Below are 143,176 nucleotides of genomic sequence, written 5' to 3'. Positions count from 1 at the left end.
ATGAATAGATACACTTGTTTGTTTGCAGGTGCTGGATGCTGATAATGGGCGTCGATTAGAGAGTTCCACTGGTCGTTTAGCTACACGAGATATAGTACAATTTGTCTCTATGAGGGAAGTACAGAGTAAGTACCAGTTGCTTCTCAATTTGCCTTTTGAGAAGACAATAAACACAATATATCAAACAAAAAGTTTACTCCTACAACTTCTCTCGTTCTAGATCTGGTTTATTTTGACTCATTTCATTTAAATGAAGTCTCTTTCATGTGTATTTTAACAGGTGGACAAGTATCTGTTGTGCAAGCTCTTTTGGAAGAACTACCTGAACAATTTTTGTCTTTCATGCGAAGCAGAGACGTCAAGCCTCAGCCACGCGCTTCTAACTTCCCTCAAGCTTCCACATCCACTATGCAATAGATTTTACCATTGCAGACCACCCACAAGCAATTTGTTTTTATTTCCATGGTTGCTCACGAAACCGGTTTAATTTTAATGGCAATAATTCAAATAGGTAAATTAGTTTGAATTTTTTCAAATTTGATTTATTCGTTTTTGTTGAAATTTAATTGTAAATAGAAGCATGAAAAATCTCAGGTATGTCAGTGTAAAGTTTTTTGTTGTTGATGGGAATCGTTAATTCAAAGAAAATGTATCTTGGGTGATTTACTTGTTATTCTTCTTCTGTATTCATTCGACATTTCGTAGATTTTCCGTTGCTGATTAAATTGTCTATATCATACATTTGTATATATACTTACCACGTAACTTATCCTCAACTTATTTTTATCAAATAACTGTATTAGAATAATCATAAAGTTTCTTTTATACTCGCACAAAATCTAATATCGTTTTTGTACGGATATTATCTTCGAAAACTATAATATGAATTAAGCCGCTTTTAATTTGTGAGATTTGGATAAATTATTTCAATTTAGTTTTAGTGTGTGTTTACTTTAGTGGATGGGTTTGAAGAAGAGAGAAGTGTGTGTTGTCTTTTTAAAGGATTTAAAGTTGACAATAAGTGAATTTGAAAGTAAAATTTATGAGAATTTGTAAAAGATTTGATTGACGTGATAGATTAAAAAAATATTTTAATAGATAGATATATAATTAAAATTACTAAAATTTTCTTCATCAATGTCCAAAACCCGAATCCATAAAATAGGAGTGTATGGATCGGTTCTAGCATAAGTGTGATTATATCCATTATCAAAAGCTTAAATGGATCGGTTTTGTAGAAGTGGGAATTTGGTCTCTCTACTATACTCTGAGTGGATTGGTTTCAAGGTCATGGGATCAGATCCCTCTTCACTTGACTTTGTTGTGGATTGGTTCCACCTCATTGGAACCCTTTTCCATCAACCACAAGTTGCATGATTTAATTATTTTCTTCTCTGCATCTTCAAACTATCAACCACGTGCATGTATGTTAAGAAATTAGGCTTTATTTGAGAGTAAAATGATATTTACGTAACATATTACTTCAAATCAACTCCATGTACGTGGAATTGAAAATCAACCCCTCTTACATCACTTAAATTAACAGGCATCTCACCTCCTAATCCATCTTTGTCATTCCTCAGAAAGAAACATCCCTTCAAACAAACACAACATTAGTGTTAATGTGGATCAAAGTTTTTTCCGGTAAACCATAAATATATTCTAAATGATTTAAAACATGATTATTTTCTTTTTTTTTGTATATTTTGACATAATATATTTTTCAATAATATAGTTATAAACTTTGAATATTTATTAACATCATAATATATTTTTTCCTATTTTTCAAAAATTAAAACACAAAAAATGCGCATAATTTTTGTATATGACTACATATTATACGTGTTTTTTTAATTAGTGATTCTATCACTTGACTGGTACACGTAGCACTTCATTCCTTCAATTTTCTAATTTTGTAATTGAATATATTAGCTTTTTATTTTTTTTACACATTCTAAATTTATATATTGATTCTACTATTAAATAATAAGCTCACATTGATATAAAAAAATGTAGAATATTATATGATAACAATATACATTATTTTCTAAAGAAATTCTTCCATCCATAATAAACATATTATTTTTAAATAAATTGTTCCATCGCTATAGCTGTTGATTCCCACTATATATATATATATATATATATATATATATATATATTGAATTATTATGATGAACAAAGTCATGATTCAGACATGTATGCCCGTTTGAAGGGGTGTGTACAAAGCTTTCACTTCGATTTCGGGCACTATTTCTCAGGTGCAATTATTTTTCAGCAGTTACACGTCACACAAGAGAGTTCAAGACTTTCTAAAACAAGATATTTAAAAAGAAATATGTAAAATTAAAAGTGTAGTTCGTATTTTGTTAATTGAAAAACTTTTACAAGAACAATAAACAAAAAATTAAAATATTTTTACCTGACGAAAGCATATAAAAAAAAATACAAATATTCACTACATAAAATAAACAAGTGAAAATATTATTAAATATATATAGTAGATTTAAAATTAAACACTGGAGGAATCTATCCGAGTCTATGCTTATACATGGAAAACACACCAGAAATGAGTAAGAATGACTTTTCTTCTTTCATAGAAAAATAAATTAAATTAGGTTTTACATCAATGAATGACCCTTGCTTCTTCTGCAAGTTCTTTAAATGCTTGTTAACATAAAATATCAATTATCACTCTTATTACACGTTTTCTCTCTAACATGTCTCCCTTGAAGTGAAAGTTCACCGAAACGGATTAGAATACGAATGGAACGACGCGTTTCTGTCACAAGCTATAAAAGGTAACGAACGCGCTGCTCTCTCTGTGAAGCTCAAACGTAGCCATGTTTGGACAAAGCGTTATTATTATTATTTATTATTAACACGAATAAACAAATAAGCACTATAAAATCACAGAAACCCTAATCCATTCACTCACTGTTTCATTAGAGTATAAAAATTAGAAACCGTTTTGCAGAGAGAAAAGATGGGAGGGTGTTTTTCGGATATGAAAGGAGGGAAGCAAGCGGTGGGAGGGATACGTGAAGCAGCCACCGGCGTTGAACCGCAAAACGACGCCGTTGATTTCTTTTACAAGACTCAAGGCTTTCAGCAGTTGTTCACGCGAGTTGAGGTATTTCTTCTCAACTTCTTTTCTATCGTTCAATCTATTCACTCTCACTGCAATTTTTTTCTTCAGTTCTTTCGCATACTGTTATGATCTGTTCCTGTTCACGGTTCACCTTGTTTTCAGAAAAAAGAAATGTAGAGAAATTTCGGATAATTTTTTTTCTCTTAATTTGTGTTAATTATTAGTTATATTATACTTGTTGTATGCTTCACGCTTTTGCCTGCGAACAAGTTAGCTCCAGTTTTACTGTATATATATCATCCAGTCAAACCAAACGGATTGAACCGGAAAACAGCGACAAGATTCATAGTAAAACAAAGGGATAAAGGAGAGAAAATTTAAAAAAGAAAGATAATAAATAAATAAATACTATTTATTAAAATGGGAGAAAATAAATATATCGATCATCTTAAAATTTAACATAGCCAAGCATGAAAATAAAAATAAGTAAAAATATTATAAGTATAGTAAATTTATCTCATTTTTAATTATATATAAATTTAATTATAATTTTGGTCAATAAAAAAATATACATGCTAATAATATTTAGGAAAAAAAAAATAATATTATATATATATATATATATATATGAAAATATATCAAATTACAATAATATAACTTCTATTAAATGTTACAATGTAAAGTATGTATTTCAATATTTTTTTTCTTCAAAAACTAACCGTTAAATTCAAAATATTATATTAATATAAAATTATTTGGTATGTAGTATATAAATAAAAATCCACTAAATATATATATTATTACCATGTGAATTATTTAATCACGTAGGATATATATAATCATCGTATAAAATTATAATTGAATAATTTAAATGATAAAATTTACTATATATATATATATATATATATATATATATATTTCTCAATTTTATTTTTCATTTTAAACATAAGATTTTTAACTATGATGTTTTATATAAGCTATGTTAAACATCTTGCTTAACCTGTATATATCAACACCCTTAATAAGCAAAGAAGGTCTCTAGTTTACAGTTAATTAATGTTTCATGTTATAAAAATGTATACTGACTAATAAAAATATTAGACTATTTTTGTAAGTTAAATTAATATATGAATCAAAATGATTGAACAATTTTTTATCGATCATCAAGTGAAAATAATTTTTTCTTTACTCAAGCCAACAATATTATATCTGGAGTAATTGGATTCATTGACTTTTGGAAAAGTATTTTCTTTACTCAAGCCAACAATATCATATCTGGATTAATTGGATTTATTGACTCATGTAAAAGTAATCGTGCTTTCATTATTTTTAGACTTTTGAATTATTGCTACGGTCTATATTTTGGCACTTGTTTTACTATATTTAGTTCAAGTTTATATTTTGTCACTAATTATGATTACTTGATTTTTTTTTTTTTTTTAGATTTTGGTATCTACCATTAAGTTTATCATACTGATTTCATATCACTTTTCGTGTATATATATATATATATATATATATATATATATATATATATATATATATATATATATAAAAGTAATTATACATAAGATAAAAAGTATTATAAAATATTTTCAAATATTTATCAATAATATATTATGATATAAAAATTTATTTCATATAAGAGTTTTTACATCTTTAAAATATTATAACATAATATCTCATTATATAATAATTGATTGTAATATATAATAAAATTAATAATAAATTATTACATCATACGATATTATTTATAATTATCTGAAAGAAATTTTATAATATTATATTTATATAAAAAATTATATAACTATATAGATTAAAAGTAAAAATAACTTATTTTGATGGTAAAATGCAGAAAGTAACATTTAAAAACATTAAAACATGAGTAACAATTTTATGTGAGCCGATTCAAGAATGTTTTTAGGCGTGAAAAATCACGTGATTTTAGTTCATTTCTATGTTTTGAATTTTTTTCTTCAAAATGTCAATGAATCCGCATCAAATTTGACACGGTTGACATGTTTTTAAAGTTTGAATGATACTTTAAAATAACTTTGTATATATAATTTAATCTGTATAGCATATAAGTTTTTTAATGGTTGAAGTATACATAATTATATTAATAATTAAATCAAAAACATTTTTCAAAACAAATGACGAAATATGGACAACGAGATTAATGCAACGGTCTTAAACAAGAGAAAAAAAAAATTAGAGGAATGTATGTATATATGTGTGGATTTTAGGGTCTAGAGGGTGGGAGGAAAATGAAGGTTTTATTTAGTTGGAAGGAAATAAGACAGGGGAGAGTGGAAATATCAGTGATGGAAATAAAGAAACAATATGTTAAATGCTACCTGTATTTTTTACTTTATATTTTTTTTAGTTATCGTTTTTTTTTTCTTAAACAAAACTTTTAATTTTTACTTCATATTTTACATACTTTTATTTTTCATCATTTATTTTCATTCTACCTATGAATTCAAGAAACAATGATAAAAAATTTAATTTGGTTTTTTTATATCTTTCATGAACATCTTTAAACGAGATGAAGAGTGATTATGGCCCTTATAAGTTTGAAATTACATTGAAAAATATTCAAATCGAAGTAATTTGCTTAGATTATTATAATTTAGAATTCCAACTGAAATTCAAAAATAGGAGCAGTTATTGGATTTAAAATTTCAAATATCTCATCATTTGTCAAATATTTATTAAAAATTATTCAAATTTTATATATTTTAGTTTGTATCCAAAAAATTTATTGTCTCGAAATTGAGTTTAAGATGATATTATTCTCTGTTCATTATCACATTAGATGTGTCGGACATTATCAAAATTATGACATTTACTACCCTACATTGTTTACATCAGGTTGTAGTCATATGTTAGATTAGTGATGTAAATGCATTTACACTAGTGGGTTATATAAGTTCGCTCATGATTTTTTGGTACAAAATCTCTTCTCGAAACAACATAAAATGAATTAAAAGTCTTATAAAAATGAGAAAAAAAAATATATACAAGAAGAAAAGAATAACAAATATGGGTTTATTTATGACTCGACTTCCTTAGTACAAAATCTCATCTTGATATATATTCATGAAAAAGAAAAATCCTTGAGAAAGTGGACACCAATGTGAAAGTGGCTCAAATGTAGTCTCACGATGAATATAAAAAAAATAGAAGAAGAATATTTAAGAAGAAAGTTTCCTCAAATTCATTACCATTTTGAGTTCAAATTGATGTTATTCATTTGAAATTATTTATATTTCAGTAATGATGAATTTCCTCCAAAGAAACCAACACATTTCATGGGGTCAGAATTTAGTTTTCTTTAAGAGGTTGTTAAACATAAGCTCTAGACCAATTAACCACCTTGATACCTCTGACTAAACCCGTCCACCAAAATGAATAATGTTCTTTTATAATTTTTTTTCTTACATGATAAAGCATGTTTAATTATTTTACGATTGTTTGTTCTCTAATTTATTTGCAGTTCTTTTTCTTTTGGTTCTTTAAATATGCTGTTTGTTATTATTATTGGAACACTGGACAAATGTTTATAGTCTCACTGTAATATTAATTTTCTGCAGTTATCTCTTTCAGCTTCCAACTTACTTGATCGGGACATTACCTCAAAGGTATATTTTCTTTTAGATAACGGTGCAAAATGGACTATAAAATTTGTCAATGTTTCATGCTTATTTATGTGTGACTTGGTTTTCTTTTTCTTTGTGAAATACTTTTCCATTTGCCTTAATCTATATCATTGCAGCTTGTTATGATATGCAAATTGATAACAGTTCTGAACAATCAAATTACGCTAATCATGCCATGATTTGAAGTTATTTTGTTTACAAACTAGAATGTAAAATATTGTTCGTCGTGTCTTTGTTCCTCCTCAAATTCCTGTTATTGTCTTGATTAACGACTTTATATTTGTAAACTGAAAAATATTTGACGGTGGCAGCCTAGGTGCGAATACCAAGTAACTTGTACATTGTTCAAAATAGGCCTTTTTGAGTATAATTTAGAGCTTTGTTTTTTTTTTTTATTTCAGAGTGATCCCATGGTTGTGGTATTTGCAAAGAAAAGAGATGGTCAATTGGAAGAACTAGGTCGCACTGAAGTAATTATGAATTGTTTGAATCCAGAGTGGATAGAGAAAATCAGTGTTGCATTTCAATTCGAAATTGTGCAACCACTTGAGTAAGCTATTCTTCATATCTGTCTTTGCACCAACAATTAATGTATTGCAATGATGACTTATAATTCCCTTTCATTGTATTTTTCTTCCAGATTTCATATGTATGATATCGACACAAAATATCATGGCGTTCCTGCTAAGGTTTGTAAACATAATTACTCTGCCCTCTTAAATTAAACCCCTTTATAATTAGTTATGAATAGGCAAGTTAACGTATAATTGGCCACAGACAAGGACTAAGTTGAATATACAACTAAAAGCCTTCGAAGTTATTTTTTAAATTTTGTATGTTATAATTTGTAAATTGTAAATCTATCAATTACTATTCAGTGTTTTACAAAATGAAAATTTTAGAATGTAAATTGCAAAAAGCCAACTACTTTCAACACACCATTTTTCGTGACCAGGAATTTAAACATTTATAAGTGTTTTAGAGGATTTACAAAAATTATCTGTGATATGCCTGTAGGTTGTTTTTAATTTGTTTTATTAGGCTCTCTTTTAAAGAGGTCACTAAAACAGTTTAGTACCTTGTAAGAAAATAATTTTATCTTATTTATTTTCAATTATATAATAATTTAGACAAATACTTATATATGAATAAATATTAAATAAGTTATTTAGCTAAAAGGAGTACTAGCGTTGGTTAAATTTGAAGATTCGACCTGTTCATCTCCTTTCTACTTTATATAAAGTTTAAGTCATGGTAGAATCCTATATTAAAATGCATGAGAGGGGAAGGGGATGTCAACTTATTAATGTGGTGTGAAGTAAAATGAAGTTAGACATAGAATGTACAGATACAAGCTTTATGCATTCCAAATTTATGTTCTTACTTTCTCTAGCCTAACTAGTGAATTGTTATGACTTATGACTTATGAAGTTTATATGTGAAAACCAAGAGAAAGTTTCGTTTGTTGTTCTGTTGCAGACACTAAAATTGCGAGATCAAGAATTTCTTGGAATGGCCAATTGCACATTATCAGAGGTCAGCACCATTCTTTTCATTTCAAATCGTTAAGGACAAACATGCTTCTTTTGGCGGCATAATATATTATTAAATTCTCATTTTTTTGTAAACAAGTTCACGCTTTATACGGGGAGATTTTTATAAACTGTGAATTCTGATAAAATTATACATTTCATTTCATAGTGTATTTAGTTGGAAAAAAAAATAGAGATGTAAAGAAAATTTTAAAATAAGAGGCAAAACATAATATGTTTTTTTTATATTTTATTTAAGAAGTGTCAGTTTTGAATATAAATCCCGTCAGTTAAATTAACTAGTTATGTTTCCAAACAAAATTTAGTAGAGTTTTTTACTAAAAGGAAAAATGAAATAATTACATGCCACCCGTGTAAGCAACTTAACAGTTAATACTGTTGCATTGAGAAATGAGATTGTGTACACTGACGCTGGTGTAAACTGTGTTTGTGCGAGGCAGATTGTGACTAAACAAAGTAGGAGGTTAACATTAAGGCTCCAAAACAAAAGCGGGAATGGTGGTTTAAGAAACCTAGGAGCAATTACGGTTCATGCTGAGGAGACTGTTGCTTCGAGGAGTGTAGTTGAGATGGTCCTTCGTTGTTCTCGCTTGGACAACAAGGATGTTTTTTCCAAAAGTGTACTTATTCTACATCCCATCTACATTTTTATTATTCATGTTCTCTTATTTAATTGAGTGGATCTTTATTTGTTTTGTTTGTTTAGCACTTGATAATCTCTCATATATGTTTTTCTTGTAGGACCCTTTTCTAAGAATATCAAGAATGGTCGAGAGTGGTGGTTATATTCCTATCTGCAAGACTGAAGTTATCAACGACAATTTAAATCCAAAATGGAGACCAATTTGTCTTGGTGGTCACAAGTTTGGAAGTAAAGTAAGCCTACCATATTTGGGCTTAACATTTGATGTTACAAATCATTGATTTTGGGTATGGGATAAGTTTTCTTTAAATGTTGTATAAGGGGAGAAATATAGAGAAAAAAGAAAAAAAAATCGTTATTAATTAAATTACAGAAACAAATTTATAAACACTCTTTTATACTCTAAATATTATTTTTAACTTTCTTTCTCACGTTAAAATTACAGGATAATCCATTATTGATAGAGTGTTTCGATTTCAATAGCAGTGGCGATCATGTGCTTATTGGGTACTATTGTGTATATTATAGTACATTTTTTATATTTTTGTTGTGCCTATTTTTTTTTTTCTAGGGTCATGGATGCAAAATATATTGATATCAAAACTTAATGCAACCAGTAAAATGCAGAAGTCAGTAACAGAACTGGAAAAGTTATACAGGGAGAAAACAGGCGCAAATTTTGTCATTCCATCCACACGAGACAGGCAAGAGAAGGTGTTTACTGATCCATGCAATAAAATTATGTTTTTTTTTTCTCTACTCCTTTTGCTTAACTTCAATTTTTACAATTTGTTCAACATAGGTTCTAAAAGGTCAACTATTTGTGGATCAATATTGTGAAAAAGAACAGTTTAGTTTTATTGATTACGTATCTAATGGTTTTGAACTGAACTTCATGGTTGCTGTAGATTTCACTGGTAAGTAACAATTGTTCTTCTATTCTAGCAACGGGTGATTGTGAATTTCATAATTGTATTTTGCTGAGTCCCTCAAAATTTGTCCAGCTTCAAATGGAAATCCTCAACATTCGGATTCTTTGCATTACATTGATGCATATGGTCGGTTAAATCCATACCAAAAGGTAAGCTTGATCTCTTCTACTTTCCAATGAATGATTCTGAACTTTTCAATCATTTACTTGTGAAATCGATCACACTCAAGGTTCTACAGTTTGCGATAATATATTCTGAACAAAATCAAGACACTGTATGTTTTTACTTCCTTGTATATGGTATTGACGAACTTCAATAAAGGGGTAGCATTACCTGAATTATTGATTTGACTAATCGACATAGTATTTGTTTTTAGGCTATAATAGAGGTTGGAGAGGTCATTCAGGTTTATGATTCTGATAGGCGGTTTCCTGCTTGGGGCTTTGGAGGGAAGATGCCGGGTGGTACCGTATCCCATTGTTTTAATCTAAATGGCAACCCAGGTGGCTCGGAGGTCAGAAATTGTTTTTTATTATTTGCAGTATTTATTTTATCCCGACGATAGCAATTATCTAAATGGTGTTCAATCAATTTAACATATAAAAGTTAGTTTTCCTGTGAGTTTAGGTTGTAGGAGTCGAAGGCGTAATGGATGCTTATGCCAATGCTTTACGCAGTATCGCTCTTTCAGGACCCACTTTATTTGGCCCAGTTATCAACATGGCAGCTCAAATGGCTGCGCAGTCCCTTTCATCACAGTACAACACCAAGTATTACGTATTGCTTATTATAACAGTAAGATGATGATGATGAATTGATAACTATGTTTTGTTATGGTATGATTATGATATATGAATAACTAATTAAGTGTTGATCTTCTTGTAGGATGGAGTTGTTACGGATCTGCAAGAAACAACGAACGCTCTAGTTAAAGCATCTGACCTTCCCTTATCGGTTCTCATAGTTGGAGTTGGAAATGCTGATTTCGCAAGCATGGAGGTTCACTCTTCGCCCTTGGCCATTAAATATTTACTACAACAAAACAATGTTTTATTGTTAGATATAATATATTTAGTTGTTGGGTTTCAGGTACTGGATGCTGATAATGGACGTGGGTTAGTGAGTTCAACGGGTCGTGTAGCTACACGAGATATAGTGCAATTTGTCCCCATGAGAGAAGTTGAGAGTAAGTAGCAGTTGCTTCTGAACCTTTTTGGTTTCTCTTTTAAGTAATGATATGTAAAACTAAAAACTTATGAGCTTTTGGCAGGTGGGCAGATATCAGTGGTGCAAGCTCTTCTGGAAGAGCTACCTGATCAATTTTTGTCTTTTATGCAAAGCAGGGATATCAAGCCTCAGCCACAGGTATCGACTTCCGCCATGCTATAGAATTTTGAAGAAAATGGTATCTTAGTATCAATAATAAAATATATCCTCCAACCTTATGGCATCACTTTCATACTGTAATGAGAATCTCGGCCAGATTCCCTCTCTACCTTCTATTGCGGACGGTTCTGGTTTCAGAGGCTTACACCCATTTTTATTGATGCCTATGATAGTACAAAAATTAAAATTAGGATCTATTTTATTGTAAGACAATCATACTATAGCATATATTTTTTTACTCTCACAATTTACTTCACGATGACATTTGGTGAGTCATTGATTAATGTATCAGTATTTTTTTCTTAAATAAATGACTCATTTTACATGTCAGAAAGTAAAGAATAAGAATAAAAAAATGAGAGTCATAGATTAATTTTCCTGTATATGTTTTAAATCCACTAATATTAGAAATTGTTTATCATCACTGTAACTTCTTTAATGAGTTAAAACTAATAGGGATATGAAAGATAATAATATGTACAATAAATAATTACCAAGGAAGACGATCTGATAGCATAACTGGAACCTTTTCCATAGAAAAGAAAAAATGAAGCGGATCATAAACAGAATTGAACTGAAGAACAACACATTATGAGAATTTTGGACAGTAGACGAGAATAGAAATATCCTAAACTGAGAGATATTATTGTTGACATACTTCAAATGATTAAGATTATAGTAATTGGCCATCTTCAAAACAGCCTCAGAAAGGAGTGCTCATTTTTATATGGATCAACCATGGTTACAACATGGGCTTTTATAAGTTCACCCCTTAATATAAACATTATCTTCTAAATGACTTCACTTTTAGTACAAGATGTTTACTTCGTATCAACTATATCAAAAATATAAAACTTCATACTCTAACCGCAAAAGCAGACTTCATAGCCTAATTACAATAATCATTTAATATCTATTTTATATATAAACAACATTTAATGAATAATTAGTGTTCGCAAACGTTTTATTTAATACTCAATTTGAATGTTACCCAAATCATTTGATTCATTTATAAACACGAACCAATTTTGATGAACATATTTTTCTTTCATTTTTACCATGTCACTAACCGTTATTTTAAATTAAAATAATTTAATTTCTATTTTTACCCTTAAAATAACCATGATTCTAAATTTAATTATTTTATGAAAAAATAAAACTATTTTGCCATTATATCATTTATAATAACATTTTTTAATAATAAAAAGTTATCAAATTATTTATCGCTATAATTATTTTTAATAAAAAAATATTTTCTAATTAATGAATTTTTATTAGATTAAAAAGATATTTGACACTTATTCATACTGTAATGGGGAATCTCAGCCAGATTCCTTCTCTACTTTCTACTGCCGATGGTTCTGTTTTCAGGCTTACAGAACCCATTTTATTGATGCCTACAACTGATAGTAAAAGAATTGAAATTAGGATCTATTTTATTGTATGTTTTAAAACCGCTAATATTAGAAATTGTTTATGATCAAGTAAAGATCAAATACACTATAACTTTTTAAAAGCCAGTTATTGAATTTAAAACAGGTTTTCAACCGGTTCGCAGAAAAAAAAAAAGCTTTAGTTTGGATATCGTCCACTTTTGGCAGTAATATAGTGGCAGTAATATAGCCAAACTGTGCGCTACACAGTGCCATCGATGAGTTTTACAGGCAAAATAATTTAACAAAGAGCCGCTGGACAAAAAATTAAAAATAAGTGCAGTGATTACAGATATCTTTCTGCTTTTACTAGAAACAAATAGTACATCACAACCAAAAAAAGCAGACACGGAGGGTTATCAAGTACAACCAATCAATTCACTCTACACCTACTCTAGAACTCTAATACATAATATCATATTTCTGGTTTTCAAAATATTTATTGGGTAATCTAAATAAATGCATAGACATACTATCCACTCAATTTATGTGCAACTAGCCCACAAAGCTCTTGAAACGAAAACACGTTAGTTAGGATCATACTCATCTGGACTTCAATTTGTTTTGTGTAAAGGACCACCTTGCAGAGAAAGGGGAAATAACCTCCTGAATATTGTGGAAGAAACCTTTATCGTAAACATTATTCTTAACAACTACCACATCTTCTAGAGGTGATTTTCTAAAGAAGGCTCTCCATTTGCTAGATGAGGGCTGTTTTTCACTGCTAATTCCATCGATACTTTGCTTTAGGGCTTCTGCGCTCACCTTTGCTTCTCTTAGCTTCCTCTGCCACTCAATGTAGTCTTGCCACTTAAAAGTCTGTGATCCACATAGAAACCTTTAGTTTCATTGAGCATTAGGGGGCCATTAGCATCTCATAAACATGCAGTTTTCTGGCTAAAAATAGGACGCAAAAATTGAACAGTGATAAACAATATAGAGCAATTTTACTCGAACAATTCTGCATTCTCAAACCAGCAAGAACTCTAAGGTGAAATTCAACTATCCAGCGATCATGCAAACTTCAAATTAGGTAATATGTACCGCATTTTCTTCTAACTTAATGGGAACGGACACAAGAAATCCATACCATACTCTACATCTCTAATTCAACTATTTAAATGCATAGCATTCTGATCCATCCCTATAATTTTTATTATCAAATAAGAAAAAAAAAAGATAAGGAATTATTGACACGACCTGGCTCCTTATACTACATATTACTAAATACATTTGAAGGTTAGGTAGAAGGTACCTCATTAGTGGTAGTATTGGTAATGCAAAGCTTTGCATGGTAACCAAAGAAACCAGCTAACAGCATCCCAATGATTGCAAGGAACACCATAAGAAGTATCTGAGTGTTGTAAGAACCCAACAACCACTGTATGATAACAAAATATCACAAACCACTTTAATGGAAAACAGGGAATAAAAATAGAAAACATAATCAGCATGTACAGACAAAACAAATCCCTCACCTGCACAACATTAGGAGCTAAATCCAGAAAAGAATTTTCTATTCCATAATAAACTGCTTGGTTATGGCAAGGATAGAAAAGTATCAAAGTTAGTAAAAAGAAAAAACCTAATCCGAAGATGGATATTAGTTGAAAATATATATTACCAGTTAGAATATCAACAACTCTTAATTCCCTTAGTCTTCCAGCAAGAATCAAGCCAATGGCAACTGTTCCATACAAGCATATAAGGAAATGCCTACAAGATGTAAAAGAATCACAACTACAAATAGAAGCAGAGATGAAGAATGTATAACCTATTGCAAATACATGGTAAAGTTGAAATCAGTGACTAAAACTATTATTACTAAGATTTTCTAGTTATCTATACTACACATCTCATTGGAGGGAGGAAAAAGATTGAATAGCATTTAAAAGATTTCAAAATAGCACATTAAAAAACACATACTCACAATGTTTGTAAAGTTTAAGACTAAAGTGATAATAATGGAAGAGTGAATTGGTAAAGAAATAGTTAAGTACCATGTCGGAACTGAAGTTTTCTTTTCAGAATACATATAAAATTTATCAAACAGAAAATAGGTACACAACATAGTTATTAGAATTGTAAATTCACGATTAGAATCCTACAATGTGACACGATTTGGCTACCTGTGGTACAGATACAATAACGGTGAAGTTAAATTATCTTCTAAAATAAGAGAAAGAAAAGTGAGAGGGAAAAGATGAAAAAAGATATAAAAGAAACTGGAATGCAGTAGGGCCGCCCAATCACTCTGTACGCTAAGGAAATGGATAGAACTTGGTATTGGTGGTAGCCTTCTGCCCTATAGTACAACAGCAAGAAAAGCCAAGGGAAAATCCAAAAATAAAGGAATAGGAAGGATGTTTAAGCATGTACAAATTTATATCCAAAGTGCAAAAATATACTGGCAGTAGCTATTTTTTTTGGTTGGATCAAATATAATCAATTTCAGTCTTATTTGATATATATATCATCTACTTCAGTAATAGTATTTCACGTTTGTTTCTGGATCATAACTTGTCTTAGGATTGATTGGAAATTAATCTATTGATCTCGATTGAAAATACATCACTTAATGAATCGTGACTCTAGGAATAGGATTTAACTCGTTGATTGTTCTATATTGCAACGCAGGTTTATTCAGTTGATGGTTGAAGAATTGATGATTGATAAATAAACATAGGATCCAAATTTTAAGGGATTAATGATTGGTGATTTTTATCAATTATTACAACATTGGATAGTGAGAGAAAAAACTTATATGATCACGGTTGGTCATGAGAAGGAGATTAGTGAAGTTAGATCCCAACAATGCTGTGAATATTGTTAAACTTTCTTCGTTTGTAGTTAGTTCTTCAATCAATTGCTCTCTCTTATAGCAAGCTAACTAAAACTTGTGAGTTATGTTTTTATGCTTATAATTGGAGAAAATCATCAATTACTTGAACAGAAACAATAGAAGAATAATTATATCACACAAGTCCATGAGAAGCAACTATAACTTATCACTATCCACATTGCCAATTTTCCACACCAACCAAATGACAACAGGTACCACTTGGAATATTTTTTGTGAACCTCTAATTTTTATTTAAGGAGAGGAAACTTCAAAAAAAATTGCTTAGTCTCTCAATGCATTGTATATTCTTGGGTTCTTGCTAAGGGAGTTAGATTAGACTACACAAAAATGATACTTATGTAAGAATACATGGCGAACTCACCATAATAGAAATGCCATGAAATACCGTGTGTTTTTCTCCCCAATGCAATTGTTCTGCGAGTTAAACAACTTCAGTACATCTTCAAAAAAGCATATGATATATATTAAATGAGAACCACACGAGCAACCTTATCAAGAGGAGAGTTTCAAAGATTACTAACCATCCATCCACAGTGATGATCAAATCGAGCAACACACCGGTCACAAATGCTGCAGTGTTTAGACCTAGCAGGTCTGCAGAAAAAAATTAAGATAGTTTTATAGATGGACATAGCCAACATTTCAACAAAATTCAACAACACTATCAAACTCACTTTTGAATTTTGCAAGTGGAACATTCTTTCTCTGAGTATATAATATTATCATAGGGATAAGCAGAAATATAATGAGAAACATTCTCAGCGTTTACGGTCCCGGGATCAGAAAAGCTGGTCAAAAGAAAGAGCATAATTCCAACAGCAACTGCCAATAAGCTTGTGTACCTAAACAAAAATATAAGGTCTAACAAAATTCAGGATAGAATAATGCTGAAGAAACCATTAAGTAAAAAAAGAGTACAACATTGGCCCAGCACTACACTACCTGTGAATTCCACTTATATAGTATCCGGGGATATAGGCAAAGCAAGAGTTGGCAACGAAATAATAGGTAACACCTATTATCACAATGTATATGATCTGCACAAACAGAAGTTTAATATTCAAACCAATGGAGAACATAAAAAATGCAGTCGAGACTTTCTGAAAAGAAAAGAAAAACCACGGTGTCATCCCTAGGATAATATGCAAAGAGTTAAATTATTCTTTTATTTCCTATAATTGCCTCCATTTTATGTCTTAATTCCTATACGAGAAAATTAGACGTTCTGGTCCTCACAAATTCTGTAGCAGTTTATCCGTGCTAGAAAAGTTTTCAATGATGTTAAAATATGGTCCGAATATTATCTTGTATCCACATGAGAATCGGAACTTGCAGTTTTATCGTACAGGGACTAGAACTTTTAAATTGTCAACTATAAGGACATTCAAGACAGTGCAAGCTAAGGATATCGCCATGATCCTAAAAGGATACACGAACTGGAGGCATTTGCATCCCATTCTTAGTAAGTATTGCACATAAAAGACACAAATAAGAAGTATTCACACGTCAGAAGTGAGCAAATCGTAACCTAGATAATATATAAAAAAAAAAAAACGATTTCCGTAATGAATTAGGCGAAGTAATTTATTCAATGAAAAACTAGAGAAATTGCTTATGGATTCCACTGTCATGCTAGTTGTAGGTCACAATTCATAAAACGCAACGCAGAAGACTGATAAATTCATGCGTCGAAATAGGACGAAGAATTTCACTACGTCGCTAACAGAATCGAAGAAATGAATCGAAATAGAAAATAACAGCAGTACCTGTAGAAGAGGATTGGGACGATCGCAGCAGTAATATTCGACAGAAAGAACCGCGTCCATGCACTTATGGCCGAAAACTGCGCCAACGAAACGCCTGCAGAAGAGAGAGTGAGAGATGAAGCAATTGAAATTGAAGGAAGCGAAAAAGGAATTTGAGAGAGAGATAGTTACAGAAAGTAATCGTAAGCGCCGAAAGTGAGAAAATAGTGTATGCGTTGGATGAAAGTGCCTTCGAAGATTGGCCATCGACCGCAGAGGAAAGAAACAACGACCACCGCAGTGACCAAACCATGGCACACCAACAACCACTCTACGCCCATTACTCCTTTCTCTTGTGACCGTGCCCATTCCATCATTTTTACACCCCTTTCCAGATCCAACGGATGATTTTTTTTTGATAAATTATATAGTATAAAATATATTACAAATAATATTATGATTTAAATATGTCTTTACTTTTCTAAATTTGAGATAAATTTGTTTTATTCCATTTTTATCCTAAATCTAAGATTCATTTCTCCCCTATTTGTTTAATATGAGATAGAATGAATAATTAGTTTTCAAATTGATATTTTGATATTTATTGGTTATTTATTTTTTATATTGAATCATAGTATATTCTAATTGGTTAATTATCAATTATAGTAATTAGAAAATCTAGTGATTGAAATAAATCACAAAAATAATTTACTTTAAATACAATTAGAAAATCAAGATATTAAATGATTATTATAAATAATCAAGATATTCAACAACATCTATATTAAAGCTGGAATTATTATCTCATTATAGTAATTAAAAAATCTAGTGATCGCAATAAAACACAAAGAATTTACTTTAAATACAATTAGTGATCCCATAAATAAAAATAATAATAATAAAAATGTATTATTAAAATATTTTTAGTTGATATATAGATTTCAAATGTTGAAGCGAATTAGAAAATGACAACTAAAAGTGTTGACCGGGCAAGTATAATTGTCTGTTTAGCACAAGTTAACTGAAAGTTCAATCTGATAGCGTGACCAAACCCGTAATGGGTCCAATTATACCCGATCAGACCAGTCAATTCAAGAAGCTTCTTCGTCCATTTCCATAACTTCCATATAAAAAAAAATCATTTTTTATTTATTTTTATACAATCAAAAAATTAAAAATGATTTTTAAATTATGTAATTTAAAAATATTTTTTTCTTAAAAAGGCATTCAAATTATATAATTTAGAAGTTAAAGATAATTTTTGTATTGTATAATTTAAAAGTTGAATGTCTGTTGAATTGTGTATTCCAGAAGTTTTCTTCAACTTTTGGGAAAAATGTTACTTTTTACTTTCGTATTACACAGTAAAAAAAGAGTAAAACCAGAATTTCTTTTCTGAGTGCACTACATTAGTATAGTATGTTATGTTGTTTCTTTGTAGAGTTAATTTATTCATTTGTTTACTCCTAAATAGTGTGGTCCTCCATAACACCAAAAAAAAACTAGTGAATCAAATTGTACAATTCTCATCAACTATCAGTTAGGACACTGAGATCAAGTTGCAACTGAGCAGAGTGACATTTGAAACATTGTTGAGTTCAAATATCAATCAACATATAGAAGGGAATAATCAAAAGCTTCGATCAAAGATCTGAATCATCGATAGAACTCTCTATAATGTCAATGCAAGTTCCTACAGATTTTCCCATTGACAAGGCCTCAGCAACCTTAGCTCGAGCAGCTTCATGCCTCCTCAAGAGCAAGACCGTGTTTAGCAAAGACCATCTAACTTGAGAATCTGCTTTCTTCTGTGTGAAGCCTAGTCCCTTGAGCAGTAAATCCAACTATTTACATTCAACAAAATTACAATTAGTAATGGCAATGCTATGTGTAAGCTTTCTAGTTGTCATGACTAAGAAAGTAAGTAAAAAATTGCATAAACCTTTCTTATGTCATCGAGACCTCCTTCAGCAAATCCATATATAAGATACTCCGTAGACACCCCAGCCAATGCTATACATGAAAATCTGTTCAATGTCTAAACATAAAACCAAGGCTGTGTCACATTACTAAAATTTTGTAACGTGCAGAATATCTATTTAAGCAACCTTGTAAGCAGTGAAAATTAGGAGTCAGTGAGATAGCAACATACTGTAGCTGATACTTTTCCTGTATTAACCTGCGTGAAGTGAAAAGCTCCACCAATCAATAAATATAGTTGTCAACTAAATATAGATGTTATTTTCTGGATAATCAAGCAGTTTGATGAGTTGAAAAGGGTTGCGTTAAATATAAGGGGGAAAAAAAGTAGCCTACTTCTTCTTGAAACTCAAAATCCACAAAGGCTGTGCCTGCTTGAATATTCAGAGATCCCTCCTTCTGCAGAGCATCCAAACTAGAAATAGAATATCCCTTAGGAAGTATTCCAATCAGATAAGCAATTAAAAAGTGGCCAGCTTCATGCTGCACAATTAAATTTTGCCATGGTTACTTAATGGTCACTAAGATTATGCAAGTTAATTGAAATAAAGTTACTTGTAAGTGTGCGAAAATAGAATGGCATGAATCTGACTTGAATAACCCTATTGTGGTATTTCTGACTGAAAGTGTGACCAATTGTATCAACAACCAAGCCACCAATACCTCCACCAAAAGATACCTGCAGAAGCAATCAGTTGGATCAGCATTCGACGGAATTCAATTTGCAATCAACAAACAAATATAATGAAGATTGATAGACAAACTTGGTCCAGAATTCAACAATGCAATGAACCTTCAATCCTTGATAGTTACAGAAAATAGTAATAAAAGGTCTGTGATTGGCAATGTGACAAATTGAAACATGGATATAGCATATACCGCGTCTAGTGTCCATAGAAATAGCAACCCCAGTGATATATAGAAGATTTGTTGTGGGGAAATTCCAAAGGCATTCCATGCAGCACCACCTCCTAGAATAGCAGCAATCTGAAGATTTCTTTCTATTGAACCAAGAGTCGTGTCCACAGGCGACAGAAGAGACAAAGTTTCAATTCCATTTAGCTTTAATTCATCCAAGGTGTAAAGCCTTTGAGGCACCTGCAGAATAAGCACAGAGAAAGATTATCCAAAAAGCATAGAAAATTGAGAAGACGCAAGAGGACACAAGGCTAACCTGTCTGGCTGCACCGAAACATCGAAGCCCACCAGGCTTACCCTGCAAATCCTTCACAAGTGCCAGTGCTGCTCTGTCATCTCCCTTTGCTAGCTCCTCGTCCACTTTCTCCAGCACTTTCTTTCTAGACACATAAACGTTGGAGGAACATCGGATTCTTACCCTAAATTCACAAGTTCTAGGTTTGAGTTGTCCATGGCACGGTGTCAAGACCACACCCACACGCTGCATCAAACCAAAACCTACCATTTCATCGAAATTATTAGGATGGGTGAAATGAAATTACCTGTATCTGCGTGTTTGAATGTTTTCGACGGACTCAACTTTTGAGGGCCAGTGTTCCAATTTTTCATTGCATGCCCTCTTCACCACATAAATACAAGATAACCAATTTTAAAATCAAGAAACAATTTTCCATTAACCAAGGGTTACTGTTTATTATACAATTGGGATAAATTGCAAGATTTTCTTAAACATGAATGCAAACGAATAAACAAGATAGAACCAAATTTAATGGCTAAAATTTTCAAGGAAAAATGTCTTCTTTTCTAGAATTGACATATGACGACGCCGTTTCCAACATAATGACGTTGACGCCTTTTAACAAAAAAACAATTTAGACCCACTTGCCTTTTGGTTGCGAAATACACTTCAGAGTCCATTAATTTGATGCTATTGTCAATTTTATACTTCATTCACCCGTCTATTGAGTACAATTGAAAGACCTCCAAAATAATTTCTTCTAAAGGACTTCTAAAATCAAGCAAAAATCCTTTCACTGTCTAAAAAATGGAAATATGCTACGAAATTTCGCTTAGCACGTTCCCTACTAGTATTCATACATAACCTCCGTTGTTGGACCTATCAGATGAACCAGAAGAATCTAAAGTCTAGCTGAAACAGTCATGAGTGGTGCAACTCGCTGACACAAATACTCGTTAACATGATGAAATCATTAGTGACGTAAGCTTATTTTCAAAAGAAAACTATAAATGGTAAAAGTATTATTCCGTGACAATTAACAAGAGGACACTAGATCAAGAAAACCAGTGAGATCAAATTTCAGCCTACTACCCAATGCCGCAGATAAATACCACACGAGCACTAAGGACACAAATACTCTTTAACATGTTGAAATCATTGGGATTTGACTCAAGCTTATTTTCAAAAGACAACGATAAATGACGAGTAAATGATGACTGTATTACTCCGTGACAATTAACAAAAGGACAATAAAAAACATGAAAACCAGTAAAAACAAATGTCAGCCTTCGAATCGAATGACACCGATGAATACCGGCATAAACACTTTTCCCACAAAGACATAGGGCCAACTGTCCTCACAAAACAAATAAGGAAGGGAGGATCAATAAAAATAAGACCATATAAATCCTTACTGAACAGTCAACATGTTAAAGATCCATAATCGAAAAAGTTAAAAAGGTTCACTCTACTTAAGAATCAAAGCAACCCCGGTACTTGGCTAGACTCCCATAATCATCATTCCATATTCCCAAATTCAAAACCAATATGGGCAATCTATTGCATGACGCCATTACATTTCAAACAGATGGATCCACAATATAAATGTCAATAATAGCTCATTCGAAACGATCAAAAACACCAATTTTCATTTCTCATATAATCCAAAAGAACATACACCATTTAGCTCATCGGACTGAGAAACACTCAACCTCTCAGGGAAAATATATAGAGATAAACCAAACCAAGTATATTACAACCAGAATGAAATTAAAACTATTTTCTAAAAAGAGCCATCAAAATCCTAAAACTCTTGAGAAGCAGATCCAATTTCGCCCTTTCCCTTGCCAACCTTCTTGGGAAGAAGAGTTTGATGAATATTAGGCAAAACACCTCCATTGGCAATGGTGACAGACCCCAAAAGCTTACTCAGTTCCTCATCATTCCTCACAGCAAGTTGAATATGCCTAGGAACAATCCGATTCTTCTTGTTGTCCCTAGCAGCATTCCCAGCCAGTTCCAAAACCTAAGTAAATATACAAATAACTGATCGTCAACAAACAATATATAGAGAAATTCAAGATTTTAGGTAAATCAAAACCCTAACAAACTTAATCAATAAACAAACCCATCCAAGACAACAATTAAATCAATATCAAACAGATTATAAGAAAAACAAAAACTAATTGAAAACTAAACCTAATCAAGAAACGAAACTAACCTCGGCTGCGAGATACTCAAGCACTGCAGAGAGGTAGACTGGAGCGCCGGCACCAACACGCTCTGCGTATTTGCCAGCTTTGAGAAATCGAGCGATTCTTCCAACAGGGAATTGAAGGCCGGCTTTCTGTGATCGAGAAACAGATTTGGAAGCCTTGGGCTTGCCCCTCCCACCCTTGGTTGAACCACCGGTAGAACTCATTTTCTAATATGCTTAGAAATGAAAACCCTAACCCTAGAATTTGCAATTTGAAGTGTGCAAGAGAAGTGAGGCAGAAGGTGTAGATGGAAGAAGGTGTGAGTGGAATGATATTATATAGGGTCCGATAAACTACGCTGATTGGTTGAGAGAGTGAGACACGGATTGCCAACGTGTCATCCCCACTGAGATTCGCGGGAAACTGCTTTTTCCATTTCAAGCATTTTCTAAGATCCCGCGCCACCAAAAAATAAGTTCAGGTCTTTCTTGTTGCATATATTTAACACAGATAATTAATTAATATAAGTATATATATTATTATTCAAAGGAGTATTACTGTTTTTAATTTGGCTGAAAATGTTATAATAAAGTTTAATAAAAAAGAAATATCGAGAAGAATATAGATTATGCAATTAGTGTAAATTTTCACTTATATCTAATAGCAAGCAACCAAACAAAGTATATAATAAGTTAATTGCTTATTTTATTAATAATGTGTACAAATTTTTACAGCTTACAACATAAGATAGGTACTGTATAAAAGTGTAAAACCATAAATGAATTAATTATCAATGTTAAAAAAATGTATACAACAATTACTCTTAATTCTTTCTAAAGTTAGAAGAGTATGGTTAAAGATTTTTTTTTTTTAGGAGTAGTTGTATTTTCAAAAAGTTCACTAACTTAAAAAAATAAAAAATAAACATGATTTTCAATTGATATAAGGTTGTTACCAAAGATTTGCAAATTTAAAATCCATTAACATTATAATTAAAATAAATTGTAACATTATTTTAGCAAATAAATTTTAACTTAAATAAATGTCAAATAAGAAAATTTTTAAATTTGGATTTACAATATATATATATATATATATATATATATATATATATATATATATAAGGAACATTCTAATTGCTTAAAAAATAAATAAAATAATAGATTCTTAATCTGAACATTTTATTCAAAAACGTTAAAAATTTAAAATATTACAAATAAATAATATTATCATATATCACATTAATATTAACAAATAAATAAATATAAATTTATAACTCCTGTAATTTTATAACTGTCCAGTTTTAGTCTAAAATGAATTATACATTGATTAGTCATGTTAAAAATATAGTAACTTTAATTTATTATTAGTTTATTATAAATTTTGTTAATATGAATGTCTAATTTGACATTTTCCTGGTCAAATTATAACCACATATATACTAATGAAATTGTTAAACAATTATATTCATTTTTATTTTGATTTATTTTTATCATATTTAAATTTTTTATCTTTCACATTTAAGTTTTGTAATTATAAAAATCAGAATGAATGTTCATAAATAAAAAATCAAAATAAAAGAAGTTATAGTTGTCATTTTTTTGTTTTTATTGTTTCATCGTTAAAAATTATTATTTTTAAACAAATTTTAAAATCCAAAATAAAATTAAGAAAAGGAAGAAAGTTTGACATCTAAAATTTTATGGTTAAATACCTTTAATTTCTAAAGAATATTATAATTTGTGACATATTTTTAGTGTACAAGTCATAAAAAACATACTAACATGAGGGTCTTAAATTTAATACAGTAGATCATAAAAATAAAAAATAAATTTATATGCAACCAATTTGTTTTCAATGTCACTTAAATATTTTGTATTAAAATAATAACAGTAAAATGCTGTAAATCAAAATTATTAAATTTTAAAAATACGATAAATATAGACAACTTTCGCCGCGAATTAAAATATTTTATTTTCGTAATAATGTATCAAATTTTAAATTAAATGGTGAAAATTATTTATGTGTCATTTGTCTTTTGAAACATTTTATTTTAATTTTTTATTTAAATAATTGTGATTTTCTTAAATAAGATTAGGAAACTTTGACATATTTATTGACACAACAGAATATATTAATTATGTGTTATTATATATGAAAATTTATTAAATTTATTATTATTTTATACCATGAATTGATATAGGAAAAGGAAAATATTAAGCTATACTCCATTTTCAAATAAAAATAAAATAAATATGAATGAAAAATATAAAAAGACAACCATATGTTAATGGGAAAAATGACATTAATCTAAAGATATTAAAATAGGTCAACTAAAGATGAAAAGACCTATTTAGTTGATAATTTATATATTTAATCTAAAGATATTAAAATAGGTCAACTAAAAAATCTGTCTTATCAGCATTCGATGTGGAACAACCAACTCCAGTTTACCAATTTTGATAAAATTAAACCTCATCTGTTTACATTGATTTACCTAAAACAAGATAAATATATTAAATTTAATAAAGAACATGAATATTTATCTAAATAAAAAATACTATAAAAAAACAAGTACTTAAATAAAAAACAAAAAACTACACCAAAATTACAAAATATAATGTTTATACGTATTTAAACAAATGACGATTGAATATGAAATATGGATAAATTAAAATAATATATAAATAAGATTCTAACTATCGAGCATATTTAATTATTTGAATAATGATATTTTGATTATTATTTTTATTCATTTATAATATTTGAAAATAAATTATACTATACAAAATAAATTATTGAAAGATGGATAAAAGAAAATAATATATATTATTGATTAAAATAACAAATTATTGTCTTTTCTAAATAAATATTCAAATGATTAGTGGGAGTTATTTATTTTGATAAATTATATGCAAATTAAAAAGGATGCTATAAAAAAAACAAAAAGTAGTTTTGGGGGAAAACATGTAGATAGTCTATATAATATTAAATCTAAGTATAATTTAAAAAATATATATATTCATGACATTTAGAAATTACAAATTCATAGTTTACTAAAAAACTGAATGGATGTTATAATATGTTTTTTACATGAATTAAAATAATCATATTGAATTAAAGTATTTTAATTTTATCATTTTTTTCTTACCATTTTAGTTTCTTTAACCTCTTATGTCTTGTAGTCTAGTATTTTCATTTTTATTTCTGAGCTGATTTTGTTAAATAAACTATCAAAATAATAATAATGTCCTAAATTTTTCTTCACAGCTTTATTACATTGATAAAATCTTAAAATAGGATGTAGTTACAAAGAGAAAATTGAATTACTGATAGAACAAATTTGTTTATAACTACAAAATTTGTTCATAAGTTAACATTATTAACGATTTTTTTCAATAAATTTTGTTATGGGATAGAAAAAAGTTGTTAACAATTATTAATGGTTAAAAATTCGTCAGTAATTATTTGTCAATAATTACTAACGGACAAAAACTATTGGTAATTATCCATCAATAAATATTTATCGATAATTACTTATGAATTTTGGTCATTGATAGAGTTCGTAAATATCAAGATTTAGTTTTATTCTTCGTCATCTTCCTCTATCGTCTTTATCGTTGTCCACCACTGTCTCCATGATGGTCGTCGTTGTGACATTTGTTTGAAGTCGTCAATTAAATTGACATTAATATTATTGAAAGTATTTGTCAATAATTACTTACGAATTAATAATTAAAAATATGTTAGTAATTAGTTGTCAATAATTACTAACGAACAAAAACTATCGGTAATTATCCATCAATAAATATTTATCGATAATTACTTACGAATTTTGGTCGTTGATAAAGTTCATCAGTAAAAATCAAAATTTAGTCTTATTCTTCCTTATCCTCCTATGTCGTCCATGTCGTTGTCAAACATCGCCTCCATGATTGTCGTCGTCGTTGTGATATTTGTTTGAAGTAGTCTTAATAAATTGACATTAACATTGTTTGAAAGTATTATGTATGGAAATCTTAGTCTATCATGTGTCAAAATCTAAGTCATATTCTATTTATAAGTGTCACATGTCAAAATTAAAGGTAGAATATGAATTATATTTTAATAAATGACAAATATAGATTTTGACATACAACACTTTTAAACAACCATGTTAACCTCAATTCAATAAAAAAATGCCACATGAATATTTTTACAAAAATATAGACTCAATTTAGTCAAAATACAAATATAAGAACAAAAAAAAATAAAAATTTAAATATAAAGACTAAATTATCAATTAAACTAAAAATATATATCACTCATACATTAAAGAAATAAAATTTCAGTGAAGTAATATATAATACAAACTCTCTTTACATATTGATAGTTACTTATAATAATCTTCACCTATCCTTAGTTATGTTTTTATTATTTTTAAGAGAGGACATTTTCACATAGAACTTACTTCATGAATTGTGCTGTTTTTATATACATTGTTTATTGACAATTGACAATTGACAATGTCAAACAATTACAACTCAATTCTCACAGGATAACACTTCCAAATGATTTTAATAATGTTGATCATATATATACTGTAAGAAAGAATTTCATTAGTTCATATTCACTCTACCATTTTTCCTTGCTAACATATGAATATTTGTATCAATTATATTAACCTTTATTAATAAATTGCACTAGTTTGAAGATTTAGATGACTAATTCAAATATAGACATTTTGAATTAATGGAAGAGGGGAGGAATAATCTGTTTGTTTCTGGTTATGGTGTAAATTAAGAACTCACACTTCAAATATACTGGGCATGAATGGTAACTAAGTGTAAAAGGATTCAATCCATTTCAATTCTTATTAGAGCTAAACTTGTCGTTAATTAACTAAAATTTAGATATGCATTTTGTTAAAGTGTTGTGTTATTTTTACTTAAAGTAAATTTCATACAATTTTTTGATGTCCACAAAGAGTGAGTTAAACAATGCAACATGAAACATACTTGGTGTCATTTTCTTACTTTGCAGACAAATAAAAAAAAATTACAACAGAATGTTGATGAAAAATATTACTTATATGGTTATTGCAAATTGAATGGAACTTCACTATCCCTTGTCAATCACCACCTATTAACCAAGCCTCCTGCAGGCAAAAACCTGTTGCTCCATCTACAATTACATAAGTAGAAATATAAAAACTTTAGTTTTTATTTTTATTTTATCAACAAATGAATATATTTATATATAACATAACATTAGGGATGCTCTAATCTTTATACAGAAAAATTACATAATTAAACAGTATTACAAAATACTCTAAATATGTTTTGCATTACAATTTTAATAAAAACTCTCTTATTTATAACAATATATAAAGATGATTTTCTCTTTTGTGTCCACATTTCAAAATACCAATTTTACCATTTTAAATATAATTATTTATAAAAAAATTTTAAAATTGACCGTTAATTTTACAAACTATTTTATAAAATCGTTTATCTTTCTGCTCTTCTCTTTTTCTCTAATTATCAACCGTTTTTTTCTCATCTTTTCTGATATATTTTACTTTATTTTTGATAAATATAATTTTATTTTATATATTATAACTTAATAACATTACATTATCATCACTTAATAATATGATATCATGTATATTTAAAGAATACTTACACACAAATACGACAATGTCTGTATTTACACTGGTACCTACTTAAAACAATATTATATAGTAGTAAAACTTAAAAATTACACCTATGTATAAAAGCAGTCATATATTACAATTAAAATATAACAATCAGATTTATTACATCCAAATCGAAATGTTTCACCTTTGAGTTTGATGTATGATATAAATGCATAATTTTTTTTTTCTTTACATGTTTTATTAAGGTTTGATCGTTATATTAAGTTGGTGAAAAAAGCACTTGTATAAATATGCCATAATGTAAAAGTACTATATGCTCCATTCCCTTACCTTAAAGAGAGTTTCAAACTTGCTTTTCATCAAGGAACACTCCTGTTTTATTTCTTGTAAGGTTTTCAGACACCTGAAAACCAAAATGTATTTTTCTATTTAGCATGACCAAAGTTTAGTATATAAATTTACAATGATATTTCTAGAGATCTGGTAAGATATATAAAACTCTTTTATTTCAAAAAAGATTACTCTAAATATTAAAACTGAGAAAGAAAAGAAAAAAAAAAAAAAACTCTGCACCATCTGCTGAACTTCAAGATGTGTCAGTTAATATATACACAGTATATAGAAACACTTTGATGGTTAATTATTCAGAGCTTACCCTTCAACATTTTGTTCTTCACAGTAGTTTCTGAAGGCAATGCACACTTTCTGAACTCTCTGTGCACCAATGCTGCGTTTCCCAACAATCCAATAACCTTATCAAAACACTTTTTTTTTTTTTGTGTCGAATCCTCAGGAGAGTATATTTTATTATAACACAAAGATGAAAAGTAAGCAAAATTTTGCTATATATGTACTATGTATCAAACACTTGATACTCATGATCAGTATCATATATGATTCAATCATTTGACATTCAAAATCATTGAAGCTGTAGAAGGAAGGATGACGAAACTGTCTTTTTTTAAAGAATTTATTGTGTAATTCAGAACTATCTGATAGCAGAACCTACTTAATAATTTGTTTGTGTTTCTAAGTACAAAAGGTAGTTCAGTCATTGATTTTATGTACTTCTCTCTAAGTGGGGTAAAAAAAATTATATAAGTCCTTAGTTATGTGAGTATGATACTCTTTTTTTTTTATAAAGTTCGACAAAATTTACTTTTTAACATATATCAAACCTTTTTTTTAAATTAAATTAAATTTTTCTTTTATTTATTAAGGTGTTATTACATGTGTATTATCAAAAGTTTGTCATATTAAAAAATAATTTTCCTTAGTTATGTGGGGCTTGTGTTTTTGCAATGGAACTAAAATAATCCTTGCAACTGTTACAAAATAGTGTGATGAAACAAGGACATCACTTACTAAAAAGGTGCAGCAGATTGACCCTTCTTCCACCAACTTATGGAAAAATAAAAATAAACCCTCCAAATTTTACACTATTTAAAAGTTCTAGCAAGCTGAAATGAGTATATTTTGTGAGATTTACGTTCACTTAAACATGGTAAATTCATTATATTTCTATTTGATATGAAATCTAAAATACGTTATGTTGAGACATATGCATATCAATTGTGAGACAAAACATATGGTATATATATGAATACATGTTAAGTGAGAGTAGATATTAATGGATAGTTCAGTAACGGTACTACAGTGAATGATACAAGAAATCTAACAAATAACAAATTTCACTAGAATATGTTTCAGATGATTCTAAAACCATCTTAAAAAATAACTTTAAACTTAACTCAACCTTACAGATCTCGTACTATTACCTGGAGCTGCTACCTTTCAATTGATGAACATGAGCATCCATCCTTTTGAAATCAATGTTATCCAGTGCTCTGTTTGGGGAAGGAATGAGCATTCATTGAGAAAGAGATTGGTGTGAATAAGAAGAACAAATTGGTGTGTCCTTACAGTGTGTTTGCGAGTTCATTGAGAAGCCTCTCTGCATCCTCAAAGAAAAGAGTGACCACTTCAACCACAAACTCTGGGTTGCTTTCATCTTGAAGTTGCTGAAGCTCGTTAAATTGATCATCCAAAAAACCCTTCTCAAAGAAACAAATCCTCTTGAAAAAAAAATAGAGAGATGCAGTAACAGAAAATAGTAATAAGAACATAGCTTATGAGATGTGAAACTTTATTTTCTGCTTACCTCATCAAACAGGGAAGAAGTGAATTCAGCCAATTGTCTCTGAAGCTGAGACAAACCATACATTGTTGTTCTTTTCAAACTTAAACTTACAAGATCTTAAGCAATTATGTTGTCTTCCTTCTACTTCCTACTTTATATAATTTAATAATCTCTGTTTTTTTTCCCATAAACATAAACATGTGTGTGTGTCTGTACAAGGTGTTGAATATTCCATTATCATGGTAATTAATATTAGTTTTATAATAGAATATTTTTCTCTTTATCATATATTTATGTTGTTTAACATAGAATGTTTTGATAAGATTGCTGATTATAATTAAAGGTTTATTATTATTGTAGCAGAAACTTGAAATGTGAATAGAAACTTATTAAAAGAAAGAAATATTTTCTTTGAGCTAAAATGATTATGCTAATTAACACATTATTTATTATATATTTTAATTTTGGTAAAATGGATATATTAATTAATAACTTTTTTATTGTGTGTTTTAATTTTTAAATGAATAAACAACTTGTTTTTGAAATAGTTCATAATAAGTTAATTGTCAAAAATTTATTTTAAATTTATTAATTTGCTTAATGCATTATTTGCTGAATCTACCATCGAGTATTCTAATCTTCATTAATACAAGTTAATTTTAATATTTCAATTTTAAATTCAAGAATTTAACATGATCAAATAATTAATTAATTTGAAGTTAAATGTTATTGTATTATTTTTTATAATCCAAAATATAAATAACACAGAGGTAAAATCTAGAAAATATTTTTCTTAAAATATCTATTCCAATTTTATTTCAGTTTTGAAATTGTTAAATAGTATAAAAATAAACAAAATAACAATCACATTATACACGACGAAAAAGATTAAATAGTTAAAATTTAATTAAAAAGTATACATTTTTTTGAACACCTAGATAAAAATAATAATAAAAAAGAATTAAAAAGATTCAAATTTTCTAAGTAGTTTCAAACTAGATTAAGTTTAATTTAAGATAATGAAATAAGAATTTAATTTAAGTATTTCTTACTTGTTTATGTGAGGTGTCCAACATTAAACAATAATGTTTAGATTATAATAAACTAAACTTTCTCTATTTTCTTCATAGTATATTCTACTATAACTTAGGATGGCTTAAGGTCTGACAGATTATATCAATTTTTTATTTAACACGGTCTAAAAAACTGATTTGTTAATACTAACTAATTTTTAATTGATAGTTTATTGTTAGTGTATATACGCCAAATATTATGGAATATTTTAAAGATATTTATAATTAATATTTTATGGTATAATAATATGTTGTTAGAGATTCTATTCCTAAACAAAATTAGTTTAGTATTATAAATATATAATTTATTATTATATTTTGCTACATATTTAAAATATTATAATAATAATAATTTATTATGTAATATTTTTAAGATATTATGATATATTAATCGATTATTTGTTATTTTTAAGATACAATATTTTATTATCTAAGACGATAATCAAAATCCGATTTTTTCTACAAATGTAATACAGGGTCAATCTTAACATGACGCAAGAAATTGGGTATGCAAATTTTTAGATATAAACTATGTTAGGGAAACATTTAACTACCAAATTAATCTAATCTAAATGCTAACCACTACTATAGTTTTAGGAGGAATTGAACTCGTGGTCTTGATTTTGATACCAATTGTTATGATTGCTCACTACTAGACAACAACTATAATTATTATTCAATTATGATCCAATCCATTTGGTCTCTGTCACGGGAGACCTGTCTTGACTCTGATACCAATTGTTAGGATTAAGCGTTTATTACTAGACAAAAAACTATAGCTATTAATCAGGGTGCAACTCCTTCTACTTAAAAGTGTAACAAGCCAAGCGCCACGATTCAATTGTGACCCGATCCACACTTGAACTCTGCCATAAGACAATTGATATCACATGCAATCATCTTCTCCTTAGTAATTGTCCTACTAAAAATCCCACTTAATAAACTAAGTGATTAGCAACTTCTAATGCATGTCTATATAACTATAAATACTCTACTCCTTAGCTAGAAATACTGCTATGAAAGGAAGTAAATTAGGAAGTAACGATGTAAAACACTTTAGTTCGACTCTAATTGAATTTATAGAAACAGGAATGAATTAAATTGATGTTCTTACATACATAGATTACAAAATTAGAACCCTATGCTTCAAAATAAATTGAGGAGTGATTAGAAAACTAAAACGAACACAATTTAAGCCTTAGAATGCGAAATCGAAAATAAATAATTTTTTTTATATTTTATCAAATTTAGTAAATCAGTCCATTCAATTTATGAAATTATCATAAAGCGAATTGAGTTGAATTAGTAAAATTCTTACCAATCTAATTAATTACTTATGATGATGAGATTAATTTAATTAATAGTTTTTGCAGTTGGAAAATTGTCATTCCAAATGATTTTATCCATTCTAGGAAACCAGTCATCTCAAAAAAGAGTTTTGTGGCTAAAATTTTCTAATAAATTTTAGTTAATAAATATTTTATGAAATTGACATGAAGTGAGAGAGTAAACAATAATAGATAATGTTGCCATGTTGAGGCGTGCCTTAATAAGCACGAGCTGTCTGTTAGAGCCCCATCACTCACTCATATTCACATATTATACTATTTTATTTATTTATATGACTTGTTTTTAAAAAGTTACAATCAATTACGAAAGCATTATCTTTTATGATTTTTAATATAAGAAACTATTAACATAATTCCATAAACTACTAAAAATAATTAATTTTCTTTCTAAATAGGGTTATCATTATATTAAATTTACCTGTATTATTAAGGACTTTTAAACTTTTCTTATAATACAATGATAATATTTAATAGAACAAACAGCAAAAAAACGTAATATTTTATAGAAAATACAAAAATGTAATATTGAATTGATAGGAATTCACAATATATAAATATAAATATAAATATATATACATATACATAGAATAGAAATGAAAGGAGTGTGTTGATAATAACAAGGTAACAACAAAGATCTGTACGCTGACTACTAAACAGGAGCAGCAGATCATGCGAACAAAATTCTACTCTCTCCATTTTTTTATAGAATAAAAATAATGACTTTTACTTTTTTTATTTTTCTTTTTTATTTTTTGATTGATATGATTTAGCATGGATAATTAATTAATGTATTATTATATTTTTTTTTTACAAGAATTAATGATCTATATTAGATCACGTTAGAAAATAAAAAATAGTCTAAGAATTATGAATCATATAATTTTCTTTCTCATATTATATATTACATGCTATATTACTCTCTTTTTTTTTGTGATACAATTGAAAACAAATGGGTAAAACCAGTATATTCAGTTAACTAAAACTGCATCAAACAAGGTTAACAGACTAAATATATATATATATATATATATATATATCATGAGAGAGAATTATTAACTAAAGTAAAGTGATACTAAAAAAATTTCAAAAAGTGTCATATGGAAAACATTGAAAATAGGTATAAAATTTTCATTGCTTATATGTTAGATGAGGATTAGTACCATTATAGGTTGGATTTGGATGTACAAAAGTGGAATGAATGGTGTATAACATGTAAATAATAATTGAAGATTTTGAACACTGACCACTCTTTGTCTTGAACTTCAAATCAATCTCGTGTTCTTCATGCCAATCCATCACAGTGGAGACAACCACAACTGTGGCACCATTATTTGACACATTTCCACCTATTACTACTGCTGCACATTGCCACGGGAACACCCCAACAAAACAACAAACATATGTATCTCAATCAATATCTAAATCCATGCCTATCGTGATGGATTATTTTCGTGATGGATTATTTTCGATTCACTCGTTATTATTAGAGAAATTCTTTTCAGTTTCTTTTCTTCCATTTATTCATATTTTTAGATTCACATTTGAATTTTGATTAGAACATTGAAATTTTTTATATATATTTTTCATGCTAAAATATATACATCTCAAACACAATAAATCTCATTTGAATAAATTTTTAAGTGATTTTTATATCATTTTAAAAATTAAATTTAAGTTTAATTCAATCTTACATATAAAATTTATATAATGAAATTTTATATCCATATATTATAAACTCTGAAACTTGAACATAAATTCATTAAATAGCAAAAATATGGTAATCACAAATTTGAATTCACGTTACATTGGCTCCATAATAAGTCACTTCACATGGCGAAAAGTAAAGCGATAAAGAAAAAGAGATCCTTCTGTGCCATTGGTCATTTTTTTTCTTTAAGATTAAGGTTTTCTATTATTGAAATTGACTAGAACTACAAAGTGCAAACAGAGCAATAGTTTGCCACAAATTCAAATTTCAGACATCAAATCGGTCACATGTTTTTGCTTTATTAGAAAACTTTCAAACATGGGCCAAAGAAGAAATGTCAATTTGCCAATGGCTTCTTTCTAGGAATGGAACATTTCAGTGACATGTAAAGTTTCTAAAACAATTATGTTTTCCACATCTTCAGAATAAATTTAATTAATTAAGATCATAATTTTTATACGATTTCCAATTATTAGAATGGAAAATTTTACTTTAAGCAATTCTTTTTTTGGAGAGAAAGACGATGATTGCTTGAATGAGGTCAATTGAGAAAAGTATTTCTCTCAACTTATTTTTATTTATACTTGAAAACTTTTATGTACAGATACTTTGTTTCAGATTCCTAAGTTTTGAGAAACTTACTACTTGGACTTGAAAAGTTTGTTTTGAAGATATGCATCGTAAGTAAGGAAAGCTATTTACGTTTTTTCTAAAGAACTTTAGGATAGATGATTTGAATGTGAAGGTAACATGATCACAATATTTTGAGTTTTATGTTTGTGATTGTTTGAGTGTTTTGATAAATGATTGTTTAAAATGTTTGAATTGAATACTCTTATTAATATGTTGAGCTAGTAACTATATTACACATGTTAAGTATAAAGTTTTCCTAAATTGAGTTTTGAGGACATGATTAAGATAGGTATAGTAAATTTCTACTTGATGGTCTAACATGTAGTGAGAAGTTGATGGAGGAGTTCTTACACATCATGATATAAGTTGATGTGTAGATACTTAAGTTATGTTGAAGTGTATTTTGGAATAGTTACATGTTGTAGAGGTCTTTTTTGTGGTTTATAAGGTAAAATTGCATCCACTTATATATTGTAAATTGACTTTATATGTAGTCGATGTGGAACTTTTAATAAGATTTTAGTTTTGTTAAAAAATTGATTCGACCCACCTAAAACTTGACTTATTAAGCTACACTCATGACTAATCAAGGTAGTCTCACTAGATAAAATAACTCAGTATAATACTAATTTTTAGCCTTGTGAGCTCATAACCCATTGCAAAAATAACTAAGAAATTAAAGAAAAGCTTAATGTGTAATGTTTCTTGTCGTAGACATTTCTTCACCACTTCTTTTACTCTCTCTTAGTTCGAATTGTTCGTAGAGAAATATCCAAACCTTGTTTTCTGTGACTTGTTTCGTGTTTTGATGTATTTTATATTTTCTAAATGAGGAGATTTTGATCATTATGTTAGTTATGGTGATAAGGAAAAGGCTGTATGGGAGATCTTATTTGATTTGAAGGAAAATACATATTTTTTGGGCTAAAAAAGGGCTAAAACTTCTTGCACCCCTTCAAATTTCACCACCCACCCCATCTAACACTTCTCCGAAAATGTTTCCCATAAGAGGGGAAGCGGTTGATTTCCGGAATGGTTTATTATGTTCCGGAAAATGAAGTCCTAAAGTGATAAAATAAGTGATGGGTATAGCAAGGAAATGATAGGGAGCATGAAAAAGCTGATGCTTATAGTTTATTACTTTTTTCTATGCGAAGGACGATCACTTTACATTTTATTCTAACTTCCTTGATTGATTGGTCATGCACTTAGCTCACCAATATGTTTCTTTGTGCAGTACATGTGTTTGATAAAATGTGAAAACATCTTATCTTATCTATTTTCTAGACTGATAAGAGGTTGTTTGTTATACTGTTGAATCTCTTGCACTGAACATTGGTGGCTTTTGTAGCACCTAACATCGGATGCGAATGATATTTATTGTTCACATCGAGTTTTATTTTATTTTTAATGATAAGCATAATTTTTGAATGTGCGAAATAATTGAAAATGTTATTTGAAATGCTTTCAAGTGAAAAAAGTTGGGGAGTTAGAACAAGATCATTTGAGCTAAGAATGTTGTATTCTGGAATTAATATGTTCTAACATTATAGTTACAAGAAATGACTCGAATAATGTGTATACTTTTTTAAAAGAAGATAAGAAAGGATTATAATGCTTTACAAAGATAGTATGAAAAAACTTGAGTGTGATGTTTGAAGTTTGAAAAATTATTGTACGAGATATGAGATACTTTTGTTCATAAATTTGAACAATAGCTAATCATTTTATATTTATGAGTACGGTTAATGAGACCAAAACATATCACATGACTTTGATGTCGAATATAATAATGACTTAGTGGTAAAATTAGAAGGAAAGGTGAGAAAGGTTGTGGGTTGAACTCTCTTCACAAACAAATACTAATAAAAAAAAGGTAAAACTCCGAGTGGACTTTTTGTGGTCGTATGAAACTCATTCAACAAAATAGGAATCCACATTAATTTTTTCAGATAATACTAGTCTATTTTTATAGTAAAGCACACCATTTTTATAGCTGAAAGTGAGAAACAATAAGGAATTTTCAGAGACCTTGGATGATCTTGACTAGCCTCGGGTACAAAGAGAATGGACAAAAACAAAATCTAGATTTAAGGATGATTTCTCCTAGTTTGGTAGATAGTCAATTTTCATAATAATAACAAAGAACTAAGTGTAAGTTTTTATATCCCTCGTTTCCTCCTTTAAGTAAAAAGGTCCAATAGTGTATCTATATTGAGTTTTCAATGCTATATAAGATGTATGCTTTTTTAGGCTCTTTGATTGTTAAGAAGAAAGACGGGAAGTAGAACAACAATATATGTAAAGGGAGGGAACTTTAACCGTTGTTATCCAAAATACTTTAACAGATTTTAGGATTATTCATTTGCTGAGCTTTCAAAATACACTGATGTTATATATTAAAAAAGTTTTTAATATATTTTAAAATATCAAAATCAATACATCAGTGTAAGTGTATTTTGAAGGCTCAGCAGAAAATCCAAATTTGATACAATAACACAATAAAGTTTTTAATATGATGTTCTTAGTTCTCAAGAATCCAAGGCAACCTGATTAAGCCAATTGAGAACACTTAGATAGCTCCTTGAGTTGTATTCTTGTGCATCTTGTTACTCCTCTCAGTATGTTCCATGACATAGTCATCACCTCTTAGCAGTATTGCAATCTGCACCCAACAGAGAAAATGTCATCAATCTTTTCTTAAAACAAAGTTAATTAATATATAGTTATAATTACAGGAACAAACAATATCTTAGTTCATCATCATTAAGGTTACAGTATTGCAACGTTCTAGGTTGCATACTTACCTGACTCATGCTGGGGCGTAAGATAGGAAATTGCTCAACACACAGAGATGCAGTCAAAACTACACGTTCCATTTGTTCCCAGTCATAATCATCACCCAGAGAAGGATCAACAAGGTCCTTAATATTGTTAGCTACCAATAAAGGCTTTGCCTATAACACAAGAAATCACAATGTGATGAGTCCCCTAAGCTAGTAAACTTAGAGGTTCTTTTACATATATGAGTCAATTTTGTCTAGATATTACGAAAATGGGAAAATCAAAAAAATATTACTGATCATGAGTTAAGTCGTGTGGACTAACGACGACTTCAAAAGCAAAGTCGTAAGGACTCTACACGACTCCTTCTGAAAAAGTGAAGTAATAACAAAATATTGTCCACATATATAAACAAATTTGTCCAAATGTTACAAAAATGGGCAAGTAAAAAAATATTACTAGTCATAGATTAAGTAAGTGGAAAGTTATGAAGACGCTATAAGACTTCTTCTAAAAAAGTAAAATCATCGTGTTAATAATAACTTTTGAAAAAGTGAAGTAGTCTAATAACTTTCGTTTTAGAAGTCGTCATGTATTCATACAACTTAGCTCATGACCAATAATATTTTACTAACGTGTCCATTTTAGTAATATCCGGGCAAATTTGCCCTACATATGTAAAAAAAAAAAAAAACTTAGTTGATATATGACGTAGCCACGACTTGGGAGAATGACTTACCCATAACACAATACTGTCGTTTAAATGATCCAAAGCATGACGCCCAGTTATAATCTCCAGAAGTAAGACTCCAAAGGAATAAATATCAGTTTTTTCGTTTACTATGCCATGCATCACATACTCAGGAGCAAAATACCTGTCAATTAAATGATGAGGGGGAAGTGTTAAGTCATGAGAATGATAATTAATTCTCAAAATATAGGTTTAGAAGTTTAATGTATGTATGTATGTATTTGCTTACCCCACTGTGCCTTCAAATTTTGGTACAATATGATGAGTACATGGTTCTGGTAGCCATTTTGAGAGCCCAAAATCACAAATCTGGAGAAATTTCAACTGGTCAGAGTGCAAAGTTTCACCACCAGCCAAGGTTAACAATGCCTTATTTTATTAACTCTATATTCACTAATAAATACCTGTGGCTCAAAATTCTCCGTGAGCAAAATATTTTCTGATTTAAGATCTCTATGAATGATTCGCCTTTGACAAATCTCATGAAGATAGAGAAGGCCATCTGCTATCCCCAAAATAATTTTATACCTTTTGCCCCAATCTAAGGTATTTTTATTAGGACCTAAGTATTTCATAAAAAGTAAAAGGTAATCAGTAAGTACATTCAAACAAAAAAATTTTGAAGCAAGATCTTGAATTTGACTTTTTTGAATGAAATATAGCTCTTGTACAGAGAGATTTCACCATTCTCCAACAAATATAGGTCATTGACAAATACTTTACACTTGTACTATGGTAAAAAAAGAAGAAAGCTTTCACATAGGAAAATAGTACAATTATTAGAATCAAGTACACACCATGAAGAAGAGATCCTAAATTTCCCAAAGGAGATAATTGGAACACAAGGTACATTCCCCCTTCTACTCCAAATCCAATAAGCATTGCATTATTGGGGTGGTCAACATGAGCAAGAATTCCTAACTCAGATAGAAGAACTGATATTCTGTCTTCAGCAGTCCCTCTTCTCAGTTGCTTAACTGCTATTAGTTGCCCATCTTGCAGGCTACCCTTATAAACATAAGCATAACCACCTCTTCCAATTATATTCTCTACAAGTAAAAGGAAGAACAAATTCTACATGGTCAAATTGATGCATTTTTTATCAAGCAATAACATACTCCCTAATAGCAACTACACAACAAATACTTATCAAACTAACGTTACAGTAAACTCATTTTTTCTCTAGTGCATTCATTGTTTTCTAATCTTATCTTGTCTAGTGTATCCATTCAGGCAACATATAATAGACTCATGTCAATTTGGGAGCATATAATACTTGTTTCTACATTATAGTCATAATTTTGACATTAGTTTACTGTATATATATGAGACATTAAACCAAACACAAGCTGTAATTTTCTAAATTTATTTCTATCTAGTTTGGTATGTCTTGTTACCTGGTCCTAATGTAACTACATTATTGCTAGCTAGCTAAACTACAAGAAAAACAACTGGTTTGAGAATAAGGTTAAACTACAAACCATTGCTAAAATTGTTGGTTGCATGTCTCAGATCAGAAAGACTGAAATTCACCAAAGTTCTAGAACTGTGTGGATTGCATTGAATAATGTTTTTGCCAATGCTTTTGCTTTTAGGCTTTGTTCTTTTTGACAAACAACTTGGAGAAAAAGATGGTAGGTGCTCAATTGATCTTATTTTGCACGGTTTAAGTAACTTCTTCCTCCTCCGATGAAACTCAGTCGTTGGACTTGGATTACCACCAGCCAATTCAGGTGGTTGATGAGATTTGTCAGTGTCACTAATGCATTCTTCAAAGAGCTCTCTTAGAGTTACCACACTTTTCTCTTCCTCCGAAAGAATTTCTCCAGAGTCTGGAAGAGAAAAACAAAAATGAACATTTTTAGCACAGGAAAGGCTGGTGGAGAAGAAACTAAACAATGTGAAAAGGAAACACAATATATTAAAATCACAATAATGAAGGAGATTGGGGAGAAGCAGAGATAGAAAACACAATGCCTCGTTTTTTTTGCTTGTCATCAGAAGCATGACCAATTGGTACCATCTTTAATCTATTCGCACAATTTTTTCTTTACTATTCCTGCACGTAATCACAAACATTAGCAAAACCATTGTTCCCTCTTAGTGTGGTATGATTCTTGTGTCTATGAATCAAAGAAGCAGATTAGGAAAGAAACAAGAGTCACAAACAACAAAAGTTAATACAATAATAATACTTAACACCAATAATAATAATCATAAGTGTCTGTGTTTGACTGAATTCCTGAACATGTACCGAACATAAATTCAGTCATTGTTAAATTATTTGACAAGCAACCATTAAAATATCATGCACTGGTTTTAATAATTAATAAATAATAGTAAAAATAATCAAAACAAAGCAATGAAAGATGAATTACCCAAGAACATTTATGGCAAATATCCGGGCCAATATATTTGGGTATTTCGTATATTATATTTTGAGTCATTCCCATGACATCGGGATATTTGTTGAGTTTACAAAATACACTAGTCAACCCAGGATAAGACGGCAAACCAAGATGTCAATCACATCAACTTCTATGTTAGTACCATTCGCTTGGACATTCTCTTTCAGAACATCTCCCATGCTGACCAATTGCGATATGAATTTTTAGTATATTCATCTCTTAAGTTTACACAAAATGTGTTCATTTCCTTCTTCGGTGAATCCTACTTGTTGATCCATATAAACATTTCTTTTAAATCCCCATTCAGAAAAACAGTTTAAACATTCATTTGATGCAACTCAAGATCATAATAAACTACTAATGTCATGATAATTCTAAAAGAATTTTTCTTAAAAACTGGCAAAAATGTTTTCTTATCGACAATACCATCTTTCTAAATAAAATCTTTGGCAACAAGTCGGGCTTTATAATGTTCGATATTGCTTTGAGAGTCACGCTTATTCTTAAAGAACCATTTACATCTAACTCTCTTGCACCCTTTTGACAATTCCACAAGATTCCATACGTCTTATTGTGTTATTCATTTAAGTTCATCTTTCATGGCATCTAACCACTTATCATCACCATTAATGACTTTTGAAAGTGAAATTGGATCATTATCAATATGTCGCAACCTAAAAATCGCCAACAGGACGATGACCAAATAATCATTTTAATAAATAAATATTTTAGAACAGGAGTTGTCACCATAATTTATCATGAAAAACCTAAAACAAGAATGGTATGCGAAACCATTTTGAGTTCAGGAGTGGGTGGGTTACATATGGAGATAGAGGAGGTATTAGCATCCCATCCGTCCGTTCTAAGGGGATCCCTTTAATTAAATGTGCAAAACTAATGAGATTTTCAAATATTTGTTTTTTCCCCAAAAATCAAATAAAACAAACAAAAATATGAATAAAGAAAACATTTTTAACATTTTTTAATTATTTAGAAAACCTTAATTTGATTATTTATTTTAAATTTTTTAATATATTTTTTAGTTATCAAGTGAATCTGAACATGATAAAAAAAATTTATCATAAAGGAGGTTCGTGACTAGACATGATGATTATATTTTTTAATTATATAAAAAGTTCAACTATCAAGTAAATTCGAGACTTAACATAATAATCAAATTTTATTTAATAATCAAATATTTAATTATCAAGTAAATCCGAAACTTAATATGATAATCATATTTTATTAAGAGTGAAGATTTAATTATTAAGTAAGTCTGAACTTTAACATGATAATCAAATTTTATTTAAAAGTGAAATATTTAAATATCAAATAAGTCCAAGACTTAACATTAAAATTAAATTTAGCTAATAGTTTATATTTAATTATCGAATAAATACGAGACTTAACATGATAATCAAATTTTATTTAAGAATTTAGATTTAATTATTAAGTAAGTATGAAACTTACATTGATAATCAAATTTTATTTAAAGATTTATATTTAATTATTAAATAAGTTCGAGATTTAACATGATAATCAAATTTTAGTTAATATTAAATGAAAATTATAATTAATAAGTAAATTCAAGACTTGATAATTAATAATTTTCAATAATATAAAAAAACGTAATTTTGATTTAAAGAGACAAATGGATTTATAGGTGAAAACATAAAACCTAGATAAAAACATGAAGCAGGGGTCATGAATAGCAAAACAACTGCAAATAGTATGAGCATGTGTAAGCTTTGAGACGAGGGATGCAGGTATTAAAATACAGGGTGCGCAAAGTAACATGAGTGTAGTCCAATTATTAACACATGAGTGTGTGAAGTTTAAAATGGGGGTACATAAAGCAAATTAGCTTTTATCCAATTCTTTTTCTGCCAGGGGTTTGTTCATCATTTTATTCTTCTTTTTTATTTTTATTTTTTCACTTATTCATCATTTATTTTATTTTTTTATTCTGAAAACATAAAAAACCTAAAACTAATACATAGTCCCTAAAACTAAAGCAAACACTCAGCCCCTCCTTTCACCAACTCACAACATCATCTTCTCCATCCAACCCTAACCTCTCTTAGGACACTTCCATGGCCACCAATAACAACTCCGGCCACCATCAATCACCAATCACCGGCAACCACTCCGACGTCATCCACATTCCGAGCTTCTTGTCCATTCCGATTCGAGGTTCAATTTGCGTCTTTATCTTCGACGCACCTCTGTTGTCCCTGCACGCCTTTTCTCGCCACCGACTATGAATCCGGCCACCGTCGAGGAACTTCACCAGCAACCATGGTCTCCAAGCCGTCATTCAGGCCAAGGCTACCACAGCATCCGGCGATGTTGCCGGAAATGGTCTTCTTCCTCACGAGACTCACCTTCTTCATCATTAATCCTGGCCTTAATGTCATCGCTGACCAGTGCTGACCAGTGCCACTTCGAGATTCATCGAGATTCTCCGGCAACGCCTCCATTGCTAGAGACAACCTCCGAAACCGCCGGTGTCCGCACAATCAAAATCCTTTCAATAAAATTCGTGGCGATACCACTCGTGATCGAAATCAAGCCACCACAACGTTTCTCATCTTAAAAAAAAAATCATCTAGTTCTCTGTTCTCCTTTTTTTGTTTTTGTTTTTCATTCTAATGAGGGTTTTTCTAGATTTGAGTTGTGTATATAATTTTTAGTAGTGTTTGTGGATTGATTATAGGAGAATGTGAATTGGCATTCAAAGCACTCATAACAATCAAACATCAAAAGCCAAATTCGAAAGAAAATAATCAATTATGCACAGGATATTGATGAATAGCAAGAAATTAGAACATGTACCGTGATTATTCTTCCTCTGTTTCCAAAATTTCAATGCTCTTTTCTCTTCAACCTTGTTTCTACTATTCTTAGAACTCTTTCTCCTCGACGTGCGGTTGACAATTACAGAGCAAGCACCGCTAAGATGACTTAAATGGATATGGTGACGAATAAGAACGGTGGTGGAGAGGTTCCCACGGTGGTCATGAACTGGAAACAATGGCGATGGCTCAGGAGAAGAATGAAGATGCGACCAGAAGATGAACTCCTCCAAATCCTGCCATGAGTGCTGCTAGGGTTCACTCCCTCCAATTCCTAAAATCCTTCGCCTCCTTTCCTTTTCCCCCTCATTTGTCTGTTTCTTCGAATTTTCCCCCACAAAACTCCAGAAAAAAACCTCTCTCTCTTTCTTCTCCTCTCTTTTATAATGTCCCAGGCAAACGTGTTGGTTTAGATGCTAGTTACATGAGGGTTCTTAATGATAAATGAAGCGTCACTGTATGATTATTGAAGCATGCGAGTTAGTTTGATAAGTGCAAAGTGCAGTGTGTGAGTGAACATCAGTAGTGAGTTACGTGTGTGAGTTAATTTAATAAGTGTGCATGAGTGTGCGGCACAGTGTGTGCGATTAAAATGAGGGTTCTAAGTGCTTGAGATAAAATATAATCAAGCACTGATCTTAATATTTGATGGTCTTGTATCACTTAAAAATTTAATTTAAAATTAATAGATAATTTAAATACACCTAAAATATTAATAGCTCAAATATTTAATAATAAGCAAAACTTTTAAATAAATATTAACATTAGATGCATTTTAAATAAAGTGAATTATTAATATGAAAATTTTATCTATTTTTTTATAATTAATTTTTAATTTTAAAGAAAAATAATATATATATATATATATATATATATAATATAAATAAATAAAGATGATTTTTTATTTACATATTTCATAAATTTAATTTTATCTTTATTGTTAACCGACTTTTTAATAATAACTATTATATTAAATTTAAAAGAAAAAACTGTCTTGAGTTTGATTTCTTTTATTAATTTATAATTTTTACATTAATACTCATATACCTTTTATTATTACTTTCAGTATATTTTTTTAACTCAAAAAATACAAAAACGTGTTTCTGAAGAAATATATAAAACTTTTTATTATCACATTCTTTGCCAACAACCTCGAAGAGCGGGGATACAAAGTTTATAGTGTATTGTTCTCTTGTCGTGGTTACCACTAAAAACAAAACAAAAAAAAGTGAAAAATTAATATAAAATAAGTATATTAATTTACATGTTCCAGGTTTCTTAGTTTTCTATCTGTTTTAATTAATTTTCTATCTGTTTGTATGTTCTAGCTTAATTATCTATTTAAATATTAATTTTTAATTTTTATTTACCTTAAACGAGTTTTTCCATTACACATTGCTTAAAAGTTTTTTCATTCCTTAATTTTCAAATTCGTATGGTATGACGTTTCTCATAAAAGTTATGTTCTAATGATAAACTTAAATTACAAACACTTAATTTTGTTTATGTTTATATTTTATTTATTGTTATTTTTTTTATTTTTAAATTATTAAACGAGTTTTTTACTAAATTAGTCTATTATTTTCATATTTATCAAAATGAACAGATATTTTAAAAAAGTTGTCAAGTAAATTGTTTTTAACATAATTTTATTGTGAATGAGCTGTGATAGAGTAATACGATTTTATTTTAAAATATTTTTAAGTTAAAGTTATGTTAAAATGACAATTTTAAATCGATAGACTTTAAACTCAAATTATACTAAAGCGATACAATTTTAGTTGATTTCAACTTAAAATATTTTAAATTAAAGTTGTGTGAATTAAACATATTTTAAACTAAGCATCTTTACAATAAAATTATATTACTTTGACACAACTTATTTATATACGTAATATTTTTAAGTTACATATTTTAATATATTTTAAAAAATGCCAAATTAAGCATGTGACAGTATAACATTTTATTTTTTAATTTAAAATTGAAGCTGCAAGAACCTCGTGCACACATAAAAACGAAAAAGAACAGAAAAGATCTAACTATGTGTTTGTTTTGCCAACGAAGACTGCGAAGTGCGCGACGCTGTCCAACAAAGGCTGTTCATTCATATCCAAACTCGACTTCGTTCTCATCATCATGTCGTTTTGGTCAACGCCATTCATCACCAACCTCTTTCTTTTTCTTTCTTTCTCTCTCTGAAGTAACCCTTTTAAACCCTCTGAATGAACCTATCTCATATTTCCTCTGCTTCTCATAGAACGCAAAATATGGAAAACAAAACCACTGAACCAAACGATTTTACAAGCCCTCTTCTCCCTACAAGTTATGGTGCCCATGATGTTGGCGTTGACTTTCTGGAAAAGAGGCACAACGAAGCTTCTTCCGTTCCAACTACTCTTATACTCACCACCCTCGTTGCTGTTTTTGGTTCATATGTGTTTGGCTCTGCTGTGAGTTACTGTTTTGTAGTTATCTTTTCAATTAAAAAAATTGTCTTTCTTAAGATGGTTGAATTTATGATGGCTATCTTAAAGTTGTGGTATGAAGGATGATTTTTTAGTGCTTGATAAGGTAAGAACGGTTCGTTTAATTGAGTAATGAATGGCTTAAGTTGTGGTGTGAATGGTGATATTTTATTGCTTGATAATGTAAACATGGTTGGCTGAATTTTATAATGGCTATCTTAATTTGTGGTATGAATGGTGGTTTTTTATTGTTTGATAATGTTAAAATGGATGGTTGGATTTTTGCATCGACTATTGTGGTATGAATAATGATTTTTCATTGGTTGATAATTTTAAAATTGGGTGGGAATCAAACTCTAACTCAAAGTTACTACAGTCAGATGAATACCTTGTTAATTTTGCAGATTGGGTACTCATCACCTACTCAATCTGGAATCATGCGTGATCTCAATCTCGGAGTGGCCCAGGTTTGAATTGAACCTTTGTTTTTATAACATTTGTTGCACATTGTTGTTCCTGGCTATCATTTGATTGATTGCTTCTATTGATGGCCAAACCTATGCAGTACTCAATTTTTGGTTCTATATTGACTATTGGAGCTATGATTGGTGCTGTTGTTAGTGGTAGAATAGCAGATTATGCAGGTCGTCGAGTTGTAAGTCAAAGCATTGCTGCTTAATTCTGGTTTCAGTGTTGTTGTTGTTGTTATTCACCTGAGATTACCCTGTGTTTTACTGAGCAGGCCATGGGGTTCTCCCAGATTTTCTGCATCTTGGGATGGTTTGCCATAACATTCTCAAAGGTTTCTCATTAATTTCTTCCTCTTTATTTTCAATTTATCAAGTTGCACTGTCAGTGATAGTTGAATATGTCTGAAAACTACAATTCTGTGTTGATGGTAACCTTTCCTGAAAGAAAAAATAGGTAGCTACATTTTAAGTTAGGGGAAAAAGACATTCATGGAAAGAATTTATTGTAATTATTGGAAGTTCCACATCAACTAGAGATAATATTAACTACAGTATATAAATGATTGCAAACTTCACCTTACAAGCTAGTTTTATAATGTTGAGTTAAGATTAAAATTCACTTTTTAACAAATTTAGGTATATAAATGGGTGTGAACCTCGCGTTACAAGACAGTTTTGTAGATTGAATTAAATTTAAAGTTCACTTCTTAACATGGTATGTGTTAGAGTTTATCCTGTTGAAATTTGTTGTTTGTTAAGTCTATTATTCCACCTGTTATTAGACCGCTATTGGATCACATGTTAATGTCTAGTCCCAGACTCAAGATGTATATGTCTTGGCGTGAGGGGTGCATGTTGAAAGTTTGGAAGTTCCATGTTAACTAGGGATAAGACCAATTACAGTATATAAGTGGTTGCAAACCTCACCTTACAATCCAGTTTTGCAAAATTGAATTACGCTTAAAGTCCACTTCTTAACCTTAACTATTGAGTACTTGAAATACATGACCTGGTAGGCTTAAATACCATTTGATATGAAGAAACACAGATTTAGCGACTAAAAGCAAAAATGTTAGTATATTTATGGCCATAAAAGTTTATTTAAACCTGCTTTGGCATTAACATTGAGACTTATTTGAAACTTAAATTGCTGCTTTTATGAACTCAATGAATTAGATAGATAGAGTAAGGACTACATACTCAGATAGATTGAACCACTATGATTCTATTACCTGAATTTAATCATCCCATGGGTTTGCCACAAGTTCAGTTGTTGATATCTAACATTTGGTGCATGTTTGAAGATTGCTTGGTGGCTTTACGTTGGAAGACTGTTGATAGGATGTGGGATTGGCCTTCTATCTTATGTGGTAACTGCTGTCACTGTATAAGATGTTATGATCACTGTTCAATTGATATTCAACAACTCGAATAAATATATAGTTTAATTTTGTATATTAGGTACCTGTTTATGTAGCAGAAATAACACCCAAGAATCTTCGAGGAGCATTCACTGCAGTTCATCAGGTAAAACAACTCTGTAATGATTCAATCTTTTGACATCATTTTACTCTTACTGCATGTCCCATTCAACAAATTATTTTATACTCCTATTTGGTCTTATTTTGGCAGTTAATGATTTGTTGTGGGATGTCATTAACTTATCTTATTGGAGCATATGCCAATTGGAGAATCTTGGCTCTAATAGGTAATATTTTTCTTTCTGGTGTTCTTTTCACAAACCAAACAAAAGGGGCTCCATGTAACTCATGTTTATTTATCTGTCTCAGGAATTATTCCGTGCCTTTTGCAGCTTCTCTGTCTTCCCTTCATTCCTGATTCTCCCAGGTGGCTGGTGAGTTTTCACAGCTTCTGTAATTTTTGTTTGGATTGGAGTCAATACATTTTCATTGCACACAAACATATCACAACTAATACTTGCAATCTTTTGCAGGCCAAGGTGGGTCGGTTGAAAGAGAGTGATTCTGCTTTACAGCATCTCAGGGGTAAGAACGCTGATGTTTATCAAGAGGCCACTGAAATTAGAGTATGTAACTAGTTTTTTGTTCTTACAGTGTTACACAATTGTTACTACTATCTTACTTTAATCCATCATTTTTTGCATTGTACCTTTATCTGTAGGATTATACCGAAGCCTTTCAGAAGCAAACAGAAGCTAGCATCATTGGCCTATTCCGAATGCAGTATTTGAAGTCACTTATTGTGAGCATTCTAAATTATCCCTATTCATATGATATGGCCAATATTAGCCTTATGTGGGGCTCTTATGTTACATAGTTACTTTGTTAGGTCGGAGTTGGCTTGATGATACTACAACAATTTGGAGGGATTAATGGCATTGTTTTCTATGCAAACTCTATATTTATATCTTCTGGTATGTGCAGCTCTTTTTCTATGCTCCATCATATGGCAAGTAAGAGAATATGAATGAGAAATATTACACTTATGAAATGATTCACACAAAAGCAAAATCTCTTATCCATGACAGGGTTCTCAGAAAGTTTTGGAACAGTAGCAATCGTCGCTGTTAAGGTTCTTAATTCTCTTCTTGTGATTGCATAATTTCTCTGTGCTTTATATTGCACAATAATAAGATGCATGCTTTGACTAACGCACCCTTCATTCTTCGTTTTTATGTTTGTAGATTCCAATGACAAGTTTAGGAGTACTTCTAATGGATAAATCTGGAAGAAGACCTCTTCTGCTGGTAAAAAAGTTTGAACTATTATTCCTACTTTTTTGCTCTGTGCTTTAAATTATGAATCTGAAACTTTGATTCTCACACAGGTGTCTGCAGTGGGAACATGCTTAGGATGCTTCCTGGCAGCCTTGTCATTCTTCTTGCAGGTTCTTTTAACTACACAATCTGATCGAGTAAGTTGGTTTTCTCAAAGAATTTCTAAGAATAATTAGGATTTTCTGATGCAGGACTTGCATAAATGGAAGCAAGTTAGCCCCATTATGGCCCTAGTGGGTGTTCTGGTAATGTTCTTCCCCTTATATAGGGATGTTCAACTATATTATACGACCCTGTTGGAAATCCTACAATCGACTAAAGATAAAACAAAATTTACACTATATCAGTGAGGGTAAACCTCATAAGTTGGTTTTGTATGATGGAGTTAATCTTAAAATAATATTAGAGTTTGTATATAAACGTGTGTAAATCTCATCTTACAAGCGTAATAATTATTCTTAATGGCCAGGTATATGTTGGATTTTACTCTATAGGCATGGGAGCAATTCCGTGGGTTATAATGTCTGAGGTAGCTACTGTTACTATACCTGAACTTGGGAAGTAAAAAATGAAACATAAAAAAACATCAGCATGATGAATGGTATATTTGATTTTGCAGATATTTCCCATCAACGTGAAGGGCTCTGCTGGAAGCCTTGTGACTTTGGTTAGCTGGTTGTGTTCTTGGATTATATCATATGCTTTTAACTTCCTCATGAATTGGAGTTCAGCAGGTGGGTTAAAATTCAATCTTGTTCTGAAGGGTAAAAACAAAAAGCTTATAGAAAATTGGGAAGAAAAATGCAAGAGTTATGTAGTAATATTCATTTTTTGATGTTATGTTTGGCCAGGAACTTTCTTCATGTTCTCTGCCATATGTGGCTTCACTGTGTTATTCGTAGCAAAACTCGTACCAGAGACCAAGGGACGAACATTAGAAGAAATTCAAGCTTGTATGAGTTCATATTCTTCTGCAAAGAAATGAACTCCATGCATCATAAACCAGTAGAATTTTCCGAATGCAAACTTGTTTACTGAAAAAAGAAAGAGAAAACGCTATGCACACGCTAGTATGAATGAAGAAAACTGCATTCATGAAGCATCACTGTAACTTTAGTGATGTATTGTGATGTACACATGTCCTTATAATTATTTGTTTATACTATACGTATACTTCAATATTTTTTATTTGATTTTTTTTTGAGACTGTCATATGTAGAGTTCAATATTTGATTTTAATATAAGGTGTAGTAGCCATTTGACATGTTTCACTCAGTCAATGAAATTGCAGAAATCTCTTCATTTTTCCATGTCCTAATTTTTTACACATTACATTATTTTCAATCTTTCTTTTGATCACATTATCTACACCACATATTACTGTCATTTATTCTATTTTAAAGAAAAAAATCTATGTAAAGTGTATATTATATACTAAAAAAATGTGGAAATCCTTGACTGGATATTATGTTGTGATCATTCATTGTACCACTATACTAGTATTTAAGATAACATAATTATTTATTATCATTATAACATATATATATATATATATATATATATATATATATATATATATATATATTAACTGTAGTGACTTTAAAATTGTGATGGTATAATAAATAAAACAATTACCGTAGTTATTTATAATTATAAAAATATTAAATATTCTTCGAATTTATTGTAATATATAAATTAAATCAACATGTGTATTTATTGCTTAATTGATTATCGTGATAAATAAAAAATAAATGACATATTAATTAATTGCCTTAATTAATATGCTTACCTCTATGTGATTTTTTTTTTTTTAAAGTAACATTGTTACTCGACGACGCCATAAAAAAAGTAACCCATGGAAGGATTGTACAATAAATGTCCTAAAATATGAGAAACGTAAACGAATGGAGAACGAAAATAAAAATGTGAGATCAGTTCTTTATTCCTCATTGGTAACATTGCATGCGTGAAGCAAACATAATACATACATATATGTAAAGAATTTATCTATTATTTAACTATTCCATCTTTCTCTTTTTTTCCTTCTAAAGTAATGTCTTCACCCAATATAATATAGTTCAATAAAAGTGTATTATTTATTATTTCTGTGTATCCAATGGGTTTATATTTTTTTAGAAATTGATATATATATATATATATATATATATATATATATATATATAATCTCTATTAATTCTTTAAAATTCTTTTCAAAAGTAAATTGTGACATAAAATTCTAAAACAATAAACAGATACAATGATTCATAAATTTTACTATGCGTCAAATATTTATATATAGAGAAACCAACTTAATTTATGAGACTTGTTGAGCTTAAGAATTCTGTTTTGTATATAATTTTTTTAGGTTAAATATATTTTTAGTTTATGAACTTTAAAGTGAAATTGAAATTTGTTTTTATTTAAAAATTTTGGTATAATTTTGAATTTTAAACTTAAAAAAAATCAATGTAGTTATTTTAATTCAATTTTATTTAAAACAATTTGTCTATCAAACTAATTTTATGTTAACACTTGAGTTGTTTATACTGTTTGTAAGTTTTTCCTTCAATGTTAGTCTAAAAGCGTGTTTAACACATAAAAGAAATTAACATAATTAAGTTAAAAGATTATATCATCGATTCAGTTTTAAAGTTTAGAGATCAAAATATATCAAATTTTGAACAAGATGAATTCTAATTTCATGTCAAAATTAAAAGACAAAAAATATATTTACCTCTTTCTCTTTAAGATCAAGTTATACATTACCGAAATAAAATTTTGAAATAAATTAATTTTTGAGCGTAGCTTCTTAGGAATTAATTAATTCCAAAATACGGTACAAGAAAATGACTTGGGCTGGATAGAAGTTGTGGACAAGTTCATCTATGCATATATGGTAGGATTCGTATTCTAATCACCAATGGAACTCTTGTTCAATCCAAGACTCATTCCGTAAAAGAGATTCATCATCAAAGTTTTCAGATGTAACCAATTAATACCTTTTTTTCTTTTTTCTTCACGATTAATTAACACGTATTTTGGGTATTAGAAGTTAATTATTAGAAGTTTGATGAGGTCGATGATCAATATAAATTATTAAATTTAATATTAATTCATTACAAATAAACTTATATAAGAAATTATCACGTTATTTCTTACAGAAAAAAAATTTAAGACAAGGTTTGTAACCGTATAATGCAGTGAAGGGTTTTGGGATTGATTTTTTATGACATTATACTTTAGTTTCGAACCGAAACATATCAAGGTTATAAGTAAAAAACGATTTTTTGACGTCAGTTCTAAATAACATAAATTTCAACATTAAACTTTAATTATTTATAAAACCAAAATCCCAAAAAATCAAAATTTATAAAAATAAAATAAAAGAATATGTCTTTATTATAAAAAATAATCGAAGCCTATTCGGTTATATACTATTTTTTAAAATAATTGAAGCTAATGTGATATTTAAAAAAAAATACCATTCAGTGACTCCTTCACTATATTAAACTAAAATAAAAAATTTCAAACGATTCTCATATTTTAATGATACATATACAACTGATGAACAAAGTGATAATAAGTTGTATTAAAACTGAAACGGATCAAAGAAAAAAAATTGAATTATTTCAAAGAAAAACATCAAAACGAGAATTATTTATGAACTGATTTTGTTCTAATAAATCAAATAATTTTATATTATTTCAAAGTTCCAACTACCTCTTTCTATTTTTGAAGTAACTTGTAAAAATGGAATCATAATCAAACTTTAGATAAAACACTATTTATAATTTTTTTTACGAATCAATCTCTAGCCACTCATAGTTATTACGCATCACCATCCCTACTCTTAGTAGTAAGAATAACATTTTAAAAATGTCAAATTAGGAAAAACTTTCAGAATAAAAAACTTAAACAAGGAAACAATTAAACCTAGCAAAAAAGAAAACCAAATAAAAAAGGAAAAACATAACCAATGAGTAAACAACAAAACCATTCCCCATAATAAATGTCTCGCCACGCGTCATTCTCAAAACAGAACCTGTGTATATATATATCATCTTCTTCACACGACACCTAGACAACCTTAACACTTTCTTTCTTCACCACGTCCTTATAAATTACTTAGCATCTCCAAAGCCACGTCTACTCCAAACGCACTTCCCAAAAGCCCGTTTTAGAGAATGGCTTCCGGCGAATACAGATTTCCCCCTCAGAAGCAATACACACAACCTGGCAAAGAGTATCTGATGAATCCACCACCGCAATATAGCAGTCCAGATTACAAACCATCGAATAAACTTCAAGTATATATGCAGTGATTTATCTGAAAGCACTTTTTTGTATGTGCTTGTGCTGAATCGGTTATGTATATTTTCAGGGGAAGGTGGCTGTAGTAACAGGAGGTGACTCTGGGATTGGAAGAGCGGTGTGTAACCTGTTTTCGTTGGAGGGTGCTACTGTTATCTTCACCTACGTGAAGGGACAGGAAGACATAGATGCGAGAGACACACTTGAAATTATCAGAAAGGGTAAGAGTGGTGATGCGAAAGAACCAATGGCTATAGCAGTTGATTTGGGTTATGAAGAGAATTGCAAGAGAGTGGTTGATGAAGTCATTAATGCTTATGGCTGCATTGATGTTTTGGTGAACAACGCAGCGGTGCAGTTCCAGAGTGATTCCTTGGAAGAGATTGATGATAAAAGATTGGACAAAGTCTTCCGAACTAATATCTTTTCCTACTTCTTCATGACTAAGTAAGAGTACATAATCTAAAAGTTATGTTTTTCATATTCTGCAAATCTAACATTCCGACACAGATATGCTGTGAGGCACATGAAAGAAGGAAGTAGCATTATCAACACGACATCGGTGGTTGCATATCAAGGGTTCGCAACACTGGTGGACTATGCATCGACGAAGGGTGCGATTGTAGGGTTCACGAGAGCCCTTGCGCTTCAGCTTGTGAGCAAGGGAATTCGTGTGAATGGTGTTGCTCCTGGACCTATTTGGACTCCGTTACAGGTAGCAAGTTTTACGGTGGAACAAATCGTGGTGTTCGGTTCTGATGTCACACCGATGAAAAGAGCTGGACAACCTATTGAGGTTGCTCCTTCTTATGTCTTTCTTGCCAGCAACCAGTGTTCCTCTTACATAACAGGCCAAGTCCTCCACCCAAATGGTCATTAAAACTCTCTATGCTCGTACTTACTTACACAAAGCTTTTCATTTTATGTATGTTTTCCTTAACTTTTTTCATTTTCATGTTTTCAGGTGGAACCATTGTGAATACCTGATTGTTGGATTGAAGGATAAAGATACTTGCTAGTCAGTTTATACTGGTTTATGTGATGTGTGTATCTGTGGTTTGTTTGTTTTTTTTTTTTTTCTATTCATAAATTATGTTACGAATATGTAATGTAACATTGTATTAATGTGTATGAATAAATATTTATTGAGGAAAATTCTGGTTGAAAAGCAAACCGGTATTTGTATTGCCAATGTAATAAAAATACTAAAGTTAATATATACATATATATTATGTTTACTTTTCTTAAGCAAGTTTCTAAATCAATCATGTATATTTAGTATTTGTTAGATTCCTCAAATACACATTCTGAATGGCCTATTTCATATTAATCGAGCAGATCGATCGTTAGGTCGACCACCACAAAAAGTAATAGATTATTTACAAGATAAACATAAAAAAAAAATCTTTGAAACCAACTTCTCTCAAACATAATTATTTGAATTACTAAAATATTTCCATTAATAATTTGGATAATATATATAATTCAAACAATTTAAACCTCAACGATTAATTAGTTCATTTTACATAACCCTACCTCAACGGCCAAATAAAATAAATACAACATTAGTGTAACATTAATGTAAAACGCAAATTAGCTATTATAATCATTGCATGTAACTTGTGGTTAATAACCTAATTTTGAGTTGTCTTACCACTTGTGGTGCCTTTATTTACACTTGTATTATTTGTACCATGATCAGTAGTAATTTTTTTACGACTTCCCTTTACACTAACTTTTTCTTTCTTTTTCTTTCGTGTTCAAATTCTTTATTGAGTTTTTGGTGTTGCCATATCATAAACATTGAAAAAACATTATATTGCTATTTTACAACTTTTTTTAATATATTTTAGATTTTAAAAATCAATGATTATTGATTTATTTTAAAGACACAATATAGTAGAGGAATAATACAAAAAAAATTCAACATAAAATTTGATGACAATTACCCAACAAGTACATTGGTGCGCAATAATATCAAGTTTCGTATTCACAGGAATTTAGCAAGTATATCAGTAGTTTTCTTTTTTGGTTTTTCTAGTTTGTGATAAAGAGTACATGTAAAAATAGATTGTAGTAATTAAATGGAGTGGAGTAGGAGCTATGAATTGATTTCATCTCATCTTCTACTCACTACAAGAAAATGTCTTATTAGTAACCAATTTTAGTGACTAAAAGTTCTTAGTCACTATAGTGACCAATTTAGATACCAATTTACAAAATTAAAATTTATTGGTTACTAAAATAGTCACTAATATAAACAAAAAAATTATAATTGGTCACTAAATTTGTCACTAATTAATTAGAGAGCAATTTAGTAACTAAGTTATTTTGGTAGCCAAAACTTAGGTAGCTAATTTTTAGTGACCAATTTTTTTTGGTAGCCAAAACTATGGTAGCTAATTTTAAAAACCAATTTAGTTACCAATTATAATTTTTTATTCACAATAGTAACTATTTTAGTAACCAATAATTTTTTTACTTTGTAAACATGTATCTAAATTAGTAATTATAGTAACTAACAACTTTTGGTCACTAAAATTGGTTACTAATGAAACATTTTCTTGTAGTGGCTATACCATTACCATCTTGTTAACTTATTATGCAACTCATTCAATATCCTGAGAGTACTTTTTCTATGTAGATCTAGGTTCATCCATGAATCATTAGAATCTAAGGACTTCAAATCCGTTGTGATTCCTTAACTCCTGGTAGAATGAATAATTGCCTTCATGTGCAAGACTCTCTCTTCCAGCATCCCTTCTGGCTACTGAATAAGCACTAATACAGGTATGATGATTGATCGGACCTTAGTTTGAGATCAGTCTTTCAAATCCATCCAAACCAGTGAAATAAGATGAGTCGTCAATTCATCCACACAACTTGAAACTTCCAACTCAAATCAAACCCGTGAAATAAGATGAGTGATCAAGTCATCATTAAGCATAGATCAAACCACAAAAACAATTGAATGAAAGAAAAGATAAATACCCAAGAAGTAAAAGTATATAGAATCACAATTGATTACATCAAGCCTAGACACGAGGGAGTTCAACTACTCATAAAATATTATAATGCAATTCAAATAGTATCTACACATAAGATTTACATGAAGAGCATCTCCTTCGTACCTCACATACCTATTCTATCATACTACTAAATGCCAAAGTCTTTATTTATAGGAGATTTTGAGCGGTGCTCAGCCCAACTTTTAGTGCTCAGCCACAAAGTTTCTTCAAAAGTGAGTTTTTTCTCAACTCAGCCCTTGTCTTGGTGCTTAGTACATGACCTTTCTCTCTTGGAAGAGTTTTCTTGGCTTCTCAGTTTTGTGCTCCAGATTTTTTTTTCAAAGAAAGTTTTCTCATGAGGCTCAACTCCATTTGTTGTGCTTGACCATAAAGTCGAAATATGTTGTCTTGTCTTTTTCTACTTTCATAGTTAAGCTCCAATAGTGTGGTTTAGTTGCATACTTAATATGTTCTTTTATATTCACTGCAAAACAATAAAATATCATTATAATTCATAAAACTTTAATTCTCAGTACCTCATTTTGTATCTTAAACTAAATAGGTGTGTTTTATGCAAAAATAAATAATAGTGTTAATTTTAAATAAAATATTCTTATTTTTTACACTTATCAAAATCCAAAATCTTTTTTCATGAGAAGTCGGTATGGCATAGGTGGAATCATTATGAAATATAATACTCAATAAATGCGATTATAGTTTATTGGATATATGCTTTATTGGCTCTTATCCATGTTAATTATGTTTTGAAGAAAAAGTAACATAGTAACAACCGATTATGGATGAATACTCGTCTAAAATAAGATTATAATTATGAAAGGAAGTAATAGTATTTCTTTCGAATGATGAGAAACTAAATAAACTACTTTTTAAATGTTACTTAATTTTATAGAAATGAATTTCATTTAAATTCAGACTTACTTTCTGATTACGGATATTCAATAAATATTTTAAGATGTTAAAATTTTATTTATGAAAATATATAAATTTGAGGGAATTAAATATAATAAATTAAAAATAATATTTTTAATTATATACAAATTTTTATATATTATAAGTAACAATTAAGACTGGTCACCACTAATATTTTATATATAAAATAAACATGCATATGGATTTCAGAATATGGTAATCTAATTTTTTCTATTTCACTATAAAAAATGATATTTTTAGAATTATCTTTTTTTATAAACTCAAAATACTTTGATTTTAGTATATTAAATATTTTTTAATATATTATAACACATCAAAATCAATGTATTTCAATATATATTTTGAAGAGAAAAGAGAGAGAGTAAACAAAACTCATCTAATTAATCATCCAAATTCGAACACATGGTTTTAAGTTTGTGTGTTGGCATGGTAAAGATCATGTCAAATCTTTTATCAATTAAACCACGCTCAATTCCAAGAAGATATTGAAGACAGGTTTTGTTGTTTTCGTGTATGAAACCATGTTCTTTTTATTCTTAATTTTTGGTTTATGCTTTGAATTTTCCATTGGCTCCATCTCATGATCCCGTGAATCATGAACTCAAGAGCTGAAATTTGTGTTAAACTGTGACTTTGGTGACAAGGTATTAACTTGAGTTATTAAGATACTTAACTTAGACAATGATATATAGATTGTGTTTAGGTTTATGCTTCTAATGTTGGATTTGTATAATTGACTTTGAAATTAGTGATCCTAACCCTTGGATGGTTACGTCTAAATATTTAAAACAATATCCTTAATTAGTTTCCTTAATTAGTTTAATTCTTTTAAGTATATATCTTAAAGTATAATGTTTATAATAATATAAAAGGTTTTATGACGAAATAAACTGTTCAAGAGTAACAGAGAAAAAGTGATAAGAAACTTGTAGCTACCTACGTTAGATAAAAAAAAAAAAAAAAAAAAAGAGAGAGAATAAGAAATTTTAATGAATATTTTAAGAATAAAACATAATATAAAAAGCTGAAAATTAGAAAGTACCATCATAATAAACAAGCTAGTTAAAATTAAGATTATGAATGAGATTATGATAGGATTTATATAATCTTAAATCGTGAGATCGTAACACGGATCACAGATCTCACTCTTTATAATTGGTTAAATATGTTTTTAGTTCTTGAACTTTTTCGAAATTGAAATGTTTTTTTGTCTGAAACTTGTATACATACGTCTTAGTCCCCAAACTTTAGAAATGATTTGATATAGTGATTTTAGTCCAATTTTATTATATTTTATATCCATTCATTTTTTTTAAGTTTAGGGACCAACATGTATCAAAGTTTCGGACATGGACGAATTTCAATTTCACATCTAAGTTCAGAACTAAAATATATTTAACCATTTTATAATATATATATATATATATATATATTTTAACTTTATAAGGAATATAAATTAATCCAATTTTATCTTTTTAAATTTTAAATAACATGTATAAAAATAATTAATATAATAAGATATGAAAATACAGAAAGAATTATAATAAAATAATAGAGAGAAAATAAAACAAAAAATAATAATTTGTTATCAATCTTCATAAATAGCATTAATATAAAATAATAAACAGTAACATTATAATTAATAAATACGATAAGTATTGAAGTAATAAATACTAATGTTATAATTAATAAATAGTAAATGTTATTATGTTTTGAGTCTATGCAAGATTGTGGATGCAAAATTGAAAAATTACAACTTTATTAAATTTTAATTGAAAAGTGTTGTGGTGTGTTACAGTTGCAAAATTAGAAGATTATAATTGTATTAAATTTTAATTTAAAAGTTTTGTATTGTGTTACAGCTGGATTTCTATTGTATTAATTTTTTAGTGAAAAATAACTTTTATTTGTATTAATATTTAATTTAATTAGGTGAAATGTGATTGTTAGATTGAAAACATATATAATAGTGTAAAATAATAGGTAGTGAAACAAACAATTTGAACAAAAAAATGACAATTTACACGATTTTATGATTTTGTTTGATGTTCCTACCGATCCTATTATATGATGATTATTATATGTGGGATCTAACCCATAAATAATATATAAATAGTAGGATCTTAGAATTTTATAATTTAAATCTCGATTTTGACTATTTCACCAAATACTATTTAATCCAACATAAAAAAAATATTTACAAAATATTGTTAAAACCATCTCTCGTACAAAATGGTTAATATATATCCATTGTTTAACAAAAGAAAAAAAAAGTGTATTTATAAAAAAAATTACAGTAAACATAACTTGCTTACAAACAAGAATTTAATTTTATAGAAGCTACTTATTAAAGTAAAACTTATAAAAATATAGTATAAATTGTTTAAAAATAATGTGATATAATGAGTCATTCAAAAAACTCTCAATGTAGTTACAAAAGCTAAATGGAAGTACTTGCAAAAACATACTAAATTTATAATTTTTATCAACCTAAACTGTTATTTTAAAATATAAGAATATATGCTGATAATGGGTATAAGTATTAACTATTATAGATTATATTTCTTTGTTTAGAAATATGAAATTGAAATTTTTTTTTTTTTTTAAGATTACGTTCCTAAAATTTAAGTTATTTATTTAAATTTAATGTTTAAAAAGATCAAATTAATCTAGACTAATATTTTTGTGTCCGTAATTTTATTTAATTTATATTTAAAATTAATTTTTTACCTGAATATGTATATATATTTTAAAGAAATACCTTTCTCAAAATATTTAAAGTTCCAAAAAAAAAATTCTAATGTAAAAATAAATATATTAGTGACGAATTGTTTAGATAATAAAATAAAATGGATAACAGATAGTTATTACGTATTACCTTCCCTACTAGAAGTAAGAATAACATTTTAAAAATGTCAAATTAGGAAAAACTTTCAGAATAGAAAACCCAAACAAGGAAACAATAGAAAACCTAAAGAAGGAAACAATTAACCCAAGTAAAAAGGAAAACCAAACAAAAAAGAAAAGCATAACCAATGAGTAAGTAACAAAACCATTTCCCACAACAAATGCCTTGCCACGTGTCAGACTCAAAACAAAACATGTGTATATCATCTTCATCACACGTAACCTACACATACACATGCTACACAACCTTAACACTTTCTTTCTTCACCACGTCCTTATAAATTAATTAGCATCTCCAAATCCGCGTCTACTCAAAACGCACTTCCCAAAAGCCCGTTTTAGAGAATGGCTTCCGGTGAATACAGATTTCCCCCTCAGAAGCAATACACACAACCTGGCAAAGAGTATCTGATGAATCCACCACCGCAATATAGCAGTCCAGATTACAAACCATCGAATAAACTTCAAGTATATATGCAGTGATTTATCTGAAAGCACTTTTTTGTATCTGCTTCTGCGTAATCGGTTATGTATATTTTCAGGGGAAGGTGGCTGTAGTAACAGGAGGTGACTCTGGGATTGGAAGAGCGGTGTGTAACCTGTTTTCGTTGGAGGGTGCTACTGTTATCTTCACCTACGTGAAGGGACAGGAAGACATAGATGCGAGAGACACACTTGAAATTATCAGAAAGGGTAAGAGTGGTGATGCCAAAGAACCAATGGCTATAGCAGTTGATTTGGGTTATGAAGAGAATTGCAAGAGAGTGGTTGATGAAGTCATTAATGCTTATGGCTGCATTGATGTTTTGGTGAACAACGTAGCGGTGCAGTTCCAGAGTGATTCCTTGGAAGAGATTGATGATAAAAGATTGGACAAAGTTTTCCGAACTAATATCTTTTCCTACTTCTTCATGACTAAGTAAGAGTACATATATAATCTAAAAGTTATGTTTTTCATATTCTTCAAATCTAACATTCCGACACAGATATGCTGTGAGGCACATGAAAGAAGGAAGTAGCATTATCAACACGACATCGGTGGTTGCATATCAAGGATTCGCAACACTGGTGGACTATGCATCGACGAAGGGTGCGATTGTAGGGTTCACGAGAGCCCTTGCGCTTCAGCTTGTGAGCAAGGGAATTCGTGTGAATGGTGTTGCTCCTGGACCTATATGGACTCCGTTACAGGTAGCAAGTTTGACAGTGGAACAAATTGTGGTGTTGGGTTCTGATTCTACACCGATGAAAAGAGCTGGACAACCTATTGAGGTTGCTCCTTCTTATGTTTTTCTTGCTAGCAACCAGTGTTCCTCTTACATTACAGGCCAAGTTCTCCACCCAAATGGTCATGCATCTCACACCAAAATCATGAACAGCTCTTCATTTTTTGTGTTTTCTAACTCTTTTCGTTTTCACGTTTTCAGGTGGAATCATTGTGAATGCATAATTGTTGGATTGAAGGATAAAGATATACTCGACAGTTTATATACTGGTTTATGTGATGTATGTCTTTGTGGTTTGTTTTTTTTTTTTTTTGTACTCATAATAAATTATGTTATGAATATGTAATGTGATATTGTATCAATGTGTATGAATAAATATTTATGGAGATAAGATTCTGGTTGAAAAGCGAACAACTATTTTATTGCCAATGTAGTAAAAGTACTAAGTTAATATGTATAATCAAGTATATTGAATAAGTCTTAGATTCTTCAAATAAATATTCTGAATAGAATATGCCTTATATATGAGATATTTGATATTTAATTAATATGTGATTCTCCGCTTCACACTTGCATTTTTTCCAATATATGTAATGATGAAATTCATTACAAATCTTTTGTTGGGGCTCAATAAGTCAATTAATAATATTATTACATATAAATCTTACCTTAATGAGTTGGAGTTGGTTTTGTAAAGTGAGTGAAATTTAAAATATCTAGATTAGATTAATATATGATATCAGAGCTAGTTAAAATTTATTTTAGTTAACCTTTAAACTTATGGTATTAGTTTTTTTTTTAATTCAATCTCAATGAGAGTGTGTTAGACATCTTTTGTCTATTAAATATTATACTGAGTAATCGACAATTAGTTTTTTACAAATCTAGTGCAATTCACTCTTGGAATTCTAAAAGTGGTGTAGAGTTTTAAAAAAATTTCACGAAGGGAAAGTTATGACAAAATGGGACGACTTCGATATGAAGAAGTCGTGCCAAAATGAGAAGACTTCTATTAAAATGAGTTGAAGTCATGTCAACATGGCAAGACTTTACTATAAAAAATGAAGTCTTTACATATTGATACGACTTCAATTATTAATACCTGCTTAAATAAGATCATACCAACATGGCACGATTTCAGTTTTAAAATTTTGTGAAGAAGTCGTCTGAATATGGTGCGACTTTAGTGTTAAGAAATTAGAAAATTCTAAAAATGAAATATTTTTTATTTAGTGAAAATTAATACCTACTGCTAATAAAATAATAAATCATATTCACCAAATCTAAAATATAATTAGTGAAATTTTTTTATTAAGATTTGTTGATTACAAAAGGGCATAAAATCTATGTATGGGACCTCGTGCCACAAGGAGGTCTTCTTCTTTATAGTCTAGGTCTAATATGAGGGGACTGAGGTGGATCGCCATCATCATTATCTTTATATTGTTGCGTTTGCTTGACATCTTCTAGTATTTGTGACAGCATTATAGGCCGATAAAATTTACATTTTTCCTTCATCTATATACTTACTTTATTCTCCAATTAATTACTCAACTAAAATTCTTAATTGTAACAATTCGGAATGTGAAAAAAAAATTTAAGTTTAATTGAAAACGAAAAAAAAAAAATTGAGTGAAGTTGAAGTCATGCCATCTTCAGACAACTTCTTCATAAAATTTTAAACTGAAGTTGTGTCATGTTGGCACGACTTTATTACTTAAGCAGGTATTAATTTAATTGAAGTCGCATCTATATGGAGAGACTTCATTTTTCATAGTAAAGTCTTGTCATGTTGGCATCACTTCAGTTCATTTCAATAAAAGTATTCTCATTTTGGCATGACTTTTCATAGTGAAGTCGTTCCATTTTGCCACGACTTTCCCTCTATGAGAATTTTTTAAAAATATGCACCATTTTTGGAATTCCAAGAGTGAATTGCACCAAATTTGTAAGAAACTCAATCGTTAATAGTATAAAATGTTCATATAATCTATGTTGAGGTACTTAGTGATCAAACAATCATGTATAATGGTTTGAAAGGAGCAGTAATGGAGTTAGAAAGATGGAATAATCAGGACTGAGAATGGAAAATGAAGTAGAGAAGAGAATGGTTTGAATAGAAAAAAGTTTTATTAGGTAGGTTCATAGAAGAACTTACACGTACATCACTATTTAAGGTTAGGGAAGACACATTGGTATGGAAATATGAAGAAAGGGACAAACTACACTATCAAAACCTATAATAAGTTGCTTGGTATAATTTATGGAGAATACAAGGAAGTTTTCAACAATTTATGGAAGATCAAAGCTCAACCCAACACTTTGCATTGAAAGTTTTTCTCAATAGAGTGACAACTAAGGATAACTTAACTAGAAGAGGTATTTTGAGAAGGTTTTGCTTATGTGTAGCAACGATGAGGAAAGTGGCCCAATTTGTTATTTACATGAAATGTAGCTAAGAGTCTATGTACTCAATGCTTTAAATGGGTCAGAATTACCGTGTTAATCATAGTGTCAGTTTAATCTCATGGAATTGAATAGTAAACATAACAATATTTTGAGTTGTATGTGGATAGCAATTTTGTGGGATTTACAAGGCCATAGGAACAAAGTTATTTTAGGAGTGAAATGGTAGATGACTCAGAGATTTTTACTCTAGCACAACTTAAACATTGGGGGTGGATTACTAGTAAATACTTAAAGTCAACTATACATATTTTGACTAGTTTGTTGATCCTATAACTTCTAAAAATCTTTGAAATGATGCATTAATGGTTCATTCAATTGGTTGTGCTTGGAAACACATATGACCAATGAAATCCATTAAGATAGAATGAAGATAAAGACAATTTGTCTCTATTTTATGCATATATATATATATATATATATATATATATATATATATATATATATATATATATATATATATATTATTCTATAGATGACTCACTTAGCTAGCTATGATGAAGGCTAGTAATAAACTCATAACAATCATAGCAATAATAAAGTTGTAGAAAAGATAATGGCGTTTTAAAATAAGATACAACATGCAAGGAAGGAAACTAATTTTGTAATATGTTTGGAGATGGTTTGAAGGCATAGTCAAACATATACTCGGGTGGGAAGCATGGAAACATATTAATAAAAAAGAAATATCACTTATTACAACCTTTGAAATAAAAAATTTGTTGTTTCTAATCAAAATGTTTTGTAAACCCAAGAATGATTTGAAAAGATTTTGATTATTGTGATATAAAACACTTTGAGATATCAAAAGAATATTATATATAAAAGAATTATGTAAATTTTTATATATGAGTCGGGACACTCCAAAGTTTCATACTACTTATATATTTTTTTTCTAATAAAAAGAATCATGTATAATGTTTTCATCAGCTTTGAGACGCTAAAGGGTCACTATGGAACGTGTGGAATCAATATTTAAATATCAATACTTATTATTAATTTGGTTTAGGTATTAAATAAACATCACTAATTAATGCAATTAAAGAAAATACAACAAATTGGTCAAAATTATTTTTGTAACGTTCATAAATTTGTTTGATTGCTGTATAAATTACTTTAACCAATATAAAAAAGAAAAGTGTTTCTTAAAGTATATAAAAGATATTTTATTTTAGAGGTTTCTACTTTAAAAGTTATAATTTTTTTTCAGCTTTTAAATTATATATTTTTTTATATTTTAATGCATATTTTTATCTTTTAGTTATTATTACTACATATTTTAAATTTTACATAGACAGTTTCTTATTTTATAATCATTAGATTATTTTTAAAATTTTTATATAATTTAAATTAAAAAAATAACATTATAAATTAAAATAATTTGTCCACCTCAAAATTATCCACAATAAAAATTACAAAAACATGCAATATAATAATAGTTAAATTGATAAGTAAATAAATTTAAAAAAAGAAATTAATGTCCTTTATAAATAACTCATAAATAAATTACCTGTACAAATATATATATATATATATATATATATATATATATATATATATATATATAAAATTTTTAATTATTTAAAAACCATACAATTATAACTGTATAATAATATATATGGTTTCTGTCAATACGATTTTATGTTACAGAGTTTAATTATATAACAGTTAGCTCCTAAGTTAATTTATCAACTACTTGTTAGTTTGTAAGCTAGATTTGTGATTTAGTCAAAACCAGTACATTGAATTAATAATTTTGAAAATAAGTTGTTTTTTAGACGTTTTCAAATTAAATTTAAAAATTTAAAATATATATATATATATATATATATATATATATATATATATGTATGTATATGCAAATTTATATAAATTCTTTTTTTATACCTAACATGTAAAATTCTAACAAATGATATTTTAGAAATTATAGTTAATATAGCGACAATTATTTTGATAAGAACAGATTTTAACATAAATAATTTTGTTTTTATTTACACTTTTGAATTAATTTTTTATTTTATATATAAAGAATTAAATACCATTTGAATTTAATTTTTTATTTTAACATAAATAGTTTTTTCTTCAATATGTTACTAAACTAACTTAAACCTCCGAGTACTTTCATCCTATCTTAAAAAATAAGAGAAAATATAAATTAAGATGGTGAAAATTACAGGTTATAATTCACAATCTATTCACCTTGTTAAAGATCAAGCATTAGTCTATGAGAATTTTCATTCTAGCAATTACATGGTTAAAAGAGTGGATAGAAAACAAGCAAAAGTTTAAAATCGAGTTACTATTGATAATGTACCTAATTTTTTTAATTACCATGCATAAGGGGCAAACCGATACATGAAACAAGTTGGCAATTGAAAAGAGAAAACAATAATATATCGATCCAACGATAGATTATTTGGAAGGTAAACATGGAACAAAATAACATAATCCATTTACCAAAATCATTTAATTTTTAATTATTTCTTCTATCAGTTGTGGAAATAAAGTAATATTTATTTTTCAGTTATTAAAAGAGAATTTTAATATTTTGTTTCCAGTAATGCCGTGGCCTTTTAATTTGGTACAATATTCTTTATTTTGATTATTATTTACTTCCAGTTTTATTGCATTTTTCTCCTCTATGTATTAAGAGCCTAGAACTTATGAAATCTGGAAGAATTTTAGTGCATTTTGGGGTTTCTCTTTCTACTGGTTACTTACTTAAAATATCAGAGGCCACTTATTCAAATTTTGTGCATTTTGTCACTACTCTGTTTAATGTTTACTAAAAACTATTAGACCATGTTTCTGTTCTTACTATAAAAAAAAATATCTTAAGCAATTGTTAAATCCAGAACTCAATAAAACCCGGCTGCTGATACAAATACACAAAAGATAGGATTTGAGGTAAGAAAATTCAAAGACTTGGAAAACCAAAATATTATCTTTTTCATCCTATTCAATGGTCCAATCTTGGAGAGTATTGCAAATATAGTCAGAAGAACATTTAAAATTGGAAAGAAAATGGCAGATCATTGATAGTGTGAAATGAAATGTGTACAGCTTCAAATATTGAGGAAAGATTTCGAAGTTTTCCGAAAGATGTATATGGAGATTGTTAACAAAATTTGATGTCACAGAAAAAAAAATGAATAATTAAGTGTAGTAAAAAAATTCTACATCCGCATTTGGATCATGTTTAAATTTAAATTATTAAAACTAAACTCTGATAAAAGTCCTGAGGGATAACTATCTAAAAAAAACAAGAAACAAAAAAACATATCCAGTAAATAATTAGCAGCTTTCTAATACACGAAGCAAAATTCAGAACTTTCAAAAGCCTTTAACAATAGTGTCTGCATGTAATCCTCAACTATGTTCGAGAAACCATAACAAATAAAATAAAAGTTTGATATGAAACTAAGCAAAAATTTCGAAATGGCACAATTCTACTCGACATGGAAATAAAAACATAAACACTCCAGTAATATAGTAGAAGCTTAAAGCCTTCTACCCCTCCTTCCACTCTTTCTACGGGTGCTGTCGGAAGGAATGGGAGTCACATCCTCTGCAGAAAAAAAAATAATAATAATTAACATCTAGCATGTAGCATACAATACAAATACAAATAACATACAGATGAAATCAACCAGAAAAGAAAACAGGAAAATAAAATGAATTCAACTAAACTAATTTAAAAAACCAGTTAGCTAGATACTATTTGACTTGAACAACAAATGAAAAAGGACAACTAGACATTTGAGTACGAGGCAATCAAATTGAACTTGAGGTTTTATCTTAAAAAGGCAAATACCTATGCGACCAATTTTCATTCCTGAACGAGCAAGGGCTCTGAGAGCTGATTGAGCGCCAGGACCAGGTGTCTTTGTCTTGTTTCCACCAGTGGCGCGGAGCCTGATATGAAGAGCAGTTATGCCCAGTTCCTGATCAAAAATAATTTGAAACAATACATTAAGTTAGGCAGCTTCAAAGAAACAAAAAATGGAATCCTAATAACAATAGATTCAAAGAGCATGAACAGCAAAAAATCAGTGAAAGAACAAAAAGCTAGCGAGAACAATGGACCAGTGATATTGGCTTAGCAAACAGGGTGATAAAATAGTAATTCTATAAATTTATAAGAGCTGCATGATAATCACAAAAAGTGAACATGGTCAGAAGAGAAAAAATGACTGTACTAATGAATCCCACCGACCTTGCATCTGGCAGCAACATCCTGTGCTGCAAGCATAGCAGCATAGGGAGATGATTCATCTCTATCAGCTTTAACCTTCATCCCACCTGAAATTAAAAAGCAATGACATACAAGTAAAGCACATGAGAAGGCAAAGTCATAAAATGCGTAAAGAACAGTTGTTTTCCTATATCTGCTAAAAAAGAAAACACTCAACCAAAATTTTTCTAATGGCAAAGAATTATAGCTTGGTCGTATAGAAATAAATTTCAGCAGTACTGTCAATACAAAAACTCGATAGTAAGACATGGAAATACTAGTGTCATAAATCATTAACACTCTAACAAGGCACATATATCAACACTCTAACCTAATAAAATCCGCTGAATTTGGATATGGGTAATTTCATTATCAATATTATAACATCGCAAAAAAAAAATGATAAATAAAAACGGGAAAAATAGTATCAGCAACATAATAGCCAACAAAATTGGGTATGGAACAATTGCATAATTCCTATAGTGAGAATAAAAGCAATCATACCAGTGATGCGGACAAGTGTTTCCCTCCCGGACAAATCAGTAACGTGCTGTAACCATAAAAATCATAAATCATAGATCAAACTTAAGCAATTGAAAATTGAAACAACACACTATATAGAAACGCAAATACTTACAATGAAGGTGTCGTTGAAGGAAGCAAAGATGCGAGCGACACCAAAGACATGTTCACCGTCTCTAACGGCTGGACCCAGAGTCACATTTTCTTCTTTTGGCTCTCTAACCTTTCTCCTCGACTGCACAATAACAACAAGACAAACCCTATAAGAATAAGAATAGCTATCATAACATTCTTTAATACACCACTGAATAAGAAAACCTAGGGTTCATGACATTGATTAAACGATGTACGAACCATGTTTGTTGCAACGCAGTGTAGAGATTGAGAGATCAGATGAACCTGCCGTTTGAATTTGTTGTTGCTGCTGCTGCAAAGTAAACGAAAGAGGCACTCTTTGTTTCGATTTTATATATGAGAAAACTAGGGTTTTGCAGGGTGAGAGTAATTCAATTTACAATCTTACCCCTGGTCTTTTTTTTGGACACGGTTCTGTCATTTTAATTTGTTGATTATTATAATTATAATAAATACAAGTAATTGCATTTTATTATGTACGGAATTTTAAAAATTATATTATACTTATTATATTAATTTAAATTTATAAAAATATAATTATAATTTAATATAAATATTTTATGCTGTAAAATTAAATAATAATGTTGTAATTATTTGTATGATGAAAATATATTGAAGTTATTTACATATAATTTAAAAAAATATATTGTATATAATTACTAAGAATTTAACTTTAATTTTAAATAGAATATTGTTTAGATAATAAAAAAAAAAAACATAAATGGTACATATCGAATAATAAAATGATTAATAATACAAAAATTATCCATAAGACAATGTAAAAGTATAAAAATTAGATAATACAAAAATAAATACGAAGAATAGATCATATAATACTATAGATAAGAGATTATATAGAAAAATATAAAAAATAAACTTTATAAAAATATAAATGTTAGATAATATAAAAAATATATAAATAATAAATCATTTAATACTTTAAAGAATAAATCATGCTAACATATATAAAAAAAAAACTATAAAAATATAAATATTAAACATATGGTGGACTCGATTAACTAATCTAACGGCGTCATGTGTTATAATATATTATTATATGATTAAAAATCATAAAATATTTTGAGCTCTTAATCATATAAATTTTGTTTTCATTTAAATGTGTTGAATGCATCAAAAAATCCAATAGTTTATTTTTTATTTACGACATTTTTATTTTAAATTTTAAATTTAAATTTGTTAATAAATTTTACCATTTTTGTGATTTTGAATTTTAAATTTAATGACATAAAATTTAGTTTTAGAAAAAATTAAAATTAAAATGGTAAGTTTCTTGTAAATTTAAATAATTTATAATTTATATCTTTTAATAATCTACTTATATTTAAGTTATTGAAATATTTTTTAAAATTTGACTTGTAATTTTGAGTAAAGTATTATTTTTCATATTTTGTTATTTAGTTTATTAATGATGTCATTTTCATTATTTATTTATTGTTTTATATTATATTTTATATTTAAATTTATATTAGTATTATTATTTTATTTATTATTATATCCCTAAATATTATTGTGAATTATACTAAGCGGCTAAGAATTACTGTAATTTTTATAACTCTTTATCTTTTCATTATTCAAAATTTTCATATTACATAAAATTTTTCTTTAAAAAAAAATCTTTTTTCTGCTATTTTTTTTTTAATCTTAATTAGCAAGTAATTCCTTCGTGAATAATTATTTTCTACAAAATTATAAAATTTGCAAGTATTTCTTACAAAATTTATTGTGAAAAGTGTTTTATACAAAATATTTTGCAGAAATATTGATAGCAAATTTCTGTAATTTTATTTTAAAACAAAATTTATAAATATTTTTATGAAAAAAAAAAATCAAAACAAAATTGACAAGAAATGTAAGTTTTGTTAGTAATTTACATTATGTTATTGTGCTCACTTGAAAATATTTATTGTTTAGAGGAAATAAAGAGATATTATTTGAGAGTAAAAAATTGTGTTCATTTGTTGGTATTTGAGAACAAGAAAAATAGAATGAAACATAGGCTGATTTAAGAGTGGTTAAAGGTAAAATACCATTATACCTTTAATTCATTTGTAGTTTTTATTTGCTTTGTGTACACTTATGACAATAATTAATATCCAAATTTCTAAATTGTTTACTAGAAAAAACAATATGTAAATATATTGTATTTTTATTTTTTTTCCAACTTACATTTAAATATTTTTTATAAAATAAATCTAACTCATTTAAATATAATCTTATATTACTTTCAATATTGAAAACAAATTGATAATTTTATTTATTTTTTAATTAAAATTAATTTTTAATCTATTACATCAATTAAATCACTCATAAATCTTAAAAAAAATTATATCAACTTTAACTATAAATTCACTATTTTTCACTACTAAATAAATTTCTTAAAAATAATACATTTTAATTCATTTAAATTCATCATCTCAGACTTAATTCTCAAATGTGAATATTGAGTTCTTCTTAAAGTTTAACAATTTCAAATTATTGGTATTGTATTATTGATAATATGAATCTTAATTAAAAAAAAAAGAATTTGAAGTCTTACTTATGTCCATTTTTTAACTTTTCTTTTATAATTGAAAGAAAAGTTCAAAGAATTTATAATTATATTTTTTTATAATACACATTTACAATAGACTTATGTTAATGTTATTAACTAAATTTAACCTAATTGTATTATAATTTTAATTGGAGCACTATTTTCATTTATTTTTCAACTTTTCTTTTATTTAGTTTGTTTTTTTTTTATTATGAATGAAATTATTATTGGATTATTTATTTACTTTTTAATATCATTTTTTAATTTTTATATTACTAGTAATATTATGTCATTATATTATATATTATAACAGTATATAATAATATACTATTGTATAATTAAAAAGGGTAAAATCTTTTTAACTCTTTATTGTTAGAATCGTTCTTATCTTACTTGTTAACCCTTAAGAAGGATTGAAAAATTCTCAAAATTGTTGAAGTCACTAAAGGTGAATTAAAAATACTTCATCTGATAGTTTTTATATTTTGAATTTAAAATACTTCATTTGATAGTTTTTATATTTTGAATTTAAAATATTTCATTTGATCGTTTTTATATTTTGAATTTAAAATATAGCTTTGTTAAAAGTGATACAATTTTTTTATTATATTGTTAAAAGTTATAAAAAAGTCTATTATATTGTTAAAAGTGATAAAAAATTTTGAACTTTTTGCACAGATTTGTTTATATCTTAAATTGTATAGATTAGAAATATATGAAAGTTAACTATTAGAATTTGTGTTAAGTATTTCAAATTCTTAAACCGTCCTGCTAATGTCAAGTTTATTCCTTGACAACTAAAATCAAGATTGGATTATTTTAACTCATTTTATATATATTTTTTAATATTATTTTATATATTATAATTTATTATTTCATATAAAAATATATAAACATCACAATAAATTTTTTTTAATCAAACTATTAAAAAAATTTATTAAAAATTTAATTACATCATAAAAAATAAGTTATAAATAAATTTATAAAAATAAATAACAAAAATACATATCAATAATTTTGTAAGAAAAATTAAATAAATTACTTTGATATAAAAAAATATTAAATAAAATTAATTATCATACTTCTATATAAAAAATAAATTTTAAATAAAATGTATGATTTTGTAAATTTGTTACATGTCTCTCGAACCTTTTGTCGTCATCTTCAGGCTCGGTGTTGTTGCTGGGGTGAGATTTTATATGAGAGGATCATAGTGAATTGTCGTTATCTTCAACTCCATCTTGATGCTGCTGGTGTGGGATTTTATATATGAGAGGATCATAATTTTGAATAGTAAATCTACTTAATTTACTATTACTCAGTCAATTTTTTTTTTTTCAGTTTTACAAATTTAAATATATGATTTAGTGAATATAGTAGTATAGCTTTTATAATACCTTTTATATTTTCTCTTTATAAAAAAAACTATTTGGTTGAGTATGAAAAAATGGTAAATTATTTAAAGTTATTTATTTATAATTTATTTAAAATATATTTTTAATCAAAAAGGTTAAAATATGTCATAAATATATACCATAATTAATATATATATATATATATATATATATATATTATTTATTTTGACAATAATTCTATGAAAGTATTTTTTACTTCGAAAAAAGATAAAATATTTGATATATTCTCCCATAATATTTTTTTTAATAATTAATGTATTTGGAATTAAAATTGTCTTTGATATGAAATATCGATCAAGTTCAAAGTTTCATATCGAATAGAAAAATAAAATTTGAGCTGAATGACATATTAAAAAGAAAAATTAGAAAAGTTTTGAGTTTTAAAACTTTGGATTGGACGTAATTTCTCTTTTATATGATTTACTCATGAGTTGAATGTGATGTCTCTTCTGTATGATTTTCTCATGTCTCAAGTGTATTTTTTATGAAAAGATCTCAACGAGTGCAATGAAGGTACAGCATAATTTATATGAATTATTTATTGTATTTACAAAATTTCATGGAAAAAAAATATAAAAATATAGTCAAATAACTATTTGTATGTTTAGGTGTTTTATTCTGTATATTCATTTGCTTGTGCAACTTCAGTCTTTTATACTACCTTTGATATAACAAATAAGCATGTTTAAATATTTAGTAAGATGATTTTTAATTAAGTGGGATAGCAATATATGCAACACATAAATAAACAATGTTTGTTAATGAAATGTTAAAATTTATTTGAAAACAACATTTTTTTTTTTTGTAAAATTGTTGTCTTTTTCTTCACGTTAATAAGAATTTTTGTATAAATTTGAGATAATACCTTTTAACAAAGTAACATATAATGACAATCACTAAACATGTGTCATGGAAGTTAGATTTCTATGTTGGTGTGTAGTTTGTCCACGTGGTTCTTTTATCATAGTTGTCAAACTTAATTTCACAAAATATTGTTTTCCAGAAAAATAAAAATGAAAAGTCCTATACATTTTGTTGTCCCATGCTTAATTTTATGTATCAAAGATTTTCTTTTTTAGCGACCTATCAAGATTTCCACTTACAACGTATAGCGTATATCGTATTCATACAGAATCACAAAATAGTGATGTGTCCTTCACCACAAAACTAATTTAGTTGTACAATATATTAGTGTGTAGGGCACAATATATTAGTGTGTAGGGCACGGATTAAGAAAAGTCAAACTTTACATTACACTTATTAATCAATTCAAATGTTTTAGTACAAGAGAAAATCATTTATAAGGTTGAGAAACAAGAGAGGAAAAAAAGGCTAACGATAATAACAGGAAAAAAAAAAAGCTAACTGACTGAACAAAATTGTGTATTTCTAACTGTAATACAATATGAAGTTGTGGCTAAAATAATTTTACACTTACTTCTTAAATGTGCGATTAATGTATGATAAAAGAAATCATGGCCCATCCATAAAAGAAAACTAACAACAACCTTAACCTTGTCATGTTGAATTTCTTTAGGTCATGTTTATTGACACTAAAGTTATCAAAAATAATTCAGTTTGGTCTAGTCCGATCTACCACAAGTTGGTCTTTTAATGAGTCAATCCAATCTGACTCACTTATTAGTAAGTCAAAAGATTTTGAATAGGTATTGGGCCACCATGGGTTGGTGGATTAAAGAGGTTGATTCACTAACTTACTTCATTAAAAAAATATGTTTTTCTTTGGACTAAAAAAATAAATTATAACTATCATTAAAATATAAATGAATTCAATAAAATCCAAATTAAATCCAAAAGGATGTTAAACTCCAAATACAAACCAAAATTATAAAAAATACAAATTACTATTGTGTTGACCGAAAGAAACAACATAATCTGACCCAAATGCAAAGTTCAATATAATAAAAAGCACTTGTGTGCACCTTTATTTGTGGGTTGGTGAATCAACCTCGCTCATCACGGGTCTAGTCCAGGTTAGTCGGGTTCTAAGTGAGCCGGATAAAAAATTAACCCATACTAAAATTTGTAAAGAAAATTTAACCCAATCCGACCCAAACTCGTGGTGGACCGAGTTAGTTCACGGGTTCTAACCCATTTTGATACCTCTAATTAACGCATTGGATATATGCATTATGAGTTTTTTGTTTTATATTTAAATTTCATTTGTTGAAATTTATTTTGCCATCATCATTTTATATTTCCTTCGAATACAATCATTGAAACTAAATTTTATTCACAAAATTTTAGTAGCATAAGGATTATATTTGTAATCTCTTCAAACTTTTAAAATGATCAAAATTACTAGTCAAAAAACATAGTTTATACGCTTATAATGTCAATCCTCAATTTTATTTGGGTAAATAAATTTATTTCTAAAAAGTTCAAAAATAGGTGGTAGATAATAAAGGGGTGAAATAAAAATGTTATTCAAAAAAAATATTAATTAAAGGTTTTCAGATTAAAAATTAATCAAAAAATACTAAAAAATATAAACTAGAAAATTCTTTTTAAAAATTGGTGAAGAAGAAATAAAACACACAAAAAAAGAAAGAATTAAATAGAGAACCCAATCTATATTTTTCATCCAAATCACTCAATTTCCCTTTTCTTCACACCTTGTTTTTGTTTATATATGGCCCAATTACGTTTTTTAACAACCCAATTTAAAATTTTAATATTCACACTCTCCTATTCTTCTTTTTGGAGCACTTTTTACGGGGATAGCAGCCCAATCTTCTTAACACTGTCACCCGCATATATTTCTTTACATACCTTTTTTCTGTTGGGCTTAGCATGGGTCCATTTTTAACACTCACACTCCCATTCTTTTTTTTCTTGCACACTCCAGTTTCACTTTCATCCAGGAAGTGACACGTGTTACACTTACTCCACTCAAAATCCTGTCTACTCACAATGTGTCATGAGTCACTCAATTATTTCAAAAATATTTTCTGGAACAGTGCAACCGTTTTGGCAGAGGAACTATATCTTAAACTTATAATCCACTCGAAATCTACTAATTAAAAACACTATATATACGCATGTAGACCACTTGAAATTAAAAAAATATAAAAAGTATATACTCTTAATTTTTGAAAAATTAAGCGCGACAAATTGAATAAATTTTATCAATTAAAGCTTACATCGCCCAGGTTCAATCACAGTAGTTCAAATCCTAACTAGAAATATTAAATAATGAAAGAAAAGTCCACCAATTTAATGTTTGATGGAGATACTCTTGAGTAATAAAAAATTATAAAATAGTCTCAATGTTATCTATAATGTATATATATTTTGATCGACCAATCTTGATAGACAAATAAATCACGATCGACTGTTATGGTTGATCATCTTTGGACCGTTATGGTTGATTACCTTTGGATTGATAGTCGATCACTTTGTTCTATCATTATGATTGATTATCTTGGTCAATTATTGTGATTGACCGGTTGCAAAATAAAGATCAAATTAACCACGAATCAACCAATTGATTAAGGTATACTAAGTGTTGATTAAGCCAACAACAAGGTAAGAGTCCACAACACCAACTATAAATAAAGGTCTAATGTATGGTTATATACACAGATGCATTACAACACTTAATATTGTTTCGATCAGTCATCTATTGACTTTAACAACAAAGTACCTTCTGCATGTATGATCCAAGTGATCTTGGACAAAAGAAAGATCTTAAAGATTAAACGAAGAAGAAAAATAAACGTTACGTAACAATTTATTTTGGAATTGTGGACGTTTGACCCCATACCAAAACACTATCAATTTTAAATTATTATAGATATTAAAATTTTAATTATTTGAATTAATAAATTATTCTAGGTTTCACATAAAGAAATTAATCATAATAAAAACTCACGAAAACGAAATTTGATCCGGGTTTAAATTATAAATTAATCATCCATAGTTGGAAAATTTAATTAAATAGAATAATTATGAAAGAAAAGCCGATCCATTCAACCTTGATGTCTATGAGTATGGTACTTAAATAACCTATTCATGTCAAAGAAATACACGTTAAGAGGATCATCGATAGCAAATAGTTCATCTTTATCCACGAATATGTTGACTTATTTTACTCTCTTTGATTAATTCAAAAGAAATAATATTTAATGAAATGAACTAATTATTATATTTTAATTAGTACAAATAAAATATTAACCTACCATAACTAAAATAAGTGGCATGGTAATTAAATTTAAATTAAATGATAAAAAAGGAAGAACATAATATTGTTTTTTTCTTTTTCATTGAGAAGAATAAAACTATGTTTGTTCGTAATAGAATAAAAAGGTTAGAATTTGAACCTTTATTATAATTTGATCATTATAATTTAATGATGGTATATTATTTAGGAGTGTTAAAATGAGTTTAAATTTATAATTCAAGATAGTGTTTTAATATGAGGAATTGTTTCCTGCATTTTTCTTTTTGCACTTACATATATTCATAGACCACATTTATCTTTATTAAAAAATTTAATAAATATAAATACCTTTCTTACTTTACCTTCTTTCTCGTCGTTGAATCGCGACTTATCACTAATTTCACCTTCAACTATAATGTCTTACTCTAATTTTATTAATATACATGCTGATTTACATTGTGTTGTCTAATCTACCAAATAAACTGTCATCACTAGTTTAGAAATTCATTTTTACCTCGCCTTATATGTCTCAGTTGTCCAATAACCGAAGCATATAATGGCGCGGTGATATTTTTGCAATTTTAGATAACTTTTATGCCTCGGTTCAGCTTAACCCGAAGCAAAAGAGGCTCATATGCTTCGGTTCGCCAAAAATCGGTGCCAAAGGAGGCTCATATGCTTCGGTTACATAGACCCGAAGCCAAAAACCCACTAGTCGTTACCTCTTTGGCCTCGGGTGGGTTTGAACCGATGCCAAATAGGGCTATATGCCTCGGTTCAATTAATAACCGAGGCCATATGGTTTAATTAGGGCACCAAATTCGCGAGCCCCCTTTCTCTTTTTCTTCCTCGTGCCCCTCTCTGCAACAATACTCTTTCTCTTCTCCCTCCGGCATGGTTGTTCTATGCGCAGTGGTGATGTCATCGACGTTCCAGATGCAACAATGGTGGCTCTGGTGGCACGGATTCGCTGTTGCTCCGATCTGTTCGAAGGTGGTGGTGGCGTTGCGTTGTTGCAGTGGTGGTGATTCTGCAACAATGGTGGTTCGCTGCCTTCGTTCGCGGTGGCGATGCTCTCTGCATCTGGTGCGTCGTTCATGGTGGCGTGACGATGGTGGTTCGCATCTGGATGTGTGTTCGCGTTTCGCGCAGGTTGTGGATCTGTGTTTCTGTTGGCTGCAGGTTTTGTGTTGGCTGCAGGTGGTGGCTCACGGTGCTTCTGCTGTAGAAGTTGTTGTAGTGCAGTGGTGCGTTGCGGAGAAGAAGACGAAACTGTGGTGGCCATAAAGTTTGCTTCAGACAAGGGTGGCGACTGTCATGGTGATGGAAAGAGATGATGAAAATTAGGGTTGCTCGAGCATGGTGCAGATGCATGGAAGAAGATGGTGGTGGCTGCTGCGTTTCGCTGGCGAGGATGATTGGCTTCGGTTCTATTTTGACCTGAGGCAGGAATGAAACTCTATGGCTTCGGGTAACAACCGAGACCAAAAGGGGTGCCTTTTGGTCTCACCCCAATGTGCCTCGGTTCCAGACCCAAGGCAAAATAAGGAAAATAACCAGGGTAAAAAGCCTTTACTGCAGTAGTGCACGAATAAAAGATATTAACATTAACTTTTAAATTAAGATAACAAAGAGTTTAATTTTTTTATTTTATTTGAAGAATGTAATTATATAATAATAACTTAAATCATCATCGTAGTTAAGAAATTAAGATTCATGTTGAAGGTGTAACCACTAAATATTTGTATCTTGTAATTTTGTAATTATTCTCTACCACTATGCATTCATACGTAAAATTGTTATGATGTTCAAAATATTTCAATTTTAATGTTAATTTTATTTTAACAGTTTTTTTTAAATTATTTCTTCACTTAACACTTGTGAAGTGTTGTTGGATAAGATATTGGTTTTGTTTTATTATTTTGGTCAAATAATAAAGTAAAAAATAATTTGTGCAGATGAATATTCAAGATTTTGGTAGTGAGATATTATATATGGTTATAGAAGGTTGGAATTTTTCCTTATAATAAAAAGAAAGTAACTATATTTACTATTTTCCTAGGTATAATTTGTTTATACACTACAATGACTTATTTTAGTTACTAAAAATATATTTAGAGATTAATTTTTAAAACTAAATTTTTAATTAGAGATTAATTTTAAAACTAATTTAATAAGCTAAAATATTGATAGTTAATATATGTAACTAATTTATTTAGAGACTAATTTATATAAATTATAATGCATTTTTTATTATTAAAATTAATCATTATTTTTTTTAATGATATAAGAGATCCAACATCGTACCATTAAAACCTTAACACTCTATATTTATAAATATATATTTTTCCTTATATCTCATTCTACCTTTCATTTATGGTTAATAAAAAACTTTTTAATTAATACTTAAATTTGTAACATTAAGCAATAAATATTTTACATGAATCATTTAAACATTATTTACTTCAATTAAAATAATTTTGTTTTTTTTTTTTTCAGATTTGATCATCCAAGTCTATCCGACAATATCATTAAAAATAATCATCACATAAAAGAATAAATAATATTTAAATTGTGTTTGACTTCAATTCCTAAACGATGTAAGATTTATTAGATATACCTAAACATTTTTATTACTAAGAGATTATTAACGTGTGCATGTGATTCTTTTATACGAGTAAGTAAATCTGTATTATGTACAAAGTATTAATAAAACTGAATAAAAAATGAGAGAATTATGATATTAAGGGAAACATTTCACGATATAAATATTAATATTTCATGCGAGTGATTATCAACCTAATACTCATTAATCTGAACTGTTAATAAATAAATAAATAAAAAGTCGAGATCAAGAATTATTAATTCATTACTCTTGTAATAAATATATCTTCATTTTCATTATTGTTTTTATTCTTATCAAATTATTACATTTTTTTCATAATATTTTAGTGACCAGATTAAATATAAATTTATAAACTAAAAATAATTAATAATTAAAAAAATTTATATTATGAATTGATATTTATAATATTCACTAATATCAATTATTAAAGATTTAACTACTAAAAAAGATTTGTCTCTAGACATATTTTCAGTTATTAAAATTAGTCATTATTTATAAATTTTCTTGTAATATATATATATATATATATATATATATATATATATATATATATATATATCAAATTCAATTAATTTAATTTATAGTAGTTAAAATGAAACGTTGAAATGTTTGAAAATAATGAATAATTAATAAAATTATTAAGAAAAAATCTAAATTTTTTGAGTTACAAAATTACAAGCACATAAAATAGAGAATCTAACTTAAAAGTTTTAAATCATTAAAAATAACTCAACTAAACATATTTAATGTGAATAAGAAGCAAGTGTTTAATATAATTAAATATTCGAAATTCAAGCTAAACATCATTAATTTTAATTTGAATGTTAAAATACAAAAAAACTGCAATTTTTCTCATTATTTCAGTTTTTTTTTTTCATAATTGTCTTCTACCTCTGCAATGCACCTTATGCTAGTTTCTTTTTTTCATTTAACTTTAACCATCTTGTTGTCCTTTCTACATGTTCAATGTCCTTCATCTCTTTTAATGCATTGAATTGTTTAATAAATATATTGTTTTATATAATTACCTTTGACAATTAATAATTATATTATTACAGATGACATAAATAAAGTAAATGTGTATATTAAATATGTGTATCTCCTTATATATAGTTATATATAGGTAAAGATGAGTAATAATAACTTTTTGAAACCATCCACACATATTTGATAATTAATTTTTGATATATTTTCGGATTTGCAAATTGACACATAAACTAATTACAATAACAACTATTACATGTTTTTTGTTTTATCTTTAGATTAGATCTTGATTCTAAAGTAAGATTAGATCCTAATTCTAGAGTGAGTACACTATTATTTAATTTTTAGAGTCATTATGCATTTGTTGTAATCACAAACGGAATAAAAAAGTTTATAAGATGTGAAAAGAGTGTCTGTTATTTAGAAGATTAAATCATTGATATTATTATATACGTTACTAATTTTACAAATTTAGATTGACAACTATATAAAAAAAAATCACGTGCAAAGTTTTTAATGTATTATTGTACCATCGTATTAATAAATTAATTAGTACTAATTTCTTTATTTAATTATGACGCGAGAAAACATTGAATCAGGTGTAAAAGATTATAGTAAATATTTTTTAAATATACAATAATTATGTTTTTAATTATAATAGAGTATAATTTAAAATTTAAACAGATAAAGATTTAAGTGTATGTAAATATATAATAAGTGTATTAATAAAATGATGATAGTAAAAAATAATTGGCTTTTATTTTTATCATCACTTAAATTTATCAAACTATTGTCCTTGACAAAGTAATCGGCTTTATCCTTGATAAAATGACATTACATTCCATAAACAAATTATCTTATTTTAAATGTAAGAGTTTGTTCATTATTTTTGTGATTTTATTCAACATTAAGTTAATACCTAGAGTTTTTATTATATTAATTCTCTTATAACATCTTTAACATCATTAAATTTTACACCGACTTCAACAAATTCATATGATAGTTTATACCACTAATAATGTTGTAAAATAGGATAATAGTTATCCAACCTTAATAATGCAAAATATATAATTTTTTATCTATAAAACATCAATGATTGAATCGACAATAATAAAAATTATATAATTTTTTATGTATAAAACATCAATGATTGTATGAAATTATTAAAGGCAACGTTGTTATTCGCTGTCACTATCAAGTGCTGCAGTGAGATCGTATACAATGAGATCGTATACAATTTGAAAAATGCGATTTAAATATTTATATACATTGATATTAAAGATTTTTGTAAATTTAAATAGGTTCAAACTTTAACTTGAATTTTTTCGATCATGACGTAATACTGAAATAAAAAATAGTAATTAAAAATAATTGTATAAAACATTTAATACTATTTTATACTTTTTTTTTAAACAACCAGTACAAATGGTTCGTAACAAATATAACCAAATGTTAAAAATAACTTTAAAGAAACCATTTTAAATAAATATTAATATTTTTAATTAGTTCTGTCATCTTAATTAGTTATCACAATTTAGAAAATAAAAAAAGGTGTGAAAAGTGTAAATCGTTTTTCTTTAAATAATTTAAATTATTATGATAAAAAATTAATATTTTAAAATTATTAATCATTCAACATAATAACAAATATTAAATAACTTGTAAATTTGTTATCTGATATTTTTCTAATTTAGGGCTTAATTTACTTGAAGTTTTTAATATTGATTATTTAAAATTTTATATTTTTAATTGAGATTTTATTATTTAATAGTGAAAAGAAGGTGATAAACGTGGTGGATGACAGTTGCACAAAGTCAGTGCTTTTAGGTTATAAGGTTGATTCCGTAATTTTATAATGAATTTAGAGGTTAAAATTAAATTATTTTATTGTTTTTTTGTTGTAGTTTCGATTGTTATTTATTTATTTGTGTCTCTTGTATCCTGATAAAATAAAGAATAATGACTTTTAAATCATAATGCAGATTAATTATATGAGCATAATGGTTTTTAATTTTAATTAATAATATATTTTATTGAAGTTATAAGTTTTTATGTAATTGAATGAGTTTTTACATATAATTGAAGATGTACTTTAACTAAAGGTAAAATTTTTAAAAATAGTTAATGAATAATGTATTTTGGTTAATTAATTTTTTATTTGATGAGAAAGGAAAAACATAAATATGACTAGAGAACTTCATCAACTTAATTCAGAATTTACTTTATTTGAAATAAAAAACAATAATATGTAGCCATGAATTTATTTTGGATCGAAAAACCACTGAAAACGGTATGTTTTATTGTAATTATTTTAAAGTCTTTTATCTTTTTTGTTACTTCCTTTATTGTCATGAAATTCATATATTTGCATATAATTCTTATTTATTAGTTCCATTAGGCTAGATCATTACTTCTATCTTTAATTATTTGTATTATTTTCTATTAACCTTTTTTCTAAAATTTTATAAGAATTAAATTGTTGAAGATCTATTTGTTGATACAACTCATGATTAACTCGTTCCTATCTAATTTGTTAACTAGTAACTTTGATAATCCTAAAATTATTTTAACAAAATAGTTTTAATTTGATAGACAAATGATAAAATATCAAGTTTATAAATAATCAATAAATAAAATAAAATTTAATCCAATCATAATTTATCAACTAACTATTTGTTATTTAAGTAATAGATTTTAACTTCTTTTAAAATAATTTTTTCTAGTCTTTTGCCTCCTTCTTCATCCATTATTTGTAGTATTTAATTCTTTTTATCTTATTCTGGTTCAGTATTATATTTCATTATATATATATATATATATATATATATATATATATATATATATATATATATATATATATATATATACGTTTTTCATTTTATTATATTATCTACTAGAGAGGAAGTAGATAAGTATCATAGCAAAGTTCCTATACGAGGATTTTAAAACAAATAATACACTGTTTATAAAGTGCTAGAAAAATGATTTTTTTTTATGCAAGATGTGACACTGAACAAATATGGATTGAGTAAAAGAAATGATGAGAAGGCACCATTTTTTCCCTTTCACTTTCTTCAATGTCTCATCTTTTCTTCTCTCATACGCAAATCTATCCTTTCATTTGCTCATTGCTTCCTCATGCTGTTCTTTCATGTTGCCACAAAAGCACAATTAAATATTAGTAAAATTCGTATTGGTGTCAACGTATATATAAAAATGGTAATCATTAATGAGATATTCTGCGATCACTTTTCAATTCACCACTGTGTTAAATAATAAATTTTGATTTGTGATTGGTGACTCTGCACACAAATTTACGTCACCCATGTCAAATCGAAATGTTATCCACATTTGAATTGGGTTAGGGTTAGGGTTATGCGCAAATGATAATGAAATTAATTAAGGGCTGGCCTGTCACTTTACGAATTTGTTGAAACTTAAGAGATAAAGTTGGTGCATTTAATTCGTAAGTTTGATCTCATCCTTGACAGTTAATACGTTAAGAATGACATATTAGATATGGGATGACTCGTTTTCTAAAATAAAAATATAATAAAAAGTAATTTTAAAAAATTAATAATATTATAATTTAAATAATTAATATTTAAAATTAAATTCTAACCATTATATATATATATATATATATATATATATATATAATAATGTTTTAATTTGTTCATTAAAATATTAATTAGTTAATTCAAAATTTTAAAATATTTATGTGATTATATATATATATATATATATATATATATATATATGTAATGGATTTAAAAATATAAAATGGAAATAATCGACAATTTAAGAAAGTCAACGAATTAGTTTGTCGATCCATACTGTTAAGATAAAATCAAAATTTTCAATTTACTTTATTATAATAGTTCAATTTCGCTAACTTTACTTTTAACGGGCCAATGATCAAATTGACCTATTTTATTATTATTAAACAAAATTATTTTATTGAGAAATTATTGAAAATATAGACCTTCAAAATAAAATTAATAATTTTTTATTTTAGAATTATAGATAATCACTGTAAATTTTTAGAATAATTGAGATTTTATAGCATAATTATTTATATAAGGATTAAATATGTTTTTGTTTTTCAGTGAATTTTGGAATTAGTTCATTTCGAAACTTTAAACTAATTTAGTTTTTCATCTTTCGAAATGTCTTGAATTTAGTCATTTTTATCAAATTTTGTTAAATTTATTTGACATTTCAAACGCGTTTCATAATAGTATTTAACTTAACATTAAAACAAATGTGTCAAACAGTATAAACAACTTAAAAACAATTTTGAAATATGTACGAAACATCAAATAAACCTACCAAAATTTAATTAAAATGACTAAATCCACATATTTATATAATTATAAATTTAGACAAATAAGGAAATACAAAAGATATTTTACTTCATAAACTTTTACTTTTTTAATTTAGTACGGATGGTTTAAAATATATATATATTTTTTAATTTAGATACAATATTAGGTTACATGTTATGAATGCATAAGTAATGAAACTATTTTTTTATTCTAAAATTATTCGACAAATTAGAGATCTATTTTGTTTAGAAGCGGTAGTCATCAATTTAATTATCATTTATATTATAGTATAAGGATTTTTTTTACCCATTTTTTTACCGGTTTTTAATTTATTGTTCTAATCATTAGATCATCATATTATATTATTAAAAAGAATTTAAAATAAATAATTGAAAAGGGTTTTAATTTATCGTCCTAATTATTTTTAGATCAATCATATTGTATTATTAAAAAAAAAAACTTAAAATAAATAATTGAAAAGTAACTAAAATAATAAATTAAAAGTAGATAAAAAAAATTTAAATATCATTATCATATATTATAATATTGATACACATGTAATATATGTTATTATAATAATGTTGGTCAACTTTATTAACTCTTTTTATTAAGTATGTTGTTTATAGTTTATATGTCTTTCTCCTCTTGCAATTCTTTAGGTTTTTAAATGTTTAAAAGAGTGAAGAATTGACTTAAAAGTAATATGTGGTTTTTAAATCATCTTACCAAATATAGAATTTCATCAGTCTCCCTCAAATATTCTCTCATTTATTCACAATTCTTTTGAAAGGAATTGAAGCATATTATCTCCACTTACTTTCAAACAAATAGTAAATAATCTTAAAGTAACGATACCTTAATCATATTTTTGGTTAAAAATAGTGTTATGTTATTTTATATGCATAATACATTGCTCATTAATGGTTAAAATTCATATTTATCTCATTATACCAACCTTTTTGTCTCTCACTATCTAAATGATAAACTAATAAGGACTAGTTAAACATAAAATATATTATTTCATACTTAAATAATATTTTTAAATACATAAAATAAAATAATATTATATGAAATGAAATAATATTAGATGAAATTATGCTTACAGTCCTCTATGTTTTAATGTATTTTTTAATAAAAATAATTTTCTTACCCGTTAACATTATTGAAACTCATGATGGAACGTAGTATGTTTTTTTCCTAATTTGATTGATTCGCATGTGTTTATTTGAGTTTTGAAGGTAATTTTTTTTCTTATTCTTTTTGTTGATGTATAATATTTTTTTACAGTAAACAATTTATATTTTTATAGTTATTTACTAAATATAGTTAATATAAATTTTGAGATTATTAGTGTACATTTATAAAATTCATAAGTTATAAGATTAATACTCGGCATTTTATATTAAATTCGCAATTTATCAAATTAGTTTAATCTCAAAACTTAATAAAATTTAATGCTTATAAAATTATTTTGGTTCTACGCTTGTAAATTCAAAATTACATTTCTATAAATTTAAAATAAATATTTTCAATTTCCTCAGAAATGATTCTAAATTTTAAAGATTAAAAACACAGTAATTAAAATAACACATGTAATACGTAATTCGCACTTGTTAATAATATAAATCCAGACATTACCGAATTGATATGACACCTAACTAAAACTTCTTTCAATAATTGCACGTGATTTAATTTGATCAATTATGATATAAGTCACCATAACATTATTAAATTTCATCCGTCTTCGTAAAATCCATTTGATTTTGTTGAAATTAGCATATGATCATGTGATACGCACTAGAACAAAAAATAATTTAAAGTATTTAAAGTAAAGAAGATACTTGTATTGTATGCATAATATTCTAAAAATCTCATAAAACATAAAGTAAAAAACCACGTGAAATGAATGTTGTTTTTTAAATAAACATATTGACAACGGGTTCCGACGTGCTCTTCACCACACCCAATACAAACCCATTCCGCGATTTTACGAAATTATGTTATTAAAAATTTAAAACATTATATTGTACGAATTTATAAATGAAAATCTTGTAAAGATATTCACGCAATCAATTTTTCAACTATTTTTCGACTTTTTTCAAAGAAGTAGTTGAAAGGTTTACAAAATTTAAGTCTCTCATAAAAGAAGTGAATTAACATATGTCATATCTAAAAAAAGAATTATTCAAATTATCCAAAAATATCTCAATAAAATACTAATTTAAATAAAATATGAAAAGCGTTTAATAAAAAGTCGTAGATTTTTGTTGTAGATAACGTGGAAGAAGAAGAGTCGTAGAATAATGAAATGGCTGAAAATACACATCGAAAAATATTTTTTTCAACTACTTTTTCTCCCAACAACTGGCTGACAGTTATTTTAATAATAAAATATTAAATATGCCATTTTGTTCTTGTGCTATGAATCGGATACAGAACCACATGTTTATCTGCTAAGCTTTCTTGTTCAGTTCAAAACAACTTGTGTGGAGTGTTTGGTCGTGTGGTGGAAACTTTGCAGTGAAGGAATCATCACTCATGGGTGTCAAAGGCAGTGAAGCAAGCGAGTCTTCAGCTCCTCTGCTATCCACGAACAAAGATGGAGTTGATTTCCATGAAATTGAGCAAAGTGAAGATTCTCAGATGACATTTATGCTTGTTTTCACCGCCGTTTCTGCTACAATTGGTTCTTACGTGTTTGGGTATGCTGTAAGTGATCGATCACACATTTTGGTTCATCACAGTTCAGAATCACCACTTATGTTCTTGCTGTCACATCACACACCTCTTTTTGCAGCTCGGATATTCCTCCCCTGCTCAGTATGGAATCGTGCACGACCTGCATCTCTCTGTCGCCGAGGTTACCACCTAACATCCTTTGTTTTTGTTTTTTGTAATCTTTCTTAAAATGTGTCGCCGTGGTAAGAACAGTTGACTTTATTGGAAATTGAATGTTCCTTGTAAAACTCGGATGTTGTAAGTTGAGTATGTTTTTTATGGTATTCTCTAATTTTACTTGAGGACACCTCGATTGTTTGTGTAATAGATGTTTGATTAAAGGTCGTACATAGATTCTTAAGATGAAACTAACAATACCTAAGAGTTTTCTTCTAAATTCACTCCTTATAGTTTATTGGTTCTTGTTTATTTGACCGTTTATGCCTTAAGTTAAACTCTATGCACTTTTGCAGTACTCAACTTTTGGTTCAATATTGACGATTGGAGCGATCGTTGGTGCCACTTTAAGTGGTAGAATAGCAGATTATGTGGGTCGTCGATTGGTAAGTCTGAGACAGATTACTCTTAGTTTTAGTTTCAATGGGTACTGTTGTTTACTCTTGGTTATTTTGCATTTTCCATGAAGGCCATGGGTTTCTCGGAGGTTTTCTGCATCGTGGGATCAGTTATCATAGCATTCTCAAAGGTTTGCCTATAATTTCTTTTCTTCCCAGATTTCTCAAATTGAAGTGTACTCATACTTTACTCCCAGAGGCACAGGGTTAATTTCCTTAAATTCAGTCTAAGATGTTGAACATTCCGTGTTTGAAGGTTTCTTGGTGGCTTTATATTGGAAGAATGTTGATAGGATGTGGGGTTGGCATCATATCTTATGTGGTAATTACTTTAACGTTTGATATGTCATGACTGCAATTCAAACTAATTTTATTCAGTCAATCAAGAAATACATATAACACAGCTCCCTCTGCAAATTAGGTTCCAGTCTATATAGCAGAAATAACACCCAAGAATCTCAGAGGAGCATTTACCGAAGGTCATCTGGTAAAGGAATACTATAAATGATATCACCTAAATCATTCTACTCTTATTTTGTGTATCATGTCTCCCTCAAAGGCTTACTTTAAATTTCTTTTTGGTATTGTTGTGACAGTTAATGACTTGTTGTGGGTTGTCATTAACTTATCTTATTGGCGCATTTTTGAATTGGCGGATTTTGGCAGTGATTGGTAAATATACTTGTACTATTCCTTACGTTGCTCTATTTCACAAAACCAAATAAAAAAGGGTTCCAAGTAACTCATAATTTTTTGTCTTTATCTCAGGAACTGTTCCTTCTATTGTGCACCTTCTGACTCTTCCCTTCATTCCTGATTCTCCCAGGTGGCTGGTGAGTTGTTCTTAGCTTCTGGAATTTTGCTCTTTGATCAGTGCATGTTGGACACATATCACACGAGCAACTAAGTTTTTTCTTCTGTTTGTTAAATGATTAGATTCAACACATGTCATCTTCTGCAGGCTAAGGTTGGTCGGTGGAAAGAGAGTGAGTCTGCTTTACAGCGCCTAAGGGGAAAGCATGCTGATGTTTATCAAGAGGCCACTGAAATCAGAGTATACAACAAGTTCTTGTTTGCGTTATGATCTACCAGGACACAGAGTTTAATATATAACATTTTTTGCACTGTACCTTCATTTGTAGGAATACACAGAAGCCCTTCAGCAACACACAGAAAAGGGCAATTTTATCGTCTTATTTAAGTTGCAGTACTTAAGGACACTTACTGTGAGCATTCTAAATTCATTCCATTCTTGCAGGCTATCTTAATGTTTTACAGGCTCTCACGGTATTTAGTTACTTGTTTAGGTAGGTGTAGGCTTGATGATGCTGCAACAGTTTGGAGGGATTAGTGGCATTCTTTTCTATACAAATTCCATATTTATCTCTGCTGGTAGGTGCAGGTCCTTCTAACATATGCCAAATAAGAAAAAACAAATCAGAGCATACCAGATTTGTGCATGATTCATTAAGCAAAAATTCTTCTCTTTCGCAGGGTTTTCAGACACTATTGGAACAATAGCAGTGGGTGTTTTCAAGGTTTTTATTTCTGTTTACACAATTTCATTACTTCTGTGTGCTCAATTCCATACAAGATGAAATCAGTGCCATTTCGGATTCAAGGGTCTTCTCTTCACATAGTCTTATTATTTGTGTTTATAGGTCTCATTTTCATCTTTAGGAGTACTTTTGATGGATAAATGTGGAAGACGACCGCTTTTACTGGTAAAATGGTCAAACTGTTTTTTTTCCTTTTCTAATTTTTAATTTTATTTGTTTCCATGTTCTGTTAATTCTGATCCAAAATTTTGACTCTTACACAGGCTTCTTCCGCAGGAGCATGCGTAGGAAGCTTCCTGACAGCCCTATCATTCTTCTTGAAGGTTCTTTTCTTTTGATAGAAGATCTTTGCTTTAATCATTTGTTTTTTGAACATTTCTAAGAACAATTTGGCTTGCTTGATACAGGATTTACAGGAATGGAAGTCAATAAGTCCTTTTATAGCGCTTGTTGGTGTACTGGTAATGCTTCTCTAACTATACCAACAACACATGCATCTTCTACATATCCTTGTCTTCTCATTTTTTTCACTGGCCTTGTATTTGTCTTAGTAAGATCGAATTGAATTCAGGACTTTAATGTTGTCTCAGTTTAATTCTCCGACAAAATTTCAATTCATGTTCCATATTCAGACTGGTTTATTCATGGATTGAATGACTGATTGATAAAGGCAATTCTGGTTTTACTTTTCCTAATGAGCAGTTATACATGGGATTGTTCTCGCTAGGCATGTCTGGAATTCCGTCTGTTATAATGTCCGAGGTAGCTTTGTTCAACTATGCTTCGACTCATCAAATTAAGATTGAAATATAATAAATCCTCAGCACATGAATGTTGTTCATATATACATTTTTTTTTTCAGATATTTCCCATTAATGTGAAGGGCACTGCTGGAAGCTTAGTAATCTTGGTTAACTGGACATGTTCATTGATTGTTGCGTATACTTTCAACTTTCTCATGAGTTGGAGTTCATCAGGTAAGTTTCAATTTACTCTTATTTCCTCTTTTCCACTCTAACAGATACATTAATTTCCTCAAGAGACAAGGCACAAAAATCAGTAAAACATCCTAATTTAAAGAAGTATTTTAAGAAAAACAGGGAACTTCCTTATTCTTATATATATCTGTAAAATTTATGTTTTGGTTGTGTTGGATCAGGAACTTTCTTCTTGTTCTCTGGCATATGTGCCATCACTGTTCTTTTCGTAGCAAAACTAGTACCAGAGACCAAGGGGCGTACACTAGAGGAAATTCAAGCTTCTTTGAATAGCTTATGAGATATGAATTTGGTATTTCTCTGCAACAGAATTTCTACAAGTTGCACACTGATGGGGTTTCGTGTAAAAAGTTTATTCAAAAGTTACATAAGTTTGAATCATGGAGATAACAATCACCAAGTCACAATAATTTTTTGTGATTATATTATTTGTCCAATATCCGATTTAATCAGTGCAATGTACGGTAACATATCAAAATTGTCAGTATTAGCAAAAACATGGACTCTGTGTATGTCTATGTAAATTTTATTTGCTGTCTTAGAATTTATATATATAAAAATGTATAATATATATAATTTATTTTACTTATAATATGAAAACAAGAAATTAATGCGCACACTTACTTTTACAATCCAGGCTAGTCACTTTCCAATATCTCATTATTTCTTTTTCTTTTTAATTTGTGACTTAAAAATATTATTATGTGTAAAATATGAAAACAAATTAGGGTAAATTCCTCTTGTATATTATTATAAATATAACAAAATCCAAATAAAGTTGATTATGTAAAGATATAACTTAATTCTTTTTATTTACCAAATTTTGTTTTAAGTATCTAATATATATATATATATATATATATATATATATTTCAAATTGGATACTTAAAGTTTATACTTTTGTCTAAATATTTTATATTGTATGTTATACAATTCACACAACAATATAAGTGGTTAAAGATTAATATAATGTAAATAAAGTTACTTAAGTTGATTACATGGTTGTCGGCAAAAATGAATACGTTTTTTTTTTCAGGAACTTAAATTTGAGTTGTAATTAAAAAAAATGCTTTTCCATTAAGTCAAAGTAACATTTTAATCTTGTATTAAAAAATTAATAATGTTGGGTTGAAAATAAAATATAAATAGCTTCACACAAAAAATATCTAAGATTTACTGCTTCATCGCTCATCACCACTTTGGATTGTGTATTGAATCTTTAATTTTATTTTTTGTTTTGTGTTTTTAAAAATATATTGAAGGATACTAATTTTACTAATTTAAAGTATATTATAAATTTTTTAATATATCAATATCATACTTTAAAGACTCAGGGACGACACAAAAGAATCTTCAGGACTTAGTCATCACATGCAAGAAAAGGTGACATTTTCAGAATGCCACAGCTTGGAGCTCTTGGCATTTTGTGCAAGCTTATGATGACACATCCTAAAAAAAATCTATGCCTATCAATTCAGATTCCACATGCCCAGTCTCAAAAAACATGTCACAGTCCCTCCAATGAAGTTGAGTTCAAAACAACAAACGCGAGTCAACAATACACAAACACTTATCTCCAACACTGTCGTCCTCACTTGTCATTTTTGGACCTCACAAAGCACTGTTCTTCATAGATTCATTTACTGTCACGAGCAACCTTAAAATTCTCAGTGGCTCCTAAATCTGTTTCTTGGGAACCATGGACGGTGCTAATAGTGCTGAACCAAGAGAATTTTCAAGTCCTTTGCTTTCCCCAGAAACATTGCAAGCTTATCATGGTAACGATGGAGTTGAGTGTGAGGAAAAGAGGCAGAAAGAAACTTGGTCGGTACCAGCTATTCTTATACTTACCACCCTTGTTGCTGTCTCTGGTTCTTACGTTTTTGGGTCTGCTGTAAGTTCACATTCACACGTTTTTGCTTTTGGCAATTTTATGAGAATTTGGAAGTACCATTGTCGGTGTGTGAATTTTGCAGATTGGATATTCGTCTCCTGCTCAAAATGGAATCATGGATGATCTCAATCTCGGCGTGGCTGAGGTTTGAACTTTGAATCACGACCTTTGTTTTAGTTTGTCATGTATTCAACATTGAACATTTAATGCCTTTTTTATTGGCCTCGTTTTGTGCAGTATTCGATTTTTGGATCAATACTGACGATTGGAGCAATGATTGGGGCTATCATAAGTGGTAGAATAGCAGATTACGCAGGTCGAAGAGCTGTAAGTTTATTCAATTTGTGTTTTGAAATGAAAGTTTCATGTCGTTAGGTATTTCAAAGGGAGAAAACAAGAGATTTGACACAAGTAAATTGTGAAGAAGCTTATGTAAGAATTCAAGACATAAGTTTTAGCTGAAAACTTTAAGATAATAGGTTTTTGAGTCTATCTATTTATATGGGTCATCTTACTCATTTCACCAAATGTAAGACTTAGAAGTCTCATTCTCTTCCTTAAGTGTGAGTCTCCGATACCATTAATTCTGATACACCGAACTATTTGAAGAAGAGAGAAAGATTTGGTATTAAAGAGTTCTGAAAGTTTATATAAGAAATTAGGACATCGTTTTTAACCAAAAACTTTAATTTAATAAGTTTGTAGATCATTCTACTTATATATTGGTCATCTTAAATTTCTAACAATTTCCCCCACCTTGAATTCCTAACGCATGTCTTACTTCAAAAACAGGCTATGGGTTTCTCCGAAGTATTCTGCATCTTGGGATGGCTTGCCATAGCATTCTCAAAGGTTTACCATCCTTACACGCCACTTTCATATAAGCCTATACAAGCAAAATATCGTTTCGATGAGCAATTAACTTGATGATAAAGTAAACCTTGAGATTTGCACACAAGTTAAGTCGTTGTTATTTGACACTTGGTGCTTGTTTGAAGGTTGGTTGGTGGCTTTACATTGGAAGATTTTTGGTAGGATGTGGAATGGGCCTTCTATCTTATGTGGTAATTGTTGTGACTCTTAGTTTTTCACAAATGCAGTTCGAGAGGAATTCAGTCACTCAAAACAAAAACAAGTGGGTTTGTTTCTTCTGTTTCCATAATAGGTTCCAGTTTATGTAGCTGAAATAACACCCAAGAATCTCCGAGGGGGATTCACCACAGTTCATCAGGTAAAAAAGTTATGATTCTTTTCTGAGTATCACTTTACTCCCATTGCAAGTAATAGGCTTATTTTAAATCCCTATCTGGAGTTTCTTTTGACAGTTAATGATTTGTTGTGGGGTATCATTAACTTATCTTATTGGAGCGTTCTTAAATTGGAGGATTTTGGCTCTAATAGGTAATGCTCATATGCATGGTTTTCATCTATCAAAGTGAAATTAACAAAGGTTGCAATGTAAGTGGCATTTTCTTTCTTTATCTCAGGAACTATTCCCTGTCTCGTACAACTTTTGGGTCTATTCTTCATTCCCGAATCTCCTAGATGGCTGGTGAGTTGTTTGAGATATTTTTGTTGATATGCTGTGGAACATGACATGATTCACACAAGCAACTGAGATTTTCACTCACTAGTGTCAAATAAATGGAATCACTACATGTTAGACAAACACATTGCAAGTTTGTGATAGTTAGAAATCTTCTGCAGGCAAAATTTGGTCACTGGGAAAGGAGTGAATCTGTTCTACAGAGTCTTAGAGGAAAGAATGCTGATGTTTCTGAAGAGGCCACTGAAATTAGAGTACATATAGTGTTTGTTTATTAGAGCGTTGGGGTGGTAGAACAAGCCTAAGAGTGTAACACATTATTTTGTGTTGTATTTGTTGTAGGATTTTACCGAAGCCCTTCAGAGCGAAACAGAAGCTACCATTTTTGGCTTATTTCAGTTGCAGTATTTGAAGTCACTTACTGTGAGCTAAGCTTTCTAAGATATATATCCTCCTTCTTGCAGACATTCTTGTCCTTTTTGCAGATTCTTATGGTATTTTTTATTTACTTTGTTAGGTAGGAGTTGGTCTTATGATACTGCAACAGTTTGGAGGGGTTAACGGCATTGCTTTTTATGCAAGTTCTATATTCATCTCTGCTGGTACATGCATGTTTTTTTTAATGCTTCCAACATATGACTGATAAGGAAGATGGCCATGAGAATATTAAACTTACAACACAATTGTCAGGATTTTCGGGAAGTATTGGAATGATAGCAATGGTTGCAGTTCAGGTTCTTCATTCTCTTCATACAGTTCATTCGCATGCCTTCTTAATGTTGTATAGAATGAGATAATATGCCACTGTCTTGGTGAGGCTTCTTTTCACTTGTATCTTCATAGATCCCAATGACAGCTTTGGGAGTGCTTTTGATGGATAAATCTGGGAGACGACCACTTCTGCTGGTAGAAAAAGATGATGTTTTGTTTCTTCTGTTTTGTGCTGATATGTAAGATCTGAATCCAAAATGTTTAGCTTTATGCAGGTCTCTGCTTCAGGAACATGCTTAGGATGCTTCCTTGCAGCCCTATCATTCTTCTTGCAGGTTCTTTGAATAACAAAACAAAACCTGCTCTACCATGTTTTTTTTTTTTTTCTTTTTTCACTTTAGTTATTTCAAAATGATCAATTAATTGAGCTTGCCTCATGCAGGACCTACATAAATGGAAGGAAGCCAGTCCCATTCTGGCACTTGTCGGTGTACTGGTGATGATTTTTCAATAACAATGTTTAAGCAATAATGCACCATTATTTGAATCTTTGACCACATTATGCAATCTTATGCATTTAATTGGATAATAATAACAATAACAAAACACAAATTCAAATTCATTACTTTGTTTTATGATATTGAGATGACATGACAGAATGTTACCTGTGTTGAAATAAATCCACATATCTGATATCACTGTCTGGTTTGAGAAACAGTTATTTTTTGAAATGATCAGGTATATACAGGATCATTCTCTCTTGGCATGGGGGGAATCCCCTGGGTTATAATGTCTGAGGTAGTTTCTGAACACATATATGAAACAAAAAATGGAGATCATGAGAAGTTAATGAGTGTAGTGAATTACCTTTTTTTATGATCCCCAGATATTTCCCATTAATGTGAAAGGCTCTGCAGGAAGTCTTGTGACTTTGGTTAGCTGGTTGTGTTCTTGGATTGTGTCATATGCTTTTAACTTTCTCATGAGTTGGAGTTCCGCAGGTAGGTTCATTCATGCTCACTCTTAATTCCTTGTGAGAATACTTACTCCACCCATAAAAGAGAAAACCAAAATGGACCACAAAAAGAAACAATACCAAGAAAGCAAAAACTCACATTATGTTTGTTCAGGAACTTTCTTCATCTTCTCTGCCATATGTGGCTTCACGGTTCTGTTCGTGACAAGACTGGTGCCAGAGACCAAGGGGCGTACACTAGAAGAAATTCAAGCATCCCTCAAGAGATGAATTTGTCACATTTATAAAGAACACAAAAGGGGCACACTTGTATTTCTGAACAACTCTACAACTTTGATCCGAAAAGTACTTTTTCAAATAAGAACGGATGTAGAAATGATTTGAATAACCAGCAATTTAATTTTCGGACCCACGTCATGTTTCTGGTAGGATCAAATAATACAACTTTGTTTTTCGAGAACATATGAATGATCATTGCCTGGGTCTTGGAGCAGGAACAACCTGCGCAAACTCCAAGGGTGAATGTCTGTGCCTTGCAAACGCGCTTATTCAAATTCAAAGACCTGGGAATTGCAGTTTGTTAATTTTGTTAGGGTGGTCAAACGGTGACAAGAGAATATCCAAAATAAAAATTGTTTTCTAATTTTTGACAGCAATTGAATCCTTGACTAAAACGTGTATGACCATAAAAATAGTAGAAAATAAATGAAAAAAATTTAACCCACAGAAAAAAGAAAGAGTCCAACGTGGGACCCGGCACCGTTTGCTCCATGAGGGATTCCAGCTCATACTCTGAAACAAACACGCCCTTCCTTTTCTTGCGTTTTGTTTGGTTGGCACTCTCACTCTGCCACCCCATGCCCATGCTATGCTTTCTTTCTCATTTTTATTAATACCTTCTTTCTCTTCTTCTCTTTCAAAAATCCCTTCTCACCAATTCTTACAACTGCTTCTGCGTTTTGATTACGATTATGATTATTGTTACTATGCGATGACAACCTCAATCGGTATCTCCCTCTATCCTCCTTTTCTTTTCTCCATCGTCTTCCCTGCCATGATCAAATTGTTCAAGAGAAACACCTCCACTGACACGTGTCACCATCATCACCACTATCACCACCACCCACTTTTGGGCCTGGAGCTCGCCACCACAGACATCCACAGGCCTCCCAACGTTCTGGAGTCCGCCATGTTAAGGCCCAACAGCAACCCGCCTCAGCCCAAGAAGACACAGATTGGATTCCTCGATGACGATGTGGTTTGCACCGTAAGCGGTGGCTTGGCCTCCTGCACCGAGAATCTAGGTTTTGAAAGCTCCGATCAAATCAACAGTAATTGCATGGACGAGGATGTGATCGATGATGAGGAGGACGAGGAGGTTTTCCGGAGGAGGAAGACGGTGAGGGCCGAGGGGAGAGGGAAGGTGAGGACATTTCCACCGCCGCTGTCGTCGCTGAACCGGAACGGTAAACCGAGTTTTTATCTCCGGCCGGTGAGGAAAGATGGGAGGTTGGAGTTGACGGAAGTGAGAATAGAGCGGGCGGAGATTCTGCATGCGTGGCGAGAGAACGGGCGGTTGACATTGCGTCTGGTGTCAGATCTTGAAGAGGAAGAGATGATGGAAGAAGAAGAAGATGAAGAAGAAGAGAAAAGGATAGAGGAAGAGAATGTGGGAGAGTGGAGGCTACGTGGTGTGGGAGGGAGTAGCGAAGGGTTAAGGAGGTGTCACGAAATGGTGAACCATCATCACCATCACCATGTTCATGGCAGCATGCGCATGTGTGGAATCAGCATTGTGTGAGGGTTGGAGGACACGTGGCATGGGAGTTTGAAAGGGAAGATAGAATGTAGATGCAGTGAATGAATGATTTGAACGTTGGAATTTGCACTGCGAAAATTGGCAGAAGAAAGGTGTTGGATGTGTATAGAGAGAAAACATGCATGCATGCGGTGGTGTTTGGTTGCGGGAAAACGACACTGTTCAGAGGTCCACACACACTGTAATTACTTTAACTGCGTTTTGTATTCTTAGGCAGAGAGAGAAAAAGAGAGAGAGAGGATGTTCCACACGGAGAGCGATTGCACTGTATTTACCAAATTTTGAAGATTTATGTTAGATGCTCAAAAACAATTCTTGAACATGTTTTCTTCAGTTTTTAAGGTTGTTCAAACCAGTTAAAGTTCTCGAAAAAATTGGCCATTTAATTAACCCAGTGGCTTCTAATTTGAACTCTCAGTAATTTCATCTCTCACTCTCTTCAATTTTAATTGGATTGTTCTATACAAGTTAGTTCATGGTGTGTGTTGGGTTGATTTATGTTCTGTCAATCTGAAGAAAAAATGTTCTGGAAATTGAAGAAAGATGGGTTCTGTTAATTTGAAGAAAGTGGGACTCAGATAGTGGGTAAGTGGTTCGAAAACTAGTTCCAGTAGTTTATTTATTTATTTATTTCTTAATGAGATTTAATATAATTATTGTTATATTCAAATAAACAATTTAGTTATATAATTATATTCATGTAATTATATATAGTTTATAGAGATGATATTTAAATAAAAAACATGTGTACAATTCAGAAATGATTAGTAGAATAGGCCAATATACATAGTGAAAAATTAATTAACTTAAAAATTAATCTAACCTGAAAATTCAGAAAATTAAGAGTATAGATTTTAACTTTATATCTTTCAAATACGAACAAATGTGTACAATTTTCCAGTACAGTTTTTCCAGTTTTATGCTCCATTAATATAATAATACTAATAGATGATGTTAGTATACTAATTAAACTACAATCTAATCCATGAATATTATGTAATGCTACAAATGTGAACTTTAAGACGGTGATTGTAATAAAAACTTATGATTTTTTCAATTGCACTTCATTATTCTATATATTGAATTATTGTAGTTTAAAAATGTAGTTATATATATATAATACAACATCATTACATAAAGTTTTTTACATCATCCTCATTGCCCAAAGGTAGTGATGAAATGTTACTGTTTTAGTGCACATTCTTTCCATTTTTAACAGGAGATGAAAGTAGAGATAAGTCTTTATTTAGATAAAAAAAAACCAAAGCAAAAGGGTGAGCAGATATAGCTTCAACTTGTTATCCATTTATAGGTATACTACCAACATGACTGATATTGTTAGTTGTGAACTGCTGAAAGATCTGAATTTGGTGTTAAGGACACACATAAACAAAATAAACTTAAGAATAAAAAAAAAAAACAGCAGCTTAAAGTGAATAAGCTGACAAATATTAATGAATTACTACTTAAAGTGAATATGTTACATAAATATCATGAATATTAAGGAACTATAAATTAAGAATCTATCACCGTAAAAAAAAAATTAAATAAATATTTGGTCGTTAGTTTCTTTGTGTTTATTCAATTTAGTTTTATTTTTATTTTGCGTTCAATCAGATTTTTATTTTTGTCAAAATTTGGTCAATTTGATCATTTTTATTAATGGTATTTACATTTTCAATTCAATATTTATATTTGTTATTTTTTTCATTTTAGTATCAATTTTGATTAAAATGAATAATTTTGTCTCTTTCGAATTGACATCAAATTGAATATCTTTTATAAATATTATACTACTATTTTTTCTAAATTTGACATTTTTATTAATTATTTTTTAAATTCAATTATAAATTATTAATTTAATTATAAATTGAATATAATTCTTAATTTAATTGTTAAATAGAATAAAATTATTCAAAATATTATTAAAATATAATAATAAAATGTTTTATTCTAATATTTAAATTCTAAAATACTAAATCTTTTAAAATTGGTATTTAAAAATATTACAAATATTAGAAATATTTTAGAAAAGTATACTAATATTTATAAAAATAACATTTAAATACAAAACATTTTAGATTTTAAAACATTCAATAGTTATATTTTAATAATATTTTAAATAATTATATTCTATTTAACAATTGAACCTAAGAATTATATTCGATCTATAATTAAATATAATAATTTATAATTTAATTTTAAAAATAATTAATAATAATGTCAATTTTAAAAATAAATATATAATATTTATAAAAAAAATTGGTTTCAATTTGAAATGGACAAAATTGTTCTATTTTAACAAAATTTGTGACTAAATTGAATAAAAATAACGAATATAGGAACTGAATTAAAAAATAACGAATATATAAACTAAATTGAACAAAAATAATAATAATAAAATTACAAACTGACACGTGACATTGACATTGACATGTGACACAATTGTGAGTTGATATGTGAATAATTTGTTTAAAATTAAAAAAATTTAAAAATTTAAAAACAAAAAGAGTTGACACGTGACATGTATTGTTAGAAAATATTAAATATTTTAACACCGTTAGTAAAAAGGACCAAATTGATCAAAAGTTGACAAAAATGAGAATCTAATTGAATGTAAAACGAAAATAAAAAACAAATTGAACAAACACAATAAAAATAACAACCAAATGTTTATTTTAAAACTTGCAAATATATTTCAGATATAGCTCTGTCAAAGAATAAGGAATGAATTAATTCATTTTGGACACTTGTCTTATTTATGCCACATCGTTTCATTTTTAAATTAGAAAACAACCTAAAATGGAATGGAAGTGCAAATGTAAAACAAGACTAATAAAGACTATTCATGCTATATTTGAAATATAATGTTTGAAGTAGTTTTTGTAAAATTAGAAAAATTACTAGAATTTTTCATATTACAATTAGATTCTTTTTGGAAATTTGTTAAAATTTTTAATTGATAGGTAATTTTTTCGTAGATAATTATTTCTTACAAAATTATAAAATTCGCAAATATTTCCTATATTTTTTTTTTCGAAAAATATTTTATACAAAATATTTTGTAAAAGAATTAGTAATAATTTATTACCTTTTTTTCCGCAATAAAATTTGTAAGTATTTTTTATAAAAAAAATTTAAAATAAAATTAGCAAAAAATATAAACTTTTTTAATAGTGAAAATCTTCTGACCATGATCAATTTTATACAATATAACATAAACATAATCAAAAGTCAAAACTAATGCTCAATATCCTATCTTACCATGTCACCAATAAAATTGTAATATAATGAAATTGTTAAGTTTTTTCATTAAATTTTAATAACACAACCTCTCAATGACCAACAGACCCACAATGAACACTTGCAATTGTCAAATTAACCTGCAAAATGCAAGTTAGACTGCAAAACCAAATTCCAGTGTCGAAATGTGATTCGTCATAACATTTCTTAAAAACCCAATATCTCTCTAAAGTCGTCTTCATGATACAGAGAATGGTTTATATGACTCAAATTACCTCCTTTTGAAGTCCAAGATATTGTCTAGTTTTCTCTACAAGTTGAGTCCTCATGTTCATGTTCCTATCTATGACCTAAAATTCAATCAACAATCAATATAATAATCTATCTTAAATAACTTCATAAAAATCTTAACAAAGTAGAAAAAAGAAAAACCATGCAAAAAGTCTCTTAAAAAACAACATATTAAACCATAAATAAGTCAACTATAAGAAATGAAAAATCTAAAACTTTTGGGAACGGGAAGAAGCGGGAAAATGCTCCTTATAAATTTATACTCACTTTACATAAATTTGAAAAAATGAATTGTCCTCTTCATAAATACTTGAAGCAAGAAAGTTTAAAAAAATTTGGAGGATTCACAATGACTATATTGAATAGTTTTTGGTAAATAATCTGCTTTTGAAATTGAGTATTTCATGCGTGTAAATGATGGAGGATGTATAGTTGTTGATGAGATTGATTAAAATATCTACATCATCACTAACAAGTTTATGTGTGGCTAATGAAGAAATAAATCAGGATTAGGAGAAAAAATAAATCAGGATTAGGAGAAAATTTGAAAAAGAAAAATCGTCGACAGCAGGGTTCGAATCTGCGCGAGCGAAGCCCAATAAATTTCAAGTCTATCTCCTTAACCACTCGGACATATCGACGTTATTGGTAAATTTAAGATCCATTTATATAAAATAACTTTAAATATTATGATTTATTGCAAAAAATTCGTCGACAGCAGGGTTCGAACCTGCGCGGGCGTAGCCCAACAGATTTCAAGTCTGTCTCCTTAACCACTCGGACATATCGACGGTATTTGTTTATACATATACATCATATAAATAAAATTATTTAGATCATGTGAAACATTTTTTACTCTTCTTACCAAAAAAATTAATACTTGATATTTTTAATTCAAAATAATTGAAATTTAAATATCAATATGTATATGAAAGTTTGAATTAGTTTTATTAATGATTCTAGTTTATTTTACTTTACCAGTACTGTATGCTTCCTTGTATAGGATTATCTTTTATATTGTAACAAATAAATATCTTTAATATATAAATTAAAACTAAGTTTCATAAAAATAATATTATAATTAAAATATTTAATAAATTGGTATCGTGGGGAATAAATATATCAAGTGTTCTTTCTACTGTGATGACTTGTTAACGTAAAGAAAAATTATAACAAAAAAAATGTTATTGGAATATTTATATTTGCAAAAGATGTTAGAACTCTTTAAAAGTGTTTAGTCATTCAAAACCACAAAGGAACAACGAATTGACGAAGTTTGACATATAGTTTAACTAAAAGGTGAGTTTAACTCAATTATATGAAGTGGGTTACTTAACATATGACAAAATATTAGATACAATATTTATTATCTATTTTTTTATCTTTGTTTATTCTAGTTTCCTTTTCAATAAAACTTTTTTTTATCATTGCAGTTGAAATGAAGACATAAATTAGGCAACAACATGTACTTACTAACACATTTATTTGATTATAAATTCAAAATGTTTGCGATCTTAATTAATTTCATTTTTTATTTGATTTTATTTGGCCATGAAATTTTTTCATTTGACTGGATCTCACTTCAACTGAAATTACTTACGATATATTAATTGCAGTTGATTATTTTTCAATAACTAATTGATTAGAAGATGCTGAAGTTATGTCTTTAAATATAATATTATAATATATATAATGAAACTTTGTTGAAAAAGTACAAGATTGTGATTTGTAAGATTGTTGAAGATCCTTATATAATCATAATATAATATTTGTAATTAATTAAAATTTATTTTGATTAAGGATTAAATATTTTTTTAGACTATTATGAAAAAAATATGTTTCATCCTTAAATTAAATTATAAAATATTTAGTCTATATATTTTGTATAAATTAATATAAAGCACAATTTCTAACCTTGTTTGATGGAACATATCAAAATGGACTGATGGGTTGAAATCTTCAACTCAATCAGTCCATTTTAATACGGGCTGACGGAGTGACGCATTTTGTCACTCATAATTTGAGTAAAAAATCACTCTTTAAATAAAAACATTTTTTTTTATAAATATTGTATATTTAAATTGCCAATCAAAGTGTTTTAAAGGTAAGAACATAATAATGATAATGTTTTGTCAATAAAAATCATAACAAATACTACTAACTTAAATTTAAATATGCATTATTCTTTCACTTAACTTTTCATCCCCTTCTACTTTCCAAAATTGAACCTTTCTCTACAAAAGTTGTACCAATCTCTTCCAAGAACAACTTGATTTACTCTTCTACCATTCTTCCATATTATCTCCCATTCTTCTTCCACATTGTTTGGTAACTTCACTCCAATACTTGATGCTTCATTTATAAATTCATCTTTCACCACATTTGTTGGAATAACCTACCCATTAAAACTTATAGTTAAAACAAAGAAAAAAAAAATACAATTAAATAACAAAAACATATATTATAAATGTTATAACTAACCATTTTTTTCCATATTGGCAATTGTTCATCAAAAATATTACTTTCCCATAACATTCTTTTAGTGCCCTTTTGAATCCTTGAAGTGGTTTCTAATGGTGGCCTTGGGACTCCAATTGGGGTTATAGAAAACCTAATTTTGAAGGTACCTTGTCCAACATATTTAAAATGAACCAATGTTCCAACTTCAATGTGGTAGAAATCCTTCAAACTATTCATACCATTGTTAAAATAAGCACAAACTTTATTGTTTATTGTAATAACATCAATTTCCACAGCAAAAATATTGCCATAATCATCTTCAAGTATAACTGCTTTGCCCAGTTCATTACTCCATGTGTTATAGAAACTTTTTGGAATTCTTACTCTGCTCTGATTTATATATTTTACAAAAGTAAAATATGTTAGATATTATATATGATTGAGTGAAAATTAATTATATAAGAATAAGAAAATTTTTATGTAGTAATATTTACCTCACAAGCACGAATTATTCCTTCAAAGTATGCATCTGTGTAATCATTTATTTTTCCAAATTGTTGATCCATGCTCTGTGTGTAACATAAAAAATATATATTTCAATGTCAAATATAATTTATTTGTATATTTTTTGTCCTCATTGTAAGACATATCTAACAAGTAGTTTGTTCATAGAACATACCAATATCTTCTTACAAAAATGCATTTTTTTAGATAGCACATAAAAGTGGAAGCATTATTTTAGAATGAGAAACTTAATAATTGATAAAGAACATTAATTTCACGTAGAACACTATAAATGATTTCTAAACAAAATTATTTTTTCATCCCTTTATTAAAGAAAAATCCAAAAGACAAATGTTTAATGTTTTTAATAAAGATAAATAAGTAAAATAATATATTAAATGTTTTATATGAGAAATTATAAAGTACTTTGAAAAGGGACCACCAACATTCTCTAGAAGGTGCATTATAATAAAGATAAAAAATTATTATTTAACAAATAAAAGACAACAATAAATTTAATGTTTTTAATTTAAAGCAATGGTATTGAGAATCATGAAATTGGTATTTCAGTGTATGTTTAAATAAAGTTGTCAACTTTATATATATATATATATATATATATATATATATATATATATATATATATATATATATATATATATATATATATATATACCCCACGACATTAAAAAATATAATTCAACAAATATATTTAAACTATACCATTATTTCCTACATTAAATTGTTCAAGGAAATAATATGATATAAGAAAATAACTAATTAATCTTTTTATGTTTTTTCAAAGATGAATGGTAGTTGATTCTACAATAACAATAAAATACATAAGATAATAATAAACTTTCATTTGTTATTATTTATACATAAAATCTAACGTTTTTCTTCATTAACAAATATAATATTTGATTCGCAACTATTTTCTAATATAAATACAAAATCACTTATTCCTTTTATTTTTTCACATCAAACCACTTCCATTTGAAGCCAATACGTCATATGCATGACAAAAATGAAATAACCAGTTTGTGTAAATTCACGGACAATGAATACAAAGGAAAAAAAACCTGAATATGCATGCAGAAAAAATAATTGAACCTTTTTTATGAGAGAGAATTTTACTAAGATAGTAACAAACTTTGTCTTCCTTCCATTAAACCTGAGAAAAAAAAAAGATGAGAGAATAGAAAAACAAAGAGATTAGTGTTAGTTTTTGCATGAACGAAGAAAAAGAATGACATAAAGAAGCCTAAAATTGAATAATCTAACATGAATACACCATAACTATCGATGAATAAATTGGAGAACCTAACAATAATATATATTTCTTGAAAAGGCTGAAAATACCTTCAACAGATGAAAAGTATGAGAAGTGTGATGTTATATCATCAGAATGTATATTTTATGTGATAGAGTAAAAGAATTTGAGAAAAGTTGAAGTAAATAGGTTGTCTTGTTTGAATGACAAAGAACTGAACTTAATACTTTAATAAGAATAACGTTTATTCTTTAACAGTTATATTTGACTTATTTACTTTTATATATTAATTAGTATATCATATTTAATATATTTATTATGTTGAAGAGAGATCAAGTTAAGAAAAGCTTTAAAAGTGTTATTGATATCTTATATTAAGTTGAATTAACCTTTTATAACTAGCACAATATGAGAATCATACCGAGTCTACTCAATAGTGAGTTGGGATTCACCATTGGTCCAGTAAATATGAGAATTTTTCAAATTATATATATGATTTAACTGGTTAACGATGCATTTAAAGGGATAAATTTAGAGAATAACCAATTTTGTATGTTAAATTACACAATTACAATAAAAAGATTAAAACTTAACTAAGAGGCATTCATATTTCAATCATAATTTAATTTGCATTCTTCAAATAACATAATAAAAAAAATTAAAATCATTTTACACAGTTCTTCTTATTTTAATAAATATGTTTTATTTTAATAAAATAATTTTAATATTTTTCATATAACATAATAAAATTATGAACTTTGCGAGATATTTATTCCATACAGGTGAACATATTAAAATACTAGTCTTAAAAAAATTGTTTGACATAAATTGACAACCATTTTGATACTATAAAATGATTGTTAAAGTAAACTTTGTATCTGTGAAAAATAATGTCAAACGAGTGTAAAAAGAATTGATAATATTTTTTTTAAAAAGAGGGTCCTTTTAATAATGTGATATAATTTATATTCAAATATGATATATTAAAATATCATTATCAATCTTAAAAATTAATATAAAGTGTGGGAGAACTTCTGGATATTTGTTTGATATTTTTATATTAGACTCAAATCTTCTCTCAACTTAAATATGTATCTTTTTAGATAGTGTGAGAAAAAATGTGTAGATGAACTTGAAGAACAAATATTTAAAAGATGAAGAAGGAAATGTGAGTTAGTTTAGATCAAAGAATTTAAAGAGATGAATCGAGAGAATTTGTGAGAGTTTGTAAATAATATGGATATGATATATTACAAAAGTTTCATTAATAAAAATAGATAATTACCAATTTATCCTTATAGATTAATGTGATATAAATTAAAACGTAAACAGTGAAAATTATATTAAAATGAAATTGAATTTATTATTTATAAAAATATGTGAAATTCAATTCATATCCTAATTCAACTAATTCATATCATATATACATAAAAAAATAAATTAAAACATGTATCAAAATTAAATTGATCATACAAAAATATATAAATTTATTTTGAACAAAATACAAAACATGTATCAAAATTATTATGAAATAATCGCTTATCCGTTATTTGAACTTAATTTAACTAAATTATGATTAATACATTTTTATACCTAAAATTAAACGAGGTAAATGAGCTAATTAAAATTGTATATACTAAAATAATTGAATATAATTTTAATGAAATTACAAAATATGTGACAAAACTAATATGAAGATACGGACTTTTGGTATAATTAAACTTAATTTAACTAAATTATAATGCCCCGGTGATAATTGACGAGGTAGGTGGAAGAAAAAGGTTCAGTTCAGGATCCTTTTGAGAAGGTACAACATGAAGCAGACAACTAGGACAAACCAACAACAACGTTCCAGTCTCCAACAAAACACAAGCGATTTCTGCAAGCCCATAATCGATTTCAGCTTGCATCCATGATCGTTTTTTCAAATTAAAGTGAAGGGTGTTTTGGTATTTCACTCGTGCATGAATAGTTCATCTCTCCAAATATGATGCTCATGCCTGGAATGCTTCATCGTCGTTCGAAAATTATTTCAAAACCATTGATCCAAACGTTTGAATTACTCGTAGATCCATTTTTAGACACATGAGTGAACAATGTCATATATGAAAATAAACACAGACTTAGAGATGGAAAATATAACTCTTCCGTAGGATGTCCTTTAATAAAAATCTGAAGATTATTTTATACTTTTTTTCTTCATAAGATTATAAAACAAAGTCTTTAATTTATTCTATATTTAAGTTTATATTCATTCTTATGTTTATATTTCTTTTTATTCTTTATTTAAGAAATGTAAGAAACTCAATTGAGAAACATCAATGCATTTACTCTTCTATACATCGTCAGACAATATTCAAGATGAAATTTGAGACATTGGATGATGGAAATAATTAGGAAATATAATTCTCCTTTAATCTAACAACTACTTACTAAACCCGATTTAATGGGTAAGAAAATAGAAATAAGCATTGACAAGCTTTCACAAAATAGGTGTAAACAACATATCATAGTACACATTTTATAAATGCAAGATTCATTAGATAAGTGAAACTTACAAAAATCATATTTTTCTAATAAATGTTGACTAGTGGCAGAAAATATGTTAAAATGAACGTGCAATATATTATATAGCTAATATATCTCAGTGTGAATCAGTCTATTTTTTATGTATAATTCGTGATGAATAATTAACTGATTTAGCTAGTGGCTAACACATGAAAGGTAGTTTCGGTAGGAATCACTCAAATTTGCATCTTCAAAAGGTGTGTATGCTACCTTGACCAATTCCTGAAGAGAGCATGGAATAACGCAGAATCAAAACCAGTAACCCTCAGTCAATATATCACTCCTGATTGTATGAGTGACTCCATATACAACTCGAGATTCATTCGGCTGAGAAGGCCTTTGCACGTGGTCTTCCTCTTCCTGCTTTGTGTTTCCAACGGAAACCATCTGAGAATGAGGTTATGTTCAAATGTCGATGATTCTGCAATAATACAATGGAGACTGAATATCTTCCAAGCCTTTCAAGAATTTATTCAGCCTGAGTATACTCTAACAACATGTGTGGAGAACGGTAGATTTTAACAAGCGTCCAATACAAAATTTCTTCCACTTCAAGCTCTCCAGCAGCTCTTGCAGCATATATATCTTCACATATTGCCATCAATCTGCATCAATGAACAAATTATTTGGACACTTATTGAAACCTTTGGCATCCACTTCGTTTTATTCCTTACTAAAACAGAAGGGAGCCTTATATGAACAATGTATTAATTGCTCGAGCACCTGTCGCACGAAGGAAGATTCTCAAAAGGGATTCTCATTCGCAAGTCAGAACATTGTAATCTGATAAAACGTCCAACTGCTAGCACAAAGGTAATGTACAGCCCCCAGATGCTAAACTTGCTGAGGGTGTCACCGATAATGCCCTCTTAACCAACAAGGAGATTGGTATTAGTCAATGTATTGATAAAAAGCAAGTTACTAGTAATAAAACTGACTATTTTTGTTTTTATGAAAACAAAAAGTACGTAAAGTTGTTTTAGTTTAGATAATTTTGGACTCAATAAATTCTTTAAGAGAACCAAACATATGAAAGACACTAAATAGGCAACTGTATAAAAGTTTAAGTTCAGCTTACGCGGGGTTTCTTCAGATACAATTATAGCCATAGGTCCTGGGAACTTCCCACATCCAAGTGAGCCTAAATAGCCCAAATCATAAAACGACCACCACTCAGGATCTCCACGGTTAAGAACAAGATCCCCACTAACCAGCTCAACCTGCATGGACCATATATGCGCATTATAATCTAAGCCATATCTAATAAAGGAATGTAGCAGTCCAAATGAGTAAACTAGGCACGTTTTTTGGGTCTTAATAAATATTTTTAGTCTTAGATTAGGCATATTATATTTTAAACATACCGACTGTTCGAGGGATCGCACTTCTCCGGACCCTGTGACTCGGAAATATCTAGGATAAATATTGAATACTGCGAAACTGTTAGAAGTACCATTGAAAACTTTAGTCACTTCTGAAGATGTGGGAATATCCGGCTCCATTATGGTTAATTCATACTTGACTGCTTCCTTTCCTTTTGGCCTATCCCTGAAAAATTCCCAGGAGAAAGAAATGTCCATGTGTCGCGTAAGGTACTTCGTAAATCTGGCCTGCACAATTGGTGGAACATGCCACAAGGTACTTGCGTCTGATTGGCAGCAAATTAATTGAATGTCTTTCTCATTGTATGAACTAAGATAACCCTGGGGATCCAAACTTGTTCGTGCTTCAAGATTTTCCCAAGAAATCTTCTCGCACAAAGTAGTCTGAAACAGTGTCAACCGTCCACTTGATGTCTTTATATCAACCCTGACACTTGCATCTTTGATTGGGTTCGCAATGTTTGTTGGGTTACCACTGCTGTACATCTGTCCAGAAAATGTAATTTTGAGGAAATGGTGGAAGTGATACTTCAGTAAATGATTTAGGAATTTTTTTTGCCTCCAATGTTATTATAATCTAGACTTCATAACTGATCTCAAAAATGTAAAAGTAGCACTCAACTGCTTTTATCTGCAAAATGGCAGAGGCATATAAATAAAATATTTGAAATATGTATGTACCATATGATTATGACATTCGAGAGTTTAGAACAGGACTGTGTTGAACCTACCAGTGTATATCATTTCCCAAAAGGAAAAGAAAAAGAAGTGCCGGTAATAGTCCTATGGTATGACTTATGAGCTATCTGAAACAGCAGACATGACCATATAGCGGTTCCATGATTTTTTTACTCTTAATGTGCTATTTTCGAGGCCTGACAATAGTCTAGCTACAGTACAAATATATGACCAAGTACTTGACAAAAGATTTTTCAGGCTGGCATTCTAATACAGGACTTGAACACGTCTGTTAAATCTAGGAAAAATATATCTCTGCTCCCTATCAAAAAATGATAATCGAAGTGGAGCAAACAAGCCAACTTGAGTTATTTCAATTACCTAAGCTAAAACATATATAACAGGTATTGGACCATCACAGTGATTCGGGGAAGAGAAGCTGTGCCAATGATTTTATTTATTTCCTTTCACTAACCAGTCATATTCATCAGCTAAAAGTTATGAAAGAACAAATTATATCGTATAGTTCCATGGAAAGAAGTTATTTTCAAGCAAATTGCTTCTTTAAATTGAAAATGTTTTCTTATCTTTCTCACCTGAGAAAGGTATTTACTTCATCCTTTTCAGACCAAGTCATTCTCATATTATTATGCATTTCATTAATTGTATTAAAAGGATTCAGAATTCGATGAGACTCAAAGTAGTAAATTTTATTTTTAATTTTAACCAATAAGCAAATACTTGGATGTTTGTTTCTTACCAACATTGGAGCCCATATGACACATAGTAACACAAAAAATAAACATATCCCATTGGTGAACTTCGTCGTTTTTGTTTGCTTTTGTCCTTGTTGGTGCCTGGCTCGATTGAGATCCACATCGCATTTGACAAGAAACAGACTTGAATGAATGTCTTCTAACTAGAAAACAAGAAGTTAAAGTGTTATAAATAGGGAAAAGAAACAACATTGCCCTACAGTTTATTGTGCTCGAGAATAGCCAATCAAGAGAAGTCCTATACTATTAACATGCTAATAGCGTAACTCATAAGCAGTAGCAGCAAAAAAAAAATTATCAAGAGGGAACATGTGAAGACCGTTGACAACATACCTTGAGCCAGTCATGCATAGTCAAAGATGTTGTTGTGCAAGACCAATCTAGCACAGATCTCAATTCATAAAGGAAAGGTATAGCACGATATAGTCGAAAACCCAAAACATTAATCCGAGAAACACTACTGGTCAAAAACTGCCTGTACAAAGTGCTCTTATGTGGAATCCCAAAATGAATTTGTATGGCTTGCAAAACCAGAGAAATTGCTTTTGTGAGATAAATGGCTCGGAGTGCTAGTATTCCAGCATATCTGTGTAAAGGATCCATATCCCAAGCATATTTTGTGACAGAATACGTGAAGAGAATAAGGTTGAATAAATAGAAAATAACTTTTCCTGTTGCAAATGAGCAGAGGTATATAATTCGATCAAGCACAATCAAGAAAAAGACAACCTGCAAGGTAAAGCTCTTACGCTGAGTAACAAACGAGACATAAACATCAGTGTGTTGTAGAATTAACGTCAAGTTCACCGGATACTAGAATGTCCAACACCAACACCACAAGATATTGAAGAAGAATAATAAGTGCGAATGAAAGAATAAGAACACGAGAAGATAACGAGGTTCAACGAGAGTATTAACAAACTCTAATCTACATCCCAAACAAATTCTCTAAGAACAAGTTCTTCTCTCTAAGAAACCTACAGAAAGAACTTCACAGATTACAACTCAAATGTCCCTCTCTTACGACAGTAAATGCTCGCTCATTTAGAACTCAACAACTCAACGTCATGTTTTACGCAAAGGTACCTATTTATACAAAACAGCTATAACACTCTCACGAATCATGGCACATATCACTTAACAGAAACGTGACATGTGATACCCACGTTTCATGCTTAAGATAGTCATAAAACATATGATGACCTAGATTGCGGAAGAGACACAAATGGCTATACAAGATGATCCTCCACTAAACGAGTATACAAGACAATGTTTCTCCAAACAGGTGTACAAGATGATCTGTAGTAGACGAGTGTTTCAAAATATCTTCACTCCAATAGGTGTATTAGACGATATTTCACCAAACAACACACAAGAATAGACAACCAAGTATTACTAGACGACCTTGTTCAACTAGATGATGTTGAATATTTTTCTAACTGACCCAATCTTTACATGAACTTTCAGTAAATTATTTAATCAATGCATTTGAACATAAATGGCAAGTCACACCAAGCAAAATGATCAGCCACCTGCATCTCAGTATTGGACTTATAATATACATAATAGAAATGAAATAAGCCATCTATATCAATACATTCCGAAAAAAATAAATAAAAACTTACCATGAGAACTAATACAAAATCTTCTGGGAACTGATCTTCAAGCTGATAGACTTCAAAAAACTCACTATTAGCTTTCATAACTGTTTCGTATAAAATGGAAATTAAGAAGAAAACAGCCAAATCAGCTCCAAAGATGTAGGCATACAGATCAATTTCCTTCTTTCCACCACCAATGACGGAAAGTATGCGATATGGAAACCCAATTTCTTTAAAAATACCAGCTTGTTGAGCTTTTTGAATCTCATTGGATACATCTTCAGCTGGGGTTAATGAACTGTACCATTCCTCAGCAGCAAATTCAACAGGAGGGGAGGCATATAACACCTCAAAAACAACAAGACACAAGTTTTTGTTTTCTTCGCCTTTTTCAATGCTCTGTACACGAACCGTACTTGCTGAGTGCAATTTAAAATGGTTATCCAATTTGCATCTCCTCTTATGCAAGATCTTCAGCAACCTATTTATTCTTGTTTCAATTTTCTTTGGCTGAATTCCCTCTTTAGGCCACGAGATAACTTCCATAGACAGCTGGACAAAGTAAGGGGGAGTTTCTGCATCCCATGTCAATGATTTCCAGTACCTAGAGAGGCTTCTGATAATCAGTTTCAGTATACTTTTCACGGGTAAAAATAATCTCTGTAATCTCTCTAGGTAGGTGGAGCACTTTAAATTCTCTATGCAGCTCTGATTTCTTCTCTTATAAAAAGTCAGATCTGCAGTAATTGTCCAACCCCCATCCTTCACAGTTACGGAGATTTGCACAAGAGTGAATATATATACCAGGAAAAATGGTAAGTTGCTTGTCACAAAAGATGATGTTATTTGCTTAGTAGGAAATCCTAATTTTTGAAGTAAGCTAGCATGAAATTCAAACTCGGTATGTTGAATGATGATTTGATACAAGTACTGAAGCAAAATGCACACCTCCGTATAGATTAGCATAATAACCCAAAATATGTAACTGGGACCAGTATTTTGACAGAGAGCATATAAGAAGAGTGCTGCTAGATAAACCACAGAAAGTAAACTGAAGTACCATAGATATATTAGAATAAAGCAGCAATAGCAAACAACATCATTATTTGACCTCATTCGGGACCACATGTAACGTAAAATAATTCCAATTTGGAGGCATGCAGTATCAGGCACAGTATGCTCGTGAATAGAGTGAGTAGAAATTGCAGGTTCTAAAGGTTCGGCACCGACATTCTGATTCTCAATTTCAATCTCATAGTATTCCTCATCCTCTGAAGAATCATCAGTTGACTCTAGTTCCTCACGTTCTATCTTTAGATAGTTCATTAGATTTGTAACTGCCATATTTCCAAGAGATTGCAACTGAGATAGCCCACTTCCTATGAAATATATAGCTGAAACCAAAGAATTTCTCCTGCCTCGAAGTTCGCAACGATTTCTTATTTCCAAATCGAAAACATTATTGTTTTTAGTTCTTTCCTTTCCCTCCACAATTCCATGAGGAGAAACCATTGGGTGCTTCCGGTATTGCGGTATCAGTGGAAATTTTGATTTTTCACTCAGTAGAGATTGTTTCCCATCAAATGGACTAGTTGTTTCCCAAGTCATATCAAGATCTTGCTTCCTGAATCCATTTTCCGGATGCAAATCTCGGGAAGAGTTTCCTCTATTTGTTAGGCCATCAATTTTTAGAGAAGCATGACTACAATTCGCTTCAGTGTTCATATTATGTAGCTGATTTTTAAGATTTAGCATCTCCGATTTCATCTTTTCTACTTGCAAGCTCCGGAGATGCTTCAACTCTTCAGCTTTACGGATATGCTGCAAATGAGCAGTCTTCCAAGCAGCTTTCTTCTCCTGCTGTCTAAGTATGGCACCAATCTGCTCTTTCTCGAGATGTTTTGAAACATAAGCAAACTCTGGAAATGAAAACATGTATGACTGTAGTGCTACCAACACAAATATTATGATTTCCACAATTGATGATCTTGATGTAATTCGAAACCCATAATCATACTTGTGGAATCCAATCAATTCATTAATGGATTCTATTGAACCAAGTTTGAAATTACTGAAGTTTCCAACAAAAGGAGATTGATATGCAAGTGACATGACAATGAGAACAAAATTATACATCCTTAAGAATCTAAAAATTTTATTTCCCTGCTTTAGTATTTTGAGCCTCATTCGGAAGAAAACCAGAGCAAAACCAAGATAGCCAAGATGCAGAATATCATATTCAAGAGTTCCTGTAATCAAAATCAATGAGAGAACAAAATCTAGCAAGTGACAGTAACCATAAAGCCTCAGGTGGTCAACGAATGTCCAGTATCCTTTTGTCTCAAATGATAGATCACTTAGTACAGAGGCAGATTTCCATTGGGAGAGTATCTTCTGGTACATCTCCAATCCAGTGAGACAAGATGAATGGTCAGCACGGAATTTAAAACATGAAAACATGAAAACACCATAATACCAAATAAGCATACGAGGATCATCCACAATAATTCCTGCAGTAAAGATATTTAGCATAAATTATTTTGGAGAAGTAATCACACAACAAGAATTTACAATGAATGGAGCTCTGAATTATCACTAATAAGCACACTATAGTGTCGGAATCAGGCTTCAGATTTGTTATATGGGATGCGCACTACCCACGAGATAATATGCCTAATACCAACCATCTAAACGCACATAGCCATGAATTAACGGAGAGATACCTAACCAACATTTTTTGCAGTAGCTAAAATGTATATCTGATACTCTTCTCCAACAGTCACTGCATGGTACTTGTTCTTCAATGTCTTGGTTCATATGAGTGATGCGCATCCAGATGGCCAAGTATTCAATAACGACGATGGAAGCAAATAAGAAAACAAAAACAGGCCATAGTTTTTTAATTAGTAGCCGATGAAGAAGAACACAAGCAGCAAGTGATGCTATATAGAGCAGAGATATAGCATTCAACACTGCAAAGCTAGCAAGAAGCAAAGCAATCATGTTGATTTCAAGACCAAATAAATTGAACATATTTTCAATCCAGAACTTCAAGGATACTTTTAAAACAGTCTTCTGCATTTCCATCCTTTCTTTTCTTAAGAAAAGAATCCGCTTTCTATTCCACTTCAAGCTATCCTTGGAACTCTCCCAGAAATGAAAATATCGTATTTTTTTTGCACTGTCTCTTTCAGGTCCTGAATCTGCCCCCTGGGATAATGCAGAATTAGAAGTTGGCCATGAACGACTTCTTCCACTTTTTTTAAATGTTGGTGAAGTGGAATTTTCCAATTGTTTGCTCTGTGTACAGGCCGTAAGTTCATTGGGAACTTCTATTGGATTGAACAGAGGACAAGGTTCATCCCATTTTCCTCCATTTCCATGAACATGTTTTTTCTCCAACCAACGCAAAACATTATATTGAAGTATACATGCTACAATAACCACAACCTTTCCTCTTAATCCTGACTCCAAACCTTTAAAACCAGGCTTATACAACTGCAAACCCATAAATAATGACAACTGGAAGTGCTCTTGACCAGGGAGCATCTCAGACTGATTACCCCACATCTGGAAAAGATATTCAACCGTTATAAGAAGTCCTGAATAAACTATAAATATTTTTGCAGGAATCTGAGACAACTTTGGTAATCTTGAACAATTGATTAGACCAAGAAGATACAGGAAACCAAATGCACTAATAGGTGACAAGGATGCATAAAATAGGGCAAGAAATAGTATTTTCTCGGCATGCCGAAACAAAAGGCGTCTGGCAAAAGCAAAGGGTCCTACTTCTGGTCCATTGCAGTCACTAGATGCAGATCTTTTGCTCTTCCTCCTTTCATAGCTATATAGCTGCATCACAACCAAAACCGCCAAAGATCCCCAAATGTTTTGCAACATTGAAGCTTCTGGGTTATAACCAAATGCAGTTTGAAGATCAACAATCCTAGGAAACCAGATCTCAGAGTTGGAAAAGACACCAATGCCGTAAATGGAGACAAACACAACTATAGCATAAACTTTCATAGGATACCAAAGATGCTTTCTTGATTTCCCTACAAGTTGTCTCCCACTTATCCACAGTAGAAGAAAGAATAAGTAGCCAAATGAAGCATAGTTGGGCGTGCAAAGGTATATAGTGAAGAGAATTGTTATGAAGGCAATGTATTTGCCACACAACCGATAAATAGAAAGGAAATTCAGTCTTATGACCTCCAAATATGATTTAGTCTTCCTCTCTGAGTAATTAAATAGAATGGTTAGAATATTAACGCCCAGTATACACTTAAGGCTAAATATGTAGCTTAAACCAATAAAGTAACAAAAGGATAATAAGACAAAGAGGAATTATTTAGCAAAGTAAAATGAGATGGAAATCCTCAAGTATAGTCAATATTTACTGAACTTATACCATGAGTTCCTTGGTTCTCACTAGATCTTGGACTATAACCTGATAAACAAACAGGTCTGATCAAGAAAGCTCTGAAGATGCTAAAGCCAAATGGGGGACAAGATGTTTGCCGCACGATAGCTGACAGTGAAAGGAGTGTTTGCAGCCCATGATTATGAATTGCACAGAAACAAGCAAGAATCGATATCTGGAAGAAATCCACTGAATGGATATAATTAAGCAGACCTGCAACATTCACAAAACACAAGATATCATAAATAAAAGTGTCGAAGGCAATAGATATTTTACATTTCACCAAAAAAAAAAAAACACATGACAAGTTCATTCTTACATAAAAAATTTACCTAATTGTGAGAGAATCTCAAAAGCATATGAACCCTTCTGGTTCAAAGTTTTGGAGATCAAATCAAGTTGAAGAATGAATTGCACGGCAAACTGTGCCTCACATAGAAGTATAATAGCTTGGTGTAATTTACAGTCGATTGCATGGCTTAATAGATAAATCAAAAAGAAAATCACTGCATGTAGAAACGGTAGCAGTCAGAAAAATTTGGAACACTGCTACATCTCAAACTACTCTAAAGACAGTGTTTCAAAGCAAGTTTCAATTTGATCAACAGTCAGAGTAAAACTCTCGGTTTTATAGATATAAAAGAAATTGCCACATTATAATTGTAATTCATGTCTTTCAATTGATTTGAATACTTCAGCTATTTAAACAGGTGGAACCTTGTGGTTCATGGGTATTGTTGTGGATCAGAACTTCATTTCTATAAAATTTGGTCAGGACTGGACCAACATCTTGGGCTAACAGAAAATACAAATAAAAATAATTCCTTATTAACATGTTAACAACCAAATGTATAATTAACAAAGAATGAATTTTTTGGCAATTGTACTTACTATAAACAGCATGAACGATACCAGATCTTATTGAAATAAGAAATATCAATATCAGTACTGCAGCATGTGAGCACTTGCGTAGTCCCCATGCTATTGTAGCCACAACTGACAGTGTCGTCTCTTCTTCCACTAGAAATTTTGCACATAAAAAAAAATAAACAAATAAAAAATAACACATTTCACCCATAAAACAGCAAAAGGTATTTTATAAGCATTTACTATAAGCAATATGCCAAAATAATTGGAAGAATGAAAAAACACATTTAAGAAGCATTATTTTATTTCTTAAACTACAAATTTATAATAATTATATTTTTGAAAAAGATAAATGAAATAGCATTAGATATTCAATTGGCAAATATTAACACCACATTCTCGTATAAGGTGTCATGGTAGAGACTTATCTCAGGCAAAACACTTTTTTCTTCTAAAGATGTGAAACATAAAAATCAAACAAGAAGACATTATTTAAAGAATTGTGTGTTGAGAAATACAATATTTATATCATTTAAAAAATGTCCCAGCCATGCTTTCTTGCTGATTCAATTGTTAAACCTTCTGAAAGTGACTGCAGACATCAAATTTAAATGTGTTTCATAAATGAATCTAAAGCCAGTAAAACTTGATTATATTTTAACAAAAAATAGCCAAATGTTATGCACCTTCATTAGCATATATCTCATAACCTTGTAGAATATAAGGGAATTTTACTATGGAACTCATTCATCATTTCATAAAATCTCACTAAAAAGGGGTATATGGTTAAGCACTGGAAAAGCATAATTTCACACAGTAGTAAGCTTTGTCTACTCAGACCGTCTAGTTCTGTCACCTTCCTCTACAGCCTCATCAGCTGTTAATTGTCCTTGACCAGTAATGCACAATAACACTGAACTGTTCACAAGACTACACAAAGCAAAAAGAAAACCAAGACAAAATTGAGCTAGCAAGTAGTATCCTGGGATAGGGTAATGCCACAAGCCTATAGTTTCCCATATTTCCATATCCTGCAATTGAGTTATAGAGGATGTCAACAAAATATTCTTTAATATAATTGTAAGATATCTCAAAGCCTCTAGCAAAGTGTACCTTCCATGATTTATTACTAGAGAAAGTGAGTACTACATTGAAGATATATGTGCTAGCTGCCCAAAACAGAATGAAAACAAGAAGCATGCCATTTATATGGTGCAACCGAAACATGGAAGGGAAGGCATACAAAATGTATCCCACATAAGCAAGCAATCCAAATGAGCCCAGACTTGCGAAGTGAAAACTCCATAATGATAGAGCCAGCAAGGAAATCTGCAAGGTACCAACTAATGCAATTAATCAACTCGTAAAAGTTCTGTTATGTATCATGGATCAAAACAGGGAGAGCGGAATCACAAGAGAACACTAGATAATAGGGTCAAGTTGATCAAAGGAGGTTTGTTTCATGTTATCTTTCTTCATTCCTGGGAACGTGAAAATGGGGATAAGTACTCCCATGTTTGATAGGTGGCTATTAAAATATATTCTCCGGTATCTTTATCTCCAGGAAAACAAGTCCTTCGCGTTTTATTGCTCCTATTCCTCTGAAGGGGGTGTTATAAAATATTAAGATGGAAATGGAAATTATTGATTATTATAACTACCCATTTCCATTACATTCTTCTCTTTTTTTATATATTTTTTTAAATTAGTAAATAACAATCAAACATGCTTATGGGAATATGATTCATGGATATAATATTCTAAGAATGTGACTTCAGGGAATATAAGATAATACCGTGAAACAAAACGTTCCCTAAGAAATCAAAAAGGTATTGATATGACCAATACACATTTGATGGATAATCTCACGTGATTAATTTAGTAATTAAGCAAACTGTCACAGTTTTCTCAACACCCAAAATAACCAAGCATGAATTTGTTGTAATGTTATATGGTTGATTGATTTGTTAATTACAAATATACAACTAATCACTTGATAAGTTTATGGATTAATTGATTAACATAGTCCCTTGATTTTATAATCTTTTAAACGGCCAACACATGTCATATCAAACATTAGATACAAACTTTGCACATAATTTTAGCAATAAGCAAAGTAATGATTAAAAAATTAATAGAAATGGGTATGTCTGGGGTACCGGAAAACCATATGTTAGAAAGTTAATACTAAATGACCGAGAAACAACTCCTTGCAATAACAAATTAGTGTGCCTCACACCAGACCTGTCAGAAAATTACAAAACCAAAAGATGAAAGAAATAAATATTGTTAGATCACACCAGACCTGTCAGAAAATTACAAAACCAAGAGATGAAAGAAATAAATATTGTTAGAGTTCCTTGTATAGGTGATTAGATGAGGGGACCTCATGCATTTGTTTTTAATGGATATTATATTTATAAAAGATCACCGAATCAAACATAAAACTAGTTAAAAGATGGAATCGTGATATACGATTATTTTGGCAAAGGTGCCCGATTCATGCCTCTTTTCTATCACGAGAAACTCCTTAGCAAGCAAAAGGAGTCATTTAATCATTTCATCTAAAATATATTTAAACTATTCTACTTCATACACGCAAAAAAGAAAAGAGAGAAGAGGCCAACAAATTAAGTACTTACACAAAATTCCAGTACATACCGACAACATTCATATCTCACCCATAAATCATCTTATTAGTATTGTAATACGGTAATACCTCACTTGAGTTCACAAAAAAAACTCAAGTGAAGTATTATAATACGAAGGTAGAAGAACATTAGTATTGCGGCATTGAACCAGAGGATTGTCATTGCTAATTTGCTGTATTTTTTAACTTCATTATTTAGAAGGCAAAGAAATAAAACAAAAGCAAGCAAGAAAGAAGGATTAAATGAGGAAGCAGCGTAACCTGGACTCTTGAAGAAAATGAGAATGCTTCTTAGGAAGAAGCTGCTCCGTCAAGTCACTTTCTCTTGTAGATGTGATGATTTCCATTTCGGCTAGCTCACTTCTAATCCAAGATAGCTGGAAAAAGGCTGAAGAATAATGATCCAACCTAAAGGAAATCTTAAAAGAGACAGAAAAAATCTAGCCTACTACTTGTATGAGTGTATCATCTCAATAAATTGTCATATTAATGCCACAATTGGTAACTAGATTTTATAGCAAGTGTTCAACGCTTTCCTCTCTGCTCAATACAAGTGCCAAACTCAAGAAAGCAATCCATAACCAAGTTTAAGTTTACCTAAATTAAAATGCACTAGAATTGCATTGTGTAAATGTGATAAATTTACAGGACACAAAACTCTTCTTTTTAACTGCCGTAATTAATTACTTATTTCAGTTAGTTTTCTTGTCGGTGGTAGTGTCTAGTTATGAATTTACTCTGATTTTGAACATATTTGTACCTTAAATGCAGTGAGTGTGTGTATGACCTTTTGTTGACAGCATGTATGGATGGGCTGTCATTTCTCATGTATTTGGCCTTTTCATGTTATACTTCTGTTTCATGGTTTTATGGTTTAAACTATCTTCATTTAAAAGAATGAGCTAGGACTCCTTTGTCATCTAACAAGCCACTCTTTTCTTCAATCCCATGGAGAACAATACGGAGCTTTTGGCCTGGGAGAAGCATATGCAAAGTACAAATATGTTCTAAAATTTTCATTAGCTAATAATTTTAGAATTGCCAACTGATCTAGAAAAAGGAGAGGCATTTTATCAACTACAAAAATAGGGTCGCATGTTCTCAAATTGAATTATTTTCTACAAGGAAATTGGATAGAAAGCTTTGCATAAAATCCAAAAAGAGATACTTGGGCAGAGCTTGAGTACATCAATACAAAGTATTGGTATTGAACGTAGCAGTTAGGAACAGAGCAAGGAGGAACCAGCTCAAATAGAATTTAAATGGTTATGCAATGGAAAATAAAATACAAAGAGAAAAGGAGCTTTCAACCTTTCAACTAAAAGTTGCGGAGGGTGTTAGGAGACAAAAGGAACTAAAACATAATTTGATTAGAACTAACACAATCCTACAAAATTAGCTTGCAAAATAAAGTTTTCTCCTACTTACATATTATAATTCGATCATATCTCTATTCAAAGTGGAATCTCCAACAATCCTTTTATAAGAATGAAAAAATTAGGGAAAACAAGTTATAGTTAAGAAAGGTACAATGTTGGAAAGGGCTGACATGAATATAAATTAATCCTAGTCAGAATGTGCCCAAACATTTAGTTGGTGAATAAATATCTATCATTCCCAACTTGTATGTTAGATCATAAAATCGTTTTGTGGGAAGAACCTTCGTAAACATATATGCTAACTAAAGCCCCAATGAGATACAAGAAGTTGTTGTAAGGCTACTGTCTAGTTTTTATTCAATAAAATGTTTGTCTATCTCTTGGATGACAATGACAGCGATCATGAAACCCAAATTGGTGCACTTCAAACAACCAGGATAAACAAAGGAATTATATGCACTTTAGACAACCCTAAAAAATGGAAACCATAATTAAGACAACGATGAAAAATGTTGAAACAGAGGTCCCAAGAAACTTGAAAATGATCAAGTTGTATAAGAAAAAATATCTTCTTGAATTGAATAATTGAAACAATACATGAATACCTATATAGAGAATTTTATCCCTAAAGCAATGATTAAAAGAAAATCCCTGGTATCTTACAACACCACACTTGTAATGATTACAATATCTTTTTGTAACTAAACAAAATATTTTCTCGTGACTAAAAAAAAATTTCTTTCATAATCCTAATTTGTTCTCAAAAAGGAAATAGCTGAGATGAGCTAAAGCTTTTGATGGGTTATGTTAAGCACTTGAGATAGGGAGCAGCATTTATAGACTTCTAAAAATAAAGAAATTCAAAAGAGAGTTGGATCAAGTGAAATGCATCTAAGGAAAAATTACTTTCACAAGTCATTTAGTTAATGGATGAAATTTTGCTTTTCCATATGCTAGACTCAACCAAATGGTAAGCCTCAGTTCCGCCTCTCAGATTTGGAACAAACTTCAGATTTATCACGCATATCAATCAAGAGCAAAGGTCAAGTCTTTGAAGATTGCTACTGTCTTTTGATGGAGTGTAATCTTCTCAAAATCCTCCAAAAATAAGTCAATGCAACAAGTTGTACAGGTGTCTAGTATAATTTTTGTTTCTCTTCTAGGTCAACAAATACCCAACTACCTTGTATTTTTCTACACTATCTGTAACAATTTGGACAATATTCTCTTCCCTGTTCTCCTCAACAACATTATTCATCATCTTAAAAAATTTGTTCACTGTCTTAAATCAGTTGACTTCAAAAGGCAAATTGCCTTAAGACTACGTACGAAAATGTTTAGTCCTCTTCCACTTATTGGTCCCTCTACTGGTCATTATGGTGCGTCTTGTTTTCCTCTAAATGTTTCTAGGCTCCTTCAAATGTTGAGTATTTCAACTTGCTGCTTCAAATATTTCATCCTAACCTCAGAGTAGGATACTAACTGGAATTCTATACCATCTTTGGCAACTAATACAAACATGTTCTTGAAATTTTCAAATTTTGCTACATCAAAAAGGTATAGCATATTCTCATTATGTAGTTTTGAATATAAAATTGCTTTCTAATATTTTTGCAATCAAATTTATACTCTTAAATCCTATTACATAATTGTCTGTAGTTATTTTCTACACATACAGCCTTTTGAATACTTGCAGGATTTTTAATAGATCTGCTATTACAAATTCTGTTATTTTATATCACATATACTCCTGATAATCAATCGTCTCTAACTTAGATCTTAGATCCAATCACACAAACATGAGACCGTCTCCGTGCTTCTATAGTGTTCTATTTTCAACAGTACTTTTGGCTGTGAAATTGAGCGTCAAAGCCTGTCTAGTTATACTTGGAATTTCTCATTCAACTTTTCCAAAAATGGAGTACTTTGTGGTCGGTTCATGGTACTACCCTTAACCTAAAACCTCCATTGTTGCCTTCAAATCAGTCCTTCGCTCTCCCTTTGTGTCAAAAGTTGGGTTCCCCTTAATTTTGGCCTCTTATTTACGCCAAAAAACAAAAAATCTTCTTTTGTCATCTTTGCCACAATAATTCTTGATCTCAAGAACTTCATTTGATAGGAAGGTATTGAACACTACCTCGTGAAAAGTCCAGGTTACGTACTGGTTATTATTCTTCCAACTAGCCTGCCATTTCAGAGCTTCTAACATGACCTACTATAGAACCGATTAAATCCCCCCCCCCCCCCCCCTCTATGAAGCCCTTTTCTTATTTATTATTTCAAACAATCCCACATTACTAACTAATTCACTAATATAAGTAAGAAATGAATAACTACTCTATTGTGACTAGCTATTAATGAACCAAACACATTGTTTAATCTAAGTTGCTGACTCCACCAAATGGGAAAAGGCGTGATCGTTTCTATTTGTTGATCTGTCTACAAAGTATCTGGAATTCAGTCCGCTTTGTTAATTGGAAATAAGCAACAGGAATTATCAACCGTAAATAACATTAAATTTAGTTGAACTAGTAGTACTAAATCCCATATACATAAAGCGAATTTTGCAACCATTTAGTCTAAGTATAATACTTTAATACTCAAAAGCATACGAGTGAACATGTTCATATTTTATTTATGTAGTTGATTCCCGCCACCTTTCCACAAACACATAATGCTAAATAGCTATCTTATTTTATGTTACATATTGACTCCTTTTTCGATACTACAGCAGTGTTAAGGGTGCATTTAATATTCTTACCATAATGTAGAAAAGTAGAAGTGAAAGACCAGAACAAACTTCTGACCATTCCGAACTTCTAGAAATTTTGAACAACCCAAAGTGGTAAAAAATCCACCTAAAAGTTGCGGGGAATTCAATGGGAAGTTGATATATGTACAGAAAAATGATATTGAAGCCACCATAAAATAGAAGATATTTCCACCACCTACAAGTTCGTATGAACCAGAATTTTAGTAAACTAATCAAATTCAAATTCTAAATTATATTGTAAGTAACAAAAATATGCCGTTATCATAACTCTTTTGCTTGAGGAAGGGGGAGCTTACCGAAAAATACCTAAATAATTGCTTGTCCATGACCAATCAACAAGCCCTATGCTGCTACAAATGAAAAAAGGGAAAGAAATCCAAGATACATGACTAATCCCAGCAATTAATTGTACGGCCGGTAACAATAAGCAGCATGTACCCTTGAGATGAGATCCTACAACCGAAAAATGGACATACGTTTATAATTATTAGAGACAAGTATATCAGTTTGTTATTGGTATTCAGTCATTCACAATTTCATTTGCTAAACATAATGTAACTAAAAGAATTAATGTAACAATTTTATTTACATCTCATTATATACTCTGATTTTAATGATATCACCAGTTGATGTGCCCCAACACCCCTCCTCACACCAAGAATTGAACATTTGTAGATCCAATAACAACTCAACAATGAATGAAATAGTCGAAACAACAATAGCTGGAATAAACTCTAATATCACCTTATAATTTGGATTTGAGTCTAACTCAATCATACAAACCAATTTGTAAAGTGAAACTTGTCTCTCCACTTATATACTTAATTAGATCATATTTCTAATTGATATAGGATCTTCAACACCACAACCCATGCCAAAGGCTCGACATCTTAAGCGTGAAGTTTGTAGGATAGCCATCTATGAGTGTTTGATACCAAACAACAACTATTAGGATAGGCTCTTAGACTATCTTACAATTCGAGTTTAGATTTAGCTTAACCTCACAAAATCAACTAAAAAGTGAAGGTTACCCTCAACTTATATACTTTAATTTGATATATCACAAGTCATTTTAACTCTCCAACAGCCTAAAATAACAGCACTAAGATGGAGATAATACATGAAAAAAAAAATTTAGTCTTAGAGTCAAAGCCTCACAAACAAATAACTATCTGAAGACACAATTACCACACAAAAAAGTTTCAATTTGAGGCAAGTATATCTAAGTCTGCTCTTAGTCCTTCTCATATAGACTTTCCATGGCCTACTACCTATCACGCAAATAGCCATCCTAAGAGCCTAAGAAAAACCTTTATTATTGTGTGTGCCACTTGTCTTATGACAAACCTTTTTCATAATATAGAAAAATAAACTTTATTTGGGATAACAAGTTAATTACAAAAAAGGGGAAAGCTAAACCATCCATGAAAATTGAACACAGAAAAAGAAGACATGAACAAACTTAAAATAACAAGGTTCAAAAATGTAAAAGTCCCTCAAATACCAGCAACGATAAGTTGGTAACTCTTCTTAAACAAAGATGATCAGCGCGCAGGAGAAAAGCCATAAACACAACCCTGTCCCAAAGCAAAATTTAGGGCAAAAAGAGAAGTTTTTATGGCAAACCTATCAGCAGAACAAAATAACATAGATTCCCAGAACAAAAATCTCTCCACCATGGATTTTGATCAAACCAATTTCCATAGATTTCAACTATAGAAAGGAAAGTTGCTAATACTTGTGTGACCAAAAAGTGCTCTCTCAGCAAAGTCCTCCAAGAATGCACTCTGTAAAACCATTTCATTCAATATTTGTAGTGTATTCTGAAGAGAAAAAACACTGAGGATAAAACCTCTATAATATAAAAAAGGTAAAACCATAAGACAGAGAAAGTTCGAATACCGTATAAATCCAATTAGCTCAGCCCACTGAGCATCAGCAGTACTCCAATGATCCCCCTCAATGACTAAAACAATATGAAATACGGCATGGGAGATTAGGGTCAGAGACGATAACATTAGAACAGACCATGATATCACATATTGTTGATGAACACGGAATCCTGTTTGAATAAAAAGAAATAGTTTACTACATGAAGAAAATATATAATTATATATTACCGCCAAAAATACTAAAAAAGCTATGTCATGAAGGAATAATGGAAACAGAATCATAAATTTAGAGTATGTGTCATGAAACTCCCTATTCGACACCAAATCTTTTGATGTAAGAAAAAGGCATGAAAAATCATGTATTTACAGCATACAAAGATTGGAGCAAGCTTCTCACCCTTTCTAGAAGCAGTGTACTGAATGAAAAGGAATGCCATCAAATCAAGCAACGATATCAAACTCCAGTTAAGCAAAGATGCTGCATGAAAAGAGAAAAATCGTCAGTTGCAATTTTGACTAAGAAAACAACTCTGACCATACAATAGACTTCATGTGACTTCAAACAGTCCCACTCAAACTTAAGACGGGATCAAATTTATAATTACAGTCACAGACAGTTGTAATTATAAGGGTTGCGTGTCCTTATTTTATGCAAAACCTTAAGAACAAGTATACATACTCGAACAGTATAATTCTCTGGAACTTTACTTTTTTTATTCGAAAAGCCCAAACTGATCATGCATAAGAGCCAGTTCAAAAAACATTGTGATTAGTAAAAATGAATAGAGTAAATAAATAGTATATAGTATATAATATATACACTGACAGGGCACAAGAATTTTATAATTTCATTTAATCAGTAACAGTCATACATCATATGTTTGTTAATTATTACATAAATACCTCAATGTCAATGATTGTTTATAATTGATTGACATGTAAACTTTGCTTGTTTACACTTGCAACACATAAAAAGTAAACTCAAATGAATAATGTAAATTCTTCACAATTGAAGGTCAAATATTCATATGAAGTTGGTTACTATTATTTAATATATATTCCATAGAAGTGCAATATGAAGTAGCTTCCATCAAGTAAAAAACGCGTATAGGTGAACGGTAACTGACAAAAATGATGCGCGAAGAGAGTGGAACGGTGAAGCAAACCTAACAGAAGGAGCATAGGCAATGCGAATCCAGGGATAAACCTCGCCATTACCACTGTTCAAGATTGAAAACTCTTGCCAGTGCCTGCATTATAGAGATATTGAATCCAATCCGCGCGTGAAACCCTGGAAGTTAACGCGGTAAGCTTGTTGGTTCTCATGGCGATGTGAACGGCAAAATCGAATTGGAAAACGACACCGCATCGTGTTGCTGCGGAGCGAAACGGAAACAGAAGTGTTGTGCGGATTGAGAAGAATTGAATGTGAATGGATTTGACGAGGAATGAGAATTGGGGTTTGAGATTTGAGACGCGACAAAGCGTGTTCTACGCTTACGATTTTTTTTTATTAGTTGCTGAGCCAAAACTCTACGTGTGCTCAAGTTTTGCTTTCCCTCCTGAATTGGAGGCAACTGTATCCGATTACTCGAAATCATAGAAGGGTAATCTCGGTACTCCGCTTCTCCGAGCCTCTCTAACACTTATAGGCACAGACAAAAGACACGGCAAAATTACAATAATCACCCCCTAAAATCATATAAGGGTGAATTGTTAGTTATAATATTGTTAGTTATATTATATAAACAATGTTTCTTTACATGTATCGGTAATCATCGATAAATGATAATAATGTCAATTATCTATTAACCAAAAATATTAATAATAGGTTTAATCATTAATTTTAGTGTACTTTATTCTAACATGTGTGTTAGTATATTTTTAACAATGTAATACTGTATTTATTTTTAATTTTAAAAACTACAGGACCCAAACTACCATTAAAATTTATAAAAACTATACCCAAAATTGGTGTTTCAATGTTGAATGTGTTGTTTCAGTGTTGAAGCTCCTACTGCTTAACCATGGAGGGAATGCATGTTCTGCTAGGAATGTTGAGTTTTGCATTTGGGAGTGAATGCATGGGGAGTTGGAATCGATTATAGGAGGAGGGAATTGATTCCTCACTATGTAAAAGGGACATGGAATGAATTTTGTGTGTAATGGTGTAAGCCTGGAATTGATTATGGATGTGTAAAGTAGAGGCTGGAACCAATTTTTGAAGTGTTAAAAAGGCGGGAGAATCGATTATGGGAGTTGTGGTTGTGGGATTGATTCCATTGGTGTTGGAATTGATTATGGGTTTGGCACAGTCGATTCTCGAGGCGTTAAAAGTTGTTTATGAGATATTAAAATCGATTTCTTTGGGCCTTTTAATTGATTATGTTATCTTTGTGGTACCAAGGAAAATTAACACTAATAGAATTTTGGCTTAATTACTGTTTTAGTCCTCGAATTTGTTCTTAAGTCTCAAAAAGGTCCTCTAAAGATCTGGAGTATCAATGTAGTCCTTTAATTTTTAAAAGTGACTCGATTTGGTTCTTTCCGTTTAAATTGAACAAATGTCGTTCACACAGTACTCACGTGGCATAATTGAACTGCTACGTGTCAAAGTTTTTAAAACGGGGGTGCAATTGACGTGGCATGAGTTTTAATGAAACCCTAAATTGAGTAGGAAACCCTAAATTGAGAAGGTTTTCTTCCTCCTTCCCCTTTTTTTCGTTGGTGGTGTGAAATCCTGCAGGTGGCGATTTTCGTTGCTGGTGTGAAATCCTGCAGGTGGCGATTTTGTTGTGGTTTGAAGCATGTCACAAGTGAACTCTTGTTGTTCTTGCACGTGTTCGGGTAATGGAAATCGTGGTTTGTCCTCTGCTGGTGGTGGATGGAAAGGGTTGGGTGTAACTCCAATTTGTCTGTGTGGAGATGTTGCTGTGATTAGAACTGCTAGAACAACTAGGAATGCTGGGAAGAAATTTTGGGGATGCCCAAATTTCAAGGTTAGTTGGTTAAGTGTTGTTGCAGATTTCTTTTTTAAAATTATTGATTGTAATTATTGTTGATTGGTTTTTGTCTTCTCTTTACGAACAGAGAGGAAATCAAGAATCTGTTGGGTGTAATTATTTCAAGTGGAGTGGAGAAGATGATATTGACCAAAGAGATGGTGTTATCTTGAGCCAGATAGGGAGATTTGTAGTTTAGAAAAGAGTATTAAGTTGTATGAGAAATGGGTGAAATGTTTAATAGGAGTTGTTGGTGTTGTTGTTGTCCTTAATATAATCTTAGTTTCAGTGCTGTTGAAAAGTCCCTAAATTGTTGTGAAGGTTGTATTTGGTATGTTGTGCAATTATGTAGCTTGTTTTGGTGTGATATATAAAGTTTCAAATCACAGTGTGTTCTGGATTGGTGAATTTGTTATCTATGAAAATCTGTTAATATTAAAAGGCTTATACAATTGAAAGAAAGGGGCCACATGAAATGCAAGATATGTGTGTTAATATGCGTGCAACACTAAAACAATGAAATGGGCCACATGAAGTGCAAAATATATTCTGAAAGGGGCCACATGAAGTCCAAAATATATTCCTTTGTCTAATTAAATTCAACTGGTTTTGAACAAAGCCTGCAATGTTAACCCACATATGGGTCCACTTGAAGTGGTACATCCAAAAATAATTCCAAAATAACATCAAGTGTTACATCCAAAACTAAATCCAAAGTGGACACATACCACAAAATACATTAAATACAGCAAATACAACATCCAAAATACATCAAGTACTTCACGGTTTCCAAACTTGCCCCCTCCTATGTGGAAGTTTCTGCCTCATGCTGGGTCTGCCACGTGATGGGGGACGTTGTGGTGCATTTGCTGTTGCAGTGGGATGTGTTGAAAGTGGTGGAATGGCTGTTGCAGCTGGTGGAATGGCTGTTCGAGGTGCTGGAATGGCTGTTGCAGGTGCTGGAATGGGCGTTGCAGGTGCTGGAGTTGTAACATCCCTTTTTTTTAATAAACTGTATTATTTATTTTAAATAAAACAATTAGAAAATCTTCTATTTTTACTAATGTTTCATATTTTATTGATGTAGTTTAAACATTAAAAATATTATTAAATAGGTGTGTGAAAAAAAAATATATGGAGAATTTTCTAAAAGAGATAAAAAAATTAATAATAATATAGAAAAAAAAAAGAAGAAGAAAGGATAAGAAGATAGTAAGAAAGGATAAAAAGAAAAAAAAAGAAGATAAGATGAAGAGATAAAGATTATCTCTTCATTAATGTAGGTAATGATGGTAATGATGATTTGGAAAAGGATAAGCATGTGTGGCTTATATATATACATATGTATGGAGATGAAATGAAGTGAAGAGAAGAAGTTACGTAAAGGAGAGTGAGAAAGGGAGAAAAAGTGAGAAAGAAAGAAAGGAGAGAGAGAAAAAGAAAGGAGAGAGAGAAAAAGAAAGAAGAGAGAGAAAGAGAAAGAGAAAAATAGGGAAAGAAAGTTTAGAGCAAAGATTCAAAGAGATCCTAGTCCTCTACAAATATTATTAGTGTGCTCTTCAATCAATAAGGTAAGGGGGGAGTGAGGTTAAGCTCTTATATATTAATCTTGATAAGCTCATGTGTTTTATATTAATCTTTTATTTATTTTGACTCATACATTATTCTTTTTACTTTCATTTAACTTATTTTCATTTATTATCCTCTTATATTTATTTTATTTAATCTCCAATTATATACTGATCCTGTTTATTTATTTATTTTATTTAATCTCCAAATATGTATTGATCCTGTTTATTTATTTTATTTAATCTTTAGTTACGCACTGGTCCTATTTATTTATTTTATTTTATTTATCTCCAGTTACGCACTGGTCCTATTTATTTATTTTATTTTATTTATCTCCAGTTACGCACTGGTCCTATTTATTTATTTTATTTTATTTATCTCCAGTTACGCACTGGTCCTGTTTATTTATTTTATTTTATTTATCTCCAGTTACGCACTGGTCCTGTTTATTTATTTTATTTTATTTATCTCCAGTTACGCACTGGTCCTATTTATTTAGTTTATTTTATTTATCTCCAGTTACGCACTGGTCCTATTTATTTATTTTATTTTATTTAATTTATCTTCAGTTATGCACTGGTCCTATTTATTTATTTTATTTAATCTTCAATTACGTACTGCTCCTGTTTAATTTATATTTTTGTTTATTTATAATGTTCTTACCCTTATCTAATTATTTATTTAAAGTTCTTGCTTTGATTCTTATTTTATCATTATTTTTACAATTAAAAATAAATAAATGTGAAGTGAAAGTATATATTATTTTATTTAGTGAGCTTGGATATAAGAAAATTGTATGTACATTTTATCGTTGTTTTATATTCTTTGTATAGTTTATACGATGACATGAATTGATAGTCATCACATTTAATGACCTTTGAAAATATCCAAGAGTATGTCGGTTAAGTAACAGTTAAGTCTGGTTTCAATAAGTTGAGATTAAACCAGTGTCAAAGTGTTTGTATTTGGGAAGTCACAGTTTGGTACACTGCGGGATGAAAGGCAGGGACCATGGTGGGGTCTAAGGAAGTTTTACCAAGTAGGTGAATATCTGGATAGTTCAGAATAGCGCCCTGGACTAGGATATTCATAGGCCAAACTTGGGACTATCCGATACCTGCTCGGCATCGCCAAGGTTAGGTAGTGAGTATATATCTCTTTTGTGAGCCGATGAATGGCTAATATTCTCGAGAAATAAATAATTATGATTGTACCAATGTTTTATGAGAAATACTCAACTACCTAATCACTTCCCAAAGTAACTTTTGATGTTCAGATTGGATCATCAGAAGTGGAATATGGATCCATATGTCTGGTAAAACAAGATCAAGTTTGGTGGTTATAGGTCCAAATCTAGGCCCCCGGTGTCTGCATTGTTTGTTGAGTTTATTAAGATTGATATTTAAGGCTTATAAAGACCTCACTCCTTTCATATTTTTCTTTCATATGTACCTGTTGCATGAGCAGGAGAGGAACCTGCTCAGTGAGAGTTGTTCGGGATATTATTGGTGGATCTTCTGAAGATTGACTCATGGATAATTCTATTAATATCTTTAGGAGATGTTAAAAATATAGAAAATCTTCTATTCTGATGTAGAACTCTTAATATTTAACAAATATATATTTTTGTAATATTTCATGAACAATTACATAGATTCAAACTACATATATGAATATGAAGTTATGTTATTATTAATGTTCTCTCAAGGATAATCTCTATGGAAAAAAAAAATTGATTCCATATCTTTTTATCAAATAATAATTATTTAGTATAATAGTCAGGGTGTCACATTTAGTGGTATCAGAGCAGTTCCTTCTGTCAAGACCTTGGGTATGGTGTCCTCCATGTTTGTAGTCTCTGCTAGTAAGTAGAGGTGCAAGTTGTTTGTTCTTACATTTTTCTTGTAAAGGAGAAATGCAAGATAAGTAGACTAATAAAAGTAAGTAATAACAACAATTAATACTTGTAGTAAGGATAAGTTTTAACAATAGTTAAAAAAAAAAATCTAAAGAAAACTAAGGAAATTGTTCATTCTTTCAGGAAAAGATGGATAACGGACCAAACATTACCAATGAGTTGTTGGAAAGAATGACAATTGTCCTGGAAAATATGAGCCAAAAACAAAATGTTGAACCCATGGAAAATCAAGGATTAGAAACCTTTCGGAGGAATAATCCACAAAAATTTAAAGGGGGATTTAATCCTGAAGGAGCTCAGTCATGGATAGCAGAAATTGAGAAAATTTTCATCGCAATGACGTGTGCAGATGCAAATAGAGTCACATTTGCTACATTTATGCTCGTTGAAGAAGCTGAAAACTGGTGGAGATTTACAAAACAACAATTGGAGGATGAAGGGAGACAAATTACTTGGGAAACCTTCAAACAAAAGTTTCTGGAAAAATATTTTCCAGAGGATCTTAGAAGGAGAAAAGAAGTTGAATTCCTTAATCTTCGTTAAGGAATCATGTCTGTAGGAGAATATGCAGCAAAGTTTGACGAGTTGTCAAAGTTTTGTCCTTACTTTCATGATAGAGTTGATGAACGTTCCCGTTGTTCCAAGTTTGAAAGTGGACTAAGACCTGATATTAAACAAGCAGTTGGTTATTTAGAGATTTCTTCTTTTCCCACTCTTGTAAATCGTTGTAGGATTTATGAGGATGATACTAAGGCAAGACAAATTCAGTGGAGACAAGGAGGGCCTTTGAGGCACAAAAGAAATGATTTTAATAATAAGAAACCTTACCAACGTCCATCTCATGCTTCGTGGAATTCTTCAGGACAAAGACATTCCTCTGTTGCCAATAATTCAGGTATAACCAACCATATCAAATGTTTCCACTGTGGAGGACCTCATCTGTCAAGAAACTGCACCACAAGGACTATAACTTGCTTCAATTGTGGGAAGTTGGGTCATTATCGTAATGAATGCAAAGAGTTAATTAAGGAGCAAGGAAGTGGGGGAAGCAGCAACCGAGGAAATAATCAACTTGGACGACCAAAGACAACCGGAAGAGTCTTCACAATGAATGGTACTGAAGCTGTTCAATCTGAAGATCTAATCCAAGGTAAATGCATCATAAATGGTCACCTCGTTAATGTACTATATGATTCAAGTGCTACCCATTCTTTCATATCACATGAATGTGTCAAACATTTAAAGTTACATGTCTCTTTATTGCCATATGACTTAATTGTATCTACTCCTACCAATGTTCCAGTCACAACTTCACTTACATGCACAAATTGTCATATTTCTATAGGGAATAGAAAATTTTATGTAAATCTTATATGTCTACCCTTGTCTCATTTGGATATTGTTCTTGGAATGGACTGGTTATCTTCCAACCATGTTCTCCTAAATTGTCACGATAAGACTTTAATTTTTGAATCACACATAGGTGAAGTTTTTGACTCAAAAGAATTAAAAGAGAGTACTACCAACCACAATGAAATCCCAAAAGGATCTCAAGTATACATGATCTTAACTTCTTTAAAAGTCAAGGAAATTCCAGACATTAATAAGTTTCCTGTTGTTTGTGAGTATCTTGATGTTTTCCCTGAAGATGTTCCTGGGTTACCTCCACAAAGAGAAATAGAATTCACTATAGACTTGGTACCAGGATCAAGACCTGTGTCTATAGCCCCTTATAGGATGTCACCTCTAGAGTTAGCAGAATTGAAAAAACAAATAGAAGAATTGTTGGATAAACAATTCATCAGACCTAGTGTTTCTCCCTGGGGTGCGCCCGTATTGTTAGTCAAGAAAAAAGATGGCACGATGAGATTGTGTGTGGATTATCGTCAGCTTAACAAAATCACCATTAAGAACAAATACCCTCTACCAAGGATTGATGATTTGATGGATCAATTGAGAGGTGCTGTGGTATATTCCAAAATTGACTTAAAATCTGGTTATCATCAGATTCGAGTCAAGGCGGAAGATGTTCAAAAGACAGCTTTTAGGACAAGATACGGTCATTATGAGTACTTGGTAATGCCTTTTGGTGTGACCAATGCTCCTGCCATTTTTATGGATTATATGAATCGTATTTTTCATGAATTTTTGGATAAATTTGTGGTTGTTTTCATTGACGACATTTTAATTTATTCCAAAAATCATGAAGAACATGAGAGACATTTGAGGATTGTGTTACAAATTCTGAGAGAGAGACAATTATATGGAAAATGGTCAAAGTGTGAATTCTGGTTGAAAGAAGTTCAATTTTTGGGATATGTGATATCACAAAATGGCATTGCAGTTGACCCCTCAAAGGTTCAAGCGGTATTACTTTGGGAACAACCAAAGAATATCACAGAAATACATAGTTTCCTAGGATTGGCAGGCTACTATAGAAAATTCATTGAAGGATTTTCTAAATTAGCATTGCCTTTGACTAAGTTAACACGTAAGGGACAACCTTTCGAATGGAATGAAGCATGTGAGTTTAGTTTTCAAGAGTTGAAGAAAAAATTAACATCTGCACCTGTTTTAATCCTTCCTGACCCTACAAAAAATTTTGAGGTATATTGTGATGCATGCGGACAAGGATTAGGATGTGTGTTGATGCAAGAAAGAAAAGTTGCAGCTTATGCTTCACGACAACTCAAGCAACATGAGCTTAATTATCCTACACACGATTTGGAATTAGCTGCAGTGGTGTTTGCATTAAAAATATGGAGACATTACTTGTATGGAGCAAGGTTTGAAGTTTTCAGTGACCATAAAAGTTTAAAGTACCTTTTTGATCAAAAAGAACTAAACATGAGACAACGTAGATGGATGAAATTTCTTAAGGATTATGACTTTGAGCTGCAATATCACCCTGGGAAAGCAAATGTTGTTGCTGATGCTTTGAGTCGAAAGTCTATACATGCATCCATGATGATGGTGAAGGAATTAGATTTGATAGAATCATTCAGAGACTTGAACTTAGCTGTAAAACTTAGACCCAATAGCATATGCTTAGGAATGTTAAAAATATCAAGTGAATTCTTAGAAGAAATAAAGAGAGCTCAAGAAAGAGATTAATTTTTGCAAGAAAAGTTGATTGCAAAAGTTGAAGGAAAGGAATCTGAATTCCACAAGGATTCAAATGGAATCATCAAATTTAGAGATAGAATTTGCATACCCACAAAAGAAGAGTTGAGAAAGTTGATAATGGAGGAAGCTCATAAGAGTAGCTTAAGTATTCATCCGGGTACTACTAAGATGTATCAAGACTTGAAGAAAATGTTTTGGTGGTCTGGGATGAAGAAAGAAGTGGTGGAGTTTGTTGCACGTTGTCTAGTGTGTCAGAAAACAAAAGTTGAACATAGAAAGCCTTATGGGGAACTACAATCCTTAGATGTACCGGAATGGAAATGGGAAAGCATATCCATGGATTTTGTGACAGGTTTACCAAAGATTGTGTCAGGTCATGATGCAATTTGGGTCATTGTAGATAGATTAACAAAATCTGCTCACTTTGTACCTATTAATATTAGATTTTCCTTAGAAAAGTTAGCTCATTTGTACATAAAAGAAATTATCAAGCTACATGGAGTACCTTCTAGTATAATTTCTGATAGAGACCCTCGTTTCACATCTAGATTTTGGGATAACTTACAAAAATCCTTGGGAACAAAAGTTAGGCTTAGTTCGGCTTATCACCCTCAAACTGATGGACAATCAGAAAGGACTATCCAATCTTTAGAAGACTTGTTGAGAGCCTGTGTTTTAGAACAAACTGAAAGTTGGGAGAAATTTCTACCACTTATAGAGTTCACTTATAACAACAGTTTCCACTCAAGCATAGGAATGGCTCCATATGAGGCTCTATATGGGAGAAGGTGTAGAACCCCGTTGTGTTGGTATGAGAATGGAAATTCCTTAGTTTTGGGTCCAGAGGTAATTCAACAAGCAACTGAGAAGATTAAAATGATCAGGGAAAAGATGAAAACTTCTCAAGATAGGCAGAAAAGTTATTATGACAAACGAAGGAAACCTCTTGAGTTTGAAGAAGGAGATCATGTTTTCTTGAAAGTTACACCTGTAACTGGGGTTGGTAGAGCTCTCAAATCTAGAAAACTTACACCCAAATTCATAGGTCCTTATCAAATCCTTAAAAGAATTGGTTCTGTCGCATACCAAATTGCTTTACCTCCAAACCTTTCAAAACTTCACAATGTTTTTCATGTGGCTCAACTTCGTAAATATATTCATGACCCTTTTCATGTGATAGAACCTGATATAGTACAAATACGAGAAAACCTTACTTATGATGTGCTTCCTGTAAGGATTGGAGATCGAAGGATTAAACAACTTCGAGGAAAGGACATACCTTTGGTAAAGGTATTGTGGAATCAACAAGATGAAGGTGATGCAACTTGGGAATTAGAAAGTAGTATGATAGAGATGTATCCCCATCTTTTTGCAACCACGTGAATTTCGAGGACGAAATTCCTAAAAGGAGGGGAGAAATGTAACATCCCTTTTTTTTAATAAACTGTATTATTTATTTTAAATAAAACAATTAGAAAATCTTCTATTTTTACTAATGTTTCATATTTTATTGATGTAGTTTAAACATTAAAAATATTATTAAATAGGTGTGTGAAAAAAAAATATATGGAGAATTTTCTAAAAGAGATAAAAAAAATTAATAATAATATAGAAAAAAAAGAAGAAGAAAGGATAAGAAGATAGTAAGAAAGGATAAAAGAAAAAAGAAGAAGATAAGATGAAGAGATAAAGATTATCTCTTCATTAATGTAGGTAATGATGGTAATGATGATTTGGAAAAGGATAAGCATGTGTGGCTTATATATATACATATGTATGGAGATGAAATGAAGTGAAGAGAAGAAGTTACGTAAAGGAGAGTGAGAAAGGGAGAAAAAGTGAGAAAGAAAGAAAGGAGAGAGAGAGAGAAAGAAAGGAGAGAGAGAAAAAGAAAGAAGAGAGAGAAAGAGAAAAATAGGGAAAGAAAGTTTAGAGCAAAGATTCAAAGAGATCCTAGTCCTCTACAAATATTATTAGTGTGCTCTTCAATCAATAAGGTAAGGGGGGAGTGAGGTCAAGCTCTTATATATTAATCTTGATAAGCTCATGTGTTTTATATTAATCTTTTATTTATTTTGACTCATATATTATTCTTTTTACTTTCATTTAACTTATTTTCATTTATTATCCTCTTATATTTATTTTATTTAATCTCCAATTATATACTGATCCTGTTTATTTATTTATTTTATTTAATCTCCAAATATGTATTGATCCTGTTTATTTATTTTATTTAATCTTTAGTTACGCACTGGTCCTATTTATTTATTTTATTTTATTTATCTCCAGTTACGCACTGGTCCTATTTATTTATTTTATTTTATTTATCTCCAGTTACGCACTGGTCCTATTTATTTATTTTATTTTATTTATCTCCAGTTACGCACTGGTCCTGTTTATTTATTTTATTTTATTTATCTCCAATTACGCACTGGTCCTGTTTATTTATTTTATTTTATTTATCTCCAGTTACGCACTGGTCCTATTTATTTAGTTTATTTTATTTATCTCCAGTTACGCACTGGTCCTATTTATTTATTTTATTTTATTTAATTTATCTCCAGTTATGCACTGGTCCTATTTATTTATTTTATTTAATCTTCAATTACGTACTGCTCCTGTTTAATTTATATTTTTGTTTATTTATAATGTTTTTTACCCTTATCTAATTATTTATTTAAAGTTCTTGCTTTGATTCTTATTTTATCATTATTTTTACAATTAAAAATAAATAAATGTGAAGTGAAAGTATATATTATTTTATTTAGTGAGCTTGGATATAAGAAAATTGTATGTACATTTTATCGTTGTTTTATATTCTTTGTATAGTTTATACGATGACATGAATTGATAGTCATCACATTTAATGACCTTTGAAAATATCCAAGAGTATGTCGGTTAAGTAAGAGTTAAGTCTGGTTTCAATAAGTTGAGATTAAACCAGTGTCAAAGTGTTTGTATTTGGGAAGTCACAGTTTGGTACACTGCGGGATGAAAGGCAGGGACCATGGTGGGGTCTAAGGAAGTTTTACCAAGTAGGTGAATATCTGGATAGTTCAGAATAGCGCCCTGGACTAGGATATTCATAGGCCAAACTTGGGACTATCCGATACCTGCTCGGCATCGCCAAGGTTAGGTAGTGAGTATATATCTCTTTTGTGAGCCGATGAATGGCTAATATTCTCGAGAAATAAATAATTATGATTGTACCAATGTTTTATGAGAAATACTCAACTACCTAATCACTTCCCAAAGTAACTTTTGATGTTCAGATTGGATCATTAGAAGTGGAATATGGATCCATATGTCTGGTAAAACAAGATCAAGTTTGGTGGTTATAGGTCCAAATCTAGGCCCCCGGTGTCTGCATTGTTTGTTGAGTTTATTAAGATTGATATTTAAGGCTTATAAAGACCTCACTCCTTTCATATTTTTCTTTCATATGTACCTGTTGCATGAGCAGAAGAGGAACCTGCTCAGTGAGAGTTGTTCGGGATATTATTGGTGGATCTTCTGAAGATTGACTCATGGATAATTCTATTAATATCTTTAGGAGATGTTAAAAATATAGAAAATCTTCTATTCTGATGTAGAACTCTTAATATTTAACAAATATATATTTTTGTAATATTTCATGAACAATTACATAGATGCAAACTACATATATGAATATGAAGTTATGTTATTATTAATGTTCTCTCAAGGATAATCTCTATGGAAAAAAAAATTGATTCCATATCTTTTTATCAAATAATAATTATTTAGTATAATAGTCAGGGTGTCACAGGAGTGGTTGTTGTAGGTGCTGAAATTAGTTGATTTGAAGTTGAAGCTTGAGTCAAATTGACACTTGGTGGCAGATTATCACCTACATTAGAACTTGATGGTTGGGTTGTATTAGGTGATGGTTCTGGAGATGGGGGAGCATGTGGGCATGTGCTTCTATTGTGTCCTACTTGTTTACAGATGGCACACTTCTTCCTTTCCCCTGCTCTTCTAACTTGGGTTTCATCTTTATTAAGCTCAGAAGCTAGAAGTCTCCTTTTCTTTTTTGGTCTTCCAGGTAAGGTACGCTTTACAGGAGGCAAGACATCGGGGAATGGAGTAATCTCCCACCAACACCTGGGTCACAATCTATATCCACATCAATTAAACCATCACTATCTTCATCCTCCACCTGAACTTCTTCCGCATTTTGCTCTTGCACCCCCTCACTATGTGTCTCATTTTGGAACTCATTATCAACTTCATGTACTTCAGCCTCACCCTCAACATGGACATGTACTTCAGCCTCACCCTCAACATGGACCTCTCCCTCAACCTCACCACTTTCAGGTTGGACTTGTTCTGCACCATCACACTGCACATCAACCTCAACCTCACCAAATTCAGGTTCGACTTGGTCTGGTACAATTTCAGGCGCAGTGGCATTCTCCCCAGCTGAAAAATATTCTAGCATCTGTACTACCTCTGGTTCACAAACTGAATGAATTACAAACATATGAACTGAACCATGTCGCTTCGCGATGCTCACCATATGGAGTGCACCAACGTCATCAATGAAATGTTGTAACCTTTCCTCCAACACTGCACAACCTCCAACAGAATAACACAAATCTTTGACATTAATATAACCCATCTCTCGCAGTATTGATAACACCTCAAAGTAGGACCATCTATCTTCATCACACGACAAAACACTAAGTTGCCCATTAACATATTTAACTCCACCCTCGTTCACGAAGTGCCCTCCATGGTGGATAACCACTTCAAACTTGTCGTCATCCATCAAAGCTGTGAAATGTCCATATACCCAAAACCACATATTTTTATTACCAAACAAACCACCGACAAACCGACAAACCGACAGAAAATCAAACCCCATTTCGAAGGGGGACCACGAACTACAAAAAACTAAACCCCGTTTCGAAGGGGACCACAAATTACAGAAAAAGGAACCACAATGGTGGGACAATAAAACCATCAAAATCAGAAAACCATTCTACTCAGTAAACCAAACTCAAAAACGATATACGAGAATCAAACTCAAAAACAAACCCAAATCCCCCAAAATCATATTCAACGCAAATAACAAAAAACCCTAAAATTGATTTCGAAAAAATTGGAAGCTCACCTGGATTGTTGAATGTCGTCGATCACAATGTCCAAATTTCATCTGATGCAGTGCCAATCACAACGAAAATCGAACCCTAGCGAACCCTAGCTTAGCGTTTCCACGATGATCTTCGAACACTTCTCTCCTTGCACACTACAATTGATTGATACGGGCCACGTCACTAAAACTCATACACAGTCATTAAGCCTTGTCACTGTTCTGTTACGATTTTTAACGGCGTTAATTTTGGGGACCAAATTAATTCACTTATGACAATTAGAGGACTAAATTGAGACTCCGAATATTTAAAGGACCTTTTTGAGACTTCAAACCAAATTCGAGGACTAAAACAGTAATTAAGCCTAGAATTTTATTTCATTTCATTTAGGTTTGAGAATACATATTAATTATAATTTAGGTAAAGTAAGTTTAATTAAATATAGTTTATTATATTTACACCTTAATTATTTGAATATAAATAATTTGAATTACCTTATTTATTTGTGATTTTATTTTAAGTTTATATCAGTGTAAAAGTTATGTTAATCATGATATATTCAATATGTTTAGATCTTACCTTTAATATATATATATATATATATATATATATATATATATATATATATATATATATAAAGGTGGGAGACATGGAACGAGAAAAAGAGTTTTCATATGTTAATAATGAAGATGAAGATTTTATAGACAATGTCGTAGTTGTGCAAAATTTTAAAGATCGAATCGATGAACTTTGTTAAATAACTTTTCATAACTGTTCAGTTTTATTTATTGGGTATCTATAAATGTAATTAACTGTTTTTTCAAAACTTATTTCTATTTACCAGGACAAATTTTTTTTCTTATGTGGTAAACTTAATTAACAATTTACTATGTCTCACGTTCTATGAACTTAGTTTTCTACCATATGCAATGTTATTACGATTTAATATCATTTTATAAACTGGGCAACATCATAATTACTCATACAAATTCCTTCTATTCATAAATTATTTTACTTTTTTATTTTTTTATTACAAATAACAAATTTAGTTTCATTTTAATATATATATTACAATTTATATCACATCTTATTATAAGGATAAATAGATAACATATTTTTATCAATTCAAATATATTTTTATAATATATCACATTCATCAAATCATTCATAAACTTTTACGAATTTATTCAAACCTTATCATTTATTCCTTCAAATCTCCTAATCCAAACAACTCTACGATCAATTCTATGTTCCCATGAATCTATCTATTCACTTTTTCTCAAATCCTCTATCCAATCCAAACACTATCAATATATTTTATATATGAATTATTTTTACTTTAAATACTAATTAACTTTTACTTTAAA

At 29.8% G+C, this 143,176-nt stretch overlaps 15 protein-coding genes, 1 long non-coding RNA gene and 2 other non-coding genes across 23 annotated transcripts in view; 8 read left to right on the top strand and 10 right to left on the bottom strand.

The window, feature by feature from the left end:
• Positions 1–671, top strand: part of LOC114187610 (protein BONZAI 3-like) — a 9,014-nt gene extending 8,343 nt beyond the window's left edge. Inside the window, exons 16-17 of the mRNA XM_028075901.1 lie at positions 29–125; positions 281–671. Of these exons, the coding sequence (XP_027931702.1) occupies positions 29–125; positions 281–417 (234 nt within the window). The 3' untranslated portion in view covers positions 418–671. The remainder of the gene's footprint in view (positions 1–28; positions 126–280) is intronic.
• A 1,995-nt stretch (positions 672–2,666) lies between these two features.
• LOC114187583 (protein BONZAI 3-like) lies at positions 2,667–11,314 on the top strand. Of its 4 annotated transcripts, XM_028075863.1 has the most exons (17): positions 2,667–2,801; positions 2,978–3,133; positions 6,688–6,735; positions 7,155–7,303; positions 7,394–7,442; positions 8,233–8,289; positions 8,747–8,926; positions 9,048–9,182; positions 9,395–9,456; positions 9,567–9,663; positions 9,752–9,866; positions 9,954–10,030; positions 10,258–10,395; positions 10,509–10,676; positions 10,767–10,880; positions 10,971–11,067; positions 11,152–11,314. In XM_028075863.1, the coding sequence occupies exons 2-17, from the start codon at positions 2,987–2,989 to the stop codon at positions 11,268–11,270; spliced, it is 1,752 nt and encodes a 583-aa protein (XP_027931664.1). In that variant the 5' UTR covers positions 2,667–2,801; positions 2,978–2,986; the 3' UTR covers positions 11,271–11,314. The 4 variants fall into 4 exon arrangements, 3 of the variants coding, with proteins under 3 accessions (XP_027931664.1, XP_027931663.1, XP_027931665.1); XM_028075862.1 differs by lacking the exon at positions 2,667–2,801 and having other exon boundaries at positions 2,823–3,133; XM_028075864.1 differs by lacking the exon at positions 2,667–2,801 and having other exon boundaries at positions 3,041–3,133; positions 6,701–6,735.
• Positions 11,315–12,986: 1,672 nt separating this feature from the next.
• On the bottom strand, positions 12,987–17,695 carry LOC114186784 (probable protein S-acyltransferase 17). The gene is made up of 10 exons (XM_028074799.1): positions 17,501–17,695; positions 17,330–17,423; positions 16,506–16,600; positions 16,238–16,405; positions 16,085–16,157; positions 15,925–15,977; positions 14,325–14,416; positions 14,179–14,231; positions 13,956–14,081; positions 12,987–13,519 (listed from the first exon to the last, which is right to left on the bottom strand). The coding sequence occupies exons 1-10, from the start codon at positions 17,683–17,685 to the stop codon at positions 13,244–13,246; spliced, it is 1,215 nt and encodes a 404-aa protein (XP_027930600.1). The 5' UTR covers positions 17,686–17,695; the 3' UTR covers positions 12,987–13,243.
• A 1,106-nt stretch (positions 17,696–18,801) lies between these two features.
• LOC114186995 lies at positions 18,802–20,957 on the bottom strand. Its single transcript, XM_028075092.1, has 7 exons — positions 20,463–20,957; positions 20,168–20,386; positions 19,881–19,967; positions 19,625–19,771; positions 19,461–19,487; positions 19,251–19,346; positions 18,802–19,152 (listed from the first exon to the last, which is right to left on the bottom strand). Exons 1-7 carry the CDS (start codon positions 20,709–20,711, stop codon positions 18,952–18,954), a joined length of 1,026 nt encoding a protein of 341 aa, XP_027930893.1. The 5' UTR covers positions 20,712–20,957; the 3' UTR covers positions 18,802–18,951.
• Positions 20,958–22,066: 1,109 nt separating this feature from the next.
• Positions 22,067–22,970, bottom strand: LOC114187115 (histone H2AX). The gene is made up of 2 exons (XM_028075250.1): positions 22,666–22,970; positions 22,067–22,470 (listed from the first exon to the last, which is right to left on the bottom strand). Exons 1-2 carry the CDS (start codon positions 22,864–22,866, stop codon positions 22,249–22,251), a joined length of 423 nt encoding a protein of 140 aa, XP_027931051.1. The 5' UTR covers positions 22,867–22,970; the 3' UTR covers positions 22,067–22,248.
• Positions 22,971–27,735: 4,765 nt separating this feature from the next.
• On the bottom strand, positions 27,736–29,002 carry LOC114187116. Its single transcript, XR_003605193.1, has 3 exons — positions 28,936–29,002; positions 28,611–28,683; positions 27,736–27,805 (listed from the first exon to the last, which is right to left on the bottom strand). It is a non-coding gene; the product is annotated as an uncharacterized LOC114187116 (long non-coding RNA).
• Positions 29,003–30,054: 1,052 nt separating this feature from the next.
• LOC114188543 (histidine-containing phosphotransfer protein 1-like) lies at positions 30,055–30,531 on the bottom strand. The gene is made up of 3 exons (XM_028077116.1): positions 30,442–30,531; positions 30,204–30,334; positions 30,055–30,127 (listed from the first exon to the last, which is right to left on the bottom strand). The coding sequence occupies exons 1-3, from the start codon at positions 30,502–30,504 to the stop codon at positions 30,055–30,057; spliced, it is 267 nt and encodes an 88-aa protein (XP_027932917.1). The 5' UTR covers positions 30,505–30,531.
• Positions 30,532–37,476: 6,945 nt separating this feature from the next.
• LOC114187519 (receptor-like cytosolic serine/threonine-protein kinase RBK2) lies at positions 37,477–44,480 on the bottom strand. Its single transcript, XM_028075786.1, has 9 exons — positions 43,962–44,480; positions 40,696–40,777; positions 40,200–40,550; positions 39,516–39,767; positions 39,123–39,280; positions 38,948–39,027; positions 38,707–38,842; positions 37,991–38,140; positions 37,477–37,848 (listed from the first exon to the last, which is right to left on the bottom strand). Exons 2-9 carry the CDS (start codon positions 40,739–40,741, stop codon positions 37,756–37,758), a joined length of 1,266 nt encoding a protein of 421 aa, XP_027931587.1. The 5' UTR covers positions 40,742–40,777; positions 43,962–44,480; the 3' UTR covers positions 37,477–37,755.
• Positions 44,481–46,036: 1,556 nt separating this feature from the next.
• LOC114186718 (sugar transporter ERD6-like 5) lies at positions 46,037–50,954 on the top strand. The gene is made up of 18 exons (XM_028074694.1): positions 46,037–46,431; positions 46,851–46,913; positions 47,012–47,101; positions 47,189–47,248; positions 48,221–48,286; positions 48,378–48,443; positions 48,549–48,624; positions 48,707–48,771; positions 48,871–48,963; positions 49,059–49,139; positions 49,227–49,311; positions 49,426–49,469; positions 49,582–49,644; positions 49,725–49,784; positions 49,866–49,919; positions 50,144–50,203; positions 50,294–50,408; positions 50,526–50,954. The coding sequence occupies exons 1-18, from the start codon at positions 46,204–46,206 to the stop codon at positions 50,657–50,659; spliced, it is 1,503 nt and encodes a 500-aa protein (XP_027930495.1). The 5' UTR covers positions 46,037–46,203; the 3' UTR covers positions 50,660–50,954.
• A 2,811-nt stretch (positions 50,955–53,765) lies between these two features.
• LOC114188861 (NADPH-dependent aldehyde reductase 1, chloroplastic-like) lies at positions 53,766–55,164 on the top strand. Its single transcript, XM_028077518.1, has 4 exons — positions 53,766–53,981; positions 54,056–54,432; positions 54,496–54,857; positions 54,950–55,164. The coding sequence occupies exons 1-4, from the start codon at positions 53,859–53,861 to the stop codon at positions 54,970–54,972; spliced, it is 885 nt and encodes a 294-aa protein (XP_027933319.1). The 5' UTR covers positions 53,766–53,858; the 3' UTR covers positions 54,973–55,164.
• A 6,006-nt stretch (positions 55,165–61,170) lies between these two features.
• LOC114189055 (NADPH-dependent aldehyde reductase 1, chloroplastic-like) lies at positions 61,171–62,483 on the top strand. Its single transcript, XM_028077759.1, has 4 exons — positions 61,171–61,319; positions 61,394–61,770; positions 61,838–62,199; positions 62,279–62,483. Exons 1-4 carry the CDS (start codon positions 61,197–61,199, stop codon positions 62,299–62,301), a joined length of 885 nt encoding a protein of 294 aa, XP_027933560.1. The 5' UTR covers positions 61,171–61,196; the 3' UTR covers positions 62,302–62,483.
• A 5,328-nt stretch (positions 62,484–67,811) lies between these two features.
• On the bottom strand, positions 67,812–69,786 carry LOC114186969 (40S ribosomal protein S14-like). Its single transcript, XM_028075057.1, has 6 exons — positions 69,654–69,786; positions 69,415–69,534; positions 69,282–69,327; positions 68,760–68,845; positions 68,358–68,487; positions 67,812–68,111 (listed from the first exon to the last, which is right to left on the bottom strand). Exons 1-6 carry the CDS (start codon positions 69,654–69,656, stop codon positions 68,044–68,046), a joined length of 453 nt encoding a protein of 150 aa, XP_027930858.1. The 5' UTR covers positions 69,657–69,786; the 3' UTR covers positions 67,812–68,043.
• An 18,145-nt stretch (positions 69,787–87,931) lies between these two features.
• Positions 87,932–91,951, top strand: LOC114187178 (sugar transporter ERD6-like 5). Its single transcript, XM_028075342.1, has 18 exons — positions 87,932–88,230; positions 88,319–88,381; positions 88,713–88,802; positions 88,886–88,945; positions 89,071–89,136; positions 89,236–89,301; positions 89,411–89,486; positions 89,583–89,647; positions 89,776–89,868; positions 89,957–90,040; positions 90,122–90,206; positions 90,309–90,352; positions 90,476–90,538; positions 90,637–90,696; positions 90,781–90,834; positions 91,076–91,135; positions 91,236–91,350; positions 91,533–91,951. Exons 1-18 carry the CDS (start codon positions 88,060–88,062, stop codon positions 91,649–91,651), a joined length of 1,434 nt encoding a protein of 477 aa, XP_027931143.1. The 5' UTR covers positions 87,932–88,059; the 3' UTR covers positions 91,652–91,951.
• A 784-nt stretch (positions 91,952–92,735) lies between these two features.
• Positions 92,736–97,061, top strand: LOC114187177 (sugar transporter ERD6-like 5). 3 transcript variants are annotated; one of them, XM_028075339.1, is made up of 18 exons: positions 92,739–93,265; positions 93,348–93,410; positions 93,503–93,592; positions 94,058–94,117; positions 94,264–94,329; positions 94,431–94,496; positions 94,591–94,666; positions 94,753–94,817; positions 94,973–95,065; positions 95,154–95,234; positions 95,329–95,413; positions 95,502–95,545; positions 95,655–95,717; positions 95,798–95,857; positions 95,965–96,018; positions 96,261–96,320; positions 96,409–96,523; positions 96,653–97,061. In XM_028075339.1, the coding sequence occupies exons 1-18, from the start codon at positions 93,071–93,073 to the stop codon at positions 96,766–96,768; spliced, it is 1,452 nt and encodes a 483-aa protein (XP_027931140.1). In that variant the 5' UTR covers positions 92,739–93,070; the 3' UTR covers positions 96,769–97,061. The 3 variants fall into 3 exon arrangements, 2 of the variants coding, with proteins under 2 accessions (XP_027931141.1, XP_027931140.1); XR_003605199.1 differs by lacking the exon at positions 96,653–97,061 and having other exon boundaries at positions 92,736–93,265; positions 95,788–95,857; XM_028075340.1 differs by lacking the exons at positions 96,261–96,320; positions 96,409–96,523; positions 96,653–97,061 and having other exon boundaries at positions 92,736–93,265; positions 95,788–95,857; positions 95,965–96,077.
• Positions 97,062–97,169: 108 nt separating this feature from the next.
• On the top strand, positions 97,170–98,637 carry LOC114187179. The gene has a single exon (XM_028075343.1). The coding sequence runs from the start codon at positions 97,367–97,369 to the stop codon at positions 98,297–98,299; it is 933 nt and encodes a 310-aa protein (XP_027931144.1). The 5' UTR covers positions 97,170–97,366; the 3' UTR covers positions 98,300–98,637.
• A 3,773-nt stretch (positions 98,638–102,410) lies between these two features.
• Positions 102,411–102,492, bottom strand: TRNAS-UGA. The gene has a single exon. It is a non-coding gene; the product is annotated as a tRNA-Ser (tRNA).
• Positions 102,493–102,560: 68 nt separating this feature from the next.
• Positions 102,561–102,642, bottom strand: TRNAS-UGA. The gene has a single exon. It is a non-coding gene; the product is annotated as a tRNA-Ser (tRNA).
• A 5,938-nt stretch (positions 102,643–108,580) lies between these two features.
• Positions 108,581–128,740, bottom strand: LOC114188198 (piezo-type mechanosensitive ion channel homolog). Its single transcript, XM_028076757.1, has 21 exons — positions 128,247–128,740; positions 127,478–127,558; positions 127,091–127,250; positions 126,815–126,975; positions 125,485–125,641; positions 125,177–125,363; positions 121,298–121,413; positions 120,546–120,630; positions 119,500–119,715; positions 119,243–119,417; positions 118,411–118,539; positions 117,852–118,025; positions 117,508–117,732; positions 115,817–117,334; positions 113,118–115,603; positions 111,826–112,221; positions 111,477–111,635; positions 110,021–110,524; positions 109,735–109,876; positions 109,380–109,524; positions 108,581–109,261 (listed from the first exon to the last, which is right to left on the bottom strand). The coding sequence occupies exons 1-21, from the start codon at positions 128,293–128,295 to the stop codon at positions 109,126–109,128; spliced, it is 7,401 nt and encodes a 2,466-aa protein (XP_027932558.1). The 5' UTR covers positions 128,296–128,740; the 3' UTR covers positions 108,581–109,125.
• Positions 128,741–143,176: the final 14,436 nt, after the last annotated feature.

Source organism: Vigna unguiculata, chromosome 6 (genome assembly GCF_004118075.2).
Source record: "Vigna unguiculata cultivar IT97K-499-35 chromosome 6, ASM411807v1, whole genome shotgun sequence".
Classification (NCBI taxonomy): domain Eukaryota; kingdom Viridiplantae; phylum Streptophyta; class Magnoliopsida; order Fabales; family Fabaceae; genus Vigna; species Vigna unguiculata.
This window is presented reverse-complemented; position numbering and strand designations above follow the sequence as displayed.

What these genes read in the sequence shown, in the direction of transcription:
- LOC114187583 (XM_028075863.1), top strand. Translation starts at nt 2,987, where the DNA reads ATGGGAGGGTGTTTTTCGGATATGAAAGGAGGGAAGCAAGCGGTGGGA. An exon ending in AGGATGTTTTTTCCAAAAGT is followed by an intron (nt 8,927 to 9,047) that starts GTACTTATTCTA and finishes TTTTTCTTGTAG; the next exon opens with GACCCTTTTCTAAGAATATC. An exon ending in CTGATTTCGCAAGCATGGAG is followed by an intron (nt 10,881 to 10,970) that starts GTTCACTCTTCG and finishes GTTGGGTTTCAG; the next exon opens with GTACTGGATGCTGATAATGG.
- LOC114186784 (XM_028074799.1), bottom strand. Translation starts at nt 17,685, where the DNA reads ATGATGGAATGGGCACGGTCACAAGAGAAAGGAGTAATGGGCGTAGAG. An exon ending in GGCGCTTACGATTACTTTCT is followed by an intron (nt 17,424 to 17,500) that starts GTAACTATCTCT and finishes TCTCTTCTGCAG; the next exon opens with GCGTTTCGTTGGCGCAGTTT. An exon ending in ATCATCACTGTGGATGGATG is followed by an intron (nt 15,978 to 16,084) that starts GTTAGTAATCTT and finishes TTTAACTCGCAG; the next exon opens with AACAATTGCATTGGGGAGAA.
- LOC114186995 (XM_028075092.1), bottom strand. Translation starts at nt 20,711, where the DNA reads ATGGTAGGTTTTGGTTTGATGCAGCGTGTGGGTGTGGTCTTGACACCG. An exon ending in ACCACAATAGGGTTATTCAA is followed by an intron (nt 19,772 to 19,880) that starts GTCAGATTCATG and finishes TTAATTGTGCAG; the next exon opens with CATGAAGCTGGCCACTTTTT. An exon ending in GTCTCGATGACATAAGAAAG is followed by an intron (nt 19,153 to 19,250) that starts GTTTATGCAATT and finishes GAATGTAAATAG; the next exon opens with TTGGATTTACTGCTCAAGGG.
- LOC114187115 (XM_028075250.1), bottom strand. Translation starts at nt 22,866, where the DNA reads ATGAGTTCTACCGGTGGTTCAACCAAGGGTGGGAGGGGCAAGCCCAAG. An exon ending in TTGAGTATCTCGCAGCCGAG is followed by an intron (nt 22,471 to 22,665) that starts GTTAGTTTCGTT and finishes ATATTTACTTAG; the next exon opens with GTTTTGGAACTGGCTGGGAA.
- LOC114188543 (XM_028077116.1), bottom strand. Translation starts at nt 30,504, where the DNA reads ATGTATGGTTTGTCTCAGCTTCAGAGACAATTGGCTGAATTCACTTCT. An exon ending in CTTCTTCCCTGTTTGATGAG is followed by an intron (nt 30,335 to 30,441) that starts GTAAGCAGAAAA and finishes TTCTTTGAGAAG; the next exon opens with GGTTTTTTGGATGATCAATT. An exon ending in AATGAACTCGCAAACACACT is followed by an intron (nt 30,128 to 30,203) that starts GTAAGGACACAC and finishes TTCCCCAAACAG; the next exon opens with AGCACTGGATAACATTGATT.
- LOC114187519 (XM_028075786.1), bottom strand. Translation starts at nt 40,741, where the DNA reads ATGGTACCAATTGGTCATGCTTCTGATGACAAGCAAAAAAAACGAG. An exon ending in TGACAAGCAAAAAAAACGAG is followed by an intron (nt 40,551 to 40,695) that starts GCATTGTGTTTT and finishes TTTCTCTTCCAG; the next exon opens with ACTCTGGAGAAATTCTTTCG. An exon ending in AAATTTGAAGGCACAGTGGG is followed by an intron (nt 38,843 to 38,947) that starts GTAAGCAAATAC and finishes TTTAATTGACAG; the next exon opens with GTATTTTGCTCCTGAGTATG.
- LOC114186718 (XM_028074694.1), top strand. Translation starts at nt 46,204, where the DNA reads ATGAACCTATCTCATATTTCCTCTGCTTCTCATAGAACGCAAAATATG. An exon ending in GAGAATCTTGGCTCTAATAG is followed by an intron (nt 48,625 to 48,706) that starts GTAATATTTTTC and finishes TATCTGTCTCAG; the next exon opens with GAATTATTCCGTGCCTTTTG. An exon ending in AGTATTTGAAGTCACTTATT is followed by an intron (nt 49,140 to 49,226) that starts GTGAGCATTCTA and finishes TTACTTTGTTAG; the next exon opens with GTCGGAGTTGGCTTGATGAT.
- LOC114188861 (XM_028077518.1), top strand. Translation starts at nt 53,859, where the DNA reads ATGGCTTCCGGCGAATACAGATTTCCCCCTCAGAAGCAATACACACAA. An exon ending in AACCATCGAATAAACTTCAA is followed by an intron (nt 53,982 to 54,055) that starts GTATATATGCAG and finishes GTATATTTTCAG; the next exon opens with GGGAAGGTGGCTGTAGTAAC. An exon ending in CCAAGTCCTCCACCCAAATG is followed by an intron (nt 54,858 to 54,949) that starts GTCATTAAAACT and finishes TCATGTTTTCAG; the next exon opens with GTGGAACCATTGTGAATACC.
- LOC114189055 (XM_028077759.1), top strand. Translation starts at nt 61,197, where the DNA reads ATGGCTTCCGGTGAATACAGATTTCCCCCTCAGAAGCAATACACACAA. An exon ending in AACCATCGAATAAACTTCAA is followed by an intron (nt 61,320 to 61,393) that starts GTATATATGCAG and finishes GTATATTTTCAG; the next exon opens with GGGAAGGTGGCTGTAGTAAC. An exon ending in TCCTACTTCTTCATGACTAA is followed by an intron (nt 61,771 to 61,837) that starts GTAAGAGTACAT and finishes ATTCCGACACAG; the next exon opens with ATATGCTGTGAGGCACATGA.
- LOC114186969 (XM_028075057.1), bottom strand. An exon ending in AACACTTGTCCGCATCACTG is followed by an intron (nt 68,846 to 69,281) that starts GTATGATTGCTT and finishes TTTTAATTTCAG; the next exon opens with GTGGGATGAAGGTTAAAGCT. An exon ending in ATGTTGCTGCCAGATGCAAG is followed by an intron (nt 68,488 to 68,759) that starts GTCGGTGGGATT and finishes ATTTTTGATCAG; the next exon opens with GAACTGGGCATAACTGCTCT.
- LOC114187178 (XM_028075342.1), top strand. Translation starts at nt 88,060, where the DNA reads ATGGGTGTCAAAGGCAGTGAAGCAAGCGAGTCTTCAGCTCCTCTGCTA. An exon ending in GCGGATTTTGGCAGTGATTG is followed by an intron (nt 89,487 to 89,582) that starts GTAAATATACTT and finishes TCTTTATCTCAG; the next exon opens with GAACTGTTCCTTCTATTGTG. An exon ending in AGTACTTAAGGACACTTACT is followed by an intron (nt 90,041 to 90,121) that starts GTGAGCATTCTA and finishes TTACTTGTTTAG; the next exon opens with GTAGGTGTAGGCTTGATGAT.
- LOC114187177 (XM_028075339.1), top strand. Translation starts at nt 93,071, where the DNA reads ATGGACGGTGCTAATAGTGCTGAACCAAGAGAATTTTCAAGTCCTTTG. An exon ending in GATTCACCACAGTTCATCAG is followed by an intron (nt 94,497 to 94,590) that starts GTAAAAAAGTTA and finishes TTCTTTTGACAG; the next exon opens with TTAATGATTTGTTGTGGGGT. An exon ending in AGTATTTGAAGTCACTTACT is followed by an intron (nt 95,235 to 95,328) that starts GTGAGCTAAGCT and finishes TTACTTTGTTAG; the next exon opens with GTAGGAGTTGGTCTTATGAT.
- LOC114187179 (XM_028075343.1), top strand. Translation starts at nt 97,367, where the DNA reads ATGCTTTCTTTCTCATTTTTATTAATACCTTCTTTCTCTTCTTCTCTT.
- LOC114188198 (XM_028076757.1), bottom strand. Translation starts at nt 128,295, where the DNA reads ATGGCGAGGTTTATCCCTGGATTCGCATTGCCTATGCTCCTTCTGTTA. An exon ending in AATTATTTAGGTATTTTTCG is followed by an intron (nt 125,364 to 125,484) that starts GTAAGCTCCCCC and finishes ACGAACTTGTAG; the next exon opens with GTGGTGGAAATATCTTCTAT. An exon ending in TGAGAACCAAGGAACTCATG is followed by an intron (nt 117,335 to 117,507) that starts GTATAAGTTCAG and finishes TTAATTACTCAG; the next exon opens with AGAGGAAGACTAAATCATAT.